Raw genomic sequence first — 144,179 nt, 5'->3', positions numbered from 1 at the left:
AGCGCCTTGGGACTCCGATTGGCCCGGGATAGCCGGCCCGCGAGGGCCCGGCGATGAGAGCCGTTCGAGACGGCTTAGGTCGCGGTCGAATGATTGCCGCCCCTCACCCATCACGCACTGAAAGTTTGTGGAGAACCTGGTGCTAAATGAATCCAGACATGACAGTCCATCTCCTGTCTATTTCAATGGAGGAACACCGAATCTCAAAAGCGGTTGGTCAAGATTATGATCAAAGGACATATTTCTAGTCAGCAGTCAAATGTGACAACACTTACTACTGGAATCATAAATTGTGCTTCTTTATTGTGCTGACCAACAATCATAATGGGGAAAAAAATTATCTTAGTGATTTCGACAGTGGCATGATTTTTGGTGCCAGACTGGCAGGTTTGAGTATTTCTGTAACTGCTGATCTTCTGGGATTTTCACACTCAACAGTCTCTAGAGTTTACTCAGAATGGTGCCCAAAACATCCAGTGAGTAGCAGTTCTGCATATAGGCTATATACTGTATATATATAAAGGTGTAAACAATTAGTTGTTATACTTAGCAAGAAAGACCTGCGTACATGCTGTGTAATTGTGAGCTACAGATGATTAATGAGCACTGAAATGCTGAGACATGCCTGAGATGTAGCGTGTCTTCTGACATAGACTGTGCATAAACACTAGATGTGTAAGACTGAAGGGATAAACATGAAAAAAATGACCCCATCTCGTTTACCTCACATTTTCATAACTGTCTGTGAACTTTTTATTCACAACTTTTTATTTCAATATTGAGATTTTGGGAATAATGTCTAAGGAAAAGTGAATATTGTAGATGCTGTGACTATTGAACATTCAACAAACTTTTGCCTTCACTATTTAATTTCAAATTATCCTTTATATGTATAAATGTTCAATTTAGTCTCTCAATAAATATAAGCGGATGAATGAATGCATAATTATTACAAAATAATTAGCAAAATATGGTTTAAAATAGTTTAAGATGGAAATTTCTTCCCAAAAGTATTTATATTTAACTACTAACTTGACTTTAAAATTAATGAAAAAAACCAAGATATTTATCATACAGGAACCAACAATATTAGTAGGCTAATACAACTATACCACACATTAAGTAAACCAGAGTAGTACAAATATTTTCAGCCTACTAGAGGCTGAAAACTGCAGAAGAAAAGTAAAGTTTTATTCTTTTCTTATTTTATTCTTATTTTTTAAACAATTTTTGGGCTGTACTATGCTGCCACACACATTGTACACCTACATGTTTAACTTAATGAGGTTTGGTAACCAATGGTAACAGTAAGACATGGGCATGTGTGGGTACTTGCCTCTTTAATGTTCTAAGTAACTCTTTAACCTCTACCGATACTTATTCCTTTTAGGAATTTTCACTTGAACTCTGAGTTTCTTGGTAGCATGAATTCGCTAATTTCAGTCTTTCACAGCACAGAGAAGTCACAGAAAGGAGGGTAAGAATAGCTAATAGTGATGTCATGTCCTATGGGAATCAGTGGCAAGGGATCTGTTACTGGGCTCATCTGCGTTCATTCTGGATGCTGGCTGACAATGAGCGAGCTCAAAGATGTGACTACTGACACTCTGACAGCATACTCTGAGATCAAGTTATGACTCCTTTCTGTTGTTAATGGTTTGATGTTCATTATACAAGTGTAGTGTACGGACCAAGGTAGGAAATTAGCTAATTTGTTTTGTGGATATACTGTATATTCATTGAAAACTAAATAAAAAAAAAAATATATTTATATATAAATAAAGTAAATACACAGTGTCTGACAGTACACCTGTTGCAGTCCCTTGGGAGCGATCTTTGTTTAAGTGCTTTACACAACTTTTACACAAACATTCTCACCTTTGTGTTGACAGCTACGATTCTTGTGCGCAAACAGCTGTATGTGGTGATCTTAGTCTTGGCCTCAGACAGCATAAACCATAAACCGTGTGAATACCCATTAGTAAATATTTAATGAACCCAGAGCAATTCATTTCAAAGGAATGAAGTAAGTGTTACTTTTAGATTAATGGAAATTCTGACCATGAATCTATACTATGCTGCTAATGGAAAAGCTGTAGTTGTTGCCTTATATCAGTCACCTCCTCAGACATCTTTTAAGCTTATTAATTAGCTTATAACCAACATGATGATCTCACAGGAAGTCAAAATGTTGCTACTAAATGTTCCAGTACCCTAAGTTACTGAGAAGTGCCATTACCCATCAGACATCTCTGCATTAATTTAAACGGGTGTACTTTTTCCTGTGGCATTACTGATAGTGTGTCATTTCAGCAGCCTTAAGACCAAAGTATACTTCATTTGTCCGTGTTGCTGGTCGCTTCACGCACAATATGTGTGATGAAAATTTCATCAGCAGCACAGTCTGTGCAGCCTGACCCCCATGGCCCAGGTTTTCTCTACATGCACACAGTCCTCGTCTACATTGTTGGTGCATGGGCCAGCTGTTGACCATAACTTTGACTGTACTAAAAGAGTATCACCTTGTAGTCGTAGCGCACATGTATCGAAAACGTTTGTATTCACTCGCAGTCAAAAGAGTATACTTTGAAAGGCAATGCGGTCAACCAGGTGCAATCCGATTCAGAATGCAGAAAAACAAATTATACCCTGGCCTCTAGTGTCTTGTACCACATTGAAACCAGGAAGCAATAAGTTTCACATAATCAATGAAGTGCATAATCCGGTGGTTGAATTTTCCCCGATTTTTACTCCACTGATGGTTCAGTTTAGGGTTGGGGTTTGGGTTAGAGGGTAGAATTAATAAACTATGCATTCCTCTTCACTGTATTACATAATTTACAAATAAAAACAACTCACCTTTGGCACCCCTATGTAGACATTTCACCTCACATGTGCCCATATGTTCAAAAACACTTTCAGCTTCAGCCACTGGGGGCAGTGGTGAGTTTATCCAAAGAATTTCTAGCAAGTCTGTCCAGCTCCTATCTATTTCAATGGAGGAACACCGAATCTCAAAAGTTTTTGGTCAAGATTATGATCAGAGAGGTGTTCGAGACGGGCTTAGGGCGCGGTCGAATGAGTGCCGCCCCTCACCCATCACGCACTGAAAGTTTTTGGAGAACCTGGTGCTAAATGAATCCAGACATGACAGTCCAGCTCCTATCTATTTCAATGGAGGAACACCAAATCTCAAAAGTTGTTGGTCAAGATTATGATCAAAGGACATATTTCTAGTCAGCAGTCAAATGTGACAACACTTACTACTGGAATCATAAATTGTGCTTCTTTAACTCAGATTATACTTAAAAAAAATTGATTGACAGGCAATGTCTTTATCTAAAATGTGACTGGCTCTTTTATCTGTAAGGTAGGACTTACTTTCTACATGCATTGACCATTAGGCATTCCAATTGCTCCCATTCATTTTAAAAGAAGTGGCCTGTCTCTTCTAAATAGTTTCTAGTTTAGCTCTAGAATTTTTGACCTAAAGCCACTGAATACACATTGAGATCATTCTATATCACCTCAGGTTCAGAATGAATTTGATCTGCCACAACTTTGTATGATACAGTATGCTACTGTAAAACTGTGAAGTGCTCAGAAATTCAGACTTCCTTGAACCTACTCTTGTTTTGTCCTGCAGGAATCTTCAGAGATGTGTCACAGTATTTGGTCAATATTTGTTTTAGACACCCACAAACTAACAGACTTTTTAATGACTTTTATCTGAGACAACAAACTATCATTGGCCCCCAAAATGACAGTATCAGTTCAGACACAATACCCTTATGAAATAATTTTCAATGTGTTGGTCAATGGATTTTCCACATTAATTTGGCCATTTACAGCAAATTCAGTGACATAAAATGTAAACAGAGATAAGGGAGACATGTGTGTAAGGATGTGTACCCAGAATGACTCAATATACTCTGTAAATATGAGACTGCATGCTTTTAGAGCTTGTTTGACTTTCATTCTGCAATGAAAAGCTCATATGGAGAGCTTCAGGCCCATGTCCTCTTTTCCCAGCACTGGGTTGGACCATATATGGTCCAGTAAATCAACACTATCCTGGGAGCACAATCTGGATCTCTTTTTCTAAATTTACAGAGTGAAGGTACATCCACATATCTGAGAGTTCAGGCAAGCATGGATAGCAAAAAGAGTTAATGAGTTCATTAGGGCATTTTTACATTTACATTAGAGCTTTTGGTGTGGACCAGAGTCCATTTGATGTTAGAGTACGGTTTGGGTGGGGGTGGAATTGTACTCTGGGTTGTACTAAAATAACTAAGCATGAAAATAGCCTGTATCGACAATATAGATGTTTGAATTCATCCACAATAACACCATCCAAAATGGTCAGAAACCTAGGGGTAACTGTCGACAACCAACTCCAACCACATCTTAAAAACATCCCAATCATGTAGATTTGCACTCTACACCATTAGGGAGGTAAGACCCTTCCTCTTTGAACATGCCACACTCCTTGTTCAGTCTCCTGTCATATCTACACTGGACTACTGAAATGCTCTTTTAGCCAGATTTCCTGCATGCGCAATTATGCCTCTGGAAATGAGCCAGCATGGCTGGCCTTCAACAAACTCAAGAGTTCGTATGTTACACTCCTTGTATCTCCACACTGGCTGCCAGTTGCTGCACATATCAAGGCTCTGATGCTGGCATACAGAACAGTCAATGGGTCTGCGCCAGCTTACCTTAAATCATTCCTGCAGAGCTATGTTTCCACCAGAAGGCTGTGGTCTGAAAATGAGCGGCACCTTGTGGTACCAACACACAGAAGCACCAAATCATTTTCACTGCCTTTCAGTTTCACTGTACCTCGACGGTGAAATGACCAACTCTGTTTTCAAAAGGTAAAGACAAACATTTTCATGAGCACTTGACCATATAATAGAAACAACAAAAAAATTGTTCTTGTTGCACTCTAATCTCTGTCTTGGCTTATACTACAGCTGGAACTTTGACATTTCTATTCGCAGAACTCTGACATTTCGAATTTTTCATATTACTGCTTTCTTAAGATGAATTGCTTATTTTGTATCATTCAAAATTTTTTAATGTTGCTTTGGATAAAAGCGTCTGCTAAATTATTAAATGTGAATATAATGTTTTGTGAGCCATCTCTGTATTTTATGTGAGAGAAAGCGAGATAGAGAGAGAGAAGTTGAGTCAAAAGACAGAAGAGTTGTGGGGGACTGGGTGGAGTTACTGTGAGTCATACTTAAATTCAGTCCCTCTCAACAGATTGAAATGTTTAAATGTTGCTATAGCAATTGTGGAGAAAACAGTCATTCTCTTGACTTCAGAGAAGCCTCAATGTTTTGTTGTGTAAGTATGGAACTAGAGTACCGCATATATTTCTAAAAGATTCCATATACAATCATTTACCACAAACAATCTGAACCCAACAGACAAGTTTTGATCATAGGGAAAATGCAGACTTTCCTCAGTCCTGCCCAGATAAAATAAGCTTGCCTCAAGGTTACCAACCATTTACAGTGTGAATACCCTAACAGGTATGGCATAGTTGCTCTAGGTACTGTCCTCCAACAAGCATGCATTCCTGGTAGTCATGGATTCTTGAACATCTTGATTTATTCTCTTCCTTCTGTGTCTCCCAAGGCTTTGGAGCTGCTTTACCTTTAAAAAGCTTTAAAAACTCTTTGAAATGTTAACTAGTGTTTGTTTAACATTACCTCTCTTGGATATTAGTGTAGGAGAGAGGGAAAGAAAAGTCAAATTTAATACAAACGTATGGACCATTAAATCCACTGGATTCATAGCTTTACATTAATATTCTGGGTAAAAATACTTTAAGTGATATTTTTGTAATACAAATGTCCCTACAACCTGACAGACTGAAACAAGCTTCGTTCCAGATAGCAAACGTACATATCCAAGATGACTGTTTAAAAGTGTTTAATCTGGAAAGACTTCATAGTATAGAGACTAGCAATATTCTGCGACAATTGTCACTGGCAGTGTGAATGAGGCTTTACTGTATAAGCTTTTATTTTACAGACTGAGAAATTATTCAAAATAATTTTCTTTTGTACATACAGCTTAAGTTGATTTTAACTCTAAATATGACTTAAAATGCTTCTCCTGAATGTTCCACATACAATGCCAAGAAAAGTATGTGAACCCTTTGCAATTACCTGAATTTATGTATAAATTTGACTTAAAAACAATAATGTACAAACACATTCTGTTTTAACTTATAACACACAAATTATTTAATTGTTCTTGTACATATTTAATAATAATTCAAACATTCACAGTGTAGGTTGGAAAAAGTATGTGAACTCCCAGGCTAATTATGTCAACAAAAGCTAATTAGAGTCCTGGCATTTAATGAAACAAGATTGCAGGTGTGGGTTAGGGCTACTTTGACTTATAAAAAGCTCTCAAACATTTTGATTTTGCTATTCACAAGAAGCATCTGCTGACATGGATCATGCCTTGCAAAAAGAAGATCTCATAAGACCTATTGATGCTTTACATAATCCTGGAAATGGTTAAAGTTATCTCAAAGAGACTAGATATTTATTTGCCCAATGTTAGACAAACTGTCTATAAATGGAGATGATTTAGTTCTGTGGCTACTCTCCCTAGAAGTGGCCGTCCAGAAAATATGACTCAAAGGGCACACCGCAGAATGCTCAGTGAGGTGAAAAAGAACCCTAGACTGATAGCTAAAGACTTGAAAGAATCATTGGAATATATTTGTTCATGAGTCTACTGTACAAAAAACATTAAACAAGCATGGTGTCCATGGCAGGACAATGACCCTAAACATAGAAGTAAATCCACTACAGAATGGCTTCAAAACAAGAAAATCCACCTTTTGGAGTGGCCATTGTTGCCAACTTAGCGACTTTGTCGCTATATTTAGCGACTTTTCAGACCCCTTTAGCGACATTTTTTCAAAAAAGCGACTAGCGACAAATCTAGCGACTTTTTGGACAAACCTTAGCAACTTTCCAAATTCCAAATATCGGCAGTACTGCAAGCGTGAGGTCTTACTTCCCCGCTGCGTCTGCTCTGTTCAGTGAGCGGCTGAGAGGAGCAGCACATTCCGTTGACTGCACGCCAGCGGACATAGACATGAATGAGCTGCGCATGTGCACGCTGTGTTAGCAGGAACCAATCAGTGATCACATAGCAGCTGCCTTCTCCTTTGTTTTAATTCAAAACATTTAATTTGACCGTTTTTTCTTGGCATGCGCTTATATTCACTACTAATCAGAGTTTTAGTTCATTCCGGTTCGGTTTCTGAACTCTCCGACTTCAGATCGTATATTTACAGACTCTATACATTTTACTTATCCAAACACAACAATAAACCTTCTTCAAACTCATAAACATGTAACGTTAGCTAAGTTACGTTCCGTTGTCTAACAGAAAATATGTAATTGAGAACCGTTTTACTGGACATTCGGCTATATACTTATATAAAAACAGTATGAGCACGGTTTAGGGGAGACAACCGTTATTATAAACTGAAGTAGGCTACAGTACCGACAAATTAGGCAGAATGCAAATATGACGCGATGACGTCATTAATATGCTAATGACGCATGACGTCATCTGGCGACATTTAGCTACTTTTCGAGCAGGCTTTAGCTACTTTCCATTGAAAATAGTTGGCAACACTGGGAGTGGCCCAGTCAGAGCCCAGACCTTAACCCAGTAGAGATGCTGTGGAATGACCATAAGTTAGCCATTCACACCAGACATCCTAAAGATATGGCTGAGCTGAAGTAGTTCTGTAAGGAAGAATGGTCCAAAATTCCTTCTGAACTATGTGCAGGTCTAATCCGCAGCTTCCGGAAACACTGGGTATGAGGGTATTGCTGCCAAAGGAGGATGGACATATTATTAAATCCAAGGGTTCACTAACTTTTTCCACAGCACTGTGAATGTTCAGTTGGATGAGTTTAGTAAAGACATGAAAGCTTATAATTGTTTGCATGCTGTTAACTTAAGCATATTGTGTTTGTCTGACCAGCTAATTCCAAAGGATTCACATACTTTTTCTTGCCAATGATAATTAATTTGATTGCTTTGTCAAAACACTGGACATTTATGATCCATACTGTAGGTTGGAATCAACCATCACACAAAACATAATTTTTTTAAACATTAAACAGCCAATAGTGAAAGCAAACATCTATTTGTTTGGTGCCTAGTTTCTGTTTTAATATTATCACTAAATGTCTGTAGCCCATGAGCAATTCAACACAACAACAAGCCCACTTTACACTGGTGCTTTCGTTGAATATTCAGCATTCTAAGTGATAAGAGCTGAGGCAAATGGCAGGAAATCCCACCTGCCAACTGAGCTAAGCCATCCTCAACCAATGCTGTATTATCCCTCTCTGCCTCTCTTTGTCTTCTGAAGACTGCCCTCTGTACAAATGAGCTGCACAGTCTATTACACAATTGCAAATACACACAAATGCACAAACCAGCCATATGTGAACATAAAAGGGTACAGCATATACACGTTTTAAGCTGTACAATATCAATATACATTCTTTTACTCACTGTTATGAAATTACAAAGCTGTATACTTCTTTCTTCTACGTTCATGCTATATTCAATAAAACCTTACAGTGATCTGGGCCTGTCATTTTCAAAGTTTTTGATGGCAGTGGTTCTTATGTCTCGTAAGGGGTGCAATTGAGATTTGAAAGCAGCAGTGGAGGGTAGCAGTTGACCGATATATCGATGACGATGATAAAACGGACGATATTGGGTATTTTTAAATTATCTACATAGGCCGATACATTAACCGTTTGGCAGATTAGTTTCATAATCCATGAAGGTGCAAATAAGCACCTGCTTGCACATGAAGGTGCTGTGTGAGACATGTAATGTCTCACATTATCAATTATCACATATTCACATTATCAAGAAATTGATCAATATCAATTTCTTTTGTTGTTACATGCCATCGTGTTACCACAATAATAGACTGCAACACAGTCTCCTTTAAATGGTCCAGCATATCAGAGCCACGAAATACGCATACAGCTCATGATGTTTAAAGTGTTTGAACATTTTTCATTCTTCAAGTTCCTATCTTTCTTCTTAACAGTTCCATGTAACTGCTAACTGTCTTGTCTAATGATAAAAAGGGAAATATCAATAAAACTGTTATCATATATCATCTGCAATTATGCAGATATCTCAATAAACAGATTAAATTCACAAACCTCACAAAACTTGCGCAAATCCAGCATTTTCACCCTGTGGAGAGCTTATATATATTCCTCTTAAACATGTTTTTAAAATGGCCTTGATCAAAACTGTGTCCCTCTGATTCACAAATTCACAGCAGGCGATCTGGGCTGTTTAAACCAAATACTGTCAAGAGATTGCTGCCAAACATGGTTGCTAGACTACACAGTGATCTTGTTTTTTTAAAGATAAAGGTGTACAAAAGCAATGCGTTACTTTATTTAAAACTCCTAACTAACTACGATATTAAGGTCTAAAATAAAAACAATATTGTGTTACTTTAATTATTACTCAGAAAAAGTAATCGGATTACGGAACACGCCTTACTTGTAATGCGTTACACCCAACACTGACCCTTAATATTTAAACTAGGGCTGTCAATCGATTACAATTTTTAATCTAATTAATTACATGGTGTCCCAATTAAATAATCGTGATTAATCGCATATACAAATATATGCTGAGAAAGCCCTCATATAACAATAATTAAATATATAATGAAATAATTATACATAGTTATCTTTAAATATTTAAAAATTATATATATATATATATATATATATATATATATATATATATATATATATATAAAATATTCAGATAATTAAAATGCATTACATTCTTGTGGCAGAAGAGTTAATCATTGATAACCTGTCAATGTACACTTGCATCAGACATCCTCGTGTAGCGTCTCGGGTGTGTTCCATCCTAAACATAAATGTTTTAGGTCACTGTCAAGTTAAATATAGTTTAATACTTAGAACACAGCTTGAAATCTCTGAGTTTGGATTTGCGCTCCATCAAGTGTTTTGAACGCAAGAACGTAACAAATGTTTGTGTTGTGTGTCTGCTGAAGGGTTGTTAATGTATTCTTCACTGTATAAACTGTGCATTACCACACAGTTACCTCACTTACTGCCCTCTGGAGTAAACAGGTGGTACTACAAGCTTGCATTTCTCACAAATCTTCCGTATTACGGTCCGGGGGCATAATTGCTATCATTTTTTTAACGCTTTATTTTTTATAAAATGAATCGCACTGAATTAACACGTTAAATCGACAGCCCTAATTTAAATATTAAGTTAAAGTTTTGTGTGAAATTTAGTATATATAGTGCTTGGAATAAAGCACACAAGTTTTATGAACTCATTTTATAGTACATTTCTGGAACTTTTTTGTCCTTTTTGGATCTTGGATGGAAAACAGCACTGTTAAAATCTTAAAAATGTGGTTTTGTGTTTCACGGAAGAAACAAATTCATACAGGTTTGGAACAACATGAGGGTGAGTAAATGGATAATTTTTTTGGGGTGAACTATTTCTTTAAGACATAGGCTACAGTAATGTTACAGACATTAACACACAAAAAGCCAATACATAACAGTCTGTTGTTACACTCCAGCCAAGCCCCAGCAGGCAGCAAATGGGTGCTCTAGTACCAAAGCTTTGGCCTAATGAGACTCACATAGTTTTGGTACAAACTCATTACTCTGTCACAAGAATCATGGAGAAAGTAAATCTTGGCAAGCATTCTCTATTTTTTTAATCTCCTTCATCAGGGCAGAACTCTAGAATGAAACGCATGGAGAGTTTCTGGCCTGTGATGAGACACTTTGATTCAGAGGCTTCCGTGCCTTCATGCCCCCATCTTTAATAAGACACTGATGTGCCAAGGTTCCAAAGCATCACAGATTTAACACTTTAATACTGTTAGTAAATGTATTCACTAAAGTCTACCAGCGAATGGTTACGTTAAGTTAACGGACCTCGAGTTTTAGCACTGAAGGAGCTCTAATGCTTACTAAACATTCCTACATGCATAATCCTCCTTTATTATTTAAACATGTGTCTTAAAACTGTAAATTGGGAATTTTACTTTGCTAGGGAGAAAAATTGGATATTACAGCTCTTAAACTTTTGTAATAATTAGAGAAAAAGGATTCCCTAATTATTATAATATTGTCACAATGGGTAATGTCTCAGCTTCAAAGGCCTCGCTCATTGACCACAATCTTATGCTTACTGCACAAAAGAACTTGCCAAAATCTGCATGGAAACAAAAGCATGTTTATCCATCCTTCGGATGAGCTGTTAAACCAAAGTCCTGATTCTCTGTGGTAAAGAGTATTCTCGTTAAGAGTAGGGCCAAATTCCCCCCATTGGCCTGTATCTATCATAGCCTCCTAATAATCCCCATCCCTGAATTGGCTACATCACTCTACTCTCCTCTCCATCAACAGCTGGTGTGTGGTCTGCCGTTGAATCATCCAGGTGGATGCTGAACACTGGTGGTGGTGGTTGAGGAGTTCCCCTTCTGTCACTCAATCGAAGTTGTGTCGATGTAGTGACACTAGGGGTCTCTCTTGAAAGCCTCGGTTACCTCTTATCTTTGAGAAAAGGTCAATGATAATTGCCAAACAGAATTTGAATACCCCTTCCCCGGACATACGGGTATAAAAGGAGGGAAGCTTACGCCTGTTCAGACAGATTTTTTCTTCTGAGCCGAGCGGTTGTGTTTCAGCGAGCTGAGTAAACCCACTGCTGTTCCACTCACCTCTATAAGTGCATACGCTGTTGGAGATACGCCACATTTTCAGAGGCTTTTCTCTTCTTCTGCATGCTAGTGCAGACTACACAGCCCTCTAAAAGAGTATATATTTCTCTAAAAGAGAACACATTGACATTGACCGTCTTTTTAAAGATACATCTTTCTCAAGATGCCCTTCCATCTTTGTGTCATTACTGGATGTGGTCATTACCTCTCTGCCTCTGACGGTCATGGGTGCTGCCTCAGGTGTCTGGGCAGTGATCACACCAAGGCAGCCTTTGTGGATGGTTCATGTTCTCACTCTGAGAACATGTCCATGGCAACGTTGCGGCCGTGGCTTTCCTTCTTCCGGGGGAAAGCCACTCTAGCCGCCCCTCACGTCACGCCTTCTACCCACGGATACATTTCAGGAGTTTACTGGCTCCACCTAGCTGGATCGACAAGCACTCCCCTCCAAGGCCTGTAGGTTGATGTCGTCTCTGGCGACCAAAGCCTACAGCGCCACTGGAAAGGCCGCCTCTGCCCTGTACGCCATGGCCCTCCTACAAGTCCACCAGGCCAAGGAATGAAAAGATCTGCAGCTGAGTAGTCCAGATCCCAATGTGCTGCAGCAACTGCGCTCAGTGACCGGCCTTGCCCTCCGGGCCATGAAGGTACGCGTACTCAGACAGGCGATGGAACCCTCGTGGTCCAGGAACGGCACCTGTGGCTGAACCTGGTCAAGATGCGGGACTTCAACAAGGCTCGCTTTCTCAATGCCCCCATCTCCCAGATCGACTTATTCGAAGACACCATTGAGGACTTCTCGGCGGTGAAGAAACAGACGGAGACCAACCAACACATCTTGCCCCGCCACAGCTCAGGATCCCGCACCCCATCTGCTCGCCAAGAGCATCCTCCTGCAGCGATGAAACCCCAGGCAGCTCCGCCCCAGCACAGGCCCAGCTGGGCCCGGCCCGGGTGGATGCCCCCGTCTCATGAACCACCTCCCGGACCCAGAAGGCTCACAAGCGCTCCTGAGATGGGCAACCTAGGGAGAGAGACGTCTGCCATGGAGTTGGTGTTCAGACCACTCCATCCCCCAGTGGAGGGCCGGGTGGAGAATCTTTTGTTTCCTTTTCTTTGTTTGCCGCACCCCCAACGGGCTGCGGTACCCACATTGCCAACTGCACCACACTCGCACCTGAGGCTGGTAGGTCATAACAAGTCTAAAGGTCGTCTCTACAGAACCTTCCTTCTCAGTCGCCTTCCAGCCACAGGCCGGGTATGCAGAGCAAGGTAAATGCTTCGAACTTCTCTTCAGCACAACCACCTCGGGATGAAGCAACGCTCCCCGACATGATGTCGCCTAGTCCCCTCCGCCGCGAGACCTCACCTCCAGGTACATCACATGTGATTGTCCCCTTAGTGCCCCTCGCTCGGAGCTTGGACACGTGACTTAAACTTTCCAACCCGTCGCCGTGGCTGGCCAGGACCATCCGACTCGGCTACACGATTCAGTTTGCCAGGCGAACCTGCATCAGCAGTCCACGTAATACGGTTCAGTGTTGTGCCGTTTTTAGATAGGGACCCCTAGTGTCGCTACATTGACACAACATTGAGTGGGTGACAGAAGGGGAACATCTTGGTTACTGTCGTAACCTCTGTTCCCTGATGGAGGGACATTGTGTCCCTCTTGCCACAACACTGTACTAGCCGCTGAATTGGCCGGGACCTTACTCTTGGCTTCTCAGCTCAAAACCTGTCTGAACAGACGCACGCTTCCCTCCTTTTATACCCGTATGTCTGGGGGAGGGGCATGCAAATTCTGTTTGACAATTCTCTTTGGCCTTAATAAGAGGTAACCGAGGCTCTCAATAGAGACCCCTAGTTTCACTACATTGACACAACGTCTCGTTCCCTCCATCAGGGAACAGAGGTTACGACAATAACAAGACGATTCCCTCTATACTATGTAAAGCACTATGAGTGCCTAGAAAATTGCTATATAAATGTAAGGAATTATTATTACTATTATTATGTTTATGTATTTAAGGTACTGGGCTGCTATGACGTCAACATATTTTCCTGTTCAACCATTTCCAGAAAATGCAGCACCATTATTTAAATATTTTCAATGCCAGTCTATTGTTGTGGTATCATTGATTTCAGATTTGCCATCCCTAGAATATAGAAACAAATTGAACTGTGGTTCACTGCCTTATATGTCGATCAGTTCCTGTTCCTGTCTAAGTGGGTGATGTCGAGAGTTAAAATTCTGGCTCTGAAGGACGACAAGAGGGAATTTTAAAAGCATGCCACGAAACATAAAATTATTCTAACCAAATCTGTAACAGGAGAAAGATCTGCAACCATAATGGAAACTAATTCCATGTTCACTAGGATGTTTTTGTGTGAGCAAGAACCCTAACCATCTGACTACTTCCAGGTTAGCAGAGCACATCTGGGTGGATGCTTTGCAGCAGTATGCCTGTAGCCAAACCAATGACTCAGAGAAATGTGGTTCTGACAAGAAACCAATGCTGGAAGGCAGGATACAAAAGAGCTCCATTACCCCTCCCTATTCATAACATCTGTTACAGACAGACAATCAGACAGAAGTAGCTGAAATCATTGTTTACCAAAGAGGAAAGAGTTAGCAAAGACTGCACAGTTGCATTCAGCTGTGAAAACTTTATCCATGCTGTCTGGATATCTGATATCCATGGGAATACTGATAGAGAGAGATCATAGTCAATAAATATTCTCTATTTGCCTGTCATTATTTTAGTTTAAAGTCTTTAAGAGAGGTCAGACAGATAGCAAGCTAGTTAGTGGTGTTTGTTAAGGCAAGCTTCGCTACACAGAAAAAATAATTTTGTCAGAAAAATGTGCTTCATGTGGTAACATGTAAATAAAATGGTTATCAATATAATGTTATCAAGTCAAAAATAATATTTAGCATCACATAATCAACCTGAATACAAAACCTTTTTTTTTTTTTTATCTCCTTTTCTCCCAATTTGGAATGCCCAATTCTCACAACTTTGTTGGTCCTCATGGTGGCATGGTTACTCACCTCAATCCGGGTGGCAGAGGACAAGTTTCAGTTGCCTATCCACACATCTTATCACGTGACTCATTGTGCATGACACCGCAAAGACTCACAGCATGAGGCTCATGCTACCCTCTGCGATCCATGCACAACTTTCCATGCACCCCATTGAGAGTGAGAGCCACTAATCATGACCATGAGGAGGTTACCCCAGGTTACTCTACCCTCCCTAGCAAACAGGCCAATTTGGTTGCTTAGGAGACCTGGCTGGAGTCACTCAGCGCGCCCTGGATTCGAACTTGTGACTCCAGGGGTGTAGTCAGCGTCAATACTTGCTGAGCTATCCAGGCCCCCCAACAAAACCCATTTTAACAATTAGGTCAGGTAGAAATAGCTCTTTAAGGCAACAACTACAGGTTATCACCTTTTACTGTGTATTGCTCATAATTAGGGCTAAGAATTTGAACAAACCTAACCCTAAGCATTAAGGGTTGTGTTGGGGGTTACAAGGCGTGTTCCGTAATCAGATTACTTTTTCTGAGTAATGAGTAAAGCAACATAATATTGTTTATATTTTAGACCTTAATATCTGAGTTACGTTTTAAATAAAGTAATACGTTGCTTTTGTACACCTCTACTTTCCTGTATTGCAAGAAATCATGAGTAAAATTGTGTAAACTTCGGGGAGGAGACTTAGTTCATGATGGGCATTGTTTTTCTGTAGAGTGTGAGTCCAGAGACAATTTAGCACAGACAAGTAATTTCTATTTAAATGAATGGGAGAAATTGGATCACCCAACCAAGAAGCTCTAGCACCCAACAGTCAATGGATGTAGAAAGGAAGTCACGCCTTGCAAGTAAAAGAGCGCATGCGCATTAGCTATACAAGTCAGGAAAATTGTGTGTTTTAGTGTAATATGAGGTCAACATTCGGCTGAGTGAAACACAATTGATTCATGTGCTAATACACACTGCATTAAAAAAAATCAGTAAACACATTTAGGCAGAGGGATTTTAAGACTAGTCTTCCACTGGCCATGACATGATACACAGGGTGAAATACTCACTCAATTCACTGACATATGCTGCCGAACTATTTCGTGTTACAGCTCCCCGTATCTGGGAGAATGGGATGAGAAAAGCTGAATCTGGAGCAACGTTCTACATTGATTGTGTATGCAGAGAAAATGTCTTTTTGTTTTATACACGTAGTTTGATTCATGAAACAAACCATTTTTATTACATTTTGGTAGCATTAAAAATTATTCCATTCAAGTTGTACCAACACGCTCCTTTGAAGTTGTATGCAGTCAACCAGTGGCATCTGTACGCACCGTAGATCAACTCAAAACAAGCGTCCACTGAGATGACTTCAGTGAAAATTCATATTTTATTATCAGACACATTCTTTGAACATGTTAGGCTGGCATTCCCCACTGAATTTTATCCTGACTTTTGACAAACATCTTCTGGCATTGTCGATGGGAACAGCACATGATGACGTATATGATGCCGGTTCACGTGTTGGACTTTGCTGCTTTAGGTAAGACAGTGGATATTATTCATTATTCATATTGGCTGCTATACTGATGGAAAAACAAATCATGTATATTCATGTTCTTGATTCTTTATTATAAATATGATGTGAAGACCTTCATTTTAAAAATCAGTTTGTATATTATGTTGTTTTGACATAAGTGTTGTACAGACGCTACTATGACCTGTAATGTCTCTTGTATGCAATGCATAGCAGAAGAGAAAGTGGCTGTGAGAAAAAAGTAATGCAAAAATAATGCAAAAGTAACATAATGCTTTACTTTCCATAAACATTTACTTCTTAATTAATTAAGTTAATTTTTAAGGAGTAACACAATATTATAACAAGTTACATTTAAAAGTATATACCCAACACAGTTAAGGACACCCTAGCAGTGCCCTAGCAACCAGCTAGAAAACCCTTGCAACCACATAGCAACACAGTAAAACCAATTAGAACACTTTAGCAACAAAATAGCAGCACCCTTGCAATCACCCACAACACCCTAGCATTTACAGTGGACTTTTGCATGGGCAAGCATTACTCACATTTACGTACGAAAATATAAATATCTAGTTCATTATGCCTTCTTCTTGTTTACTCCTTTCTGAGACACAGGTCCAGGCATGATGCTTAGTCTCTGTACCACTCTCACTCTTTTCCCGCTCAGTTTGAGGCCAAATGTTGTGAAATTCCTGGACTTCGCTCCATTTGCACCACACAAAAGCGCAGTAAAAAATAAAAATGGTTAATTGTATGTCCTTCACATACCTAAAAATAGGATACTGGAAAAGTGAACAGAAATGTAGAAAGTTTTAATGTCTGGAGTTCAGGATTTTGTTTATGGAGGGTTTAATTTCAGGCTACACAAAAGGAGTGGTTCTCAACTGGTGATCGCACCCTAAAAATGGGTCCCAGGTCTGTCCTGATGGGCTTGCAGTGTGCAGGGAATATATAATTTTGTGCATTGTAATAAAATTACATTTTTAATTGACATCAAAGGTCATTCGTCTAATAAAGCTGTTCTGTATTTTGCTGTAAATTCATCAATCACTTCAGTCACTTAGTAGAAGATAGCTAAATTAGGCAAATTTCAACATGGGTAAGTTCCATGACATGATCTCATCCTAATTAACCATGAACAAAACTATGCAAGGTGAAAGAAAATATGACCCAAACTTCAATAAATACAGGTTAACTTGCAATGACATGATATGTGCTGACCACAGTGTGTTTTGTGAGGTGAATTCAAAATGTGACATTTGCTAAACAATTTCGCTAAACAATTTCGGTACTGTGTTCACTGTGAAAAAAGTTACATTGGACATCTTGGGTCACCACTTGATGTCCAATGTAAAATCTGTGTCCTGAAGCAAAACCAGTTGAGAACCACTTCACTAAACAATCTTAGATTTGCATTATGTGGTTGTGCATGGCAATAAACTCATGAACACGGTTTTATTTTACTCCTATTCTGTTATTCATTTGTCCATTACAGGATCCATGTTTTGATGCTGGTTGCCTAAAAACTTCCATGATTTGTGCAAGGGACTGGGCATATGTGACGTTAATAGAACATAAAGTATATTTAGAACCATGATATGGAGACATATATAGAAGAGCATCAGATGTATGTTTATTTTTGTTATTCTCTGCAATCTGAATTTGATTTGTTGAACAGTTGCTCAATCTTTGAGTGTTACATATCACTGGTGGGAGTCTGGTGGGTGGCCTTTAAAACATGACTGTTTGTTTAAGTTCAGGATGGAGTAAATATGGTCTCTGGCTGTTTGAGTGCTTTGCAGAAGTTTGCGGTCTACTGCTGCATCTGGTACGGACCCATAATTATGCTATTACCTTAACAGTAGGTTACAGCACAAAAGGAAAGACAATTTTTGGTGTCTAAACACTTCACGTTAACTAGAGGACATGATCTTTAATGTACTTTTAATGTACTTTCTCTTCTATTTCCAGAAAACCACTGTTTATAATTGTAACTTACATTATTACTGTATATACATTATATATAATAACTTACATAATGGCTGTATGGTTTTTCAGGTTGTGTGATTTGGCTAAAGGTGAAGTGTGTAATTTAAAAAATATATACCTGTATATACTTTCCCCTAACCCAGTAACAGCCTGATATCATGAAAAATATGTGACTATGGTGACATTTTTTCACTGAGTAGCGCTAAAAGCGAGTAAAAAATGTTTCCAAGGCTTTTATGGTCAATGCTCTATCGAGTTTGAAACACTACCTGACCCTAAACCTTATGCCTAAACCTGATAGTGTCAATAAAAGCAAATGTGAGATGAAAAACAAAATTGCTGAAGCAGATAAAGCAGTAAATATCATAAGATAACGTTGTGTGAGGAATAGGGTGAAAAGTAAGTGTTTATTGATGATAATTTGTGATTTTACTCTTGATTTGAGTGAAAAGCAATAAAAGTCTCTGTTGTTGTAGCATCTCTTATGTTCATTTAACCAGGAAAGTGCCATGATACATAAAAAGTGCTACATAAAATTAATTTAGCAAAACCTTTGGTTGAGTAATGTGATTCTATCGGACCAGGTTTGTCGGTAACGTTCAGAGACAGCTATGAACAATTCATTCATAAGTTTCATGAGTGAAATACTGTGTGAAAATATTGTGGCTCTGTGATTCGTTCAAAACATTGTTTAAGTGACCCAACATATCAACTTTTGGCTCAACAAATGGTGTAAATTTGGGTTGGGATTGTTTGGATGAACAACAAACAACGACTATGTTTACAACGCCTGTATTGCGAAAAAGTAGCGTTCTTGTTTACATGCACTGTATAAGTCTCTACTACCGTATATATACGGCTCGGTCAATAAGTGGCTTTCTTCACAACAACATCATTTCCCCACAAAACTTATGTAAGTAACAAACATGGTATCCGATGAAGACTTCACTATTTATTACCCGTTGCTTTTCTTGATTTTAAGATATTCCAGAGTTGTTGCTGTGTTTGTATCCTTAACTTTCCATCATGATCTGCAGCAGAATTAAGCTGCAATAGTGAGGTTTCCATCTTATGTAATATTTAAGTCATTTTTACTATAATTTCTCCTCCTGCCCAGAAGGTGGAAATTTGCACGAAGAATGTAAATTGCCAAAAAATAAAGAAGAAGGAGAAAGTAAAGGTTTGTATTTATACTAAGGATTTAGTGCAAAAATGTAATGAACAATGTAATTCTATACATTTTGTCTGTCTATGATGACTAAAGGAGCAGATTTCTGAATGTCAATGTAATGAAGCAGAACCTGGCTCTGTTGTTTTGGAGAACAGATGACTCATTTTAGAAAACCAAACATGTTTTCCACATCCTCCATTCAGCAGCTATCACTAATGTAAAGCCATAAGCTTTCTTAGTTCAACAGGTTTGCCAGTCTAGTATCAGGGAAGCAACCAACTACTGGGCTTTTATTTGTTCAGTTCATTGTTTGACCAAGTTGCCATCACAGTCAGGGGTTGCCTACTGTTTGCTTGACCTTAGGTGCCGTTTGAGCCAGTGAAATGTGTGTACTCACTAATGGACTGCTGCTTGTGAAATATTGTCTTAAATTCTTTAAATTTATGGAGCTCACTTTCCGTAAGCACTGATTAAGGTTATAATTTACATTTGCACATGCTGTGATGTGGTAAACATGTTATATACACTCCACTTCAAGTACTTTTAAGTAAAAAACAAACTGTTATCAACATCTTTCAGAATATATGGAATGTTAAGTGTCTGCTGTTTAGAAGATTCCATCATATCTAATCTCTTTTTCTTGTTCGTTTAAATCTTTAAAATGATCTTCTACTATACTCTTTCTGATTCTGGTGCCAGGGGTAGGATCTGGTTTTGACCATTCCCCAGAATTCCCTATTACACAATCACCATCATGGCAGAGAAAACATTACTTGTCATGAGTAATTTTATTAAAGCAGTGAAAAAGGCTCTGATAAAATCTCAGCAGATATCTTTTGATCATGATAGACTGCTGTGAGGAGTGTGGACTCATGCATGTCCACTAAAATTATTAAAGGAGACCACATGAAAGGAGAGATGGAGGACATGATTAATTCCAGATCAGATTGATTTGCTCATCTTGATCTCCAACATTCTTTGACTTGCATAAACTCTAAATCCATATATGGATAATTACTCAGTTTAGCTTTTTAGCCCTAACCTGTAAGTCTATCAATGGAAACCCAAAAGTATTTCAAATAGTTTCCTATTCCCACTGAACAGCCCAGTGCTATTTCCTATGGTATTTACTCCCCTTACTGCAGTTTTTTCAGGCAGGTGTATGTAGTTATGTGAATATAAAATGTTTTTGTTTTTATTTTGTAGATAAAGAAAAATGTGTTAACAAAAGTCACAAGTGTGCAAACTGTCCTCTCATTGATCAGAATGTTTGTGCACTGTTCCGGAATTTAGCTCATACATCGACATACAAGAAAAAGAGATTAGATATGATGGAATATTCTAAACAGCAGACACTTATTCTGAAAGATGTTGATAACAGTTAGTTTTTTATTTAATAGTATTTGATGTAGACTGTATATAACATTTTTACCGCATCACAGCATGTGTAAATGTAAGTTATAACCTTTATCAGTCCTTAAGGAAAGTGAGCTCCATAAATTTAAAGAATTTGAGACAACATTTCACAAGCAGCAGTCCATTAGTGAGTACACACATTTCACTGGCTCAAACGGCACCTAAGGTCAAACAAAATTGGCAAAAAAGAAAGAGCTTTCTCTAGAAACTCATCAGTCAATCATTGTTTTGAGGAATGAAGGCTATACAGTACAATGTTTGAAATTGCCAAAAAACTGAAGATTTCAAACAAAGTTGTACACTACAGTCTTCCAAGACAAAGGTCAACCATCTCTAACAAGGACAGAAAGAGATGTGGAAGACCAGATGTACAACTAAACAAGAGGATAAGTACATCAGAGTCTCTAGTTTGAGAAATAGACGCCTCACATGTCCTCCGCTGACAGCTTCATTGAATTCTACCTGCACACTTGTTTCATGAAAGTAAAGTTCAACAGTAAAGAGAAGACTCATGGGTGCAGGCCTTATGGGAAGAATTGCTATCCTTATAAAAACCTTTATATCTGATGGATCTGTGGAGAAAAAATCTGTAGGTCAGCGCTTCACAGTAATTAATATTCAAAATGTGGATATGGCTTTTGCCGACTACATTAAATATAACTGCATTTAAAATTGGAGGTTTATAAGTCCTGATGTTATTTTAGTATGATCGCTTCTTTCTTTTGGATGAAGTTCAATTTCAAGACTCAGAAATATGCATTCTACGTCCTCCTGTCATTCCGAGTATGTTCTTCCAAGATAGCTAGGCAAGATTAGTCTTCATAAGAACACAAGCCTGTTCTCTGCGTTCTTAGCATTGAGAAAAACCCTACATTTCAATGTTTGTGTAATATCATGAGGGAGTTATCTGATGTTTTAAGAATGTCAAAATGGCAGTTCATATAGTTATTTTCAGACAGTGAAGGATTCTTATCACAACAATCATGCTTTTCAGGTGACATTCATGCCTCAACATTGTTTTGAAGAGCCACTGAACAATAGATCTGCTCGTGGTATGTTTTACAACACAATGGGGAAATATTTCTTAGAACTTAAAATGTTCTTTGAGATAAGCTTTTCTTATCTTTTTCTAGTCTTTCTCTTGGCATGTGTTGTTAATGGTAGCTTATATGTTATTAGAAGAAATTGACAGCCAGCAATAAATAAAAGATCAAAAAGCTAGACTTGCTCTAAAAGCAGAATGTCCAATCCTAGTCCTCTTCTCAATATGACCAAAAGCATGCATACACTGCAAAAAATATCCTAACATTTTTCAAGACAAGTATTTTTGTTTTCCTGTAAATGTATCTAAACATTCTTAAAACGTGATTTATTTACTTGTCAAGCAAAATGGGATAAGATGTTAAGTCTTGTTTTAAGATAAATCTGACAAAATTTGTGAACTTTTGACTTAAAACAACAAAAACAAATCTGCCAATGGGGTAAGCAAAATAAACATGTTTACCTTTGAATTAAGTTTATTTAGCTTACCTCATCTTTTTTAAGTTTAAAGTTCAAAAATTTTGTCAGAATAATCTATATTTATCTTTTATCTACTTCTTCTGTAGAACACAAACAAAAATATGTGTTAAAGAGTATTTCAACTCTGTTGGTCCATACAATGCAAGTAAATATTGACAAGACCTTTGAAGCTCCAAAAACGCAGCATAAGCAGGGATGTGCCGTCCATATAAGCAAAGTAAGCAGTGCATACCTAACAGAAGGGTGAAAAGAAAAATTACACTATGAAATAATTAAATATAATTGTTAATATAAACTACTCTTTTCATTCAAATTCGTCATTTTTCATCTCAGTTGAGCAGCACAGACATTTATTCATTTATTAGCTTTAGTGCCACCATCAGGAATAAACTCTTTATGTTATGCTTTCTCTGATTCCATTGTTTACCTGTACATTCATTCAAATTGAATCACGCCTGCTACTATATTTATATTTATGCATTTGGCAGATGCTTTCATCCAAAGCGACTTACAGTGCACTTATTACAGGGACAATCCCCCCGGAGCAACCTGGAGTTAAGTGCCTTGCTCAAGGACACAATACTTCTGATTGGGGATTGAACCAACAACCTTCTGCTTAACAGTTGCTTTAGCCCACCACGCCACCACCACTCCACTAGTTACTAGTTACTCTACTACAAATGGCCAAGGTAAACATGCTTACCAAACCGATTAAGCCAATCAGAAGCTACATCGTTCAGTCACACTATCTGAAAGGCTATTTTTATTTTGTTCAAGTACACATACCTAATGTGCTATTAAGTGCTAAAATGGATATCTGCAGTGTAAGCATCTGCGACCTACGGGGAGTTTGCAAACTTGATTTCAATGGAATCAAGAAAGAGAGGCTATTGCTTTAATTTGCTTGATTTTGTGTTTAAGAAAAGGTACGTTAATATATTTATTAAAAATCTGTGTTACTGCTTACTTTATGGCTTTATTGTAATGTTTGGATGAACAATGTTGAGGCATACTTTGTACTTTCTTTTTCTGAAATAAAGAAAAACAAGAGTATTTTTGGATTTGAACTCAATTCTTTATAGCATGTCACAAATGAGAAACTACCTGGCTTACCCTCTCAGTGGCTTTAGTCTGTCACTTAAGTAGCTGCTATAATGTCCTTCTTGTGTTATAATCTGTCTGTTTTATAGTTCTAATGTTAGGGCGCAGTGTCTGTCTAAAATAATATATTAAGGGATGTAGACTGCCATGTCTACATTACATTTAATTCAGGTTAAGATTGTTGCCTTTGGGGGTCAGATTAGTTAATTGATAAAACTGTTTCCATTGACTGGTGGGTTATAGGGCATTATAGTGGTTATATTTACATCAATAATATTTCCATGAATTTACACTCACCAGTATATTGTGTTTTAGGCATAGCATTTAGTATTAAAAATCTTTGATGCTTACCCAGTTTCAAAGCCCATGGCACCTGCCTGGAGTCCAGTAATTAAATCTATATCTTCAGAAGTTATATAAGTGTGGGTGAGAATAAGATCAATACTTAAGTGCTTTTTTACTAACAATCTCCACTTTCACTTACACATTTTGAAAGTGACATACAGTAACCCCAAAAAGTATTTGGACATTTCAGCCACATTTAAAAATGTATGAATGCCATTAGATTACAAATCACATTATTCACTTTGTGGCATTTATTTTAAAGAAAGTAATTTTACAAAAGTATATTTCAAAGGTCAGACAAAAGTGTTTAGACATCTTGTTGTGATACACTAGTGGAACACGTCCACAGTTAATATGATAAACTACACCTGTGGTTACACTGAGTCTGCAAGGTCACCTGTGTAAACCTGAAGGGAAACTAAACTTATCTTATCTAAAATTATCTTTGAACCAGGTTGTTAAACGTAATTTCAAAATGCCTCAGAAATGTGAACTTAGTTCTGAGACAAGAGCTGTGTCCCAAATGATGCACTATGCCATCTAGTGTGTGATATTTGAAAGTGTAGTAATGTCTCAAATGGAACACAGAGTTTTTCAGCTGATGGAAGTGATGTTTCAAGCGCACTTCACAAGTTGCTGCTAGCATTAGCTCATTAGCCAACTTCAGTCCAGCACTTACATCTCAAGTAATGTACATATTTACACAGCGTGTAGTGATGATAAAGCATTCAACTCACATTTCCAAGATGCTGTCTTCACAGACATTTCAGTGCATTCACCGTTAATTACAATGTTTTGTCAGGCCTGGATCACGGCCAAGTAATCCTGCTCCATCCGTTAAATAAGGAAAGTGCATGAAGTTTCCAACATTCCACACTCTGTTTTATCTGTTGAAGAAGTTAATTATCTGGGTACTCATTGTCATACTCAAAATCAGATTACAAAAATCAAGTGTTTGTAATTAGATAAAATATTTCTCATATTTTGATCCATAAATTAATTTTTGTACCTTTGTATTTTTTATTTTTTTATCTAAGCACCATTGTAAAAATGGTACAAGCTTATCCTACTCAAATGCAAGTGACATCAAGTAAACAAGAATTAGGCCAGAATTATTCCTAAAGTAATCTAAAAGTAGATCAGTTAAATATAATATAATAGATTACTTTACTGACTACAATTTTAGTCACGTAATTGTATTCAGTACCAGATTACAATTCATAAGTATTCTACTCAGCAATGCTCATAGTAAGCCTACACTTCTTTTCGAGGCATTTTTATGTGTGAACGCTCATACTACAAAATGGCTTAGAATAGTGCAAACAGTATACGATAGACCTTTTTCACAGACTGGGATGACGCATTTTCACCTTATTTAGCAGCGTAAATCTCGCAAAGTTTTTAAAATGATACATTTTTAAAATATAGACCTTTTTCACACTCTGGGTTTTGGAATGCAGAAGTAAATGTTTGCAGGGTAAACTTTGACAGTGGTGAATGATAGATCACAGCAAATATTATTTTCACTTACCCATGAATCTCTATTCTTTTGAGAAAAGGCAAATGAGAATTGGCGAGTGGAATTTGCATGCCACTCCTCCAGACATATGGGTATAAAAGGAGAAGGAATGCCTACTCTCATTCAGGTTTTGTGCTGAGGAGCTGAGACAAGGTCTGGCCATTTCAGCGGCTAGTGCAGCATTGTGGCAAGAGGGACACAACATCTCATTCCCTCCTTCATGTAACAGAGTTTACAACAGTAACCAAGACCTTCCCCTTCTGTCACTCACTCGAAATTGTGTCGATGTAGTGACACTAAGTGTCGCTATAAAAAATAAAATGCCACAACTGCTGAACCATGTTACGTGAACTGCTGATGCAGGTGAAAGCAAGCTGCTGCATGCATAATAGCAGGTGCTTCAGTCTGCACATCAGTCTGCAGCGCCAGGGCAAGATGTGCTGGATGGCCTCCGTCTGCTTCATCACTGCGAAGAACTAATGGGCGAAGTCCTCAACGGCATCGTCGAAAAGACTTTTTGCAGGCACAGGTGCATCGCAACCTTCTTATCCACCAGAGGGACCTCTATGTACCCGTGGACCAGCCCACCTTCAAGGGTAGTGAGAGCGTATGAACCCGGAAGCTTTTTCGGGCAGCGAAAGGTGCTCTCCATGACCTCATCAGTTTTTTGTGCACCCCCTGGGAAGAGAGGAGCCATCAAGTAGCAAGTACTCAGGGGAGGGTGGAAGGGTTCCAGTCCAACCCGATAATCACGGCGGCCCGGGCAAGCATGGCGGTAAGCTCTGCATCAGCCACAGACGGGTGGGCAGACACGAAGGTGGCAGCACAGTCGAGTCCTCAGCGTCCGATATCGCCCAAGCTGGCCATGAGGTGGGCTGGTCTCATTTTGGAACCGGACGGGAGCAAATGAGCATGCTGGGGAACGGGAGGTCCACAGGGAATTACCCAGCGAGACTGCACCCATTGCACTCCCCAAATCGCCTCCAGTGCCAGCCGGGCCGGCCTCATACCTGTGGGTAGAAGGCTCAGCGCGGGGGGTGGCTATAGTGGCTGTCCCGCTTGGGAAGAAGGAAAGCCCTTGACCGTAATGTTGCCATGGTCATATTCTAGCAATGAGAACATGAACCATCCACAAACGCTGCCTCAGTGTGAATGCTGCCCAGACACGTGAGGCAGCGCCCGTGGCTGTCGGAGGCGGAGAGATAATCATAAGAGATAATCCAGGAATCACACATAGAAAGACATCTTTATAAAGACACGTCTTTAAAAAGACATTCAACGCCAATGTGTGTGCTCTAATAGAGTAAATATACTCTTTAGCAGGAATATACACTCTTTTTGCGCTGTCGAAGCGACTAGAGGCGAAATCTGCACTCGTCGTGCAGAAGGAGAGAAAGCCGCTGGAAATGCGCCATATATCCAACAGCATACGCTTCTTAAGAGGTGAATGGAACAGCAGTAGTATTCAGCTCGCTGATTGTTCAACCACTCGGCTCCGTAGAAAAAATCAGAATGAGAGTGGGCATTAATTCTCCTTTTATACCCGTATGTCCGGGGTAGTGGCATGAAAATTCCACTTGACAATTCTCATTGGCCTTTTCTCATAAGAATAGAGGTGTTTGGGGCTCTCAAGAGCGACCCCTAGTGTCACTACATCGACGCAACTTTGAGTGTGTGACAGAAGGGGAACCACTCTTATGGTTAACATTGCTATGCTATGTATTACATACAAATAAGTCATACATTGCATACAAGAGGATTACAGGTCATGCTAGCTACTGTGCAACACTCATGTCAAAACAACATAGTAAACAAACAGATATTTAGAAAGTAGGTCTTCACATATTTTTTATATTTGTAAAGAATCAATAATGAATGAATGAAAATGCATGATTTGATTTCTATCATTCTATATTCCATCATGTTCTTTACTTTGCAAAGCTCTGGCCTGGTAAAAGTTCCAAGAATATCAAAATCCACAAAAGGAGGTAGATCCTTTTCATATTTGGCCCCTAAACTATGGAATAGTCTCCCTAACACTGTTCGAGACACATACACATTCACTCAGTTTAATTCTAGACCTAAAGACTCATCTATTTAGCCAGGCATACACCTAATTTATCCTCCAACTCACAATTAGGCTGCTTTAGTTAGGTCTGCCGGACCCAGAAATTGAATGCCACATATTCTAATATTATTCTATTTGTTTCCCTGTCTTACCAGAACCAGCTGGATCCAGCTCCATTCTGGTTGGACTCCACTGCTACGTGTCGCTGAATGATGATGACTAATAGCAACAGTGCCAGCCAAACATCACTTCAGTCTGTTACGATGGACTTCAGAGGATGAACTGATGCCAACTCCAACCATAAGACATGGGATACTTCATATGCCATTGTCTGAACCTTGGATTTAGGATAGAACTCACCGAAATTACCAGTCAGTTGAACTGTGATGCACCTCACTGATCTCTGCCTGCATCACTTTTGTCTAATGATAGACTACACTCTTATAATGGAATACATAGACTATCAATTAGGCCTAATTGCCAACAAAAGCCTTCATCAGCAACTAACAAAGGACAATTGCATCTATGTGAACTTCTGCAGTTAATCCAGGATGGACTTCAGAGACATTATTCATTAATCTTACAGTTCAAACAAAATCTTTGTTTAAACACTAACTCTTAACACTTACTTAGTTTAATCATTTTCTACCAGGACTTGCACTGTAGATAAGTAATATTGGCATTATATTCATGATGTTAGCCAGAGGGGAACTGGCCCCCAAAGTGAGTCTGGTTTCTCCCAAGGTTATTTTTCTCCTGTAAGGGGATTTCATATTGGCAAGGAGGCGAGAACCGGCTTGTCAATATAAATAATGTTTAATTAAACTCAAAAGAAAAAGCACAAACATATACACACATACCACACATGACGGACATGCCCATAATTCTCTCTCTCTCGAACCGTCATCACCGGCCGCCTTTATCCCTTGCGTGCACCATCAGGCCGATTGGGGGAACGGGCATGCAACATTCCATCCCGGCCCCACCCCCCTCCGCTCCACATCTCCATTAATCAACATCTTATGGAGTTTTGTGTTCCTTGCCACAGTCGGCTTCGGCTTGCTCACTGGAGTTATTAATACAATTATTATTTAATTACTTATTTTTAAACACAATTCACAATCGTAATTTATCAAACTACACAATGATAACTCTAAGACATTATAGATATTACAGTAACATTTTCTGTTAATACATGATTTTCTGTAAAGCTGCTTTGAAATGATGTGTGTTGTGAAAGGCGCTATACAAATAAAAATGACTTGATTTGAAATACATTTATCAAGCTGATCTAATCAGAGTAAATGAAGCTGACACATACTGTGCTATAGTGGTCATTAATAAATTCAGTCAGATCAGCCATCACTCTGGTTTATTACACTCAAGCTTAAGTTCCTCTGCATTTCACAGAAAAGGCATATTTTTATTATTTATCCTGCCTTCCTATAAGAGACAAAGACAGAGAGACTCTACTTGGGCTGTTCAAAACAGTAAGAAAAGGGAAAACAATATTCTTCATTATTCAATATGTTGAGTAGTCTAGTTGCAATCTTTGGAATAGTTTATTTCAGGTCCCCATTGCATGAGGTATACACAAGCCTAATTTAGACAAGACTAAATTCATAAGGGGAATGCAAATATGCCATGTATGCGGAACCATGGAGGTGCACAAAGAGAAGAGGTTTGAGAATTATTTGTAGATGACCGGCTAAGATACTGGACAAGTTTGCAGAATGTCAAGTTCATTCCAAGTTCACTGTCATGGGTTTTAACAACTTAACTGTCTTTCTTACAATAATTGTACTTCTTTTATCAATCACATAACTAAAAATATTATTGGAATAAATCAAATCACACAAACTTTTCCAGACGACTTGACCATAGCAAAAGCAGTTGTACAGCACCTCCGAGTGGATCTGAGTGGAACACATCTGAAGAAAACCAGGTGTTCAATTCCAGGAAAACCCCTACAAACCATTGAATCCCATTTTAATATGAAGTTGAATGTTCTCTCTGTAGTGGATCAATCCTTACAGAAATCATTTTCACCACTCCAAGATCTATCTTTTTCAGTCAATCTCTCAGGGGATTTTCACACAATGCTTATCCCTGTGTTAAAGGACTTTTTAGAATGGCACTTCAATTTAAAGTGTGAAAAACCCATCAGAAATAGTTGATTTCTCCAAACTACTTTAATGAGCAAACATTAAATGTCCTAACTTCCTCTGATTGTTGTTGTTTTATATAGACTGTTTGGACCAATTAACAGCATAATACTGTTTTAAGTAATCAGGCGCTCGGGTTTCAGATGTATATAGAAATACTTGCAAGATTTTATTATCATCCTATCAGCCACGTTTTCACATATAAATTATATATTTTGTGTTGAAACTGGCTGTCTGAAAATATCTGCCTGTTATCAAATAAGCATCTGTGAAACATCTATTTAGATCGGTTCCATCTATTTAAAGTGGATGGGATAATCAGCAGGCATGGAGGGAATTTGGCACCATTAGCCCTCGAAACAAACACTCACTCTTTGATTATGTTTATCTAAAATGACTCTCTCCGAGCTGTCTGTTCCCACTTGGTTTCAGGCCTTTCCATGCTTAATGATAGCCAGGCTTTCAGGTCATAAGTAAATGTAGGTCAGTTCTGATTTGGAAATCACAAAAGTGATGTCACTTTTCACAGACTGGACCTATTGGTGAATGCAGCATGTCTCACTTGTGTAGCCACCCTTCTTGAATTTTTTTCCCGTTCATTGGGTACTGATTTTTGTATTTGCATAACATTTTCCCATTGGTTTCTTATTGGTTCTTGAGAGCAGGTCACCTCCCAAAGGACCCCATGGTTACTGATTAGCTCGAGTTGGAGCCTGCGTTGTACAAGCTCATGTTTCTTTCTCCAAGTGTTTATTAATAAATGTAAACAGACTAAAAGTTGCCTTGGAGACCTGCAGCATATGTTTAAGCTCAGACAGAGAGAGGCCAGGCTGTCCTATTTTCTTGTTCAGTTGGCTACCAGCTCTCCACTTTGGGTCAGCTTCATGGTTATTGTCTTGGAATCTTTTTATTCAAAATAAGGTGAGTTTATACATTTATAACAGGTTTCTGCTCTTAGACATTGCATATTAGCCTATTTACATTGGCACATTATCCTACCTCTATCTCTTGAGCTATCCTAGATATCTGCCTATGCAATGCATATGAAAAGCTGGAGGCAGCTTATTCAAAGGCAAATGTACATCTACTTTGTGCCTTGCTTGACATTGTTTCTCATTGTCACCTCAAAACAACACACATTTAAGTAACTCAAAAGACAGTTGAACGGAAGAAAATGTTAATATGTTATGTACCATGCATGTGTAAACATGATGAGCAGTTGTTCGGGATGGAATTTTGAGGCACTGGTGGAATGTGCTCTGTCTGGTCATGCTGCCAGCAGCTGCTCTCTGTGCCCCACCAAGACTGGCATGAGAAATACCAGCCCTGTCTATCAAGATGCATGGATGTCTATCGAGATGGTGGATGAGAAAGTTAAAGGTTTTTTAGAGGTCCAATGCCAGTGATTGACTATATTTTAATGATGTTAAGTGTATGTTTACATTTTATTAACTTCCTGGTTATTCAAGATCATGCATGTACATTTTCTACATCACTGATCAGAGGTCCAATTGCACATGTCAATCTAAGCTCTTCATGTGGTCACTGAGTTTAAGTGTGTTTCATTATCAGTCAGCTGTTCATTAAGTTTACGCAGCTGTCCCTAAATGACGCATTAGCTTCAGATTTCCCCTGTGGCGGCAGGTGCTTTTCAAAAGTGGAAAAACACAAACTATTATTTTTGGCGTCTGCAATGTTGCTCCCAAAAGCTGCTCAAACTATTATTGAAATGGTGACATTGCTCATCAAAAAAAAAAAAAAAGTTTACAACTGCTTTTGCAACAAACTTTCCGATCATGAATGCTGAAATAAATGTGTTACATCAGATCGCAATTATCCGTGTGTGTATCTCCGAACACTGTGCTTGACTGCTTTTACACAGCATACAGGTGAAACTCGAAAAATTAGAATATCCTGCAAAAGTTCATTAATTTCAGTAAATCAACTTAAAAGGTGAAACTAATATATTATATAGACTCATTACAAGCAAAGTAAGATATTTCAAACCTTTATTTGATATAATTTTTATGATTATGGCTTACAGCTTATGAAAACCCCAAATTCAGAATCTCAGAAAATTAGAATATTACATGAAATCAATAAAAAAAAGGATTTTAAATACAGAAATGTCGGCCCTCTGAAAAGTATAATCATGCATATGTACTCAGTTCTTGGTTTGGGCCCCTTTTGCATTAATTACTGCCTCAATGCAGCATGGCATGGATGCTATCAGCCTGTGGCACTGCTGAGGTGTTATGGAAAACCAAGATGCTTCAATAGCGGCCTTCAGCTCTTCTGCATTGTTTGGTCTCATGTCTCTCATCTTTCTCTTGGCAATGCCCCATAGATTCTCTATGGGGTTCAGGTCAAGCGAGTTTGCTGGCCAATCAAGCACAGTAATACCATGGTCATTGAACCAGGTTTTGGTACTTTTGGCAGTGTGGGCAGGTGCCAAGTCCTGCTGGAAAATGAAGTCAGCATCTCCATAAAGCTTGTCTGCTGAAGGAAGCATGAAGTGCTCTAAAATGTCCCGGTAGACGGCTGCGTTGACTCTGGACTTAATTAAGCACAGTGGACCAACACCAGCCGATGATATGGCTCCTTAAACCAACACAGACTGTGGAAACTTCACACTGGACTTCAAGCATCTTGGATTGTGTGCCTCTCCATTCTTCCTCCAGACTCTGGGACCTTGGTTTCCAAATGAGATGCAAAATTTGCTCTCATCAGAAAAGAGGACTTTGGACCACTGAGCAACAGACCAGTTCTTTTTTTTCTTTAGCCCAGGTAAGACGTTTGACATTTGAAGCCCATGTCCAGGACCCGTCTGTGTGTGGTGGCTCTTGATGCAGTAACTCCAGCCTCAGTCCACTCCTTGTGAAGCTCCCCACACATTTGAATGGCCTTTTCCTGACAATCCTCTCCAGGCTACGGTCATCCCTGCTGATTGTGCACCTTTTTCTTCCACACTTTTCCCTTCCACTTAACTTTCTATTAATGTGCTTTGATACAGCACTTTGAGAACATCCAACTTCTTTTGCAATTACCTTTTGAGGCTTTCCCTCCTTGTGGAGGGTGTCAATGATGGTTTTCTGCACAACTGTCAGGTCAGCAGTCTTCCCCATGATTGTGAATTCAACTGAACCAGACTGAGAGACCATTTAAAGGCTCAGGAACCCTTTGCAGGTGTTTAGCTGATTAGAGTGTGACACTTTGAGCCTACAATACTGAACCTTTTCACAATATTCTAATTTTCTGAGAGTCTGAATTTGGGGTTTTCATAAGCTGTAAGCCATAATCATCAAAATTATATCAAATAAAGGCCTGAAATATCTTACTTTGCTTGTAATGAGTCTATATAATATATTAGTTTCACCTTTTAAGTTGAATTACTGAAATTAATGAACTTTTGCACGATATTCTAATTTTTCGGGTTTCACCTGTACGCTGTCAATCGTTTCAATTATTGGTCAACCAATAAACCAACCAACCATATAGAGCAGCCAGGCTTCCAGGCAGGACAAAAATATATCAAAGGAATATTCCGGGTTCAATACAAGTTTAAGCTCAATCGACAACATTTGTGGCATAATTAAATTAGATTTGTGTTGATTACCACAAATAATTATTTCGACACGTCCCTCCTTTTCTTGAAATAAAAGAGGTTACAGTCAGGCACTTTAATTTAAATCCCTATGTCTAATAGGCATGTAAATATTGAGCATGAAGCTCCCATAGACTCGAAGAGAAGCATGGCATCTCGTCTTTACTCCAATGAAATCTAATGGTATAGGTATCTTCCATAGACTCCCACTGAAGCACAGCTTAAATAACTTTTATTGACTAAAATACTGAAATGCACAAAGAGCAAAATGTAATATACTGTATATAGTTTATTAGTACACATATTAAATTCATTATTGCCACATTTCTTATGAAATGTTAGAAGTCGTGCCTTTCGTGTAGTCTAAAAACATCGCCACTGCTTCATTGGTCTCTCTTTTGCATCTCACAATCAGTAAATACAAGTCCATTGCACACAGTACATTTGTTTACAGATGTCTAAATTTTACTTACTGGATGGGTTCTCGCTAAACCACAAGGATGATAATATTTTGACCAATGTATCAAGTCTTTCAAGCAATTTAGAACTCTCCAAGTCTTTGTCTGATCTAGATTTAACTGGTATTCAAATAACATTCACCCAATTTCACCTCTGGTCCTGGTAGGGCAATATATACAATGGAGGATCAGGAGGTTGAATTTGAGCAAGCTTATGGGTCTGTATCAGAGACAGAGGGAAAATATGAACCCTTATTTATTGATGACGAAGAAGAAGACTACTTTGAAGATTGTTTGGAAGAGATCGAGGCTGCCCTAACACTGCCTGGAGAGTCCTTGCCTTACAGAGAAGCTTTACAAGCTGAGTTTAATGGACTTCTGCACCAGATGGTGGCACAGTTCGATATTTTTGAGGCAACACATCCAAACACATCTACACCGCTGCCTTTATTTTCAGAAACAGAGAAAAAGAACACAGATGGACTCACAAAAACAATCACATTTGGAGAAACATGCATCCCAGAGAAAGAGAAAACTGTGTTGTTGGCTAAAGACGAAGCTCTTCCACTTGAGGCATGGCCTGAGTTGTGTACTACCATGGAAATAAAAAAGCTGAGAACAGCATTTGAGAGCTGTATTGGGGAGGTGGGCAAGTTGGAGCGAAGAAGGGATGAGTTGGTTCGGGAGCTTTTAAAGCTTGAGGAGCCCATGGCCCAGGAGCTGCAGACTGTGAGGGAAGCTTTGGGAAAGGAACAAGGCCTCCTGTCCAAAGTGAGACTACAGAAACAGAGCCTGCAAGAGGAGACTCAAAGGACAAAGCGGCGCCTTTTCATAGTGGCACGAGACTGTACACAAAAACAAGTAGAGCTTGAATTGCAACAGAAAGAGGTGGAGCAGCTTAACCAAGCTCAGGTAGTGTTGAATAAACTAATGGGGTGTACTTTGATACTTTGTATCCATAGGACAAGTGACAGTATTTTTATAATTGATTTAATATCATTTAAAGCCCTCCTTTTATGGTTGATAGGTGTAACTCAATTCCTGTCACTCATCATGTCACATCAATAGGCACTCTAATGATGGTTTCCAGAAGTAAAATTCCCAACAATTTTTCCATAGGGGAACTGATTATTAAAAACAACTAATAAACTTTCAAAAACAGACCTACCCTGAGTTCAGAGGTTGTTAATCGATGCTTCTTGAAGCCATTAGTTTGCATTATTTCAAAGTTTTTTTTAAATCATGTTTAATAGCAGAATTCCTGTTGAGGAACTACACTTCCCATGAATACTGAAAAGAAAGATGCACCAATCAGAGAATTGTAGTAAACAAAGAGCTGCAAAAGAGCTCTGCAACGACCGCCCACTCCCAAAATAAAGGCCCTAAATGTAATAACATTATATTTTATTCTTTTATCTTATATCTAATAAAGACCTTAAATGCAAACATTTTGGTCCTAAACATAATTAAGGAGTCTACATGTAATGTAATGGTTGTAAATGTAATAAACACCCTTTATGAAATAACAGAAATGAACCAAAACATTTGGTCATAAATGTAATAAAAGGGGTACTTTTGGTTTTAAATGTAAAAGAAATTGGTCCTAAATGCTTTAAAGGGTCTATATCTATGTTATATTATAAATAAAACTGTTGGGCATTAAAAGGTATCATTTTCATAACTTTAAGGTTCTCTTTGTTAAAGGGTTATAAAGGGTTATGGGGCCAGTGGTGGCTCAGCGGTTAAGGCTCTGGGTTACTGACCGAAAGGTCGGGGGTTCAAGCACCAGCACTGCCAAGATACCACTGTTGGGCCCTTGACCCTGGCCCTTGACCCTATCTGCTCCAAGAGCGCTGTTTCATGGCTGACCCTGCGCTCTGACCCCAGCTTAGTTGGGATATGTGAAAACAACTGCATTGGCTCTGCACAATGACAATAAAGTTGAATCTTAATCTCTAAATATGTAGGTTTATTGATGACTAATAATTCTGTCAGTGTTGGGGAAGTTACTATAAAAACTTATCCACTACAAATTACTAACTACTTCTCTAAAATTATAATCAGATTACTTTACTGATCACTTAATAAATCAAATTACTAATAACTTTACTTTTAAGTTACATTCTATAATGCTTGTCACAATTTTTTTGTCCACTCAACTAACTCAAAATAATGTCTATTTTCTCCTTGTTCATTATCACACACTCTTCAGCTGTCACAGAAATGCAAACAGACATACATTTGAGCATATGAATTCACATTTTACCTGAACTACACAAAAAAAAATACTAATCTGATTACACATTACTTTTTGCCCCTAAAAGTAATTAGATTACAGTAACATTTTGCAACAGGTGTCAAAAAACAGGGCTTCTCCACATGTGATCTCAGTGCTTGTAAACATTTTATAACTCTAACTGTTATTGTCGGAAAGTGTAAGAATTGTTACAGTTAGGGCCTTTATTACAATCTCCCATGTAACAAAATGTAAAATTACATATTTGTATTACATTTAGCACAAAATGTTATTAAATGTTATTAGGGCTGTTATTATACTTAGGACTAAAAGTGATTGCATTTGAATGAAAGTTGTTTCATTTAGGGCCTTCAGTATGTCTAAATTATTATTACATTTAGAGATTTTATTAGATTTAGGACCAAATTGTATTACATTTAGGGTCTTTATTACATTTTATACCAGGTATAACATTTGTGCCCTCTACAATGTTTTATGGGATTTTAGTTCATTCCTTCATTAAACACGTTAAGTACACAGTCTTGTACCTTCTTCATTTGTCTGATTTTCAAAACGTTTTATTTTTTATTTTTGTATTATTCAAATCAAAGCTTATAATCTTATGATTCACCTTGGATCTGGTTAATTTGGTTCATGGCTTGTAACTCTTTTACTAAGTACTTCCGTATGTGTATGTTTTGTTCTATTATAATAAATGAGTGTCCAATCACCTTCTTAAAAATAAATTATATTCAAAACATCTCTGACTCAGGAAGAGCTGAACGCTTTTGCTGTTAAGCTGACCGAGGAGCTCACCAAGCTTCATGCAGATCACAAAAGTGACTTGCAGGCCCTGCAAAAGCAGCAGAACAACATCACTCAAGAGTCAAGCAAGGAGAAGACCCGCTCTTATGTGACACAAGGACGAAGGGCCTCTTGTGACCTACAGCAATACCTGCAAGGAGGCATAAAAGCTCTGGAGGAGTTTTATGAGCCCCGTTTAGTGTCCCTGCTGAAGAGACGGGAGGCCACCGTGAATGCCCTCAGTAAAGCCAAAGAGCAGTGCCAGGAACTGAAGGCCCAACTTGTTCCACTGAGAGAAGAAGAACAGCTGCTGAGACTTCACAGGACTCGTCTAGAGGAGAGGATCCGACTAATGGAGGAGCAGAGGATGGAAAATGTGGAACAATATCGGGTAATGGAGTTAAAGGATTGTTGCTGAGCTTTTTGATTTTGATTGAATCACAGATGTGTGTAATGTTAGATTGCATAGTATTAAACGTTTCAGGTTTTTTTATTCAGAAGACAGCTGACCTCCTTGAGGAGAACAGCCGAAAACTGAAAACTGAGCTTCAGATCCAGATGAAGAAGACAGGTGAATTGGAAGTGCTGAGAAATAGCATGGCCAAAGAGCTGCTTCTCTACAGGCAAGTGCTGGCACTTTTGCAAATCATTTTTACTCATTGTATTCTTCAAAGTAATATAAGAGAAGAATAAACAGCGCGTGGTTGGGACATGGTGTTAAATGGCATATCTATAGTTTACACCCTTGTTGTTTTACAGAGAGAGCGTAAAGGGCCTCTGCAAGCAAGAGAACACTCTGGTAGAAAAAACCTAACTATCAAATATTTTCTTTTGATCAATTGTTTTCATAGATAAATTCAAGCTGCCTCTCTTTCATATCATTTATAATCATTAATCACAATGTATCAGACTATAGACACGCATGTTGATATATTCCACAAACCTCCAGGCAGATTATTAGAAATGAGAACAGACTGCACTACAGCACTCGGACCAAACATGCCAGTAACTGAGGGCTGTTTGTGTCCTGATCTTTATCTGACAAGTCACACAGCGCTGAATGTTCTTTATTGTTGTAAGAGTTGTCCATCAGCCAATGGAAAAGAAATAAAGCTTTTATATCCAGTGATGCTTGAGAACTGAGTGTTTTCTCTTATGCGTAATTGAGGTGGGCATTAACAAGGACATATTTGGGCACTGTAAGAGACCTCTCTAAACATACTGACAGGATAATGGCAGAAGGTTTATAGATGATGAGAAGACTGATTAAGCAATTTGTTGGATTTAACATGTTAATAAGGTCAACATGTAGCATTTAAACATTTTGTTTAATGTATGATTCGTACCTGACTGCAGAGATACAAACTCAGTCAGAGTGACAGGTGGTCCCGGGGCTTTTTTTTTTTTGCTGTTCTTTTTGGATTTCATGTGTGAAACAGAACCAACAAATCATTTGATCAAAGCTAAATGTAATTTTTTTGGAGTGTTTTCACTTCAAAGTAAACATGACAGACAACAGACTTAAAAGGTCTGAACTCTTTAAAGATAATTTAATCACATTGTAAAAGTGCTGCAAGCTATGCTAGTAATTATTCTTCATTACTATACACAAAGATTATTTTGGTGAATTTGTGCTTTACTCAATTACTACTGAAAGAGAACATTTGTTACCATTCTTAATTTCATTTTAGACCTTCAAATTCAACTTACATTTTATGTATTTTACACCTCCGTATGAGCCAAATAATACCTGTAAAGACTATCAACTTTCAAATTATTTTTTAATTCCTTCTTTAAAGGTGCTCACAGTAACATGGGGACTGCCAGTTTAGAATCACATGACCAGATGAATACCACTCGCTTAATAACCCTTTCAGGACACTTTCACTAAGGAATTAAATGAATCCTGGCTGACTATGAATAATGAATTTCTATGCCGCATCCACGCCACTAGGTGTGTGTAAATCCAAAGCAGTATTTTAAAAAAAAATTAATGAGCGCACCTTTTAGTAACTATCAGATTAATTATATCACGTGCCATTAGCAAACCCAGCAGCTGCATAAGTTATTGAGGTTTCTCAAACACTCCCCACCCCTACAGGTAGAAGCGCCCAAAGTCACATTATTATAAGAAACCAGCCTCAAAGTTTGGGACACATGTGGGCCATGGCCAATATATAAAAACATATTTTTTGAATATTATGACACATAATTAAATAATAGCCATCTGGTAGTAGGAATATTTTGAAGCATTTTCAAAAACAAAAGCCTTTAGGTCATATGCGAATGGCTGGCATACTAGTCCCTACTGGATCCTATTGCCCACCCTAAAGAACTAAATGCCCTTCTGAAGATCACATCCTAGTACCGGCCCTGCATATGAGTGGCATATTTTGGATTCAAAACAGCACATTTCACCAAAGCTCTAGTCAGCATGAATCCAACTAAACAGTATCAACAAAAACTGTTTATTCTTAATGTTCTGTACAACAGAATGGACAAAGGAGAAAGACACTGAAAAGTCACAATATTAAAAAGACATTGAACAACATACCACTTCATCATTACGTGAAGCTCAAGACTACACAAGATCTTAAGTTATCAATACATCTAGTCATGTATTTAAATGGATGCTTGGAATTTTTCTTTTTTTTGCTTTTGTGGGGGACAAGTTAAAATCTACTGAATATCACCAATGTACCACTGCACTCATGTTACAACAATATACTACAAATCAGTATACATTTTAAATATTTTAAGTAATACTTTTAAAGTATTTGTAAACGGCAATGAAATCCCAAAGAGAAAGTGGTCGGATGGGAAAAGGGTTATTTCTCTCACATTCTGGTCAATGCCGATGATCAATTAACGGATATTGCTTAGAAAAATACTCTATTAACATAGTAGAAAAGTGTTTGATGAAGATATAGTCAATTGTTCCCATTTCATTATGTAGGATCGAGCACTTAAGATCTTCACAACATTGTAGATGTGACAGTTTTGAAAAGGGCCATCTTATGCTGTGACTGGGGTTCTGTGAAGATTGAGAGCTGTCCTGTTTTTTTTTTTTTTTTATCCCTGGACCTCAGTATCTGCTGCCCCCTCTGGGTCCTCATCATTGTAGATGTTCTCCGCCTGAATAAATAAAATACATATAACATAACTTTGAATTACAAATTTGAAGCATTTTTTTTTGTTAGGCTTAAATTAAATTTTCTAACATCCAAACACAAACATATTAGCAGGTGGCATATATAATTAGAGGGAATAAAAGAGGTTATATTATGAAGGAGCAGATGTTGACTAGTAACTGATGCAATCATGGGTGTATAAAATAATAAATAAAATGTGCCTTAACAAGCGCATAATGTTCTCACCATCTGCCAGACTTGCATGATGTTGTCTTCAGACACTGAACAAATCACCCAGGGTTCATTTGGATTCCAGGAGAAGTCTGAAATCTTTGCTGTATGGCCTCCGTGGATAAACTGAATAAAAATAAGAATAAATAATAACAATATATACAGCAATGTACAAAAATTTTAGGCACTTGTGAAAAATGTTGCATAGTGAGGATGTCTTCAAAAATTATGGTATAAAAAGTTTTCATTTATCACTTAATGTCATACAAAGTCCAGTGAACAAAAAAAAGCTAAAAATCAATATTTGGTGTGGCTACCTTTGCCTTTAAAACAACACCAGTTCTCCTAGGTACACCTGGACACAGTTTTTCTTGGTTGTTGGCAGATAGGATGTTCCAAGCTTCTTGGAGAAATCACCACGTTCTTCAATCTATATAGGCTGTCTCAATTGCTTCTGTCTCTTCATGTAATCCCAGACTGACTCGATGTTCTGTGGGGGTCTCTCTGGGGACAATACCATCTGTTGCTGGGCTCCCTGTTCTTCTATTCTAATCATTTCTATTTGCAAAACTAATGTTTGGGAGTCTAAAATGTATATTTCCTATTGACACAGTAAAGCTGAAGATATATTTACAATCTTAAGACAAATGCTTTTGTGAAACATCTTAAGTGCCTAAAACTTTTGCCCAGTACTGTATTTGCAATAACTGGATACTGATTTTCTGCTTGTGTTTGCTTTTCTTGAGACCAAGAGTAAATTTGAGCACAACTCATACAGAGCACAACTGTTTAATAGCTCAAATAGAAAGTCATGCAACCAGAACTTATATATAACAACTAGGGCTGCCAATTTAACACAAACTAAGAGATCTCAAGATGTGTTCCAAGCATTAAACTATATTTAACTTGACACAGTGACCTAAAATTGTATGTGTATGACGCAACACACCCAAGAAGCTACACAAGGATGTCTGACGGGTCCTTAATCAAGCCCTCATAATAAATCTGGAACTGATTGACAAATTCACTTGTGAAATGGATTGCTGTGAACTGCATGCCAATGATTGACTTATGATCAATAATATGGTAGTAAACAATACATTGTATTCTAAAGCCGCTTTTTGTATTGTCTTATCAATAATTAACTCTTCTGCTACAGGATTGTAATGCATTTTATTATATATATATATATATATATATATATATATATATATATATTTATAGATAACTATGTATAATTATTTCATCATTATATATTGAATTATTGTTATATGAGGGGCTTTCTCAGCAAATATTTGTATATGCAATTAATCACGATTAATTAATCGGGACACCATGTCATTAATTCGATACAAAATTTGAATCGATTGACAGCCCTAATAACAACTTAAACAATAAAAAAAATATTATAACATAGGGTATCAGTACTCACCAGTAGCTCTGGAGGTCCGTCCTCTGCATCTTCTGGTGACTGTTCCTCACCAATTTTACTGCAGAAGAAGAAAAAAACATGTCAAAATTATTCACACTGAGAAAAGAAATAAACTAACAAAGTAAGTTTTTAGGAACATTTTTAGAGCATAGAGAAGTTTAGAGTTTAGAGAGGTGGTGAGTAAAATAACAATGAGACAACCCACCTGAGGTCCCACACATTGAGTCTCCTGTCTGTTCCACTGGAGGCCAGGATGGTCTCATTATGGGGTGACCACTGAACCTATGGACACATTCAGAGTCATGTAATCTCATTGCACAGGTTGAAACATACCATTTACACTAATGTTAAGAGATGTGTCAGTACCTGGAAGATTTCATCTTTGTGTGACTCAAAAGAGTGAAGTTTTAGCTTGAGGTTTCGCAGATCCCACAATGCAACAGTCTGTGACGGATGAAAAAAATAAATAAATCACTTTCAGTCAGAGTCCCACATTTAATGAGTTAATAGGTGCACCAGAACTTAAAGGCCTTTTTATAGTTCTTACTTTGTCAGCAGAACCAGTTGCCAGAATGAACTCGCTGTAAGGGTTGAAGGACAAGCAGTTGACCTCTGCAGTGTGTGCATCCACTGCATGACTGGGTTTGGATGTGTTATTGGAGCGTGTGTCCCAGCTGAAGAAAAAAAAAGACAGAGATTAAAATATAGCTAATTTTACAGCTACAGGTTGAACAGATGATGGCACACTACTGTGACAGCTTTGACACTATTACACTGTTATACACTGAAGGCAAAGAGATTTGTTAGAAGAAACATCCAGAGGAAGAATTACTTACATCATAAGCTTCTGGTCATCAGCCACAGACCCAAAGAGTGACTCGTGTAGCAGGTGCCAGGACACATCCTCCACTACAGCAGTGTGACCAGTGAAAATGGTCTTGGCATCCACTATCTTTCCTTCTTTAGGCACTGTGCTGATGTCCCAGAGACAGATAGTCTGCAGAGAAAGAGAACACGTGGAAACATTAACACAAGGCATGCTATCTACAATTAATGTAGAAACCATAACTGCAGAATAACACATGGAAGATCAGGTATTCCTGCTGAAAAACAAGAGTCGACAACATATAAATAAGTAAAGCTCTTCAACTATGGGACATTTTTGGGCTGCCATCTGCAATTTTTCAAACCCAAATTTAAAAACTCACCATTTACTAAGGGGTGTAAAATCAAGTTTCATCATAATACGATCTTACTTTGATTCTTTTAGACAGCAATCCGATATTTTCCGATACCGCCATCTGTACGTTAGTACGTTTATTATCTCAAAAGTGCAACTAAATTATAATTTGAATATTTTGAGCTCTCTGAAAAGTGCAAATCCAGTATCCAGATTGGAACATCCACAACAAAATAAGGTACTTCAGTTGTTGAAAAAATAAAACAAAAATATATACAAAAAAATAAAGTCACATACATGTGATCACAAGTCATTTGATGACAGCTCATTGCCTTGTGGAATGAGGTAATGCTACGGTTACAATTTGTTATCTCTACAACAATTAAGCAAATTTTTCAATCCAAAATACTTACATACCCACAACAGGAGTGTAAGTGTTATCTATTGTATTGAAAGATTCAGAGTTCACTGTGATAGTGTTAGTAAGTGTGCTTGTGTGTAGATGTGAAATGTCTTGTAATTGATGCCAGTGCAGGGCAGGTGCATTCTCTTTCCCTCATCAGCCCAGCTCAGAATATTGCAGCTGTTTATCCTTTTAGTTGAATTGCTCTATTATGCTTTAAAATAGAAAATTCTCATGTAGAATAATATCGAGGGAAGCCCAATAGCTGCTTGCTATCCTGTCACCGGATCTCGCATCCCTGTTGACACACGTGCACAGATAGAGCACAGTGCAACTTCAGGCTTCAGTCACTCTGTACACATCCATGTCCCAAATGAGAACCATATTTAGCGCTTATAGAGCAAGATTAATATCATACTGTTGCTGCATCACCTGACGGAAATGTGTACGGTCGTGGCTGGCAAGAATTTCAAAATAAAGGTGCATCTTAAAAAAAAAACTAATGTTTACAAATTGAATCGATGCATCGTATCTTTAGTGATTTGATCGATGCATTGATCCAGATCGATGGATCGTTACACCCCTACCATTTACACATACTGTGGACTAATTGCCAAAAAAATTGGGTCCTTTTTTTTTAATCATTAGTCGATAACATTTCAAATAATTTGTTAAGCATGCTATTTGGGGCTTACAGCAGCAATGATTGGCGAATAAAAAATTTGCATTTGATGTCTTACAGAAATCACTTTGTTATTTATTTATTTTTTATCGTTCAAACTGTGGTATTAGGAAAATATAATAAACTGTACAGTTGCATTCCTGAGAATGCGAGCTTTCATTTGATATATTTTTTATATCATAGACTTGTCTATTTACATGGTATTTGAAATAATTTTATATTCATATTAACCTTTTCATGTGTAGGGTCTAAATTCCCCTGCATTGCCCCCTAGAGGGAGTTGTTTTTTCATGTGCTGCTCAGCCGGTAGAGGGGGGTATTTTCTTATTTTTATTAAAATGTTTGATTTCTTGTCATAAAAAAATTAAATACTGTTTATAATATAGTAAACATTTGAACATATGGGTTATGTTTGCTGTACTGTGTTTTATTTCATTTTTATAGCTGCAAAAAAACTAAAAATATAAGTCCGGTTTGCCTATACTCGGAGTGAAAACACGCTGATCGAGCGTGATTATCTGATGCACGCAGCCAAGTCTGTTTACATAAGTGCTTGTCACACATACACACTTCTGAGAAGTCAAACAGTGCCACTGCGAGTATACAAGTTTTAAATGGTTATTGTGGTGCTTTTGTGATAGTTTGGCTGTCTGTTTTAGAAAACAAATGTATTATATGCCTAAAAAGATTGTTTGAGTTGCTTTTTGTGTGAATGAAAACTGCATCTGCAACTAATAAGTAGACATAGCGGTGTTCATGGCAAGATTGCATGATGATGGCTATGCATATATAAGCTGTGAACTGTTTAGTTGTACTTTTGTGACATTTAGGCTGTTTTTAATATAAAATAAACATATGTGCTTGAAAAGATAATGACAGGTCTGATGAATGACAACCGCTACTAATGTAAACAAAAGGCAGAATCATTGGAGGAAGACCGTATTTGATGTATTGACTGTGTTTATAAGAGCTGTAAACTTTTTATTGTGGTACTTTGGTGATGAGTTTGATGTATGTTTTAAAAATAAACGTATTCTGTGGCAACTGCTGCATTGTTGAAAGACAAATGTGTGATGCTACTCTGGGGCCCAGTAATTAGAAATAACACATATGTGTGACGGTACGTATGAAAGAGTTTATATTTCTACCACATGACCTCTTAAGTGGCGCTGAATAGTGACGCAAATGTTTTCAGGCATAACAAATGCAGAAGTGATGGATATCTATAGAAAGTTCAGATTCAAAGCATTCAACAATACCACATATGCATGACTTAAACATTCAGAGACATTAGCATTTTAAGCGTAAACAAAAGAGTTTGTAGGGATTGTGCAAATTTGTCTTACATGATCATCAGATGCACTCAGCAGACAGCCGCTGAGGTTGGGGTTCCAGGACAGACCATAACCCTCTTTCTGATGCCCCCTCAGACGCAGGTCAGGAGTGCACTCTCCAGAGGGGTCTCCAATGGAACAGAATTATTAAAGAAGTATTAAAATTCAAGTACCTGATATTTATAATATACCTCAAGTCTCCCATAATGATATTTTCATATTGTGAAAGGACAAAATGAGAACATGGTTATCAAATAACCTCAGAACAGAACAATGTTTCCAGAAGTGCCCCTACCAGGTTTTGAGGGGTGCTTGGTGTAGTCAAAGACCAACACATCACTTGTGGGGGTCTTGGTGGCAATGATGCAGGGGTTCTGTGGCATGTAGCGAGCCCTGTTTACCTCTCCCTCGTGATTAATCTTAATCTCAATCTCTATCTTGCCACTCACTGAGCCAAAACCACCAAATTCTGTAAACAGAGAGAGAAATGGATGTGATAACATGACATTGATTAGTGGAGAGATGATTTGTAATTTACAGTTTTTGATCCATATACACGAATAAAGACCCCCGCACCTCCTTTTTCACTGTCATAATGTGAGGCATCAAACTGGGCATCATCATTGGGCAGCTGGACGCTGGCAATTACCAAGTGGTTCTGCTCGTCAGAGGTATGTGTGCCAAGAACCAGACGGTGCACACTAAAATCCTTCCCTTCAGGTCTGCGAAATACATGACAAGGGTGCATGTTATTTACCCTGATCATCTGAACATGTAAGGGGATCAAACCTTTTATAGTGTAATAAACAGTAATAAAACAGGAATACCATGGTATTAATATTGACTAGTGGCTACCATTAAGTGCTATACTTGACAATGACACACACAGTAAATAAAAAATAATAAAAAGAAATCATTGAAAAGAGGGAAAAGGTCCATCAGAAAGGTTAAAAAAAATGGATTTAGTAATCGTCTATATTGTTAAAATTAGGGGTGTAAAAATGCATCTATCAATCAATGAAATTCTGATGCATCAATTACAAATAAATAAATAAATAAAATCACAAATGACCAAAGTACGTCGTTGTTGCCTTCTTCCCAGATTACAATCTATTACAGTGAGGAAAACAAGTATTTGAACACCCTGCTATTTTGCAAGTTCTCCCACTTGGAAATCATGGAGGGGTCTGAAATTGTCATCGTAGGTGCATGTCCACTGTGAGAGACATAATCTAAAAAAAAAAAATCCAGAAATCACAATATATGATTTTTTAACTATTTATTTGTATGATACAGCTGCAAATAAGTATTTGAACACCTGTCTATTAGCTAGAATTCTGACCCTCAAAGACCTGTTAGTCTGCCTTTAAAATGTCCACCTCCACTCCATTTATTATCCTAAATTAGATGCACCTGTTTGAGGTCGATTAGCTGCATAAAGACACCTGTCCACCCCATACAATCAGTAAGAATCCAACTACTAACATGGCCAAGACCAAAGAGCTGTCCATAGACACTAGAGACAAAATTGTACACCTCCACAAGGCTGGAAAGGGCTACGGGAAATTGCCAAGCAGCTTGGTGAAAAAAGGTCCACTGTTGGAGCAATCATTAGAAAATGGAAGAAGCTAAACATGACTGTCAATCTCCCTCGGACTGGGGCTCCATGCAAGATCTCACCTCGTGGGGTCTCAATGATCCTAAGAAAGGTGAGAAATCAGCCCAGAACTACACGGGAGGAGCTGGTCAATGACCTGAAAAGAGCTGGGACCACCGTTTCCAAGGTTACTGTTGGTAATACACTAAGACGTCATGGTTTGAAATCATGCATGGCACGGAAGGTTCCCCTGCTTAAACCAGCACATGTCAAGGCCCGTCTTAAGTTTGCCAATGACCATTTGGATGATCCAGAGGAGTCATGGGAGAAAGTCATGTGGTCAGATGAGACCAAAATAGAACTTTTTGGTCATAATTCCACTAACCGTGTTTGGAGGAAGAAGAATGATGAGTACATCCCAAGAACACCATCCCTACTGTGAAGCATGGGGGTGGTAGCGTCATGCTTTGGGGGTGTTTTTCTGCACATGGGACAGGGCTGACTGCACTGTATTAAGGAGAGGATGACCGGGGCCATGTATTGCGAGATTTTGGGGAACAACCTCCTTCCCTCAGTTAGAGCATTGAAGATGGGTCGAGGCTTGGTCTTCCAACATGACAATGACCCGAAGCACACAGCCAGGATAACCAAGGAGTGGCTCTGTAAGAAGCATATCAAGGTTCTGGCGTGGCCTAGCCAGTCTCCAGACCTAAACCCAATAGAGAATATTTGGAGGGAGCTCAAACTCCGTGTTTCTCAGCGACAGCCCAGAAACCTGACTGATCTAGAGAAGATCTGTGTGGAGGAGTGGGCCAAAATCCCTCCTGCAGTGTGTGCAAACCTGGTGAAAAACTACAGGAAACGTTTGACCTCTGTAATTGCAAACAAAGGCTACTGTACCAAATATTAACACTGATCTTCTCAGGTGTTCAAATACTTATTTGCAGCTGTATCATACAAATAAATAGTTAAAAAATCATACATTGTGATTTCTGGATTTTTTTTTTAGATTATGTCTCTCACAGTGGACATGCACCTACGATGACAATTTCAGACCCCTCCATGATTTCTAAGTGGGAGAACTTGCAAAATAGCAGGGTGTTCAAATACTTATTTTCCTCACTGTATGTTAATATTGCTTTTGTATCCCCATAAAATGTGTTATTTCTCCATAAAACAGAATTTAACCATGAATAGAACTTGGCTTACATAAATGTAATTGGTGGGCAGACATATGGCTGTGAATAAAACCTGCACTGTTCATCTTTAATTAATGGTGCAATAAATAGTTACATAATATGCAAATCTATTACACTTATTTCACGGTTTACCATCTGTTTGAGTGTGTTTGCATTATGTCATTATCTGACATTGTTATCCTTTATTCATGTCGGATATGTATTACGCATGTATCATAAGTAAATGTTCAACACTGTGTCTACATGTAACATATTCATGTCTATAATGCATATCATGTAAACCATTGTTTGTTAATATATGCACCCACACATATAAGCCAAATCTCCTCTGTCCTAAATGCATCAATGACTTTAGTGTTCAAGTCTGGTGCATGACTGTGCTGTCTAAATTACGAATGTTCAGTAAAAACTTTAAAACTTTTTTCGCCATAGTTTTGAAAATAATTATGTTTTACTCCAAAATAATCGACTCATAACCAAATTTCATATTTCGTAATCGTTAGGTCAAGAATGGTAATCGAAATGAAGTCAGAGCGAAACGTCACACCCCTAATTACAATGTATTCAATGAAGTCTAATGTTAGTAGGTGTGAATGGGGTACCTGGTGACATCTGGCAACCACTGAGCAGTAAGACTTGGCCACTCCAGTGCATGGGTCATCACCAGATCATAGAGAAATGGGGTGTTTTTCTTCCATATTTTGTATTCTTCATTTATCACCCTCTCCTCCACCGCGTCATCGAATGCAGCTGTAACACAAGGGGGCGGGAGAACGACATGAGATCTGTCAAAACGGCTTTAACAGAGGAACTTCAATGTAGCTCAAGTGAAATATACAAAATCTTTTGGTCTCATTTTTTACAACAGCTGTTTGACAAAAAAAAAAAAAAATCCATATAACCATCATGCAGCTTAAGTAGAGATTGTCCTATCTTGATTTAAATCACATAGCATAATAATATACACTTATTAACTAGATACACAAATTCAAAACAACAATTAATTCTTCCAGGAACATAGTAATAAATCTACTCAATGCATACACACTTCCACTTCTACAACAATCTAGCCGCAGCTAATTCTGTCACACAGTTTTAAAGTCTGATTACTATCTATAATATTCCAATAATAAACTGAATGAGCACAAGGGACTTGTGCTGAATAACCAATTGTTTTGCGAGTTAATACAGTCTGCAGTGTAAAACTGTAATGATGTAGCGATGTAGTGCAGTTATGGCGGGATTCGGCCTGCACTGAATGTACACACAGTGAAATCAGCTCACCTCAGTAGCGCTACCGACATCATTTTACCCGCCACCACTAAAAGGAAGTAATTAATGGCAAGGAAACATACTAACCTTCTTTATCAGCCATAACGCCTCAACGAACAGCTCTCACACGTAGACTGAACCGATAGCAGGATACCGGTGAAGTTTCACGGGAGTGCAGCAGGATGCTCTTTGTCTCGCGCCGGCGTGCACGTTCGCGCCAACTCCGACAGACACAGCAGAGCACGCGCCACCAATGAACGGCGAGGAGAAGAAGAGAGGATGATGTTTCCACACTAAAACCAGCATACTGCCCTCTATTGACACAACACGTCTATAGTGCCCATTTGGACCAAGTCGGTTTTATTCAGAAACATACTAAAACATTTTAGGGGTATTTTCCCCGTTAATGTTAATCAAATTCAAGTAATCTTTTGTAAGTTATGAAATATGATTTCAGCTTGTAATGAAGAGTTCTAAATGAATTAACTTTAAATCAAATTCAAAATTCGTGTCTTTCCATTTCAAATATTTAAAAACAGCAATGTCAGTGTGTATATGACGCAGACAATGGGAAAGACGTCTATACATTTTCAACATTTTAGTACACTGTTACCAGGTTACTACATATTAGATTTGGGGTACTTGAGTTTGGACTCTGAGTTGAGTCAGAGTCACTAGTCCAATTTTAATAGTCTTGTCACGATCTCTGATGCATTTTTACTCTGACTTGACTCGGACTCGACCCTTTGGGACTCAGGATTATTTTCAGAGTCCAGCCAAGTCCATGGCATTTGATTTGTGATGCAATGAACAAAATAAATAAAATAATGAAACAGAAATCAATGGACACTGTCTGCAAGCAGTTGTAGCACCCCCTGATATCGTAGATGTAGCCAGAGTTTGTTTCACTGTGTTGAGCAAACACACCTTCAGAGCGGCACACTCAGTCAACCAACACGCTTGAATGTCACTACGGAGACTGCTGTATAACCTCAAGTACAGAGATGGCTGGCACGACGAACACATAAAGCCAGTGTAGCCTACTACAAGGCTGTTTCGCACGGCACGGGACCTGACAACTGGTAAAATTGCACGCTGCATTTGTGCAGCCAAGATTGCTTTCATCTCTGTTTCATTGTGGTTAAAAACTTAATTAAGTTTACTAAACAACATATAAATATTAAGAAAAATATTATTAATATTCGGCAATTACGGTTTTTTAGGTATAATGCCTAAATTTTAGGATACACACATGTAGGCATGTGGTCCGCGCAGTGCTGTCAACATAAACTTGTCCTTGATGAATTAACTGTAACAGTTGGGGGGAAAGTGTATATCGCTTAAGCAGACTGCAACTCTAAAAAATGCGTGATATGAGCGCAAATCGATTATCTGTGTTCCGCAACTGCTTTCAGGTCCTTGAATTACCTATAACGTGCGAGTAAGGGCAGCCGTTGGACTTTCTGGTGCCCCCCTAGGGAGTTGGTGCCCTTCGCAGACTGCTAGCACCTTTATTAACAACTGACACATAAGTGCCATGCAGCTTTACATATCATACATTCTGCTTCCCACGGATCTCGACCTGGACGAAAGCATGGGAATTTTTTGTGAAAATCTTCTGTAAATTTGCACTTTCTTTTGGGCATTGTTTCCAATCAGCTGTCATTTGCTGCTGCTGTCAAGCATCTGTTTGATGCCGAACACATTCGCGGAGAGATTGACAGGCAGTTTGCCAATTTGGCCAATAGTTTAATTTAATAACTGTTTAATTTGGCCAATAGTTTATCTGCAAGCCTCTTATAATTGACCAATTGGTGTGCAAGAAGGTGGGACTTACAAAGAGTGGTTAAAGCAATGCAAATATGTGTGCACACACAATCAAGTATTAGACCAGATGCACAGCGACAGATTACCGACCAGGCCAATGGGGCCAGTGCCCATATCATTAAATGCTAGTTTGGTGATCCCCCCCACGCTTGAAAACCCTTTTGGGCATGGACAATTAACTTAATTCAAATAATTTCAACAATTATTTATGACAATTTCAACATTATGCCACAAATGCTGTCGATTGAGCTCAACTTGTATTGAACCCGAATATTCCTTTATAATATGTTGAGATTTGGGGATTTTATTTTGAATTTTATGTTCCAGTGTTGTGAATTTTGTGTTAAAATGTGTACCTGACATGACAAGTCTGCTCATAATAACACATGCAATAAAAAAACAGAACCACATTTTAGCGACCATGAGGAGGTTACCCCATGTGACTCTACCCTCCCTGACAACCGGGCCAATTTGGTTGCTTAGAAGACCTGACTGGAGTTACTGGAGTTACTCATCAAGCCCTGAATTTGAACTGTGGTTGTCAGCGTCTTTATTCGCTGAGCTACCCAGGCCCCCAACATGTGCATTCTTGATAGTAAACAAGCAACTGGACAACATAGAAACACATTTGACATCTCTAAAAAAAATTATGTACACACTGCACTAGATGAATTGGCTCTCCTTTGATAATAGTAACACACGATGATGGCTCTTTCCTGAAATCTATACACATCTCCTTAGTTTTTGAAGTATTGAGAAGGAGATTAGAATCATCACACCAAGAGATAAACTCATCCAAAATAGGTCCATGACTGTCCTCATCCCCCAGGAGGAGACTAACTAATGCAGTATCATCTGTGAATTTAACTAAATATCTTCCTGGAAATAAACTAGTACAACTATTTGAAAACAAAATAAACAACAAGGGTGAGAGGACACATCCTTGGGGAGAACCTACTTTGGTAATCACTTTGTGAACAACCAACACGCACCTGCTGAACTCTGCAACTTAAAAAGTCCAACAACCACAATACCATTCCTCCATCTAAGGAGAACTCTGTTGCCAATCTTTGGGCCAAAATATGTGGTTGAATGTTATTAAAAGCTAAGGAATGACATGAATCACATGAATAAGCAGGTGTACAGATTGTTCTTAATAAAGTGCTCTATGGGTATATTGCATTTTTCTCTTTAACTGCTATTAGCTTAATTTACATTTAACCCTTAGCTTAACTGTGCGATTCTATACATTTTCTTCTCTGGAGCCAACAGAAACTACATTTCATTGCCATGGTGTATCATTGTGAATTTGATAAATAAACTTTGACTTGACATTCAATATAAAATATCTTAATATAATCTTAATCAACATAACAAATGGCAGAGGCTGTATCCAAATATGCAAACTTCCCTACTATAGTATGCAAAAAATAGTAAGCCAATGGAGTGGGGTGTCCGATTCCTCAGTATTCATACAACAGTACATGAGAAATACCCAGATGACCTACTATGTGCAGCAAGATTCTGAAGTGTGCATCCACTGGACATTTTACTATCACATTATGTCACGCAAGCTTCAGAGACATCACATTCAACACACTGAATAATAATAAAAAAAACAAAGCTAAGAAACTCGTGTCAGGGCGACTCTTCAGCTGTAAGTGCAATACAGTATATAAACCAAAAAGTAGTTCTTTGTGCTTAAATTGTACTTGATTGTACCAGAGTACATTACTTTCATGGTTCTTATTACGTCATATATTCGGGTCACAAGATAATGCCCACATTCCAGGATGTCCAGATATATATTTAAACTACTCACTTGCATACCTTAAAAACATACTTTTTATCAGCCTTCATCAAATACAGTACATACTGTGACCGATCAGGATTTTGGACGCAGCCAAAGGCACCTCAGATACCAGTGTTTCCAGGGTGTAAAGAAGAGTTGTCCGACAGATTAAAGAGGCACATTCTTGTAACACATAAAACATATTTTATTCATAAAAAGATTAAAAGCAGTCATATGACACGTATACACGTTTGTCAAATGAAAATCGGCTGCAGGAAACTGATGTCTTTCAGTACAGTGTCTGAATAGTGTTTGTATGAAATCCATGTTACAGTGATTGTTATTAAAGGCTGTATATATGTAGTACCCTGAACTCTTTTCATAGTGCTCAGAAGCTTTTCCCTGTATTTTTCTTCAGTGTCTAGAAGTTGACAGTGTAAATCCTTACAATCATCAGGATCCACATGATTTTTAGTCTACTTCTCCCTCTGACTCAGACTCTGTAGGATATAATTAAAAATAAGGCGGTTGAGATTCACAGCTTGTATGGTAGAGGCTGTTATTTATATGCATATACAATTTCCTTACCTTCCTCTGCATTCTGAAGCCACTCCACAAATTGCTTCATTTGCTCCAGAAAAACACTTTTCCCTTTGGCAGCATGGGCATCTTTGTACCATTTTAAAATAGCTTCCTCACTAAGGACATCAGCTGTGCAACGAGAGACAAACTCAATATCTTCATGTCTCCATTATATTAGTAAAATACTCTGTTAGTGTTGAATGCTGTCAATATGTACCTTTGTAGAAGAGCACCACTATTTTGGAGAAGGATTTCATGAAGTGGATGTTGTCGTAGCAGTACTCCTGAATCTTCAGCAGCAAGACCAGCTCTGATTGGCCCTGAGTACTGAACACAGCCAATAGAGGTGCATAGTGCTATGGGATATGCACAGGGAAATATTTAATCACTAAGAAGATAGAGCAAACCATAAATACAACTGACTTATTATTATTAATAGAGTTAGTTGATCAGCGATTCTATTGTAACTACTGTAGGATTGTCAAAACAATCAATAATGTATATTTAATTGATCTCAATTTATTTTGAATTTAACATGCTGCATTCAGTTCTCTTTTAAGGAAACAAAAAATATTTCTGTATTTATTGGTTATATATCATTTATATAAACAGATACTGCATTAAAATACACTGAAAACAATGCAAATCTGCAATAATTAAATATAGCAATTTCCCACACCTTATGGACACAATCGTATATATGTAACAATGCATGTTTGTACAAATTATGGTATGTTAATGTTAGGTGATTTTTCACACTTGTTGAGGGTATATGGAAATTCTCTATTTTTTTTTAACCTTACACAGAACAGAATGAAACCGTTATAATGTCAAAATACATAAACAGAATTAAACATCCCCAGTTATAACTGTTGACAGTTATTGTTATTAAGTTAGTATTCTAAATTATAATTAGACAATAAAGTTCACGGAGACAAAATTTGATGTTGGCTGGACAAAGATTTGTCTGAAAGTTTAAACCACAGACATTACAGTAAGACAAACGATAGATAGACAGACAGATAGACAGAATGATGCTGCAGGATATTGCTAGCATGTTGCTAGTATGGCCCTGTCCCAATCCCCTGCTTGTGGTTTTGGATTTGCCTACTTACCCACTTGTCTTACCAGGGTTCGTACAGATGCTTCATTGTTAAATTCAAGGATTTCATGCACATTTTTATTTGTTTTCAAGGTCTATGCACAAGATGCCATTAAAAATAATTATTTGTTACTTTTAAATAAAACTATTTTATTCATTCAGTTAATTTATTTTTATAAAACACCACTTATTACAAGTACAACATATCTCAATGAGCATCTTTAACTACATATTCTCAGTAACAATTCTTGGTTCTTTCATGACGAAATGTATGTGCAATTGTCGTGTGCTCCCTTAAAACACACTTCATTTTTCAACAAAAGTGAATAACTGGGTCTGTAAACAGATGGCCATATGACTCGTGTGCTGTGTTCCATGTTTTCTAAAGTCACACAACAGATTTATGTGAGGAACTGACCCAAATTGCAAAGGGGTCATTCTCAAATTTTGACTTTCCAACTTGACTTCAGTTGTTGCCCATAAACGCTGAGGGTAACATTTTGTAACATGATGACATTCTTTTTTTCATAAAGGACAACTCTGTTGTTCTTTCTTTTATTATTTAATTTTGTTTCAAGAATGAAGAAAGTTAACACCAAGTTAAAACTATTGAGGGTTAAATGGGTTACACCACCACATTTTGAGGGTTCAATGGGGTAAAACACCAAATATGTTTGTGTGAAAATATTTGTTTAAATGTGCATTATTAACTTTTTAACATGCTGGAGAAAAACAAACAAAAAATTCACTATATGCATATTTAAGCAGCCTCTGAACTTTGACCTTAATTATTTTCCACAAATATTTGTATTTAAAAAAATATATAGTAAAACATAAAAAAGGATATCACCAATGCCATGAATTCAAGGGAAAAAAAAATCTTTTAATTATTTATAATTATTTTAATAATTAATAATAATTGTGCACACTTGCAACATGTCATAGAACTGGTGTGTTACCAGTGGTTATTTTCAGGCAATTGACAATTTCAAATGTATTTTCTAAAAAATTGTCAAAACAGAGTCAAGTCCTTTCATATCATTAAATGCTAGGTTATTGAATGACACCTTTTACTAAGCTTTTTATAAAAAAAAAAATATATATATATATATATATGTTTGTCAACATTTTTATATTGACCCAAATGTTGTCAGAAATATCCTATTTTGTGAGATACAAAGCTTTCTTTACACAAGAGGGCGCCAGGCGGCTTACAAAACGGAATCCTCCATTGATCTGCATTCAAATCATTCAAAACGTTTTACATCTCATATACATTTATTCACTATGAAGAGTAATTTTTTATTAAATCTGATAGTTTCAAGTATTCGTACTTGTTAAATCCACCAAATCCACCAGTATCTATAATATATATATTTTTAAATACTCCAGTAACAATTGGTTGTGATTGGCTCATCAGAACAGCGCAGTAACAGGTGACACGTGGCCTGCTACAGCAGCGGTCTGTCGTCGTTTTTTCCCAAAAATAAATACATTCTTTTGATTTATTAAATGAAGCAACTATTTTACTATTTTCTCAAATTAAATAACTTAAAAAAAAATAAAATAAAAAAAAAGTTTTCCAGGACTGAAATGTGAGAAAAAAAAACAAAAAACAAAAACAAATTAAAAGTACTTTAAGCACTTCAAGCACCTTATTCGAGCATTTATATTTAAAGGCGCTAGCCCGCCATTGGGAGCAACTTTTTTTACTCGTTTTGATTTTCAATAATTTGCACATTAAAATATGTTTAGCTGTAAAATTGTCATCCATAATCGCTGTCAATATAATGTATATATATTAGGGCTGTCGATTTAACATGTTAATTCAGTGCAATTAATTTAACAAAAAATAACGGGTTAAAATTAATGCAATTAATCGCATGCCCACGATTGTCTTATGATCAGTACTATGGTAGTAAACAATACATTGTATTCTAAATCCTTTTTGTATTGTCTTATCAATGATTAACTCTTCTGCTACAGGAATGAAAAGCATTTGAATATATTTTATATATATATAAGTTTTTAATATTTAAAGATAACTATGTATAATTATATATTGATATAAATATGTATAATAATTATATATTCAGTTATTGTTATATGAGGGGCTTTCTCAGCAAATATTTGTACATGCGATTAATCGCGATTAATTAATCGGGACACCATGTAATTAATTAGATTAAACGTTTTAATCGATTGACAGCCCTAATATATATATATATATATATATATATATATATATATATATATATATATATATATATATATATATATATATAAAAAACTATTTTTTTATATTGTGTGATCTATTTATTGCTACTACTACAAACCATTAAAATTATATAAGATGGCTTGTCATGTATTTAAGACAAAGACTACTTTACACAACTTATCAGTATGTGACATAACATAAAAAGCATTTAAGCGTATACTTTCAATACATAAATGCATATACAGATGAGACAGAAACAGTGGTAGTAGTTAATAAAATGTATTACTGTAAATAGTATGCTGTATGCCACGCTGGCTGATAAATGACCAAAATGTCTAACAGTATTAGGTGAGAACAAACAAAATCAGGTGATTATTAGGCAAAATTAGAACAAAGAGGCATTTAAATATACACATAAATATTTAGTAATAATGATGATGCTGTTGATTAATCTCAACCAATTGTGAACATTATATTTAACTTTATGTTGAATATATTCATACATACAACAATAACATATGCTTTACCATCTGAGTATAATAAATAACTTGAACTAAAAAGCTTTCCTTGACGTCATCATGGCGAAGAGGTAGGCGGGTTGTCGGCTCCTGAACACGATGAACTCTGAGATATGTCTGAAAGACCGCTACTGAGCAGTATTCGGGCCAGTGCGGATTTAGTGTGGTTTACGTGCACTGAGCTTTGGCATGTTTCAGACATGGGACAGTCTTGAACACTTACTCGGTGCCGCGTGCATACGCACTTAAGTATCTAGACCGCAAGTGTGGGTATTGGGACAGTTGACGTTGCTAGCATGTTTGGATGGTTACTAGGCATTGCAAACATGTATTACCACAAAGTTAGGTGTTACTAGCATGTTCAAGTATGATGGCATTGCTATTATGTTGCTTGGTGTTGCTAGCATGTTTTAGCATGTATATGGTTTTGCTAGCAGGTTGCTAGACGTTACTGGCATGTTGCTTGAAGCTGCAGACCTTTGCATGGCTGCGGAGTGATACAGTACCTTCAGATGTTTGAGGGCCTGCTCGGTAACCAGCTCTTCCTTCTTATTCCACTCAACCGCATTCATGAGGCAGGGCCACAATAAACCAATCACAGCCTGCTCCTGCAGATCATTCTTCTTCATCTCCTCTTTCACATACACCACGATCTGAACACAATTCACAAGCCTGTTCAAATTGCAGTATAAGGCTTAGTGGTACTGCCAAGGTTACAGAGAATCTGATTTTTTTATACATGGTGATTAGATATTTGTAGGTCCAAAAATCACAGATAGTTGGCATAAAAGTAATCCATCCTGTCTCCAGCGGTGACATTAATGTCTTCTAAAGTGAACCGATCACACTGTTTGCAAAAAAGAATGATATTTAGGCACTTTTTAACTATAAAAGTTTGCTTCCAGTCAGGCATTGACGAATGGCTGAATTTACTCGAGTGCTCCTGTGACGCAAGTGCATTGGCACGTTCCTTAGACTCATTGGTTATGTGTCTGTTATGCGTCAGTTCATGTGCCATCATGGTTAAGTCATGGGAGCACTGAGGTAAATTCACTCATTCATCAACGCCTGACCGGAATCGATCATTTATAATTAAGAAGTGCTTAAATGTTCTTTTTCGCACACAAAGTGATTGATTCACTTTAGAACACAATGTCAACACTGGAGACAGGATGGATTACTTTTATGGTGACTATCAGTGCTTTTTGGACCTACAAATACCTAAATCAACATCCTCTCCCATTCTAAGTAACTGCTGAGTCTGGATCTTTTTCTACAAATCTTGTTTTGCCATTTTGCCAGATATGAAAGTCATTCACATCTCAGATGGCATGAGGGTGAGTAAATAATCAGAGCATTTTCCTTTTTGAGTGAATTATCACTTTAAATATGCAGTACAAGCACTACAAGGAATGATATGCAAATATGTTTACAGTGTGTGTGTGAACAGTAGGATTCACCTCTCTAATGGGACATTGCTGGAACAGGCGCTCCTGTAGGTCTTTCTGAAGTTCCTTGTGTGTGCCCAGAGACTGTTGTGAACGCAGAAAGTCTGACAGCTCTTTCAGGCCTGCCTCAGTGAAGTACTTTGAAAAGTGCTCCACATTCTGCTTGTTGACAGGGAAGAGTTCCTGAAATTAAAGCAGAAATAAAATAAAATTTTGAACATAAATAAAGTCAAATTATGACTTCTAAAAGGTAAGGTTTGCAATTTCTTTGCTACTAGTGACCACAAACACAATTGCAAAAATAAACGGGTCTCCTAAAAACACTCCTGATAGCATATTTGCATCCTTCAGACGTCTATTTGATGTGTGTTTACAACTGGAAGATGTGTTATATTGTTTGCTCATCTGCAATAGGTCTATAAGACATATGTCAATAAGTATGTCTTGAATGTTATTCAACAGATGTCTTTGAGATGTTTATCATTTAGAATGTTTGTTAATCAGATTTTAAAAGATGTTTAGCAGAGGTTAATTAGAATGTGATGATTTACAGATGAAAAGTTCTAAAACAGACATCTGAGATATACATGTGGTATCTGGGCCCCCTCACCCTCTTCCATTGGTTGGATAAACAGATAGCCCCGCCAAAATTGATGCTATTGGTTAAACCAATAGTCAGACAGGTCTGGCTCCTCAAGAAACAGAGCAATGTATTGATAGCGCCACAGAGCCACAATGTTTACACTTTTCAACAGACATAATCCTTTAAATATTTGATCTACTGTTGTCAATGCACATTAAGTCAATGGAAAGGAATTTGCACGTCATGCTCATTCAATGGGATTGAATACCAAAACCATATTTTTAAAGAAGTCAGCATAAATTCTGTGGCGCACTCTACTTCAAGGTCCATGGAATCATAACTTATCAACATGACAGCTTATTATTTCCTCAACATTTTCAGAGGTTAATAAATTAAGTATCAAAATGGATATGCACTACAAGCCATCACACACACACACCACATGATCGTTCTCCATACCAGCAATTTCTTATCCAGGTTGGCTTTCCTAAGAGCAGATGTGACTGCATTGGCATCCTTCTCTGCTATCCATGCTTTAAACATCTTCACAGCAAAGGAGGCAGATATTCCTACAAAAAAGACCACTGACTGATTAACAACGTTTTGCTTGAACAGTGTGTGCCTGTGATGGCTTTCTGTAAAAATATAAAATAAATATTGTTCTATTTTCAAATCTTAAATTTTTTCCTACTTTTATTTCAGAAGCAGATATGATCGCTAATAAACACCAACCTTCTTTGACAGTGTTATTGCTCAAGAGGCTGGTGAGGATAGGTGTCAGCAGTGTGCCATTGGCCAGCAGGATTCCTGTTAGCATGGCCAGTTTAGTCTGTTCGGATTCAGTGAAGGCTTTCAAGAAGAGAAGCAGCTATGCAGGGATATGAAATATGGATCAGAAAATATATGAGTCTTTTTGGCTTACAGTGAAACTGATTAGCATTTAATGAATATTAATGGAAACACCACGGTAGCATCGAGTTCGTTTGTCCTGCAGTGGTACATTTTGCACATGTGGGTGAGAGAACATACCATCCAGTAATGCACATCTCTTATTGATGCGACTGCATTAATAGCAGGAACATGATATGCACATTAGTTACCTTTTTGATTTCCTCTTCAAATGCCTTCTCCAGATATTTGTACCTTCTGATAAGTTTATTGAACACCTGTGTATAGACACAAATGTATCCATCAGTCTCTGCATCAACATGTCTAGAGTGGTCATCATATCATATTATACATTTGCGTAGGTGCATCAGTTCTATTGTTTTGTTAGCAAAATTTTACTCTGCTATGGGAGTCTATGGCAGCCCAAAGAACCATTTGGAGGAAAGTTGCACATTGATTAGGACAGGTCTAAATAGTTCCCTGACCCATTGGGAGGTCTCCAAGTCAAACCCTCCAGGGCCAGCATCAGCTCAAATTTGGCTCAAAGTTTCTGAACACCCAGTTGGTGTTGTTGAAATGTGCATGTTAGCCATATGTCAATATGATCAATTAACTCTTTAGAGATGTCATTAAATATTGATATACATAGATTATTATCGGCACGTTATTTTATTGTTATATTTTTTATATTAATGATAGCTGACATTTAAATTAGAAAACTAATTTGCATGATTTACAACTCACTCAGTTGGCCTTCAGTTTAACAGTCTAGCATAATAGCGTTGGGAGACCACAAGAGGATGATACAACATTTACTGAAGCCGGTCGTGGGTAAGAAAGGCACAGGTATTGCAAACACAGGACAAGCTGATGTGGCGCAGCAGATGGCAGTCCAAAGTTACGAAGGTGTTTCTACTTCTTCAAGAATGAATAAAATTACATTGATGAGTTTGCAGGTTAGTGCATGAAACTGGTGCACCACGCAAACTGAATGATTAGAAATGGCGACGTTTATTATGTACTTTCTCTGTATGTAGCCTTAAATTGGTCTTCAAGCTGTTAAACCACAAAATGACATAATTGTACTGAAACTATAAAAACATTATGTAGTCTATATGAAAGATACATGTTCACAACAGATCATCTAATGTTGTCCTTTGATAATGATTTGGGTCGAGTTTAATGGAAAACTATGCCTGTGGCACTGCAGAATTTTGACATCGGTGTGCATACCTTTGTAGAAAATAATTGTTTCAAATTTTAGAATGTACCATGTCGTCCACCAGATGAGTCCGGTTTGTGACCTCCTTTATTTTTTACCTTGCCACTCACACTTTAGCAAAGTGTGTTGGGAAATATCTGAAAAAAAATCCTGAAATAGATTATTAATCATCTGTACAATCTTCCAACTATCAATGCGTGATAAAGGCATTAATCCTGTGCCTAGATCTCTTTCATCTCAAAAGAACAAGGGACATTGGATGTTACGATCCCTGTAAAACATCTAGACAAACACAAAATGTTGGAGATAAGATACCAGTCAGAGCTCAACATTAACGTCTGGGACAAATTGATTTTTAAAAGGGCAAATGAAATAGAATTTTACTTGTCCAAACAGACAAGCAGCCTGATTAAAACGTCAATAACGAAAAAAAATTCTGGTTATATTTGTGATATAGCCAAGGCCTGTTTCACTTATTACAAGCTGGGCATGAAATTTAGAAGTGGATTGTGCAATTTTTCCCCCTGCTTTCTATCGTCATATTAGAATCAGCGTGACTGATCAGTGCTACTGCTTCAATCGCAACAGCTCATTGAACAAGTGTCAAGTTTAGACTAGAGTGAGCGTGCAGAGAGCAGTGCACTGTCACATTTTTGCTGGACTTCAACCTGTTAATTTGACATGCAAATGTCATTACACCTATATAAAAAGAGCAATCTCTGCAAACAAGCGATGCAATTAAACTTTCACTCCTGTTTATGAACAACGAAGCAGACTATAGTGCTACGCATGACACTGGAGTGGTCTTATTTGTCTCATCACATCGTGTGGCTCATATTAAAGCACCTTTCACAAGAAAGGCATATATAAACTGCGTGTTGCTCATTGTAACCCGGATACACACACACACAAGATGAGACAGTCACAATGTAAGTCAAAAAAACTGCTTTTATTGAAACAATAAAAGCAGGCAACAGTACAAACGGGCAAATCCAGTGAAGAGTTGTCGAGGGAAGCGTAGGGTCAAAAGCCGGGGAATCAAAGAGAGTAAAGTGGGCAAATCCGGGAGAGTAGTCGAGGGGAGCGAGGGTGAAAGCTGGGGTAAACAGGGGGCGGAGCAGAGAGGCGGGTAACTAACAAAGGGAGTAGACAGGGGTACTATGGGAACGAGGAGCTGGCAAGCTAAGGGGGTAATCAAGAGGAGTTCAAGAGGAGGGCAAAACTAGACGAGACTAGTGGGGGGCAAAGATGCGGGAAACTAAACACAATAACCAACACCCGTGCAGCGAAAGGGTGGTGATATATATAGGGGCGAGTGCAGGTGTAAACCATGACAGGTGATGAGACGAGTGCAGGTGAAACTAATGTGCAGGAGTGCAGATGACGCTGAGTGCAGGTGGTCATAATGTTCTGGGGATTGGAAGCGCGTGAGAAACTCGAGGAAGGGAGATTGCCTCACGAGCATGTGAGCCAGTAGGAGCAAAGTGGGCGTGAGGGCTCGAGCGAGCAAAAAGAGCGTGAAAAGCTTGAGGGGGCGGAGTGAGGGAGTGTGCGTGTGTGTGCTAGACGATGCGGGGAGAAGCAGAGGAGCGGGGTTCGTGACAGTACTCCCCCCTCTGAATAGGACGGCTCCTGACGGCCGCGGGAGGCCGCGGGAGGTGGTGCCGCAGGAAGCTCTAGAGGCAGAGGCCTGGAAGGCTCCGGAGGTGGAGCCGAAGGAGGATTTAGGGGCGAAGGCCTGGAAGGCTCAGGAGGCGGAGCCAATGACGGTGGCGCCGTGGGCGGCTCCAGCGAGGTAGGCCTGGAAGGCTCTGGAGGTGGAGCCAAGGGAGGTGGCGCCGTGGGAGGTCCCCGAGGTGACGACCTGGCAGGCTCTGTAGTCTCGGGGGGTTGAGCCGTAGCAGGCTCGAGGGGCGGAGCTCTAGAAAGCTCTGGAGTCTTTGGGATCAGAGCCGTGAGAGGCTCGGGAGGTGGAGCCGTGGGAGGCTCGGGAGGTGGAGCCGTGGGAGGCTCGTGAGGGGGGGCCGTAGGAGGCCCGAGAGGCGGAGCCGTAGAAAGCTCTGGAGTCTTTGGGAGCAGAGCCGTGAGAGGCTCGGGAGGTGGAGCCGTAGGAGGCTCGGGAGGCGGAGCCATAGGAGGCTCGGGAGGCGGAGCCGTAGAAAGCTCTGGAGTCTTTGGGAGCAGAGCCGTGAGAGGCTCGGGAGGTGGAGCCGTGGGAGGCTCTGGAGGGGCAGCCGTAGGAGGCCCGGGAGGCGGAGCCGTAGGAGGCTCGGGAGGCGGAGCCATAGGAGGCTCGGGAGGCGGAGCCGTAGAAAGCTCTGGAGTCTTTGGGAGCAGAGCCGTGGGAGGCTCTGGAGGGGGAGCCGTAGGAGGCCCGGGAGGCGGAGCCGTAGGAGGCTCGGGAGGCGGAGCCGTAGGAGGCTCGAGAGGCGGAGCCGTAGGAGGCTCGGGAGGCGGAGCCGTAGGAAGCTCTGGAGTCTCTGGGAGTAGAGCCGTGAGAAGCTCGGGGAAAAAGGTCGTGGAAGACTCGAGAGGCTCTAGAGGTGGGGCCCTGGAAGGCTCGAGAGGCTCTAGAGGTGGGGCCCTGGAAGGCTCGAGAGGCTCGAGGGGGGGAGCCATGAAAGACTCGAGAGACGAAGCCCTGAGAGGCTTGGAAGGGGGTGGAGCCCTGAAAGACTCGATAGGAGAAGCCCTGAGAGACTCGAGAGGGGAAGCCCTGAGAGGCTTGAGAGGGGGAGGAGCCCTAAGAGACTCGAGAGGCGAAGCCGTGAGAGGCTTGAGGGGTGGAGCCATGAAAGACTCGAGGGATGGAGCCCTGAGAGGCTCGAGGGGAGGAGGAGCCCTGAAAGACTCGAGAGGGGAAGCCCTGAGAGGCTTGAGAGGGGGAGGAGCCCTGAGAGACTCGAGAGGCAAAGCTGTGAGAGGCTTGAGGGGTGGAGCCATGAAAGACTCGTGAGGAGAAGTGTGCAGAGAAGCCCTGGGAGGCTGGAGGGGTGGAGCCATGAAAGACTCGAGGGACAGAGCCCTGAGAGGCTCGAGGGGAGGAGGAGCCCTGAAAGACTCGAGAAGGGAAGCCCTGAGAGACTCGAGAGGGGAAGCCCTGAGAGGCTTGAGAGGCAGAGCCCGGGGGGGCTCGAGGGGTAGAGCTCTGGGAGGCTTGAGAGGAGCCCGCGAGGGCTCTGAGGGGCGAGCAGAGGCTGGCAGGTCCGTGGAAGACTCTGGGGGCGGAGCAGAACCCGGCAGAGCCGTGGAAGACTCTGGGGCGGAGCAGAACCCGCAGAGCCGTGGAAGACTCTGGGGGCGGAGCAGAACCCGGCAGAGCCGTGGAAGACTCTGGGGGCGGAGCAGAACCCGCAGAGCCGTGGAAGACTCTGGGGGAACCTCTGCGGTCTTGAGCACAAGACGAGACTGGGGAGAAGGGGCCCTCTTCCTTCTCTGACGCCTTCGGCCAACAGGGATGTGGCCATGGGGGCGGTCGAGGCTACAGGCGCTGGCTGGCTGACCGTGGCCGACATGGGCGCTGGCTCGTTGGCCGTGGCGGGCATGGGCGCTGGCTTGTTGGCCGTTGTGGGCATGGGCGCTGGCTCGTTGGCCGTGGGGGGCATGGGCGCTGGCTCGTTGACCGTGGCGGGCATGGGCGCTTGCTCGTGGGCCATGGGCGCTGGCTCGTTGGCCGTGGCAGGCATGGGCGTTGACTGGCTGGCCGTGCCAGGCTTCGAGGCTGGGACCGTGACAGGCTTCGGAACTAGGGCCGTGTCAGGCTTCGGGACTAGGGCCGTGTAACGCTTCGGGACTAGGGCCGTGGTAGGCCTCGAGACGGGGGCCATGGTGTGGAGCGCTGGTTCAGTATCTGCCTCCCCCACAGTAAACGAGGAACCAACGCACAGCAGGGCGAGGTCAATAAACTGAGCCAGGTTGAGAGAGCAGCGACCACCAGGCATGTATGATGAGGCTGGCTCATTCAGTCCATATTGAAAAATGTCTTTCAGAACCACCTCATCAAAATTCACCTGGTTGGCCAGGGCACAAAAATCAATAACATAAACCTCCAAGGGCTGACTCCCCTGACGCAACCCCAAGAGTCGGGCCGCTGGCTCCTTAATGTCGAGGGCGGGGTTATGAGTTACACAACCGCTGCCTCGCATAAAAACCCCTTGGTCAGCGTCCGAAGAGCCAAAAAACCTCTCCGGGGGTGGAGAGTTCACGGCGCTCAAATATGCATGGGAAGCATAAACGGGCTCAGGGGCAGACACAGGTGACGCAGGGTGACAAAAATCAAAAATCGCACGTACCTGCTGGCCCTGGGCTGTGAGCGCGCGATCATGCTTCCACACAGTAGCTCCTCGCGCTGAATGTGACGTGTTCCTCCGCTCTAGTGAGCCGCGCGAATCCTCAGCGCGACGCATTGTGACTGTCTTCGGTGAGGTTGGTTATTCTGTAACCCGGACACACACACACAAGATGAGACAGTCACAATGTAAGTCAAAAAACTGCTTTTATTGAAACAATAAAAGCAGGCAACAGTACAAACGGGCAAATCCAGTGAAGAGTTGTCGAGGGAAGCGTAGGGTCAAAAGCCGGGGAATCAAAGAGAGTAAAGGGGGCAAATCCGGGAGAGTAGTCGAGGGGAGCGAGGGTGAAAGCCGGGGTAAACAGGGGGCGGAGCAGAGAGGCGGGTAACTAACAAAGGGAGTAGACAGGGGTACTAGGGGAACGAGGAGCTGGCAAGCTAAGGGGTAATCAAGAGGAGTTCAAGAGGAGGGCAAAACTAGACGAGACTAGCGGGGGGCAAAGATGCGGGAAACTAAACACAATAACCAACACCCGTGCAGCGAAAGGGTGGTGATATATATAGGGGCGAGTGCAGGTGTAAACCATGACAGGTGATGAGACGAGTGCAGGTGAAACTAATGTGCAGGAGTGCAGATGACGCGAGTGCAGGTGGTCATAATGTTCTGGGGATTGGAAGCGCGTGAGAAACTCGAGGAAGGGAGATTGCCTACGAGCATGTGAGCGAGTAGGAGCAAAGTGGGCGTGAGGGCTCGAGCGAGCAAAAAGAGCGTGAAAAGCTCGAGGGGGCGGAGTGAGGGAGTGTGCGTGTGTGTGCTAGACGATGCGGGGAGAAGCAGAGGAGCGGGGTTCGTGACACTCATACAGCTGAAATTTCACTTACTGCCCTCTGGAGTAAACAGGTGGTACTAAAAGCTTGCATTTCTCAGGAATCTTCCTTATTACAGTCCGGGGGCATTGAGATTAATTGATTAATATATATATATATATATATATATATATATATATATATATATATATATATATATATATATATATATATATATATATACATACACACACACACACACACACACACACACACACACTGGCACCCAAAAGTTTGGAATAATGTACAGATTTTGCTGTTTTGGCAGGAAATTGGAACTTTAATTCACCAAGGTGGCATTCAACTGATCACAATGTATAGTCAGGACATTAATAACATAAAAAATTACTATTACAATTGTATTTTTTTTTTTCAGAACTTCTTAAACTACTTCAGAGTTCTCATCAAAAAATCCTCCATGTGCAGATCTGTGCTTTGCAGATCCTTGACATTGCAGCTTCCATGGAGACGTTCATCACCTGGCAGACATGTCCTATAATACCTCCAGCACTTCTTACGCACCTTACAGTCTAGCTGATCCCATAAAAGCTCAATGGGGTTAAGATCCATAACACTCTTTTCCAACAATCTATTGTCTAATGTCTGTATTTCTTTGCCCACTCTAACCTTTTCTTTTTGTTTTCTGTTTCAAAAGTAGCTTTTTCTTTACTGTTGTACATGAAACTGGTGTTGAGTGGGTAGAATTAAATGAAGCTGTCAGCTGGGACATGTGAGTCATCTATTTCTGAACCAAATATTGAACCTAATGAACCAAATAGCTTTCAACTGTGTTTGATATAATGGCAAGTGATTTTCTAGTACCAAATTAGCAATTTAGCATGATTACTCAAGGATAAGCTATTGGAGTGATGGCTGCTGGAAATGGGGCCTGTCTAGATATGATATACATGGACATATCAGGGATTTAGGTACACGAGCAGCATGCAGAACTGTCCTACATTGTGAGGTTAGTGATTGTTTTTGATGAAGCATTAGCAGTTGACTCATTTGTATGTACTGTATTTTCCCAAATCAGTCGGCAGATAGAGAAAAATTATTATAAAATAAATTTCAATATAGACTATTATTTCTTTAGATAGGGAAAATTTAAAATAAAACTAAATTAAACTGAATTGACAAATTGAAAATGAAGTAGAAATAAAAACTAAATAAAAATTCATAATAATATAATAGAAACATAATAATAATCTTGGTTGTAATTACTAACGTATCTTTCACTTTCTTTAGTCTATGTTTGAGGGGAGTGAAAAAACAACAAATAATTGAAATGTCAACAGAACACAATAAGAGGTGTGTTGAAGGACAGTTTTGTCTTCATACACCTAAAGCATATGCTTTCATTCTGAAACCACTTTGAAGTTTGTTCAGAAGGATACTAATCCTTATATGAAATGCAACAGAGTTTTTGATACATTTATATTGACAAACTTTTTTCTTAGTTGTGAAGTTTAAAATAAACTTAAAATATTGATGATGAGTTTACGTTACAATTATAATTCAGATTCATGAACAGATTAATTCGGACTCGGACTCGAGTCTGACTCTGCCCCTTTTGGACTCGGACTCAATTGTTTAAAGACTCTGACTTGACTCGACTAAGGTGGACTCCAACCCAACACTACTATATATATATATATATATATATATATATATATATATATATATATATATATATATATATATATATACATAGCATCACACACAGCTAGCTGCGGCCCGTGCATTTTAAGTCTAGTACTTTAATGCGATTCATGCCATGAAGAAAACACAGTTTCACGATGAATAAGATGCCGTATGCCTATTATACATTACGTGGCAGTCAACTAATAATACCATTTGACATTTTAAAAACCAAGGAGGTCTAATACAAGAAAAACTATCTAATAATATTTGTGATTTAAATTTTGCTTGCAATAAACTTTGTTTCGTCAGGGTACATGTTTACTTTTCAAAATAACAGCAGTAATGACAGCCGACTCGTCAGCAAGATCTCGCGCTCTTCGCCTTCAAATTCCTTACATCACTTAAAGCATGATTGCAGTGCCAGCTAGAAGATGACTGAGACATATCCTAAAGACCACACCCACAAGAACAAATAAATTAATCTGGTTGGCTGATGAATCTGACAATCTGACTTTAGTTGCCCATTCATTTGCACTGTTGAGGGATTCTGTGGAAATTCTGAAGGCCTGAGGGGTGGAGATCAAACTCACACGCTGCTTCGGACATGCGATTTGTGAAACAGTTGTCAAACTTTGCTTGTAAGCATCAAGGAATAAATTCTGATTGGATAAAGTTCTGTAGATGAATTGGGAATGTGAAGAGATTGAAAATACATAGGAAAAAAGGTACATTTTTGTCAATATTTATTTATTTAGTTATTATTTGGTCAACTATCCCTTTAATAGTTCAAATCAGTACTCACCAGATAAAATGTATTGTTGACAAGTTGACAAAATGCACAGGAAAGGCAGATATGTATATATATATATATATATATATATATATATATATATATATATATATATACATACAGTATCTCACAAAAGTAAGAAAGGAGGGAAAATTGCTAACTGGGCCCAATTTGGACATTTTCACTTAGGGGTGTACTCACTTTTGTTGCCAGCAGTTTAGACATTAATGGCTGTGTGTTAAGTTATTTTGAGGGGACAGCAAATTTACACTGTTATACAAGCTGCACACTCACTACTTTACATTGTAGCAAAGTGTCATTTCTTCAGTGTTGTCACATGAAAAGATATAATCAAATATTTACAAAAATGTGAGGGGTGTACTCACTTTTGTGAGATACTGTGTATATATATATATATATATATATATATATATATATATATATATATATATATATATATCTGCCTTTCCTGTGCATTTTGTCAACTTGTCAACAATACATTTTGTCTGGTGAGTACTGACTTGAACTATTAAAGGGATAGTTGACCAAATAATGTAAACACTGTCATAACTTACTCACTTAATGTATTGCAAACACATATGACATTTATTCTTTCATCCTTGGACCACAAAAGAAAATGTTAGACAGAATGTTAGTCTCAGTCACCATTCACTTTAATTGTATGGAAAAAGATGAATGAAAGTGAATGGGGCAAACATTCTGCTTTTGTGTTTCTTTTAAATTTCTCTCTTCTGTGGGCTTGGAACAACATGTGGTTGAGTAATCATGACAGAATTGTAATTTCTGGGTGAACTATCCTTTTAATGACCTGTTCAAGTATTTGATTTGCCAAGAAATACAATGTTAATGTAAGTTGGTACATGATTGTATCACGTCTTGCTGGAAAACCAGTGACTGAATAAGAATATTGATGAGAATATTGCTTCTGAAAAAATTATATTTACACCACAGTTGAAAACAATTTCCCAGACAAGTGAATGACCAATTTACTTGCCAACAGTAAGTACATCTAATGCAATTTCTAAAAAGGATTCCTCCATCGTCCTGCCACATTGGTATCAGCTGCTTATTTTTCATATAACAATTGGATAAACCAGCTCATTGGACACGGTAATGTGGGGTATTCACCTGAGCATAGCTGCGAACAGCAGTGTGGTTTTCCTCTGTCTTGAACACACAGTGCTTCGTCACCTTGGTCGTGTCCCCGTCATCAATGCGTGTTCCCCCAGGAGCTGAAAGAGGGAAAGTGAGGTCACAGGTTAATGTGATAAATCCTTGAAGAGCACAGTGCTGTCATTGCTAAACCCTGCTGAGAAAATGTCACTGCCTACTACACACTTATAACTGAGATGGACAGATGCTAATGCAACCATGGACAAAAAGGCTTCCCATAGAAAGGATTATAATTTTTAATTCTGTAACACTCTTTTCAGATATGCATCAACATAAAAAGTTGGCCAGAATGTACTGTTCCATAAATAAATATCTAACTTGCACTATAGACAGTATTGTTGATTATAATGATAGCGATTCAGTTAAGATATGGATAAGAGTTCAAAGGACATTTATATCAAATGACAGAATGGAATATTTCACAATCACAATCAAACTGGGACAGTACACTGCAAAAAAAAAAAATTTAAAAAAATAATTCATAATCAGTATTTATGTCTAATTCTAAACATCATTAAAATAAGTTCATTTTACTTGAAACTGCATTCGCAATTTTCTTTTCAGCATTTGATTAAACTTAATTTAAGATATATTTCTTGAAAGTATTATTATCTTATACAATTGTTTTATCTCAAATACATTTTGATATTTGTACTGGAAATAAATACAAATATACATAAGACTGTAATATCACTGTATTATTTACAGTGTAATAAATACACATATTTATATACAGTATGGGGAATGGTTTTTTAATCTGCTCTGTAAAAATAATATTGTAATGCCTTGTGGTCAAATCCACAGGTGTCTATGTTAATACAGTAAACAAAGCTAACTTCAGATCCTCTTTGGAGATCACAGGCTTAAGCCAGTGATGCATTGATTGGCCAATGCAATACCTCTTATTTAACCATATTATAAATTCAGAAACAGTAACTGGCTTTGAATGCAAAAAGGAGAAACAAAATATTCAAATGAGATGAAAATGGAACATTGCTTTTCTCTTTTTCAGTTTAGCAGAAGTTTATCCTGTTATTGTTTTATATGATGGAATGATGGAACACTTTCACCAAATGTAAGTGGGATTACCTAAATAGTAACTAATTACATGTAATCCAGATTACAAAAATTGTTATTAAATATTTTTAATGGGATGAAATTACTTTTTATAAAGTGCATAATCAAATTGCAGTTACATTGTATGGATTACCTGATTACAATCTTGATGCACCAATCAGCCAAAGGAAATAACTAGTGAGTAATTTACTAATTATGCTCTCAAATTGTAAAAGAGCGGTCTGAGACAGAGCCTGAAATCATAGGCATTATTTATGGGTGGGACAGGATAAGTGTCCAATGCAGAAGAAACATGGCCAATGCTCGAGCAGGAGTGTGGCAGGGCGGAGGGCGGTGCCGGGTCGTGATCCTACGCACCCGGTCCCGTATTAGGCAAATTATGCCTCTGTGAGGTTTAAAGGCTGACTGCCCAGCCCCGCCCTCCGACCTGCCACAAGGAGGTTATGGAGGTACATTTTGTTCATTAAAAGATTATTTGATACTATCTGTGCATAACCTAATTAATATTCATGAGTATTGTGATGTCACAATTAGACCCCCCAAAAAAAAAAAAAAAAAAAAAACAACAACAACAAAAACACAAAAACACTTTTTAAAACAAATTGACGCCCGTGCCTGAAATATGTGCCACCTAACCAGGGAGAACTACATACATTTAAGACAATGCAGTCCCATTCCTCATTTTACAACATACAGAAATAACTTGACTTTCAAAGAGACATGGGGGGAAATAACTGAACAATGCAATCTATGCCTTACAAGAGGTTTTGTATGTTCTCTAAATTTAAAGTATTTTAATAATTATTCTACGTATCATGATTGATGTGTGCATGCTACCCAAATCCGCAAATGCACATTGGTTTCTGTTTTAAATTTAGTTTCTAAATTATTGCACACATTAATGCCAAATTAGTTATATTTGCACATTGCATTGACAAATTATGCATTTCAAAAAGGCCTTGTCCACCTGTCCATATTTTTAGACACTCTTTTTTAAAAAAAACAAGTTGCAAACAAACATTTAAGAGGTGTCGATCACATGCAACTTTGTTCTTTTGTACCATGCAAATGCACTTTGGGTCTTCAGCTCATGGTTCAGAATGGCAGAAAACTGTACATCTTATGTTACAGCCACACCTTCTCATGAACAATTATGAGGTACAAATCGTACATCTCTACATCACTTGCTTTCAAATCTGGATAATAAAAGGTCCAATCACCATTCCTAATTTTCTAAACGACAGAATATTTTTACAAATATAAAAACAAGCATGTTCTCATTGTCTTCTATCTTGAGTAACACATATCCTTGACCCTTTAGGCAACTTTTTTACTCAGCAAGCAACTGACAAACTGCATTGATTTTATGTTTACTAATGTTTAATGAAAGGAGTGTAGTATTGATACATTTAAAATTAATGTTTAATTTTTTATCAAATCAAAGTAATCCAACAGCAATCAGATTAGATTACAGAAAAAGTGTGAGATTACATTTCAGAAGTAGTCTACCCAGCACTGGGAGTACTGTACAACATTTTGAAATGGCATTTGTAACCCATTTTACTTCTGTAATGTATACTTTCTGATATTTAATAATAAAAAATAAAAAAATGCATCTGGGATATCCACTTCTCTCTCTGTCCCGGTTAGATCAAGTTTGTTTTATTCTCTCAAAACAGAAGAGCATGGAATAGCCATTTTTCAAAAGAACAATATATTTGGTTTCTGTTTTAAATTTAGTTTCTAAATGATTGCACACATAAATGCCAAATTAGTTATATTTGCACACTGCATTGACAAATTATGCATTTCAAAAAGGCCTTGTCCACCTGTCCATATTTTTAGACACTCTTCTTTAAAAAAACAAGTTGCAAACAAACATTTAAGAGGTGTCGATCACATGCAACTTTGTTCTTTTGTACCATGCAAATGCACTTTGGGTCTTCAGCTCATGGTTCAGAATGGCAGAAAACGTCTCGGTTACCTACGTAACCTCGGTTCTCTCTAGATGAGGGAACGAGTATTGCGTAAGCTAGCTTACGCTACGGGAAAGATTAATCTCTTCTGAGATATTGAAGCCAAAAAATTATCCTTAATTTTGTATCATTTGTCAACGCAGTGCAGCAACTGCAGACCTTGAGTGGGCTAGCCAGCGAGCTCACTGGTTGCTCTGCGGCAACTGCTGCAGCCTATAGACGAACTTGCGTGAACTCGCGCCCAATGAGAGGCGCCCGCGCGCTCACTGTCCCAAAGCCCGCCAGAATGGGCGTGGCTAGGGTGCATATAAACGCAGTTCGTAGGCTGGAACCCTGGTTTTCATTGAATGAAGCGAAAATCGCTCGTGGCGCGAAGCACGGCCAGCTACGCAATACTCGTTCCCTCATCTAGAGAGAACCGAGGTTATGTAGGTAACCGAGACGTTCTCTTACGAGAGGTTCTCTCGTATTGCGTAAGCTAGCTTACGCTACAGGAACCCATTGTCAACGCCGTGCGCGCCAAGCATCCACTGCATGAGCCCCAGGGGGGTGGGGGGACCCGGGGGAGCCCTTGTGAGTGGGGAAATAATATTTGGTAGTAGTTTTGCCTGCAGAACGGGCACTTCCAGATTGTAAAATCTGACAAAGATAGAGGGGGAAGCCCAGCCCGCTGCCACACATATGTCCTGAATGGAAATCCCGCTGGACCATGCCCACGAGGAGGCCATGCCTCTGGTGGAGTGAGCCCTAATGCCTAACGGGCATGGCAGGTCTTTCAACGCGTACGCGGCAGCAATAGCGTCCACTATCCATCTAGACAGTGTCTGTTTCGAGGTGGCGAGACCCTTGGTGCGCCCTCTGAACGAAACGAAAAGCTGCTCAGCGCGTCTGAAAGAGACGGAGCGCGCAGTATACAATCTCAGTGCTCTGACTGGGCAAAGGAGATTTGTGTCGCGTTTGCTATCAGATGCTGGCAGAGCCGATAGGGAAATAATCTGTGCTCTGAAAGGAGTACCGATCACCTTGGGGACATAGCCGTGTCTAAGCTTTAAAATGACCTTGGAGTCACTTGGTCCAAACTCCATACACGCAGCGCTGACAGACAGCGCGTGAAGGTCTCCCACACGTTTAACTGATGACAGGGCAGTCAGAAAAACGGTTTTGAGTGAAAGGTATTTCAAATCCACGGATTCAAGCGGTTCGAAAGGGGGCTTTCATAGCTTCGAGAACTACAGAAAGATCCCAGATAGGAACTGATGGGGGCGCAGGGGTTCATCCTTCTAGCTCCCCTGAGGAAGCGGATGACCAGCTCGCTTTTTCCCGTGACTGGCCGTGCAGGGTTCGGGCGAACGCCGCGACGGCCGCCACGCATACACTTTGAGCATGGATGGGGATCTGCCCTTATCCAACAGCTCTTGTAAAAACACGAGCAGTGACGACACCCCACATGTCCATGGGTCCAGGTCTCTGTCGGTGCACCATTTTGAAAACACCGACCAGGAGAACTGTCCTGTGAGACAGAAGCTCCGTATGTGACTGTGCCAAAATCAGCCAATCATCCAAATAGTTCAGAATTCGCAAGCCCTGACTCCGCAGGGGTGCGAGCGCCACATCCATGCACTTCGTGAAAGTACGGGGTGCTAAGGACAGGCCGAACGGAAGGACGGTGTATTGATAAACCTGACCCTCAGGCTGAATCTCAAGAATGGCCTGTGACGGGATTTATCTGAATCTGAAAATAGGCATCTTTCAGATCGAGAGAAATAAACCAGTCCCCTGGCGCACATGCGCGAGGAGTTTCCTGATTGTAAGCATTTTGAACGGTCTTTTGCAAGCACCTTGTTCAAAACCCTGAGATCTAATATTGGTCTGAGGCCGCCGTCTTTCTTGGGGACAAGAAAATAACGGCTGTAAAACCCCGACTCGCTCAGTGAAGGCGGCAACTCTCTATGGCCCTTTTGCACAGAAGGTTTGTTATTTCTGAACGAAGCATGCAGGCTGCTTCTGTGTTCACAGTAGTTTCGAGCCGCCCTGAAGCGGGAGGGCGGCGATCGAACTGTAGCAAATAGCCCTGTTTTATTGTGCTTAACACCCATTTGCATATCCCTGGGATAGCTTCCCACGCCTTGAAGCGTAACGCTAGAGGGTGAATGGCCGAGTCGCCCTGATTGCCGTACACAGCGGGCTAAACAGAATGTGTGAGCGCGCTTATTGTACTTATAAATGACTGCTCGCAGACAGCAGGGACATGCTGTTCTGTGAGTGACTTCCCGATTCAGATGAATGGGGAAAGAGTCACATCTGTTAAGTGATGCGCAAGCATAGTCACGGGCACGGGACTTACACATAGAGAGGTGTTTGCTGGCCGTGTGACAGAGCGGGCAGAGAGGGGACGCGCACGACGGGCTCGTGGGCTGCTTATTGACTCTAACACTCGAGCGGGCTGTGCCCGCTTTATGTGAGTGTGCTCTGATAGGAACACGGAAGTGTAATGCTTGTGTGTAGGGGTGAACACTGGATTGTGGGCACTTTTTCTACACATAAGACATGTTTGCTCTCTGATAGGGACACGGAAGTGTAATGCTTGTGTGTAGGGGTGAACACTGGATTGTGGGCACATTTTCTACACATAAGACATGTTTGCTCTTTACAAGATCTTTTTGTGTCGCCGTGAAAACGGCGCTTGAGTGCAGGCAAGCCGGTAGTAACACCGCTTGTTGGCTGCTGAATTCACCACTGTAGTAGCCTGAGAGAAGGGGACTGACAGGGGTGAAGCTTTGACGGTGGTCCGCCGCGGCGGACTGAGCCGTCGTTTTTTCAACAAAGCTAGGAGGACTTCGGTTGTTCAGGTTTCAGCGCAATCTTAGGCCGAGGCCCGCGGGGGGGCGGCGGTCTGCGGCGGCTGTCTGAGCGCGATCTGGGGCGGCTGCCCTGTCGACGCTGGGAGCTAGCGTGGCGAGGCAGGAAGAGATTCATGGCTTGGGTGGCTTTCTGGACTTCCAAAAAATGGTCAACAATGCCACTTACCGCGGAACCGAAGAGACCGGACGGAGAGAGCGGCGCGTTGAGGAACGTGGAGCGCCAGCTTCTCCCATGTCGGCTAGCGCTAGCCACAGGTGTCTCTCGGTTACAGTCAGCGAGGCCATGCACTTCCCTAGGGCTTGAGCTGCAGATTTGGTGGCGCTGAAGGGCGAGGTCCGTCAGCTCCTTAGATCTGTAACAGCCTCTGGGTGCCTGCCTTTCTCATCCCATTCCCGAAGAAGGTCCGCTTGGAGGATCTGCAAGACGGCCATGGAATGCAGAGCAGATGCGGCTTGGCCGGCGGCGGAATAGGTGCGGCCAACACAGGCGGAAGTAGTTCTGCAGGCCTTAGACGGGAGCACTGGCTTAGAAAGCCATCTCACGCAGGGCGGGCAAAGGTGTGCTGCTACCGAATCCTCGACCGGGGGGATGGAAGAGTAGCCCTTCTCAGCGGCGCCGTCCACTGAAGCGAAAGAGGTGGAGACGTGGGATCGAATCCTGGCCGAGAGAGGCGCGTTCCACGATTTAGAGAGCTCGGCGTGGAGTTCCGCAGGAAGGAGCGGCCGGACGCTGGCGCCGCGGTGACGGCTTTGAAGAAAGCAGCCGTTGAGTCTGTTGGGAGCCTGCTCAGGGGGCGGTGACCACTCGAGCCCGAGGCGGTCGACGGCCTGTGTGAGGAGGCGTATCAGTTCCCCTTCGACTCCGGCGTGGGTCCTGCTGGATTCCTGGGCCGATGAGGAGGCTTGTGACCACTCCTGCTGTCCGAAGCCATGATGGAACAGCAGCCCTTGTCCTCCGCCTCGCTCTCGAGGTGGCAGCAGTGCGGCCGCCGGCGGCAACTGCGCGGCCCGGGGCGGGAGGGTGAACGCGATGCTCGAGGGAGAGGCTCCGGCGAGACAGTCGCTTCTAAACCCGGTTCACGCAGCCTTTGGGAGCGGCGCTTCCGGCGCGGCGAAACAGAAGGCGGCGCGGCGGCTTCGGTCCTGAGCGCTGAAGTCGAGCCCGCAGGGTCGACATCGAAGCTCCTCGCAGAGGTCGCATCCGCCGTCAGCGGCGAGCTCTGCATGCCCCAGTCCCAGGCAGAGAGCGCAGATGATGTGGTGGTCTCCGGCGCTGAGAGGGGTGCGGCATGAACCGCAGGTGCGAGGCATCTTTAAAAAGACGCTCGTGCTTTTTGTGAAGTTCACTGAGGAACTAGTTTGCTTTAAAAGGATACGTCGCCGGATGGCGTAGCTCGCAGGATGGCTGAAGGTGGCGGCGTCGGCTTCTTCGAGCGCTGTCAAAGCTTGCTTGATGCCCCTCGAACGGCGACACGGCTTCTTGCAGTTTCAGAGATGCGAAGAGCTTCGCTGAAGAGATGAAAATCAGGGTTCCAGCCTCACGAACTGCGCTTATATGCACCCTAGCCACGCCCATTCTGGCGGGCTTTGGGACAGTGAGCGCGTGGCCCTCTCATTGGGCGCGAGTTCACGCAAGTTCGTCTATAGGCTGCAGCAGTTGCCGCAGAGCAACCAATGAGCTCGCTAGCTAGCCCGCTCAAGGTCTGCAGTTGCTGCACTGCGTTGACAAATGATACAAAATTAAGGATAATTTTTTGGCTTCAATATCTCAGAAAAGATGAATCTTTCCCGTAGCGTAAGCTAGCTTACGCAATACGAGAGAATCTCTCGTAAGAGAACTGTACATCTTATGTTACGTCCACACCTTCTCATGAACAATTATGAGGTACAAATCGTACATCTCTACATCATTTGCTTTCAAATCTGGATAATAAAAAAATGCATCTGGGATATCCACTTCTCTCTCTGTCCCGGTTAGATCAAGTTTGTTTTATTCTCTCAAAACAGAAGAGCATGGAATAGCCATTTTTCAAAAGAACAATATATTGATGAATTTGAGGAGAAATATGTTTATTTTTGGTTACTTTTAAAACTGAAATATGACTTGCAAGTCTAAAGTAACTTTAGTGTAAAGTAACTAAAAAAATACAATACCTCAGCTGGAAAAAGACACTATATTGCGCTACATATTTTTCTGGTGTGTGGATTTGTGAATTGAGCATGTGTGGATCTTTTGCGTTCATGCGAAGATCGGTTGCCCATGGATTCCCATGTGCATCTGTCGATCTGTTGCATGAATGTGTTGTGGCCACTCACGATGGTCAACACTGCGCAACCACAGATGCAAAAGATCTCAGGCATTTATGTGCGGAACCCGCAAAGCTTTCTTTCATAGGATATTTAGTGGAGAAAATATAGAAATACCCTTTATTCCCCTGACAAATGTAGCTAGTTTCAGCGGGAACACTGTTCCCCCATGAAATTCACTCTGGGAAATCTGTTCCCCTGCCCCCCCTTTCATTTCCAGCCCTAGTTATAACCAAATTCAACACTTTGCTTCTGTTGCACAGCGAAGCCACCCACTCAAACTTTCATGTGAAAAAGATCTGAAGATTTCCAACTGTATGTGAAAGCCCCCCGGAGACCGCTAAGAAAGGATAAAATAGTGTAGTGCATTTCCTGCTGTTTTCATCTTTAATGATCAACAGGAATTTATGATGATGGCCTGGAGGTACTGCATTCAACACTTCCAGAGAAGTGTGGTGAGTGTTGGAGAAACTGTTGGCAGGGAGGCATGAGTTAATGACCTCTTAGTTTGTTAATCCACTAAAGACAGCAGTGCAGTGCTCACTTTGTCCTTGCATAAGCTGGTAGCAAGACAGGTTCAGATGGTTCTTGGCTAACAGGGCCAAATAACACAGGGCCAAAATGTGCACAGGTTATTCAAGTCCTCTAATAACATTGGATAAACATTGTTCCAAGATATCCTACCGAGCATGCTCCCAGCGATGAGGATGTCAAACAGGGTGTCGGCATAACGGCGGTAGTCTAGTCTTGACCCAGTGACATCCAGAAACTTGGCTACAGCATCAAGATCACCACCTGCTTCATTGAGCCCTTGAACAATTGTGTCTCTGAAAACCGTAGGCTCGAACTTCTCCTTTTCATCTGCAGCAGATAACACAAAAACTCACATCACAGTAAGGGTCACCGTTACCTTTCTTTCAATGCGTCCCAATAAATCTCCACAGGACTAATGCTTCTAAAAGTACAGTACTTTCACAATATAATTCTCAAAAAAGATTTTGATTAGTCTGTGTAGAGTACTTGATAGCGGAGCAGATGGTCACACAATAGCAGAGCAGACAGTCACACACAGAACTATACAATGGTATACAGTTGTCCTCGTACTTAATATTATGTAAATGAGTTCTCACACCTAGCTACTCGCTAGGGATTCTGATTATAGAACACACTCAAGAGTATGTTGAGTGACTTCCTATGATATCTCACATTTGAAGAGTCAGTAGCACCTACCATGCAAGCCAGCGAAGCTGAAAGCTAATGCACAGATGAAAACGCCCTCGTATTTATTATTATAGCTATTAAGTAGCTAACACTAAGTTGTAAGTCTAAAACAGTACTCAACTTTAGCCCATATCAATTAATATTAACATACAGAAATATTTTTGTATTGTATAGTATTGTATGCTTGTTAATAATATAAAGTATATTCCATATCCATTCCCATACATAAATATGATATGGCCATAAATATATAAAACTATAGAACATATTGTGGAATGATCTTGGTTCGTGGGCAATGGAGGAGTCAGGAGACAACGAAGCAGGTTCAAGGTCAGTACTTTTATTTTGGCCTTTTTTCTATAAAGGTAACTCAAAACTTTGATAACTCAAAAATAACTAAAGACAAAGACAATGGTCTTTTGTTGTCCGCACAACACTCTCTCTCTCTCTGGCTTGGGGGGTGTCATGCTTTCTAGCCATTCTCTCCTCTCTCTCTGGCGTGCTCTTTAGGTCTCCCTCCACCATCACTATAATGAGAGACAGGCGTAATTACTAATTAATAGTTTGCGACTAATAAATAGTATCTGCCAGATGTGGAGTGGTGGTGGCGTAGTGGACTAAAGCACATAACTGGTAATCAGAAGGTCGCTGGTTTGATCCCCACAGCCACCACAATTGTGTCCTTGAGCAAGACACTTAATCCAGGTTGCTCTGGGCGGATTGTTCTTGTAATAAGTGCACTGTAAGTAGATTTGTATAAACGCCTCTGCCAAATGCATAAATGTAAATATAAATGCGGCCCCCCAAACTGGGGGGACTTGACCTAAAGGAAGGCCTGTTGGCACAACTCTGTCCACTAGACCAAATCAGGAGCCCCCTTTTTTGTAAGGTCAGACAGTGGGCTGGTGACATCAGAATAACTAAGCACAAACCTTCGGTTTCAGCCAGCCCCAAAAACTGCCTTGGGTGCTGGGCAGGCTGCGATTGCTGCAGTTTTGTCAACCTGTGGACACACCTACCCGTGATCCAAATGGAACCCCAGATACCCAACTTCCATCCACCCAATCGCACACTTCTTCGGGTTGGCCGTGAGTCCCACCTGTCTCAGCACTCTCAGGAAAGCCCTCAGATGTTGCATATGCCACTGCCAATCATGACTATAAATGATGATGTCGTCTAGATATGTGGTGGCATGTGCCGTGTGCGGTCTGTGGACCTTATCCATAAGGCGCTGAAACATTGCCGGGGCTCCGAACAAACCGAATGGAAGCGCCACGAATTGGTGTAATCCGAATGGTGTGGAAAAATGTGTCTTTTCTTGGGACATTGGAGTTAAATGATCTGCCAATAACCCTTTGTTAATCCAACGTAGAGTAAAATCGAGCCGCGCCCAACCGATCAAGTAACTCGTCAATTCACTGCATTGGATAAGTGTCAAATTTTGACACCACATTCCCTTTTCGGTAGACAACACAGAACCGGACCGAGCTGTCACTCTTCGGTACCAGAACTACCGCTGGCACAATCGCTGTGCGACTCTTGTATTACGCCCATTTCAAGCATTGCCTCTAATTCTTCCAGAACAATCTTTTTCATGAGTTCAGAAAGATGATAGGGGCCGCTACGAACCACCACCCATGGCTTCAGGTACCATGGTTTGAGGAGGTTGAGGTGGTAGGTTTGATGTGCCCCTCCCCTATCTGTTCACCTTCACTCATAATTGAGATCTCAGACTCATCGTGTGACATTGAAGTGTCCTTGCCACTTGGCGAGTAATTTGGAGCTTGAGGAGGGCAGCATTACAAGCACTTTATCTCCCTGTGCGAATTCCCATATCGAGTGCCCGTCATACATTCAGCATTGGCATTCTTGCACTTGAAGCAAATTTTCCTGTGGTACCTGCCCGAAAGTATGGAGTTTTGATATAAGGTCAGGAATTTAAGGCACTTTTCCACTGCACGTTACGGTTCGACTCACCTCAACTCTACTCGCTTTACGTTTTTGATCTTGTATTTCCACTTCAGTTTAGTGCCCCTCAACATGGGTGTGATTAAGTCAAGTCAATTTTATTTGTATAGCGCCTTTCACAACAAACATCGTTTCAAAGCAGCTTTACAGAAGATAAGGCATTAACAGACAATAAAACTGTAATGTCTATAATGTCGATGAATCATCATTGTGTAATTAGATAAAATACGATTGTTTATCATGTTTAAAAATAAGTAATTAAATAATAATAATTGTATTAATAACCCTAGTTAGCAAGCTGAAAGCGACTGTGACAAGGAACACAAAACTCCATAAGATGTTGATTAATGGTGAAAAATAACCTTGGGAGAAACCAGACTCACTGTGGGGGCCAGTTCCCCTCTGGCTAAGATGAATATAATGTAAATATTACTTATGTATAGTTAAAGTCTATGCATTCTATTTCAAGATCGTAGTCCATCAATAGACCGAGGTGATGCAGGCAGAGATCAGGATGTGAAATGCAGTTCAACCTGGCCGGTAATTTCGGTGAGGTTCGGTGTGGTCCATGCTAAATCCAAGGTTCAGACAATGGCATATGAAGTATCCCATGTCTTATGGTTGGAGTTGGCATCAGTTCATCCTCCGAAGTCCATCATAAAAGACTGAAGAGATGTTTGGCTGGCACCAGCTGCATTTAGTCATCATCATTCAGCGACACGTAGCAGTGGAGTCCAACACGAAGCAGGAATGTTGCTGGATCCAGCCGGTTCTGGTGACCTCAGAATAGGAGTCCCGAGGTTGAGACAGGGAAACAAATAATATTAGCATAGATGCCATTCAATTTATTTCAGTTATAAATCATGATCAATGTTTCTGGTTCCGGCAGACCCAACTAAAACAGCCTAATTGTGGGTTGGAGGATAAATTAGGTGTATGCCTGGCTAAATAGATGAGTCTTTAGTCTAGACTTAAACTGAGGAAATGTGTCTGCATCTCGAACAGTGTTCCTAAACTATAGAACAGGCTATTCCATAGTTTAGGAGCCAAATATGAAAAGGATCTTCCTCCTTTTGTGGATTTTGATATTCTAGGAACTATTAACAGGACAGAATTTTGCGATCATAATGAACGTGATGGAATATAGCGTGGTAGATCAGTTAAGTACTGCAGAGCTAGACCATTCAAAGCTAGGTACTTTACACAGTGGAAAACCCCCAAAAAGCGAGTCAAGTTGAGTTGTACCGTGCAGTGGAATAGTCACATTATTTAATTAGATTTTTAATATTCTAAGGTCCTTCCTCCCAAGCTTCCAGTATGAAGTCAAGCACGTCGTACGGCCAGTGCCCATACAGTAGCTCAAACAGGGAAGACCCGGTGGAGGCTTGCTGGACCTCTCGTACTACAAACAGCAGGTGTTGTGAGCCACTTATCCCAATTCACGTTTTTTAAGGTTTTATTAAATCGTTCGACCAACCCGTCAGTTTGCAGGTGATAAACTCTGGTGCGAATCGACTTAATGCCTAATAATTCATACAGTTTGTGAAGTGTACGTGACATGAATGTTGTGCCTTGATCAGTGATGATGTCCTTTGGAATCCCCACTCGGGAGATATTTTGAAGAGTGCCTCCACAACACTACATGCTGAGATGTTGCGTAGAGGCACTGCAGTCCACTCTAATGGCCCAACGAGGCCCATGCCAATTCTCTCGAAGGGGATCTCTATCAACGGCAGAGGTCGCATTGGCACTTTTGGGGTGGCCGGTGGATTCGCCAACTGACATTCACGGCACGCCGCACACCACATGCGAACGGTCCAGTGAATGCCCGGCCAATTGAAATGGGCCATTATATGGTTCATAGTCTATTTGTGAACTAAGTGGCCAACCATTGGATTATAGTGAGCTGAGTGTTTCCCGATGGCTCTTTGGTACTAACAGCTGAGTTGTATTCTCTTTGGTTTGAGTGTCCTGTGTGCGCAGGGGGTAGAGAGAGAAAAAGAGACTGATTCACCACATCCTGGGAACGCTGCCATGTAGTCCTCTGCCAACTGGACGAGTGATGGCACTGGACCCACTTGAACATGCCTCGGGGGAGTTGGGAGACAAACTGTTCCAGCACCACCAGATCGACGACTTCCGGCAGGCGTCACGGAGCTGCTGCGCAAAAGCGAACGGGCGGCCATCCTTTCCGAAGCTCAAGGAGTGGAAAAGTTGTCAACTTTGCTCTGGGGTCCGACCAACCCATTGCTGGATGCCCTTTCTCAGGTGGCTGTAATTCAGGAGGCTGGCGGCGGGAAGTTGTTGTGCCGACAGCTGGGGCAACAGGCGGGCCGCCCTCTGATCGGGAGGCCACCTCCAAACCTCTACATTCTTTTCAAAGAGGTCGAGGAGGGCCTCCGGATCGTTGTTTGGCCCCATCTTCGTCAGGGCCACCGGTAGACCAGGCTCTGAGGAGGTTGCCGATTAAGCTCCGGAGTACCTGCCAGTCCTCCGCTTCTGCATGGAGCAGGACTTGAAAGCGTTGCTCCTGCTCCCAGCGTACCTCCATGAGGGCTTGATGTTGTGACTGCTGGCTACTGGTGAGGGTCTTGAAGACTTCGCCCAGTGGTACAGACTCCAAAGCTGGGTTCTCGGCACCACTGTGGAATGATCTTGGTTCGTGGGCAATGGAGGAGTCAGGAGACAATGAAGCAAGTTCAAGGTCAGTCCTTTTATTTTGGCCTTTATTCTACACAATCGACGGTAACCATAGATAACACAAAAACAAAAGAAAATGGACTTTTGTTGTGTGCACACTCTCTCTCTCTCTCTAGTTTGAGGATGTCATGCTTAGAGATTAGAGATAAGTACAGGCCAGGTGACGAGCCTTACCGTTCTCCCTCTCCCACAGACCGACACATGACCACATCCCCCCATGCCACACATATATTTGGGCATTTATGTAGACTGAAATTCAATGACATGCATTTGAATAAGGTATAGAATTGTCCGTTGCAAAACTCTTATGTCTTGGTGATGAATCTAGTTTAAAACAAACAGCCCCCACATTCTAAACAGCACTGATTGAGAAAACATAAATTAGAAGGCTTTTTAATTCTCAAATCACAACACTTACAAAACTTGACCATGGATTTACTGCAGTAAAATTATTACCTATGGTAGTTGTGGCAGAAAAAAACTTTCTAATGTATTTAGACTGCTGTTTTTTCATTACAAAATTCCATAGTTCTTGATATAGATATCAAATGGTGGATTTGTATACAATATTCTTCGCGTTTTGTTACTTTGGGCTGATTGAGCGACCATCCAGTCTCATGACCAAGGTTATTTTTCTCCATTAATCTACATCTTATGGAGTTTTGTGTTCCTTGCCACAGTCGCCTACGGCTTGCTCACTGGGGTTATTAACTCTTTCCCGCCAGCGTTTTAAAAAAAAAAGTTGCCAGCCACCGCCAGGGTTTTTGACGATTTTCAGCAAAAATTAATGGCCCATAGAATATTTAATTCCATGAATATATGAAGATGCTATATATCAAAATAAAGATCTGAGCCTCTGCTTTTAGGCAAATAAAAAACGAATTTATTTTATCTTCATTTGTTATTTTTAATGCCATTAAGGCATTAAAGGTAGGCTTTGTCAAAAACAACATTTCGGACAAAAAGCTGAGAAAAAGGCATTTCTATCTACATTTTGAGCTACATTCTCAAAACTCCACTTACGTTTAAGACGATCGCAGTCTGTTTCTTTGATCAAAGAGTTGCGTACTCTTTCAAAACATGCGTGCGGGTCTTTCTTACCAGTATTCCACCTAAAACACGGATACCAGGAAAATTCCGTGTTTGGCGGAAGCTTTTTCATAAAACCCGGAAAATTCCGTGTTTGGAAGGGAAAGAGTTAATATAATTATCATTTAATTATTTTTAAACCATTAAAATCAAATTTTGTCTAAATTACACAATGATGATTAATCGACTTTATGGACGTTGCAGTTTTTAGCTATACAAATAAAATTGAATTGAATTGAATTGAATGAGCCGAAACAACCCTTACTTAATAGGCCGTCAGTCAGACAGTCTAATCAACGTGGTTCCATTCATTTCTACAAAGTTGCTTTCAACAATGCTTATTTATCCATGATTTTATCAGCATTGATGTTGATCTAAATTAATAATCTAGAGATAAGGAACACGCAAACGAGAGTTATTTATCGGCATATCGTTCTTGATTGGCAGCATTACGTAAAATGCACTGCTGAAATAAACACAAAGGACAATCCTTCTTTTAAAAGATTACAATTTTCTTTCGACTGCTGATTCAGTGACTAACTAATTTCACATAAGACACTCATTTGTCACCACCTTCTGGCACCACCAGAAATGGTCACTGAATCATTAAAAGGACCTGAACTAATTTTGGTGAACATAGTCACTGGAGCCACTTGAATACAGGTCAAAAACAGGTTTGATGTCACATGTTTTGATAAGACACCTACTGTTATGTATTTTATGTAATAGGAACATTTCACGTGCAGTGAAAATAAAAAGTAGAGAGTAAAATATTTAATTGTGCACATGCAAAATTATCATTATTCTAATTGATTAAATCATTTATTCAGGAACAGCTTGTGCTCAGTCTTTTATTGTCATGTGTGAAACTGAAGCAAGTGCTCCACAAGATGCCCTTTATTTTTGCAAGTATTTTGCAATACTTGAATCTTTAAAATACTAAAAATATTAAATGTAAATAATGCGTATATATTAATATAATACTTGTATATTACTGACAGGCAGAGCACATTTCTGATAAGTTTGGATAATTTTACTGATTGGTTAAAATAGGGTAGCTACTCCCCCTCTTTTTTGCTGTTATAGCCTAAGACTATCACAGGCACAGGTTTGATGTCACATGTTTTGATAAGACACCTATTGTTATGTATTTTATGTAATAGGAACATTTACAGCATATTTAACTCTAAATATTCCTAAGTATATATAAATATATTTACGTCTGTTTTCAAACTTAATACATTTTAAACCACTCAAAGGGCACATTTTTATAATGTTTGGTAACACTTTACAATAAGTTTGTATTTGTTAATATTTGTTAATGCATTAGGTATCATGAACTAACAATTAACAATATTAATCAATATTAGTTAATATTGTTAACAAAATTAACAATATTAGTCTTGGTTAAATTAAAGTTACTTTATAAAAATACAATTGTTATTTCATTGTTAGTTCATAATGCATTCACTTATGTTAAGGTATTCACATTTTATACAAATATGTATAACTATATGCTGAAGTTAACATTAATAAAGATTAATAAATGTTGTAAAAGTATTGTTCTTTGTAAATGAAGGTTGTACAAATACAAACTTATTGTATTGTGTTACCGATTAGTTTTTGGTTTCAAGATAATGTTTGTAAATGAATCCATTCTTTGTGATGTTGACAATGTGTTTAAATGGATAAATATTTTTTTTCATTTAGGGATAAAAAGTGCATGTGACAGAGAGGACAGAGACTTACCCCTTTTCCTGGTCTTAAACCGCTGGCCTGTAAGCACTGGCTTCTGTTGCTTACCGGTATTCATAAAAGACCTTCATATGCAAAGAAACAAGAAACAGAGAATCTTAAATGAACATTCAAACACACATACACAAACATACAATACATAAAAAAATAAAAAAACATTTTGTGTGCCACGAATACAGATGCAACATTAAAAGATACACGTTCTGAGCCAAAACAACTCCTGGTCCAGTAATCTGTGCTTTATCCAACACATCTCCCAGCACGACACCCTCTCCAATCACACACACCTTGTTGATAATAGTGCACCGTACTAAGAGTGAAAAAAGCTTGCAATCGAAATGCTCATCAGCTGAGAGGTCCTCTCCAGCGCGGAGTGAGTGCTCCAGCAGAAAGCGAGTGCTCTGGCGAGCCATTTGCTGGCCTGTGCTAAATATAGAGGGGCTCATCCCTGACTATGTAAACTTCAGTCACTCAAGCCCAGGACACATATTGTATTACAGTAAGGGCATGTCTGACCACAGCTTACATCCCTCTGAGTGTGTGAATGTATACAAGCAAAATACTTACAAAGCAAGTATGCAAGTGCAAAGTACACATACACAAACAAAACACTATATTCCAACAGCTGGTTCTGATGTAACTTGTTGATGCTAAGAATTTTGTTGTGCAGGTCAAGATTTTGTAACCTTATGAAAATAATCTACAGTATGAGGTAAACAAAGGCAGTTGTTATGAGCCCAGCATAAATGGCAAACCAAAAGATGTCACTTGATGTCCATTACTGACATACCTGGGTAGTTGGTATTAGTCACAAAAATTAACTGAAACTCCGCAAATACTTATCACACAAACATGAAGCATATGTCTAAAGAAAGCTTAAGATTTCTACTTTTAAATAAAACAATTCAACTTTAAAACAAATATTCTTCTACAATGTAATCTGTATGAAACAAAGCGATGTTCCTTTTTTTACAGGCTTAGCTCATTATGGGTAATGTGATCACAACCATCAGCAGATTGCGCCATTCATACGCTTATGTTCTGAGGCGATCAAGGCAAATGGTAAATGCCCCCGACAGTGAGGTTTGATGTAAACACAATTCATTCACTTTACTGCACATTTGTAACGATACACAGGCGAGGAAACTTATGGATAGTAAGGAAGAGTTAACATTTTCCTCAGAAGAAGAGCGGGACTCTGATGTACATTTGTATTTTGAAGAGAGACTTGATCCAGCCGATGATACAATTTCAGACAAGTAAGTCATTTAGTTTTCATTAGTTGACATGCTATTTTATATATACATGTACATATTTTACTAGTGGGACTGTTTCCAGATTGCCAGCCAGGATTAAGAGTAATTAAAATTTGAAATATGTCCTAATAAGCATGTTTTAGTTACATGTAAATGTTATTTCGGCTAAAGCAGGTATTTAAATTGTATGCTGTATGATATAAATATGATATATAATATGATATAAAAATAATATGAATGTTTAGATTATATTTTAATTAGTGTTTATGCTGCCTCATTATCATCAACAAAGCTTGTGCTTGCAAATATGTGTTCAGGTTAAAGAGTAACTAAACCCTAAACCAACTTTTTTTAGTTAATGATCTGTAAGCATGGGGCTTTATTAGTACTGGTCATTGATTCAAGTAATTTTTTTGACATTTGTGTATAAAGTGTTTTAATTGTACAATATATGGTGTAAAAACGTCTGAGTGCTGCCCTCTTCAGGTTGAACGGTGGCTACTGCAGTTGAATTTTCCTATTGGCTGTTGCGGTACTTCGTGACGTAAGCGGTGACAGCTGACGTAAGCAGGTTCCAGCTCACCACGCCAGATTCATGTACATGTCGTCTTGCGACCGTGTGAGGAATAATAATAACATAGAGTCTGACAGCAGCTGTCAATTAATCCGTCACTACGAGTCTCAGGTGCCCCCCCGCTCAGCCCCGCACTCGGTTCGTTCCCTCTATCCCCGCCGGGGTCTGCCCACTGTTCCTGCATTTTCAAATATTTCTAGTGGGTGGAGTCAGACTCTGAGCAGGTGTTTAGTTACCCTTTAAAGTTTAATGCACTTTAAATATGTCCATATTAGAAAATCAGCATCTTATAATGATTTCTGAAGGATCATGTGACACTGAAGACTGCAGTAATGATGCTGAAAATTCAGCTTTGATCACAAATTGCATTTTACAATATATTCAAATAGAAAACTGTTCTTTTAAATTGTAAAAAGAGTTCACATAATGTTTTTACTGTATTTTGGATCAAATAAATGTATTCTTGGTGAGCAGAATAGACTTCTTTTAACGGTTGTGTAGGTCTAAAATTAAGTAAAGTCTTTGTGTAAAGAAAATGTACTGTCAGATTACGTATTTTAACTTAAAACTTGATTTTGATCATTAAGTCTCCTCACATTCATTCTCTTTCTGTCACATTCCTCATTAATAGGCCCGGGGGGTGGGGGAGTATTTGGCTTTTGTCTCCTCAGGTTTGAATTACAATCCATAATCATGATAGTTCACGCCTCCTCGCATATGACCTTTCTAACACTAAAAGTGTCTTACAAAAGTTAAATTACTATATTGTTTTGTATGAATGAGTGATCAGGATGGTTCTCACATCATTTTGTAGCAAGAACTCTAGGCTACAAGATCCAGTTCTCAAAAGTCTTGTGGACAAATGTTTAGTATGTGTTATCTGGCCTTATTTCAATGACTTAAAAATGTAGTTTTTTCAAAAACCATGCATAAACGTTATTTTCTCAAAAGTACAAACCTGTACATACATGTTGCTCACATATTATTGCATCCCAGTTTGTGCTGAATACAGTGTAATCAGACTTTAGCCATTAACATGTTTTTAAGCAACTGAAAAAAGCACAAATGTCAAGGCAAGTCAAAACGTATGGCTGCAACTAACGATTATTTTGATAACCGACCAATCTAACGATTATTAAAACTATTATTTGACTATTCTGAGATTATTGCAACGAATAATCATTAGCTTTTAATCAATTATTCAGCTTGTGCCCCAACTTAAAAAGTTGTATTAAATGTGCTTGCTAACAATAACAAAATCATCTTTTAAAAATACCTCTAAATGACATTCACTGTCACGTTTAATTCAGTAAAAATAATTCCCTGCAAAAAATACTATGGTTATCAAGTGTTTTTGTCTTGTTTTCCATTTAAAATAGTCTAAAAGTACATTTACTTAAGAAGCAACATATAAGATCTATAAACATGCTTCAAGAGACAAATTAGTGTATTTTGAATACAAGTGTATTTTTTTCACTTCCTGTGAGTGCAGTAAAACAAAATATACTTATATTCAATATCTATTCTCTAAACGCAAGTCTAAATATCTACCCTGCTTCTCAGTTCAATGCATCTTTTTTTAAAGGATTTTTAAATATTTTAAAATGTTGTATTTTTAATATTATATTCAAAATTCTCAGATAACAATTTTTTCTTCTGCAGTATATCTGCAAAAATAAATGTATGGTGTTTTAAAAGAGTTTTAGATAGTTATACTGGAAAACAAGCCAAAACAAAAACAAATTTTGTTTCCGTGTATAATGGGGCGAAGACTGCCCTCTCTCACCTTCAATCCATCTTTAACTCACAAAAATCCAAACTCTCTCTTATTAATAAAGCTGCATATTGCCAATTTTCTTCACTATAAGTAATGCACAGTGACACATATATTATGATACAATAAGTCGTGAGCCATCACGTTATAATCGTGCGTCCTCGCGAGTGTGCAACAGCCGGGTGCTGTTTCAGTCTTTGCGCCTTAGATCGGGACACTTCTATGGAAGTAAATTCATGTCTAAAGTCTTTGACGCATAAAAGCATGTTGAATTGCTCTAATAATAAAAAAAAAATCCATTGTATTATCAGTACTTTTTCGTATTTATCGGATGATAAATTAAACATTGCAAATGCACATTTGATGAACAAATCAGTGACTGTGTAAAAACAGAAGATCTTAGCCTCAGCACAAAAATAATTTCAAAACTAAGTATATTATTATGTAGTTAATAAGTTTATTTAAAAAGATTATTTAACTTTGAACATTTCTCAGTGAGGTAAATTACAAGTATTTATTAAGTTAAGTCTATGAATGAGAGACACTAGCACTTCATAACGGACAGTAAAGAAGCACTTAAAAGTGCGGTGTGCATAGGGCTGGGTATCGAGTTTGATACATTTTAGACAATCGAGTATCAAAAAATGTCTTGTTGTTCGGTACCAAATTTCGATAAATAAGGGGTTAATCTCATCAACGTCAGTGATAAGCATGTAGCATGCTAGATGTGCCCAAATCTAAAAGTGCTGGTGATTGGCTGTGTTTAGGCATCGAAGAAAGACACTAGTATCAGAAAATGGTTTGAGTTCCAGGGCTGAGAAAGAATGTTATCAGTAATATTGCTAACACTGTTCTACATTACAGAGAAATACTAAACCGTAATAATGAGCCTTTAAAATATAATTTTAACGCACAAAGCCTCAGACAAGCACACCAAGACAAGCCTCAGGCCACAGAAGTAAATACTCTTCAGGCCTCATTTGACTTGGAAAGACTACACACTGTAGCAACTCACAGATCAGGCAACCAGCTGAACCACATTTTTACACGTAACTGTATAAACCTAAATATTCTTGTTACTCTGTTACATGTCTCTGATCACTGCATTGTTCAATTCAACATGACTCTCCCATCTACATTCAAACAGACACCACCTTGGCTTTCCTTTCGTCGTAACCTCCGTTCTCTTTCACCCTCTCATCTTTCCGCTGCCTCGGTCGCTGTGCTTGTAGAGTCCCCCCTCATTAGGCTGGAACTACCACCGCACCATTTCCCACGTACAGCTTCACAACCCTCGTGGTGTATTTGCCACATGTTACCTCCCCCTAGACTGGGCAGGATGTGGCCTCCGCAGGGTCTTTTCCCCCTGAAAGAATAGGACCGGGAAAGACCGCCTTCCATGAAGCATTCCATAGCATTAAGATGCTACGTCCTATGTGAGAGACATAGTGAGAGAAAAGGCGTGGCTGCCAGGCTTGACCCCGTGCTAGTCATGTAGCACCTGTTCCCCCCTCAGGGTCTGTATGTGACACCTCTTTGGGTGCGTTGGGGAGGGCTACGTGCAACCGACACAGTTGCCTCTAGCACACAGTAGCCTGCTTGCACCTGTCTCGGCAGTTCACGTAACACGGTCAGTGCGTGGCGTTTTTATATGGGACCCTGTAACGTAGTTCAATGGAAAGGAGGAGGCGAGAACCGGCTTGATGATATAAATAATATTTTAATAATAAACTTAAACAAAGTTTAACCTTATTTTTGGCTCCTCAGTGCAAAATCCTGACTGGCACTGCCCGCTTCCCTTTATACCCGTATGTCCGGGGCGGGGCATGCAAATTCTGTCAACTTGACATTGGCCTTTTCTCAGGTTCAGAGGTACGTTTGGCGTCCCAGGAAGACCCCTTGTGTCACTTCATTCGACACAATGTCTTGTTCATTCCCTCAGGGAATGGAGGTTACAACAGTAACCATGATGCTTTCTGGCATCTTTCACAGTTTATCAAAGAAAATAGGACATATAATAAATAGTTTTAATATATTTTGATCATTGGAAAATAGGGCTGGGCGATAAAACGATATCGATATATATCACGATAAAGAAAACGATAAGCTTTTAAGGAATTTTCTATATTTACTGCATGTTGCTAAAACACAAGCAGTTCGGCTTTCTCAGGCTGTGTTTCCACTGGGGCGGACACAGCGCTAGGAGAGAGCTTGCGCCGCCCCGCTGCCAATCCTACAATCCACCTTGTGAGCATGACGCTCGGCTTTCATAGGAATGAATTGAAAACGCTCTCAGCTTCGCTCAAAACGCACCAGTGGTAACGTAGGGTCAGACTGGATGAACTTGCTAATGCTAGCTGCCTTGCTAACAATTAGGTTACGTCGGACACCAGATTGATTCCATCCGCACCACAAGACTTCATGACAACTGTTGCGCCCTCTCATCGTCTCTAGTGAAGAGCGTGACAGAACAACAGTGATGTGGACAACAGGTCTGATCTGTGCTGTAATGTTAAATATTGTTCTCTGGCACCAAACATGCATCATTCCTGCCCTGTCCAGCTCCGCACGCATTGCCTCTTTTCCCTTCATGTGTGTACACTAGTGCTGCACGATTAATCATATAGCAATCGCAATAGCGATGTCAGCCTGTGCGATTATATTGTGGACGTGACAGCCCATTCTCTCTGAGAGCAGTTTGCCCATTTTCTACACCGCTAATAAAAAGCTGACCAGTCAGTCTCAGTTTAGGGAGTGGCACATGTGGTCATGTCATGTGAGTTTCTGAAGTGTGCAGCGTGGAAATCAGGTGAAGATGGATGCCGAGCAGACCGACACTGAACTGGTGGCCAGAAAAAAATAACACAGATCATAGCTTGGCGATATATCTTTAATTCATCCTTAATTAAAGTTTATATAATACGGGAGCGTGCCATGTAAATAACCAGTCACGGAATTCAACCAGTCGCAGAAGAGACACAATCTGAACAACGTTGTCTGCAACTCGAATGTCTGATAGAAACACAGCGTGGCGATATATCTTTATTTCATCCTTAATTCAAGTTCATATTATACGGGAGCGTGCCATGTAAATAAATACCAGTCGAGGAAGAGACACAATGTGAACGGGAGTCGAGACCGGGAGAGATTTAATGTTCTGCCGGGTGATGCACACTCTAACACGGAGATGCTCGTCTCTCATCCCCGCTGTCTGCAGCTTGCAACTTGTAGCATCATTGAAGAGATAATCATGATAAGATCAATCTTATGTGAAAAATAACAGTAAAATGACATCAACAATAAAATGTGTGTGTATGTATATATATATATATAGACAAGATTGACAAATGCTTATCAATAATACTCTTATGGCTAAAATGTTTACAGTGCTCAGTGGCTAAAATATCAATATGACTAAATGTTACTAAAATGTCAACAGTTTTCATTGACTAAAACTACATCAAAAAGCCCAGCAAGCCAAACAAAACAAAGCTCAATTACAGATGTGTTTGCGAGTGTCACACCATATGACAACTCTTCACAGAGATATAAAGAGACATTAGCAAAGTGGGATTTCAGAAAATGATCCACACACTGGACAAGTGGTACCAGCGATAAGTAGAACATTTTAGAAAGAGGATTTGGAAATACCAGTTGGTCATTTAAACAAAAAAAAAAACACAACAGCAACAAAAACAACATTTTTTCCCCCTGAAATAATAGGAAACTGGGTAAGATGACTTGTGTAAGCATCCTATGTTGTGATCCCTGTGCCTTGCGTCCTGCTTCAATAAATGTTATATCACCCTCTTGAGGTCTCCCAACACTATTTCGCCAGACATGCAACAGAAGGCCAACTGACTGTAGGAGAATGGAAAGCATGCAAATTAGGCTTTTAATTGAAATGTCATCTAATGTAAATATATTTTGATGCCTCAAAAATATATCAATAAGATAATTGACATCCATATTTTATGAGATGCCTATTTTTATGCCACCTATTTTAAAGGTGCAAATGTGCTAACGGTGATTGTTCGCATCGCATTTGGTGGGAATTCGTCTTTCTTTTTCATGTTGCATTCAGTGTGAAAGGGCATTTACAAAGTGATATTAATTAGCATAGTAGAGCACAGCTTATTATATTTCTATCACTGCATCCTTTCACACAGATTTGAACAATATGTACTCATGTGCGAGTCCCAGGTGAATAATAAGCGTTATCAACAACCATGCTCACCACGGAATAGCCACAATGAAATAGCCCACAAAGGGGATGATTAAGCAGATTGTCATCCAACCTTAATCCATTACAATAGACAATGCATTAAACTGCCCTTAGATAGGCTCAGAAGGATGATGTCTGGACCACAAGTCTTGACAGGACCGGTTAGTACAAGTGTCACTGGAAACACAGAGCGAAGCTATGTAGAGAGTGTTGCTGATGCAAGTCAGAATCAGGTCTTAATTAGATTACAAGAGGCAGGGTTCCCTATGGAGTAAGTGGGGCTTACACACTATCAGACTCACTCCGTCCTTTGGCACTCGAAATCGTTCTCCAATAAACTAATGCAATGCAGTTCTTTGCTCACAATTTGCAAGTTATTTTTAACCTGACCATTCTCGCATTTGCTGCCAATGTTTAGGTAGCATTCCCAGTTATGAAATACATTCTAATAAAAACTATGGACCAATATCACCTTAAATCTCTATCTAGGCTACCAGAGACTTGAGTGTGCTGTCACATAGATGAATGTTTATGTCCATAACACCCACTTTCATCTAGTGTTGCAGGTCCCAATTTGTAAGTGATTCAGTGCCAAACACATCAGCTATGCTATTCCAGGAAGAGAATGCAACCTGGAATCAAAGCCGGAATGAAGTGTTGGGACACTGCCCAGGACGAAAAGCTTTGATGGGATACAAATGTTTCTAGAAATATTACAGTAAATCAATCAGTACTCATAAATACATCTGCTACAATAAATGGCAACACTTTAAAGTAACTTTCCTTATAAGATTATTACATTATAAATCCCAACAGCGAAATATCAAACCAAGTAGCATTCATTTTAAGGAAGATTTTTAAGCAAAAGCACACATTGTCAAAGCAAAAAATTTAAATGAAAAAAATAAATAAAAAAAATAGATATAGGCCTACTGTTCAAAGTAAAAATTAAATATCTATGAAATGCAGTTTACACTTTCAGTATACACTATTATTAATATGGAGACGTAATGCGAGTCTGATTTTAGCAAGCACAGAATGAGATCGCATATATGCTTAAAATCAGAAGGATCTAGACTAATTTAGTAGAAAACTCGGCAACCGTTTCTCTGCTCCACCAATTAAAAGCTTCCGTATCCTTTCTTTTTGTATGAACTTAATTAAAATACAGAGGTTCTCTAAACCAGTTTATGCTTTAAAACCTGCAATAGCACAAATGTAAGCGCCATCCAGAACGCTTACATTTGTAAGCACACACAAACAAAAGCAGGGTGAGACATGACCCAAAACTTATAGTTATTATAATTTGATAATCTTTGCATCCCGACATTCCGACATGAGATTGTATTTACCTGTCTGGGATCCACACCGTCATGGTCTCGAGCACCGGTGCGCGCAGTCTCTCTCGCACTATTTGAGCAGGCTAGTTAAGTACGACTGGACTGATATATCTTCAAGAGGGGTATTTCTCGCGACATAAATTATTGATGGGCCTTGTTGTTGACTTTGTTGTAATTAAAACGTTAACAGTTTTATTTAAAAAATATTCGAAATAAAAGGGAAGATTGGAGTCGTAAAATATTAATGACGACTTTTTTACATCGTCTCACTCTGATATCCGTCCCCCCATTTTTAATTTTCAAATGTGGTATCAACCAATAATATTTTCTCTTTTTTTAAATATTTTTTATCTTGAGTACTGTAGTGTTATTTGGTCAGATTCTCCTGCAATTACATGTAACGCTTAACCCTCATATTGTGTTCTGGTCATTTTGACACAAAGAGGATTTTCTTTTGCCTGAAAATGCTAGTTACTGTTATACTAGTGAGACTAAGGGATGCATTCTCCCTGTACAGGAATGACTGCACTGCAAAGGGCCCCACTGTCAAGCTCCTGAAGTTTGCAGACAACACAGCAAGTCTGCATACAAACAGGAGGTTGATCAGCTGGTTGTCTGGTGCGGTCACAACAACCTTGAGCTGAACACGCTCAAAACCGTGAAGATGTTGTTCTTCCTTCGCCAGCTAAGGAAGTTCAACCTGGCACGGGAGCTGCTGACACAGTTCTACTCTGCCGTCATTGACTCTGTCATGTGTACATCTATAACTGTCTGGTTTGGATCAGCCACCAAATCAGACAGAAGGAAACTACAATGGACAGTCAGGACTGCTGAGAGGATTGTTGGTGCTCCCCTGCCCACCATCCAATACCTGTACATCTCCAGAGAGAGGAAATGTGCAGATAGAATCTCTCTTGACCAGAGCGTGTGAACGGAGCTTTGAGCGGAGTGATGATAATTACACCAGAGCGGAGATCACTTTTTTTAATATTCTGCTCAGGCAGCTCAACCCAGAAGGCACCTCGTGATATGCTGGTATGGGAATCTGCGAAAGGAAGCAGTAGGCCTGTGGTTATGGAGCTCTAACATTGTTTTAGTGAAGTTGCAAACCTTATAGCTTAAAAACATGCAAAGTATAAATCAAAGTTTAGAACGATGAAATCAAAAGGGAGTATGAAGAGACCATGAGAATTAGCAAATATTTGTTTTGAAATCGTATGTGTTACATTGACAGAGAGCACAAGGATGTATATGATTAATATAACATGTACAAAAATAACATGTTTAATATAAGTGAGTTGTTTTACATAGATAATTGTATTAAATATATATATTTTCAAAATACATTGTGTGAATGTTATTGTGGCAGGGCGGAGGGCGGGGCCGGGTCGTGATCCCACACACCCGGTCCCGTATTAGGCTAATCAAGCCTCCGAGAGGGATAAAGGTTGACTGCCACAGTTATCTATGCGTTAGAGGGGCGTGTGAAAGGATGTTGAATGTTTGGAGGGGTACGCCAGTGTAAAAAGTTTGCGAACCACTGGTCTATAGGTAATCCAGCTCCGAACAGGGAGGCACCGTGATCGGACTCAAGTACGCCTCTGGAGTTAATGCTCTGAATTTCTGATGACATTTGAGTCCAGAGATTATTGGACACTTGCAGAGGCTCTGGGTTGTGGTATTTGGGGGAATGTCTAGGGGCGTAGCTGTATGGAGGGTGAAAGTAGGAGGGTGGGCTGGTTGAGGCCAGTCGGAAGGAGTGGTGGTGGATACAGTGCTGAAGGCAGAGGCTTACTCATGCTTGGGGTGGCTTTCCGCCTGTGTTTAATTCCTGGTTGCGGTCATTATCTCTCCGCTTATCTGTCTTGGACACTGCCCACACTGAGACTGTGTTCATGGATGGGTCATGTCCTCACTGTGAGAGCATGACCATGGCAACGTTGCGTGGTCATCACGCCGATCTGCCGTCGCTTGTTCAGCTCTTGGACATAACTTGCATTTCTGCGGGCAGGGGTCCCCTTAGTGCAGGTGTCCAGGCATGTTGTGGTCATGACAGACACCTCAGCGTGTGGCTGGGGTGCCATGTGCAACGGGATTGCAGTCGCCGGCTCCTGGACAGGGCCATGACTGCATTGGCATATCAACTGCCTCGAGTTGCTGGCAGTGTCGCTCGCCCTGTGGAGGCTTCGGCTATTGATCCAAGGCAAGCGCGTGTTGTTCCGGATGGTCACTACATCGACACAATGTCTTGTTCCCTCCATCAGGTAATGGAGGTTACGAAAGTAACCAGGACATTTTTGGTTTTAAAATCTAGATTGTGTTGTGTCAACAGGGAATGTGCACGAGGCATCTCAGCTGCTCAGCAATTCAAATATGCAAGTTAACTGTTTGGATGTTCTAAGAACATGAAGATGACAAATTTATTGCTGTAATTTACAGGCCATTTAAGCACCAGTTATGGCTCACTGGGATTCACCAAGCTGGAACAAAACAAAAACAGACAATGTTTTCCTCCCTTATGGCTGGCTGGCCAAACATTACCCCTATTACGTAACATATAATAATGCTTCTAATTAACCCTAATTTAGTAAACATACTGTATGTTGCCATTCATTTTTAGGAAAACTATTTTCTCTAGAATATTTTTTTTGCATGTTTATTAGGTTCTTCTAGTTACAAATCAAAAAAGGATATGGAAAATGCACACAGCAGTCACACTTGGGTTTCAGGATGTTAAATAACAAAAGATGGAGATTAAGAATCTTGAAACGGCACTAAAGATCGACGCGGAACAAGCTGCAGTTTGATGGCAACATCACTCTATTGAACCTTAGATGCGTATCCGTAGTGTACAATTCAACAACAACAACAACGACAAAAAAAACTTTACATTTGTTAATTAAAGTGTTTGCGGTATAGTTCACCCATAAATTAAACAAAAGGAACACAAAAGGAGATATTTAGAAGAATGGGAACACTCGTGGTAACCATTCATTTTATGAAAAAGTGCATTTTGGAAATTCACCTTTATAACTCCTTTTGTGTTGCACACAAGAAAGATAGACATTCAGTTTTTGAACATCATACATTCACAACATTTTCCAGCTCATTTGAAATATTATCCACAAATATTCTCCGGAAATTATGAAGATGATAGAGACAGACCTTGTCAACTCTGTAGGACGGATGGGCCTTTGTGGGTGAGAGATCTATACACACACTCACATTTCCTTTTCTAATAAATAAATGAATACTTAAACTCTCATTTTCTCCTTCTCTTTGCAGGTCAGCATGACTGTGTGACAGTGATTAACAATTTCTTCTCTTGTGCGAGGATGGAAAACTACACCAGACCCCTGGTATCAGAAAGAGAGCCCAATTACCCCCTAAACTAGCAGCACCTTTACATAAAATGTACATAAATCATGACTACTAACCTTAACCCTGTCAAGGTAGGATGTTCCGAAGTGAACAGACAAGTGTGTTATAACTCTGATTACAGTGGAACAACTCAGCCTAACCCTAACAATGTTACTGGAATACAGTGGTCTATGGTTTTATAACTGACCTATAAGAATACCAAACCAGGTAACATGACTGGGGTAAGCATTGGTTTGCACTAACCAACACTCCTCCTGCTTTTATTCCATCTAAATATATCCTTGTTATACTGTATGTCAGAACAGAGCAGTATGTATTCCCTTTGAATACAGCCCTGGAACTCAAAGTGTTCTACAAATCTCTTAAACCAAAAGTGCAATCCAAAATCTTATACCACATTGAAAATCTGGGTTTATGCGTATAGTATCATTTAGAATTAAAAATTAGGTATTAAATGAGGAAAAAGTGTAAAATAGAAGCATTTTCATTAGAGGTCTTAGACTTTTTTACCCTACTGTTTATTCCTGATGAGCAATCTTTGTTCCATAATTTAGTCCATAGAAAGCTGATTAATTTACAAATTGTCTAATTTACACATAATTCTGATGAGTTAGGTGTCTGACTCCACACACAGCAGGGTTAAGTTAACAGAATCGTGCTACATGAGAACTTGTTTCCTCCATAAAACTAGCATTGTGAGTAAAGCTAGTATCTCTCTGCTGTTTTCACTTCCCATTTTGGGAGACCTTTTTCTGTCTTTTAGATGTAATGCTGGTGAAGGAGAACCCTTTACTCATGGATCTGTGTGTGAAACAACAGGACAAGAATGAAGTTCTGGCCATGATGCAAAAGTGTCTGGCATTCTTGCATAAACGTGATGACAAATTAGATGCCCTCTTGAAGAGTTGACATCATCATTAGGCTTTTTATGTGGTCCTGCAAATGCAGTCACAACAATATATATATATACATATATATACAGTATACTTTAAGGAACAGATGGTAATGGCTTCCCTCAGCAGAAGTTCATCTGAGATTGTATCTGTAAATTTCCTAATTGTGAGGCAACCCTGCGATTGCGAAACCTGAGATTGTTAGTATTCCTTTATAAGATACAAAACATGCGTTACTTTTTGAAAACCCCATTTCACTTGATGAGCACAGTTTGGAAACACAGTCAACAAAATATATTCATAAATATTAAATAAACATAGCAATCATACATCATTGAAAAAAAAATATTTGAAAAAAATACATGTATTTCAAATTAAGCACAACTTACAGAGGAAATGTGAAAAATTATGTAGAAAAATATTTTATGCTGTTTTGTAAAATAAAAACAAAGACAAAATAAAAACAATGGGAAGATGACTGGAAAGCCCCCTGTCATTGTAACGATCCCCGTGTTCTCTGTTTTCCGCTTCTGTCACTTTCTGCACTCCATAGGTTCACTTCTGTCACTTGTTTAGCTCCACTGTCTCTCTGTCGGCTTTCCCGCTCACTGTTCATTATTATCACCTGTCTTCGTTAATCTGTCATTGGTTTTGTTTGCTCATTGGTTCCTTTGCTCTCTGTCTGTGTATTTAAGCCCTGTCTGTTGGTTCTGTGGTTGTCGTTCGTTAATGTTAGTATAATGTTTCCGTGTATCAGTTCCGATGTCTGCTTAAACGCCCTCTGTCCGTGTTCCCTGTCAGTCTGTCTATTCGTTCATGGTTCCCCTGTTGTTCTCGCGCTCCTGCCTGTTTTTCCATCGTGGACTTTACTTGTTCTAGTGTTTGTTTATTTTGTCCTTTATCCCAATAAAGCCCGCGTTTGGATCCGCACTCTTGTCTGTCTTCCCTCATCATTACAGTCATCTTGTTCTCTCAATTTATGATTGCACTTTAATAATAAAAATGAATTAAAACCAGTATTTTTTCTGTGTTGTTCTTATAACTATTACTCTGCAAATTTTCACACAATATACACATTTACATTTACATACATTACATTTTGATTAAAAACTTAATTTTTATCATTTTGGGGACACATTGTTTGTCTTGTGCATCCACATCTGACTGACTTGTGTCTGATTGGAAAGGTTCTAAAAACTTTAAACGGTTGAAAAGCTGTTGACTGCAGTAGGTCTACCACACTGATGATAATCGATGATTATTTAATCATACATATAGTGCAAATGACATGTTAAACGTCCCACCCCGTCCCATGCACATGCACACGTGTGAGAGAGAGACTAAGAGAGAGGGAGGATCAGCTATGATTCCGATAAAAAATCACAATTAACAGAAAAGAATATTTAGAGGTAACATTTTATATATGCATTAATACAGCGTTAAAAATAACTGCATTACAGTATTTAATTAATTATATGATTTGGGGGCCTGGTTAGCTCAGCAAGTAAAGACGATGACTTCCACACCTGGAGTCATAATTTCGAACCCAGGGCGTGCTGAGTGACTCCAGTCAGGCTTCCTAAACAATCAATTGGCCTTGTTGTAGAGTCACATGGGGTAACCTCCTCATGGTCGTTATATTGTGGTTCTCGCTCTCGGTGGGGCACATGGTTAGTTGTGTGCGGATGCCACGGAGAATAGAGCGAGCCTCCACACACACACACACACATATATATATATATATATATATATATATATATATATATATATATAGAGCAACGTATATATTTACGTTGTAGGAGATCTCTCAATGAACTTGAGAGCGAGCCTCCACACACACACACACACACACATATATATATATATATATATATATATATATATATATATATATATATATACAATTATTTGTTTATAATATTGTTTTCTTTTTATAATTGATATGATATTATTTGACATACTGATTTTTGAAAAGGTTTCACATATGAGTTACTCTTGGCAAAATTAAAAGTAAATGTTGTTTCCAATTTCAGACCCTACAAATCATAAAAACATCAAATAAATATACTGATAATTACCCAACAAAGATATGAATGTTTCTTTTTGTTTATGAATGTTTTTGTTTATTACATGCACATTACATGATGATGCCAACCAGGGAAAATCCAAATGGTTCAGTGCAACATACTGTATGTTTCACACTCATTCTCATGTTTCTAGGAAAATGACCCAACTGCCTTCTGACCCAGGCATTGACGGGCCAGATGGTGCTTATGGACACAGAGGACTGTGCTACACATGGGGAGAGGGGTTCCGACAAGAAGTGCTCCTTCTGCAAAATAGCACCATGTGTTTCCTCTTTCATGGAGTTATCATGAGATATCATGAAGATTTATTTTATTTAAAAACAAGTTACAGATCATGTTCTAGCCAAATGTTTGCTATGAATTCTAAACATGTATTGAGTTGGTTTGAAGCAGATTCAGTGCTTTAACTGATTTCAAATATTGCTTTGTTTGTTTGAGCATCCCAGATTGCAACAGGGGCTCAACCAATGACATGAGTTTGGGGGCTGGACAGATGGGGGGAGTTTTCAGGAACACTGTTTAAAACAGAGGCTCCACTGGTTCACCCATAAGAGGCAGTACAGAGCCCTTGTGCAGCAGAAAGTTGCTCGACACAACAGCCCTCCCAAACTGAGTGAAATGCACCAATGTTAAATTTCAAGACATCAGTGGTTAGCAGATTCCCTAAGGAGTGATATTTTTATAATGGTGCTTTTGGTCCTGGCCAGTATTAGGTCTAATCTAATTACAAAGTAATTAATTTGGTTTTCGAATGACTTTTTAGTACAAAAAGTACTGTAGCGCATTACTGTACATTTCATAATCTTGCAATTAGATTGCAGTTACTGATATTCAAATAAGGTAATTACTTTTAATTACTTGGGTTACATATATACATATTTCTAAAATAGTATTATACTGTATATGTAGAATACATTTAAATCAGGAATTACATTAACATGTACAAGTCTTTGTATGACTGCTGAAGGGTGTGCACCAGTCAAACATATTGAGGGAAATATACATTATTTTGAATTAGTTTAATGGAAAAACAAGTTTTTCTATGAAAAGTGTTTTAGAAGGTAACGTAAAAGTAATTAGTAAAGTGATTATTTTTTGATGAAGTAATCAGTAATCTGATCACACTTTTAGTGTAGTTCACACCAAGAACTATAACTATAATGATAACTGTAACCATAAAGTTTGATAAAGACACAGAGGAATAATATAATTGGGATCACTTTCAGAATGATTCTTATTCCAGCTAATGAACTATAAAAACATTGACAGGCAATCAAAATCCATCCAACTTGAAAGAACTTGAGAGACAACGTGCACTCATCTTCAAATTAACACATTCCAGCACCGGATTGGCACTTAATACACACAAACTAAATGGAAACTCCTGCCCAAGAACCGGCAATATTTCCTCTGCATTCTTCTTTAGTATTAACAAAGGTGAGATAATGAAACGCTAATGCAAACTGGTAGCATAAAATTACCTTGTGTATGGAAATAGATTGTTTACAGTTTTACTATAATCTCCAATGTGATTCTTGTTATATAAAATATTCCTGCTCCGTTTCAACTATTTGTGCTTTTGTGTTTCCTCCCAACTGATGACAGTGATGCAGACGAGACCGCAAACTCAATGCTGGCTCTTTGTCTGGGCTTTTCAGAGTGTTCACCTCCATGCTATTCTTCTGATGATCACTATGATACGTCTCAAATCAAAATCAAATCAAATCACTTTATTGTCACACTACCATGTACACAAGTGCAACAGTAGGTGAAATTCTTGTGTGCAGGTCCGAGCAACATAGCAGTCATGACAGTGACGAGACATATACCAATTACAGTAAACAACATACTTACACAACACAATTTACGTATCAGATGTACACATACTTACACAACTCAATAATTATATACAATGTACAGTAAACAATACACACAATATAGAATACACAATATACAATACAATAAGTAAACATCTGAAGAGGTTCTGTGTGCTGGACAGGACTGAAGCATATAAAGATCTATTGATAGGTCAATGTCTATGAGCATCCTGTTCAGGCTCAGCATATGATTGGCACTCTGTGTTTTGTATGACACTATCAGCCATTGTTAAGGGTATAACAGTGTCAGACCTTAAGCTCATTCTCAGTGCCACACAGACGACAGGATACGCACTGTAGTGTGCAAGTAAGCACCTCATGATTGAAGGATATCCTTCCTGGATATTGCTCAGAGAGAAGGGCATTGAGAATATTTTCTATTATAGTGTAAAGTTACTTTTTTGTATTGAATAATACTTATGGCATAATTTATGATTTTTTATTTAAAAAATAGACTCTTGATTAGTCCATAATCTTTTGAAAGCTTAAGTCTTTGTAAACATCGAACATTTAAAGCAAGGGTCTTCAACTTTTTTTCAGGCCAAGGATGCGTTTGGTGGATTGGGAGACAGAGAAGGTACCCTCTGTTAGATAGTGTAGACAATTGAGTGTTGAATTTTAAGCCTGGCCTATAATAACAAGTATATAATATTATATTAATGTATTAATTTACTTTGTAATCATGCTTACATTCAAATAATCATTAATGTCTTATACACTCATTGAGCACTTTATTAGGAACACCTGTTAGGTTAATCACTGCTGCTAATCGTGTGGTGTGATTTAGTGCGTGGCATGATTGCTGGTGCCAGATGAGCTGGTTTGAGTATTTCTGTATTTCTCCTGGGATTTTCACACACAACAGTCTTTAGAGTTTACTAAGAATGGTGCCAAAAATAAAACAAAAAACATTCAGTGAGCAGCAGTTTTGCGGACAGAAACACCTTGTTGATGAGAGAGGTCAACGGAGAAATGCCAGACTGATTCGAGCTGACAGAAAGGCTACAGTAACTCGGATAAACGCTCTGTACAATTGCAGTGAGCAGAATAGCATCTCAGAATGTACAACACGTCAAACCTTGAGGTGGATGGGTTACAACAGCAGAAGGCCATGTCGTGCACTTTGGTTAGAGCTTTTGTACTGTAGAACTTGCTCGCAAGTCATAGGTGATGTCTGATTTGTGAGTGAATCCTTATTTAGAGTAGGATCTTTTCAGGTAATTGATCTGAATGATTCATTAGCGAATCAATCAAATAAAAATAAAATAAATAAATAAAAAAGATTTCCAGAAATCACAAACAACTGGAAAAATCATGGAAAAGTCTTTGAACATCAGTCAAAAAAGGCTGGGAACCCTGAATAAAGAGATTAAGTATTGCCACTAGAGGGCAACATCCCTCTTTTGAAGGTCATGTGTGAACTCAGATACATAGTCAGTAGACTGTGTAGTGTTTACTTCTTTGAATGTGTCAAATCATGCAAGGATTTTAACAGAATTTCAGTGTTCAGCATAACAGACAGTTCACGCCTCTTTCAGGTAAAACTTTTGATGGCACTATTAAGGTCAAATGTTCAAACAGGTGACAGATATTGTATGAAGGGAAAAGTTTAAACATGTTAAATGAATATGCATCATCATCATCATCATCATCATCATCACAATCATCATTAACATGATCACTAGATTTGTATATAAACATTTGCTCTGAAATATTTGTAGAATCTCCAATTTAAAATCATGCAGTGTGGTAACTGTACTGTGAGTTTTGTGAGAGCAGGGATCTCCTCTGTGGACTTTCCCACACTTGGTCCTGTTGCACACATCCTAAGGCACTCGCTCAGGATTCTATAGAGGCTTCTGTCTGTTCCTGAGTGCTTTGTTCCCTGTCTCCACATCCCCTCATCCCAGGGGACCATCAAACCCTGTAGGCCAAACTAGGATCTATTTAGCACACACTTGTCACATTGCATGTCAATATACCCATAACTCAGTGCTGTAACCTCTCTGTATCCCCCGAGATTCATTCCTCTCCTATCTCCATCTATGACCATGTCACAGTCATTACAGTTGCATAAAAGGACTATCTCAAATATCCGATATTCAGATGCAGAAATTAGCGAATTACTTTGATATTCCTCTTTCAAGCCCCGAGGTTGCATATTCAGTGATCCCCAATAAACCCCTCACCAACCCCCCTTCCTAATATGACTAACAGTGCTTTTTAGGTAACAAGAGATTTTTTTAACAGCTTTTAGAAACACTTTTTTTTTTAAAGCCTTTCACAGTAAGGCAAGTCCTGCACAATATTAAGGTGTTTTTTTTCCCCAAATCAAAGGAAAATGTACCTGTGGACAAGTGAAATGAATTAATCGTAAATGCCCGAGGAGAGAGTGAAACTGAACACTTTTTGGGGGAGCAACACATTTTCGGAGGAAGAAAGTGAGCATTGGGCTTTTGTGTTTCCTCCATGTCATTTGTGTTATGCACATTCATTTGGTGAGCTCATCGGAGGCACCTGTTTGGATAATTTTGGGGTAAAATAATCCAGGGCTATCCCGTTTCATGGGTTTTGTCATGCATGGCCGTACTTTACAGCACAGACTGAATGCATGAAGCTTAATGCATCAGGCTCACGTGTACATGAAATCTCATAATACAGCATTGAAAGTCGTTTACACCTATCTTTTGAAGAGTGTAACATCCTTATTGCAATGTCTATTTATTAAGTATTGCAGTATAGTGTTTGCTATGTTAAGCTTAAACTTATTCCATAAACAGAAACATGTTATCTTATTGAGTACACAAAAGGGGATGGCTCTAAGACCAAAATTATAATACTATGATTATATGTTAAAATATCCTTTGCATTTGTAAAAATTTCTTTTTACTATATAAAATGCTGATAAATTACTCTTTGGCCAAGTACTTGGGAAACCATCAGAGAAGTGTAATAAGTATACTGAGCTGTAATATATATATATATATATATATATATATATATATATATATATATATATATATATATATATATATATATATTCAATAACTAAATTCAAGATTAAAATAAACACACCAGCTAAATATGTTAATTCAACATAATTTGATTAAAAAATATATCCAGAATTTTTGCAGTAATAATAAAAAGGCAGTTTGAAGTGAATTGCTTCAAATAGGATTCATTCAAGTTTTGATTATTTTACATCTCAGTATACTAAAATATTTTTGTTAGATAACCAAAAATGATAAATTGGTATTTAAGTCTTTTTTTCTACGAGGATGATGGTGTGTAGTGTTTCTTCCATTTTGTGTGGTGGTAGCAGTACTAACCCAAATGTAATTAATAGATACCCTTATAATATATTCTTCAAAATGAATACAAATGATATAAAATGTTATATAAAAACAATAATTTTCATCATTGTCTATAAATTGAATTTTTTTCAGATGTACCTGCAGAAATTACATTATTTAATCGTGTCATATTTCATAAACGATTACCTCATATTAAGATTATTATTATAATTATTATTTTTTTTTTAATGCACATATATTGCAGAATAACGTGTGGGTGTGCCGAATCGCGAGGAGGACACACCCATATCCAACACGCTCATCATTCCACGCGCTGCTGCTCTTGAAGGTGTGGGAGGCTATATAATAATAGATGAGTAACAGGTAATATTTCAAATTATTTCCAAAGAGACGCCAAACCCAACTCTCCTGCAATGCCCCTGAACACATGCGAATACCAGCTGCTCTTTCTGCTCTGTTTTCTGCTGAAAAGCTGTCACGCTTTAAAAAACGATGGCACTGAAGTGGCTCGTGGGCATATGGTGTCATCAGCATCCCACGAGACTCCGAATAATGCCTCTTTAAATCGAGCGCGCAACGGGGGAAGACGCGCGGACACCCGAGACCCAAACGGTGCGTATTTAACTGACATGTTTACTGTTATGTTTATGAAAGAGCTTTTGTACTGTCCAATTACTAATAATCAAAATCAATGATAGCGTAGATGTTTTAAAAACACACGCAGTTGAATATTTTTGTGACTCCAGCCACATTATAAGACATGTTCATGTGTTATTCATGTGTTATTACATGTGTAAGTACTGAGTAATAGACTACTGAGAAATTACATCAAATATAATAAATACACTAAATTAATATAAAAGCTTACCAATAAACTAACAAATGTCCTTAATTGTGTAATTATTTTGTGAATTGCTCATCATCACTATAGAGCTGTTCAGCTTGTAGTACAAAAACCCAGATAAGAATTCACCATGGGTTTCCTCTAAATGCCAGAGGAGAGAGTCAGTTTTCCTCTGGGTTTTTATAAGGGGGGGGTTGAACATAGGTGTAAAATAAGTTCTGTGGTAAACATTACTTGACTATATGTGGACGTTTTGTTCTACAACAAAAATTACACACAGTCATACTGCAAACGCGAAGCCCCCGTACGTTTATAAAAAAAGTATATAATTCAATACGACTTAGAAATTATTGTAATGAAATTATTGAAATTAAAGTAATGTTTACCACGGTCCTTATTTTACTCTTAAGTTCAAAAACCCCATTATAAAAACCCCATTGGAAAATTACTTCTGGGTTCGCTCTATTGTCATTTTTTATAGTGATATGTAATAAATGCAATGTGAACTTGTTGTGTAAAGTGCTAACATAACTCCTTATCCATCTACAGTTTTTCTAAAGCATGACATTTCTTTTGCAGAACAGCACCAGGTTGGTTGCAGGGAACTGAGATCCACTAAATACATATCAGATGGCCAGTGCACCAGCCTGAATCCCGTGAAGGAGCTAGTGTGTGCTGGGGAATGTCTCCCCACCCACCTGCTGCCCAACTGGATCGGAGGAGATAATTACTGGAGCAGACGGAATGTGCAGGAGTGGCGCTGCATCACAGATCGCACACGCACCCAGCGCATTAAACTCCAGTGCCAGGACGGCAGCACGCGTACCTACAAGATCACTGCTGTCACATCCTGCAAATGTAAGAGATACACGCGCCAACATAACGACTCCTCTCATGCATCCGATAGTCCTTCGAAAGAGATTTCTCTCCAGGACCCCAAGAAGAAAAAGAGCAAAAATCAAAACGCAAAGCTTAATCCAAAAAATTAACAAATATGAGCTATACTGATTCAGACTTGACCAAAACAACCCAGCTCCTGGAAGGAAAGAGACTTTGAACCACAATGACACTGACTTGGATTGGGAAAAGATGTACAGCTGTTTTTTTCTGCATTTCAGATGTGGACTTTTGTGTGACTGTGCATGAATGTATGCAAATGTATGTGTGTTTGTGTATTTCTGAGTGTAAAATGGGTTGTGCTGTGCACTTTGTGAATCTAAAATGGTTTATGAATCATGACAAATAACCAAATTATAAAAAGCAATAATTATATGTGACAGAACAAAGTAACATTTCCATCTTATTAGCAATATTAGAGTTGAACCGATATAACGAAACTACAGCTACTGCAGCCCTAAAAGTATTTGGACATTTAAGGCAAACTTAAAAATATATTAGTGTGTTTGCATTAGATAGCAAAATATTAAACCAAGTGAAATGTATTGAAAAGAAAGATAGCACAAGCACAAGCAACAAGGTTTGTTGGGTTATAAATCATTTATTTTATGCCCAATGTTAATGTGATTAACTACACATGTTCAGTAGTTTCTCTGCTAGAGCACCTGTGAGAAGGGGAAATGACTGAAAACATCCACTCAAAATGACTTGGGGATCAGTTGGCTTAAAGTAATTGCAAAAATGGCTAAAATTATTTTAGTTCTGAGAAAATGTCTAGCATCGTACATCATAGTTAAGTGTCCAGATTCTTTTTTGGATCCACTGTTTGTGAATATTTGCATTTCATATTCACTAGTTTTCTTTTAAAGAATTACATCTATATATTTTTATATAATAGTTAGTTTATGAACATTTTAAGTTCATATGTATACAGTTGCAACTTTCATGTACAGAGTACAATAAATCAAGTTGTTTACATAAAAGTTGTTTACATAATGTATCATCATTTTGACACTGTTTATAAAGTGGAGACCACCAACAGTAACTGAAGGCAAGGTTGTAGATATACATGGACAGACTGTAACTGTATCAAATGAGGAATTAGTCCAAGAAGTGAATGTGTTCGTAACTCTACACGGTATTGTTGTGAAGGGCTGCCCTTACATGCAGGCACATCAGTGAATTTTTGGCTGCAACATGTTAAAGCAATGTTATTGTATCCCGTATCCTTCCATTATACCATTCTGAATGTCATGTTGTTTGCCTCAGGTTCCAAGTTATGAAACAGATTCCTCATGTTATGAATCCAGAGGAAAGTGACACTGAATAGGTTGCACTGCTAAATATTGGAGGATATTAAATATACAAAAAAGTAACAACTGCAACTTTCACTTGTTCTGTTGTAATGATTTGAGTCAATGTGCCAGGGTTGAGGGTGGGGCCGGGTCATGATTTCGCACAGCCGGCCCTTAATTAGGCTGATGAAGCCTGAGAAGGATAAAGGCGACCGAAGACGGCAGTGTGACAGAGAGGAGGTACGGGGGAAAAGCGAGATGGAGTTGAGAACTGGCTTTACAATATAAAGAATATTTGATAACCAAAAAGACAAATACACACACACACTGGTGTCGGACAGCTGCCCGTAACTGTCTCTCGCACTGCTGACACTGCTCGCACTGCCAACTTCGGTCATATTTATCCCTTTCAAGCTTCATCAGCCTAAGTAGGGGACGGGTGTATAGAATCACAACCCGGCCCCGCCCTCTGCCCTGCCAGAGTCAAGTCTGTCCAAGGTAAATTGTTTACAAGTCTTCAGTTGACTCTCAATGTCCATCTCTGTAATAATGTTTTGAGTTCAGTCTGATGAAAAGGGTGTAAACAATGCTGAGAAACTGATGTAGGTAAGATCATGAGTCAAAGGGAGGAAGCATTTAAAAGATGTCTTCTAGTGTCTGTGGTGTGTTGACAGATACTTTCAGAACTAGGAGCTTTAGTCACAGCAAGCTCAGTCTCTATAATTATCCCTGACAACAGATTCGCCTCCAGAGAGCTTGAGATACAGGACCACCTGCTGCTATTTATAAGCTCAATTACCAAATACACTCCCTAAAGAGAGGGTTGCTCTGTTCCACTAAAACTCTGCCTACTCCCACATACTATGGCATTTCAAACACAGGTTCCTGCTTGGAAATGTTTTATGTGTTTACTCAAGATTCCGAACTGGATGCATCATCAGCATAACCCAAACACTTTAAATGTGTGTAAGTGTGTATTTTTTTTAATGTTAAAATACCCTCTGAGACAACTACTGTATTTAACAACTGTTGCCATGTAGTTTGACTGTAAACACTGTTTCAACAACATAATCACATAGGAAATCGACATGTTGCCTCCAAATGTTCATGTACCCTGAAATACCCCCATGGACCTTATTCACAGTAGTGCCATCCAAAATGTTTGACGGGAATGACAATGGACTGTGAGGGATAGACTTTGCCCGTTCAATGGGTTGTATAGTTGTTTAAAGAGTTTTGGATTATTCCTCAAATAAAACATTGAAGAAAACATTTAACAAAAACTAAAGAAACATGTGTTCAATCGTGACAAGTCTCTGAAAGGTTTAGCATATGAATGTTGGTTTGACATATTGATAGGATTTTGGTCTTGGCAGACTAGATTTGCTAATACTGCTGCTGTGCAGAGGCTTACTACTGCTAGAAAATACACATGCATACTGAGTTAAGCATGTGTTACATGCTGCTGCACAATAAGACAAAACACAAGACATGTTCAATAATTACATTTTTAAAGTAAAACCAATAAAACAAAAATATACCCTCAGCAGGGGTTTGATGATATAATCGGATATCGTGATATTTTTTAAGGCGATTAGCGACTAAATCTTTTTTACATATCACCCAGCCCTAGTGGTTATGGGATATAGATTACTATATGCTAACAACTACTAAATATTAACAACTCCCCAACCAAGCTGATCAATCGCCAAGCCATATGTACTGCTGCTTCTCCAAAGAGAGCAATGTGCACCAAGTGTATGTTAGTTAGGTGTGCCTTGGCCATAGGCCAAATGTCATATGTTAATTAACTACATTTCTATCTGTGGCCCTAAATGGCCAATGACCTGACTCATAATGTGTACCTGAGCCAGGAAATACTGAAAAATTATTTAACTAGTGACTTAGACTTGCTATGTGTGGATTTATTTAATCTAATGACCAAAAATAGTGATGTGTGCCAGCCAGATTTGGCTAAGGCTTACCTTATTAAGACATGCCAAAAGCAGACTGTAAAGGGATCAATGGAAAGGAGGAGGCGAGAACCGGCATGATAATATAAATAATGGTTTAATAATAAACTAAAACAAAATACAAACACACACATGACGGACATGTTCGTAAACTATCTCTCTCTCAGCATGATCCTCTGCAGTCGACCTTTATCCCTCTCGGAGGCTTGATAAGCCTAATACGGGACCGGGTGTGTAGGATCACGACCCGGCCTGCCCTCCGCCCGGCCACACAGACCTTACCATTCAAGTTGATAGAGGAAAGCAATAGATAGTATTTTCAGAGAAAAAATCTCTCACAGCACGTTGCAGAGAAACCTGCTTATCTGCGAAACAAAGCAATTTAAATGTTAGACAAATAGAGAGACACAAGTTGATTGGCTACCCAATAACAAGTCAGAGGACCAATCAGCTTAAACCATGCAAGCCTATTGGCTTAACATGTCACAGGTGAGCTAGCCATTTGGCTAACAGATAGCAAGTCAATGAACCTATTAGCTTGCACCACATAGAGCTACATAAAGCCACATTTTGTATGTTTTAATCATGCTTTACTTGTCTGCCACAATAATGCAATATATTTTAATCTGAACATATTTATTATAAATATATATATATATAGTACATTTATAATTATTTGAATTATTATGTGTTATTTATATTAAATTATCTTAATTTGTGGGCCTTACTCAGCAGATACTGATATTTGCCCTTAATTATTTAAATACATTATATTAGTTAATCAGCATGCTATGTAATTAATTAAATTAAATGTTTAATCTTTGGTAAAAAAAGCTATTTATTATTGCAATTACATTGAGTGCCACTAGTGGTACAAAAATCACATACACAAAGCAATTTGTTTTTGTCAAGTAAAAAAATCCATTACAGACTCTTTGGAACTTTGAAAAACTGTTTATTTGTTTTTCCTCACAGGGTTTCAACACCCCCAATAGTTTATGTTGTTGTGCATCATTTCACAGCAATTGGAAGTTCTCCACAAACTCCCATAGTTTAAACCATACATTTAAACCATACAAGCCATACACTATAGAGTCAAGCTTAGGCCCAGCTAATTCCTGGAGCAAGCAATTTGTTACTCACTCTGTCAGCGAGGTACAATGTGCCAAAAATGCCTGCTGCTTTGTAATTCTGATGCCCCTATTGGTTGGACCATTACCATAAACATCTCAACATCTTCACAGTCACATGACGACTTCTAGAAGACACTGAACTTCTTTATGTCACATTCCACCACCTGCCTTATTCTAGATTTAAAAGTAATAAAATTTTGTTAGAACAAAACCTAAAAAATTTATATTTTCATGTTTTGAATCAGTTTAACACCTGTGAAATGTGCTTACGAGGGTATATTTGAATTATTCTTCTCAGATCTGCAAATGTGTGTTAGACGGGTGCATGTGGTAACAATTCTCACAGTAATGGTCCACAAATAATCATGATGCATTCTCTAGTTGGAACCTGGCAGAGGGCCAGACTAGGATCTCAGTGAGTACAATACTAATCTTTCTTTTAACAAGGCCAGTAAGCCCTAAACAAGAAATAAAAATTCAGTTCATCCTCTGAAGTCCATCATAATAGACTGAAGTGATGTTTGGCTAGCACCGGCTGCATTTAGTCATCATCATTCAGCGACACCTAGCAGTGGAGTCCAACACGAAGCAGGAATGGTGCTGGATCCAGCCGGTTCTGGTGACCTCAGGATAGGAGTCCCGAGGTTGAGACAGGGAAACAAATAAAATAATATAAGCATAGATGCCATTCAATTTATTGCAGAGTTATAAATCATGATCAACGTTTCTGTATTCTGGTTCTGGCAGACTAAACTAAAGCAGCCTAAATGTGGGTTGGAGGATAAATTAGGTGTATGCCTGGCTAAATAGATGAGTCTTTAGTCTAGACTTAAACTGAGGGAGTGTGTCTGCATCTCAAACAGTGTTAGGGAGTCTATTCCATAGTTTAGGAGCCAAATATGAAAAGGATCCTTTTGTGGATTTTTATATTCTAGGAACTATTAACAGGCCAGAATTTTGCAATAGTAATGAACATTATGGAATACAGCGTGGTAGAAGGTCACTTAAGTACTGTGAAGCTAGACCTTTCAAAGCTTTGTACATAGTTAACAGAATTTTAAAATGAATATGGAATTTAACAGGTAGCCAATGTAACGACGATAAAATGGGGCTAATATGGTCATATTCCTTGGTTCTCGTTAGCACTCTGGATGCTGCATTTTGAACCAATTGAAGTTTATTCATTGATCTTGCTGGACATCCTCCCAGTAATGCATTACAATAATCTAGTCTTGAGGTCATGAACGCATGAATTAGTTTTTCGGCATCAGCAACAAAGCATGTGCCTTAATTTAGCAATATTTCTTAGGTGGAAGAATGCTGTTCTTCAAACATTGGTAATTTGATTTTCAGAGGACAGATTGGTATCAAATATAACAATAATTAGTACCTCTGTTTTGTCAGAATTGAGTAAAAGGACATTTCTGGCCATCCAATATTTTATTTCATTGATACACTCTGCTAATTTCGAGAATTGTGAAAATATATTTTTGAAGAAATATAAAGTTGTGTATCGTCGGCATAGTAGTGGAAACTTATTCCACGATTCCTGATAATATCTCTCAGGGGAAGCATATACAAGGAGAAAAGCAGAGGCCCTAAAACTGATCCCTGTGGCACTCCATAGTTTACTTTTGTTTGGTTTGACAATTCCTCTATTACATAGACAAAGTGGTAGCGGTCTGTTAAATATGACCTAGACCATGCTAATGCAACTCCACAAATGCCAACATAATTCTCTAGCCTATTCAAGAGAATGTTGTGATCTATCGTGTCGAATGCAGCACTAAGATCTAAAAGCACTAGAAGAGAAATGCAGCCGCTATCAGATGATAAGAGCAAGCCATTTGTAACTCTGATAAGTGCAGTCTCTGTACTGTGATGAGGCCTAAATCCTGACTGAAATTCTTCATATATACTATTTCTCTGTAGAAATGAACATATTTGGGAGGATACTACCTTTTCTAGTATTTTTGACATAAACGGGAGATTTGAAATCGGTCTATAATTAGCCAGTTCTCCAGGATCAAGTTGTGGCTTCTTAATAAGCGGTTTGATAACTGCCATTTTTTAGCTTCTTGGGACATGTCCTAAGCATAGTGAGGAGTTAATAATATTAAGAAGAGGTTCTGAAATTACAGGAGATACCTCTTTTAAGAGCTTAGGATCTAACAAACATGTTGTGGCTTTTGATGTTTCGATAAGTTTTGTTAGCTCTTCATGACCTATTACAGTGAAGGATTGAAGTTGCACGTGAGGAAAATTATTAGACATTGTTTTCTGAGGTGCTATGACAGATGATTTCATAATTCCAATTTTATTTCTGATTATTTCAATTTTATCTGTAAAGAAATTCATGAAGTCATTACTCTTGTGCTATAACGTAATATCTGGTTCTGTTGAGTGTCACGAACCCCGCTCCTCTGCCCCATCCCCGCTTCGTCGCACACACACTCACTCCTCAAGCTCGCACGCTCGTTCCGCCCCCTCGAGCTCGCACGCTCGTTCCCAGGGGCGTAGCACCAAATTTTGGGCCCTGGGTACAAACCATCTTGCTGGGCCCCCGTACCAAATATGTATGTATAGAAAACTGACTTCTAAGGGGCCCCCCCTGCCTCGGGCCCTGGGTACTCGGTACCCTTTACCCCCCAGTCCGACGCCCCTGCTCGTTCCGCCCCTCTCGAGCTCACGCTCGTTTTGCTCCCTCGAGCTCTCACGCTCGTTTTGCTCCTACGAGCTCTCATGCTCGTAGCAGGTCTCCCTCCTCGGGCTCACATGCCCGCTCCCTATGGCCAGAACATTATGACCACCTGCACTCATCTCTATCACCCCTTTATTCGTTTCACCTGCACTCGTCTCATCACCTTTCATTGTTTACACCTGCACCTTCCCCTATAAATACCACAGCACATCCGTTTCACGGGGGTTGGTTATTGTATTTAGTTTCCCGTGTCTTTGCCCCCGCTAGTCTTGTCTAGTTTTGATCTCCTCTTGAACTCCTCTTGATTACCCCCTTAGCTTGCCAGCTCCTCGTTTCCCTAGTACCCCTGTCTACTCCCTTTGTTAGTATACACGCCTCTCTCTTTGATTCCCCGGCTTTTGACCCTACGCTTCCCTCGACAACTCTTCACTGGATTTGCCCGTTTGTACTTTTGCCTGCTTTTATTGTTGTAAATAAAAGCAGTTTTTGACTTACATTGTGACTGTCTCATCTTGTGTGTGTGTGTCCGGGTTACAGAATGCATCACGCGGAGAATTCGCGCAGCTCACTAGAGCGGATGTTTTCAGCGCACTCTGCCCCAGGATCTACCGGTGGGAGTCATGATCGCGCGCTCACAGCCCAGGGCCAGCAGGTATGTGCGATTTTTGATTTTTGTCACCCTGCTTCACCTGTGTCTGCCCCTGAGCCCGTTTATGCTTCCCATGCATATTTGAGCGCTGTGAACTCTCCACCCCCGGAGAGGTTTTTTGGCTCTTCGGACGCTGACCAAGGGGTTTTTATGTGAGGCAGCGGTTGTGTAACTCATAACCCTGCCCTCGACATTAAGGAGCCAGCGGCCCGACTCTTGGGGTTGCGTCAGGGGAGTCAACCCTTGGAGGTTTTTGTTATGGATTTTTGTGCCCTGGCGTACCAGGTGAATTTTGATGAGGTGGCTCTGAAAGACATTTTTCAATGTGGACTGCATGAGCCAACCTCATCATTCATGCCAGGTGGTCGCTGCTCTCTCAACCTGGCTCAGTTTATTGACCTCGCCCTACTGTACGCTGGTTCCTCGTTTACTGTGGGGGAGGCAGAAACTGAACCAGCGTTCCATACCACGGCCCCCGTCTTGAAGCCTACCACGGCCCCCGTCTTGAAGCCTACCACGGCCCCCGTCTTGAAGTCTTGAAGCCTACCACGGCCCCCGTCTTGAAGCCTACCATGGCCCCCGTCTTGAAGCCTACCACGGCCCCCGTCTTGAAGCCTACCACGGCCCCCGTCTTGAAGCCTACCACGGCCTCCATCTTGAAGCCTTACACGGCCCTAGTCCCGAAGCCTGACACGGCCCTAGCCCCGACGCCTTACACGGCCCTAGCCCCGAAGCCTGACACGGCCCCAGTCCCGAGGCCTGTCACGGCCCCAGTCCCGAAGCCTGTCTCGGCCCCAGTCCCGAAGCCTGACATGGCCCTAGCCCCGAAGACTGACACGGCCCCAGTCCCGAGGCCTGTCACGGCCCCAGTCCCGAAGCCTGGCACGGCCAGCGAGTCAACGCCCATGCCTGCCATGGCCAGAGAGTCAGCGCCCATGCCCGCCACGGCCAACGAGCCAGCGCCCATGCCCGCTACGGCCAGAGAGACAGCGCCCATGCCCGCCACGGCCAACGAGTCAGCGCCCATGCCCACCACGGCCAACGAGCCAGCGCCCATGCAGCCACGGCCAGAGAGCCAGCGCCCATGCCCGCCACGGCCAACGAGCCAGCGCCCATGCCCGCCATGGCCAACGAGCCAGCGCCCATGCCCCCCACGGCCAATGAGCCAGCGCCCGTGCCCGCCACGGCCAACGAGCCAGCGCCCATGCCCGCCCACGACCAGCGAGCCAGCGCCCATGCCCGCCACGGCCAACGAGCCAGCGCCCATGCCCGCCACGGTCGGCGAGCCAGCGCCTGTAGCCTCGACCGTCCCCATGTCCACGTCCCCTGTTGGCCGAGGACGCAAGAGAAGGAAGAGGGCCCCTTCTCCCCAGTCTCGTCTTGTGCTCAAGACCGCAGAGGTTCCCTCAGAGTCTTCCACAGCTCTACCGGATTCTGCTCCGCCCCCAGAGTCTTCCACGGCTCTGCCGGGTTCTGCTCCGCCCCCAGAGTCTTTCAAGGCTCTGCCGGGATCTGCTCCGCCCCCAGAGTCTTCCACGGCTCTGCCGGGTTCTGCTCCGCCCCCAGAGTCTTCCACGGCTCTGCCGGGTTCTGCTCCGCCCCAGAGTCTTCCACGGCTCTGCCGGGTTCTGCTCCGCCCTCAGAGTCTTCCACGGCTCTGCCAGCCTCTGCCCCGCTCTCAGAGTCTTCCACGGCTCTGCCAGCCTCTGCTCGCCCCTCAGAGCCCTCGCAGCCTCCGCCTCTCGAGTCTCCCAAGGCCCCTCCTCCCAAGCCTCCCAGGGCTCTTCCTTTCAAGCCTCCCAGGGCTCTTCCTCTCGAGCCTCCTAAGGCTCCTCCTCTCGAGCCTCCCAGAGCTCTACCTCCCAAGCCCCCCAGTGTTCTGCCTTTCAAGTCTCTCGAGCCTCCCAGAGCTCTACCCCTCGAGCCTCCCAAGGCTCCTCCTCCCAAGCCTCCCAGGGCTCCTCCTCTCGAGCCTCTCAGGGCTTCTCCTCTCGAGTCTTTCAGGGCTCCCCCTCCCAAGCCTCTCAGGGCTTCTCCTCTCGAGTCTTTCAGGGCTCCTCCTCCCCTCCCGAGCCTCTCAGGGCTCCAGTCCCTCCCGAGTCTTTCATGGCTCCACCCCTCAAGCCTCTCACGGCTTCACCTCTCTCGAGTCTCTCAGGGCTCCTCCCCCTCTCAAGCCTCTCAGGGCTTCCCCTCTCGAGTCTCTCAGGGCTCCTCCTCCCCTCAAGCCTCTCAGGGTTTCTCCTCTCGAGTCTTTCAGGGCTCCACCCCCTTCCAAGCCTCTCAGGGCTTCGTCTCTCGAGTCTTTCATGGCTCCCCCCCTCGAGCCTCTCGAGCCCTCCAGGGCCCCACCTCTAGAGCCTCTCGAGTCTTCCACGACCTTTTTCCCTGAGCCTCTCACGGCTCTACTCCCAGAGACTCCAGAGCTTCCTAGGGCTCCGCCTCCCGAGCCTCCTACGGCTCTGCCTCCCGAGCCTCCTACGGCTCCCCCTCCAGAGCCTCCCACGGCTCCACCTCCCGAGCCCCTCACGGCTCTGCTCCCAAAGACTCCAGAGCTTTCTATGGCTCTGCCTCTCGGGCCTCCTACGGCTCTATCCCCCGAGACTACAGAGCCTGCCAGGTCGTCGCCTCTGGGACCTCCCACGGCGCCACCTCCATTGGCTCCACCTCCTGAGCCTTCCAGGCCTTCCCCCCTAAAGCCTCCTTCGGCTCCACCTCCAGAGCCTTCCAGGCCTCCACCTCTAGAGCCTCCCACGGCGCCACCATCATTGGCTCCACCTCCAGAGCCTTTCAGGCCTTCGCCCCTAAAGTCTCCTTCGGCTCCACCTCCAGAGCCTTCCAGAACCCCACCTCCAGAGCCGCCTACAGTGCCGCCTCTGACGGCACCACCTTTCACGGCTCTTCCCTGGCCCCCTGACCCTGTCCGGTGGCCCCCTGACACTCTCCCTGTCCTGTGGCCTCTTCCCTGGCCTCCTGACCCTGTTCCTGTCCGGTGGTCACCTTCCAGACCCCCGGACCAGTCCCTGTCCTCCAGTCGCCTTCCAGACCCCCTGACCCAGCCTCTGCCCTATGGCTGCCCCCTAGATCTCCTGACCACCCGCCTGTCCGCTATGTTCCCCCTGACCTTGCCTTGAAACTGCCCATTGACCCCATGGACTGTCTCATTTCCCTCTGTGCCCCTTGGACTGCCCTCAATTTTGTTTGTGTGTTTTGTGGGTTGTCTGTTCAGGGTTTTTTTGTTTATTGGGATCGTCCAGCACCACTTCCTCGCAACCGAGCGCAGCCATCAGGAGCCGTCCGTTTTAGAGAGGGGAGTACTGTCACGAACCCCGCTCCTCTGCCCCATCCCCGCTTCGTCACACACACACTCACTCCTCAAGCTCGCACGCTCGTTCCGCCCCCTCGAGCTTGCACGCTCGTTCCGCCCCCCTCGAGCTCACGCTCGTTTTGCTCCCTCGAGCTGTCACACTCGTTTTGCTCCTACGAGCTCTCATGCTCGTAGCAGGTCTCCCTCCTCAGGCTCACATGCCCGCTCCCTATGGCCAGAACATTATGACCACCTGCACTCGCCTCTGTCACCCCTTTATTCGTTTCACCTGCACTCGTCTCATCACCTTTCATTGTTTACACCTGCACCTTCCCCTATAAATACCACAGCACATCCGTTTCACGGGGGTTGGTTATTGTATTTAGTTTCCCATGTCTTTGCCCCCGCTAGTCTCGTCTAGTTTTGATCTCCTCTTGAACTCCTCTTGATTACCCCCTTAGCTTGCCAGCTCCTCGTTTCCCTAGTACCCCTGTCTACTCCCTTTGTTAGTATACCCGCCTCTCTCTTTGATTCTCCGGCTTTTGACCCTACGCTTCCCTCGACAACTCTTCACTGGATTTGCCCGTTTGTGCTTTTGCCTGCTTTTATTGTTGTCAATAAAAGCAGTTTTTGACTTACATTGTGACTGTCTCATCTTGTGTGTGTGTGTCCGGGTTACATTGAGGCTTTATTCCTAACCAATCTAGTCACAGTACTGAATAAACATCTAGGATTGTTGTGGTTATTTCCTATGAGTTTACTAAAATATGCTGACCTGTAGCTACAGACACTATCCTTCCATGCACCACAAAATACTTCAATTTTTGTATTTTTCCACATGCGCTCCATTTTCCGAGCTGCTCTCTTGAGAGCATGAGTGTGATCATTGTACCATGGTGCAGGGCTTATATCTTTAATTTTCTTTAATCGAAGTGGGGCGACAATATCAAGAGTGCTAGAGAAGACTGAATTTATATTTTTTGTTATTTCATCAAGTTCTTCTGGGCTTTGGGGTTTATTGAGTGTATGAGATAGATCTGGAAGATTATTAGTGAAGCTATCTTTAGTGGTAGAAAGAATAGTTCTACCTGAATGATAGTGTGGTGTAGATTGAGTAACATTAGCTGATTGCAGCATACAAGAGACGAGGTAATGATCCGAGATGTCATCTCTCTGCTACAGAATTTCTATATTATCAACATCAACTCCATATGACAGAATTAAATCTACCGTATGATTATGGTGATGAGTTTGTCCTGTTACATTTTGTCTGACTCCAAGAGAGTTGAGAATCTCGATGAATGCTAATCCCAATGTATCATTTTCATTATCTATGTGAATGTTGAAGTCACCAACAATTAAAGCTCTATCTACAGTGACTACAAGATCTGAAAAAAAATTGCAAATTCACCAAGGAAATCAGAATAAGGCCCGGGTGATCTATACATTGTAGTGAGGACAAAAGAAAACAGAGATTTTTTATTTATATCTGACGGTGTCACATTAAGCATTATTAGTTCAAAAGACTTACATTTATATCCTGTACTCTGAGTAACACCAAAAAACGTCACTTTAAATTGTAGCAACACCTCCTCCTCGACCATTCAGATGAGGCTCATGTTTATAACAATAACCTGGGGGAGTAGAATTAGAATTAGAATTAGTTCATTTAAACTAATATATTCTTCTGGTTTTAGCCAAGTTTCAGTCAAACAGAGTGCATACGATCTATGATCTGTAATCATTTCATTAACAATTAGTGCTTTAGTAGAAAGAGATCTAATGTTTAGTAGCCCTATTTTTATATGATGTGTATTTTTAATTTGTTTGTTTTGTTCAAGTTTGACCTTAATACAATTTTTTCTAAATGATTTAGTGAGGGTATTGTGTTTGGTAGTTCGGGGAACAGACACAGTCTCTATGAGATATCTAGGAGATACAGTCTCTATGTGTTGTAGTTTATGTGACCTGTGTGACGTCTCAAGGCAGCTAGCAGACGTTCGGATTAACCAGTTTGTCTGCTTCCTGACCTGGGCCCCAGTTAGTCAGATACTATAATTATTAAGACTGTGAGCCAAATTACTGGAGAGGAGAGTGGCACCTTCCCTGGAAGGATGGAGTCCGTCTCTATTTAGCAGGTCAGGTCTACCCCAAAAAATCTTCCAAATGTCTATAAATCCTATTTTATTCTTCAAACACCACTCAGACGTCCAGCCATTCAGTGACACTAATATACTATTAACCTCGTCACCACGACGAGCAGGGAGGGGACCAGAGCATATTATAGTGCCTGACATCAATTTTGCAAATTCGCACACCTCTTTAACATTATCTTTAGTGATGCCGACTGGCGAAGCCAGAAATCGTTAGTGCCGACATACATTTTATTTGATGTCAGACGCTCTGGCCCCAAAAATGTCCTGAAATGCCCACGAAACGTCACCCAAATGCCCTGCTTCAGGGGCTCTACAGCCGGAACCAAAGTGTGTATGTTGCTCTCTGTACTACTCACATCCAAAAAACTATCTACCGTCTTCTCTTTCTCATTGACCTCCACTAGCGTTCGGAACAATGAACGTTTGAGAATAAGAATAAGCAATGCTAAGCAACCTAAGCAGGCTACAAACAAACACTCATGCAGCGTGCCATCAGCAACAGGATGTCCAGTGACGTCAATCATAATATATTATAAACTTCACATAGTTATGAACCGCAAATAATGTGTCTTCTAAAGGTCCTTAAACATGACTTATCAGTGCTGCCCAAAGTATGTACATCAATGGTGTCAGGTATAGCATTTCTACAGTACTGTGTTGCAATGACAAGTCCAACTTTGCACCTATGTTTGTGATTTTCACATGAGCTCATGTCTTTTGGGCTGTTTTCAAACTTGGTTTGATTTCTTCGTCCGAAAATGAATTCAAATCCATCCCCCTTCCCTCTGCCCCGCTGGTCTCTTTTCACATTGTACTTTTGGGTCTGAACTGCAAAAAATGGCACGAGTATGACTATGAGTACTAGCAGCAGCTATTTAATATTGCAGCTGGTTAACAACTGAGGATGAGAAGATGCCAGCTTCACCATTTTAATCATGTTTTTGTCCCTTTGTATTTACCACTAAAACTTTACACATTTGCCTTTGTCTGCTGGGGATGTACTGCAAGAGATGTGAAGAATGTAAGTTGCTCTCTGAAGGCAATTTATTCAAAGAAGTGTGACCAAGAGTATGCAAAGATGCAAAATATACAGTATATGTCGTCAATAGCAGTTGACTTTCTTATTTGAGATGGATTGCTTCCAAATATTTAAAAATGTTTAAAATCAAATGCCCCATAATTTCCTTTTGTTTCTTTTTAGTAATGGTGTCTCAGTTCTTGAGCTAATTTAAATTCACCATGAGCATCTCAAGACAGCAAAGCTTCATGAATCCATGTTCCACAAGTGCTTTTATTCTTTCTTTGATTTACCATAGTCATTGAAGGGACTTTCTTCCTTTCTTACTGTAGGTTCATCCCAAACTGCAAACTTCTGCACTATTATACTGTTTTGAAGTATAAGTAGTGTGAGTAGTATGTTAACTCTTAAATGCATTCCTCATGTCTTTAGAATACATCATTCCACCCCTGTACCTGATAAATGTTTTGGAGTTGTGCCCACACCTGTTTATGTTCTCTATAAAACTATATTTTTATGATTATTTTGTATCTATATAGTAGTTTACTATCACAGGATATCTATTTATTTTTTATCATAACAAAATGTTGTTCTATATTCATACAAATATATATACTATATCACATTGATTTTCTATGCAACGATTTTGAATTATTAACAAACTCGGACACAGCTTGTTTGTTGTGTACACTTCCTGCTTTCTGCTGCCATTGCAACCTAATTAAATGCCTTCTGTGAGGCTATCTGCAACAGTTTTCATGTGGAGGTCAAAATAGCACATGACACGTGTTGAGTGGTGCGCTGAAGCCCTGACACGAAAAAGGCATTAAGATGGGTGTTGAAGGCATTTGGCTGATTAATCTTAAACTGTCCACTCAAAGACATGGAAGAAATGTGTCTGAATGTAGCCACACCTGTTTCTCATTCAATCAAGATGTTCTTGAGAGATGGCTTCATCCTCCAGCTTAGCCTCATCTTGTGTAAAACAAAGACCCTCAGTGTTTCAGGGGCCCTTGGTTCCTATTTTATTACATCCAATTATAAACTGTTACTGTTATTTGAGTTTGGACCTTAAAGGAGCAGGAGCAGAATAAAATAAAAATGACAGTTGGAATGTTAATTGAGATTCAGAATCTGAGTAAACAATGAACTGGAAGCTGGACTGGTCTAAGAAACAGTATATGTTGTATTGGGAAGGAGACTTGTAATGAATGAATTGAAATAAACTTTATTTTCCCCTGAAGTAAAATGTTTTTCAGTGCAAAAACAAACATCTTATTCATTATCCACCCGCAATCTGTTTAAGTGAGCGCATTCAGCACTGAAATGGCACTGCATCTTAAGTATTTAAATGAAGCCGTTGTCAATTATTTTGGTGCAAACACACTCCTTTCTGTGTAAATTAGGCTCATTGTATATTGCACCTCATTAAAAAAACAAATGCCTGGTGGTAAATTAATTTGATTTAAAAGAGGTGTTTTTGAAGATTTTCAACTCATCACATCAGCAGTAATTCATCAAATACTGATCAAATGATGGAGAAGAGCGTTATAGCCATAGCCTATACAGATTTGCTGTGTTGTCATGCTAATAAATAATTTGAGAGCAAAAACCAACAAAAAAGCAGACCATGTTTGGCTTTCCCAATAATGTTGCAACTTAAGCATTTATGATCATCTTAACTAACGTCGCTGGTTATTTTAAGATGGAATTTCTCAAACCAGCACACAGATTGCTTGTTAAAGTAGGCTAGAACATAAGTGTTATGGGAGCTTCCGGTCCAAAGGTGCTGAAACTTTGGCAAATATGTCCAGGAGTATGTCTTCTCAAAATAAAAATTATGTGGAAATACTGACAAATATGGTTGTTTGAAACCTTGCCAAAGCGCTTAAATGTATGAACTATTACAGACTTGAATTACAGAAATAATGATGGCTTTAGTAAGATGTAGTTTCAAATGTAATAGTTTTCAACTTCATAGAGATTAATGAAAGTGACGTAAGTAATGCATGTAACATGAATGCACGCTATGTGCACAGCTGATATTATGGGTTGAAAATGTTCACAAACATCTCTTTTAAATAAAATTCACTTTTACTACTTTTAATACTTTTATTTGCCCTAATAGCAAGATCTAAATTGTGGCAGAATATTTTTGTGAATGAAGTACAATCTACAATGAACCTGATTAAGAAAGGAGGCGTGTTTGCACCTTGTTTGATGTTACTTTCCTCACAATTTATTCTCATATATTTTTTATTCTTGGAAATTTGACTTTATTCTCAAAAGATTATGACTTTAATCCCATAATGCTATGACTTTATTCATGACATTTTTACTTTATTCTAAAAATGTCATGACTTTACTCTCAAAATGTTAGATTAATCAAAATCTCTAAAAACGGTTAAACTTTTCAATATACTTTCCATTTTTCTGACTGTCACCCCCCGTCATGAGTTTTTTATGCACTTGAAATTAAATGTAACAACATGTAACTGTCTAAATTCAATCTTTATGCAACAAGCCAATAACAAGGCATTTTGTAGACACATGACACTTCGCAGCTGGCGCGCCAGGAGCAGATATAGGTGAGTGTAACAAACTTCAGGACAGGAGGGGAAGGAGGACACAGCGAACTGATTTCTTCCACTCACAGGTAAGGGTTTTTAATTAATAAACTACAGCGCGTAGAGATTCACAATAACACATAAGCTTTACAACTTCACAATAGGTCTCTTGTCCCAGACTCTCTCTGTCCTCTTGGCGCTGATGTGGTCCCTTTTATGCCGCTCTCCCCAAGCACACTACAACTGGAAATAGGTGTTAATCATTATCTGGCTCAAGTGTATGCACCCTTACCGCTTTCTCTCTCCCCAGATGAACGCTTGACCACGCCCCCGCTGCCACATATCCCTACCGCCCGACTCAGGCCGGGGTGACTGTCTGTGGACCACCTTGAACTTGAATGGCTGAGGAGCCAGATACCAATGGGTGAACCACGTACTGGAATGTTCCATGCTCTGGAGCCAATGGAGTGGGGTGTGATCTGAGCACAGAATGAAGGCCCATCCCAACAGGTAGAACAGGAGAGTGAGACTGTCCACTTGATGGTGAGACACTCCTTTTCAGCGGTGCTGTAATAAGTTTCTGTGGCTAATGTACATCACAGGACACTCCTCCCCCTTCACCACATGTGAGAGCACAGCCCCAGCCCTCTGTCTGAACCATCCATCTGTAACATGTGTTTGTGTGTAGAAACGGTGAGTGTAAAAGCGCCCCCCCACAAAGTGTGGCTTTAACCTTTGTAAACACCTGTTGACACTGCTCTGTCCACTGGACAGGGTCCGGAGCTCCCTTTTTAGAGAGATCAGTCAGTGGGCTGGTGGCATCAGAATAATTAGGCACAAATTTCCAGTCTCGGGCAGGTTGCAATTGGCACAGTTTTTTCAATTTGAGGATGAACCTGCCTGTGGCCCAAGTGGAACCCTAGATACCATACCTTCACCCATCCAATCGCGCACTTCTTGGGGATTGCCCGTCGCAGTGCCCTCAGAACTTCCCTCAGATGTGTCGCTGCCAATCATTACTGTAAAATTCCAATTCTTTCGAAGGGGACCTCGGTTACCAGATGATGCTCTTGGGGTGGCTGGTGGATTCACCAGCTGACATTCTCGGCATGCCGCACACCATCTGCGAACATCAGCGTGAATTCCCGGCCACTAAAAACGGGCCATTAATCGGCTCAGTGTTTTCTTCTCTCCCAAGTGACCTGCCATCGGATTATATTGAGCCACCTGGAACAACATTTCCCGGCGTCTCTGCGATATTAAGAGCTGGGTTGGATCCTCATTTGTTTGAGCCTCCTGCATCACTTGATACAACTACTCTCTTATTATCACAAAATACGGATATGAAAGTGCGATGTTCAGCTGGAGTTGTTGACCATCAAGAAATTTCACTTGGTCGAGGGCATGCCTGAGGGTTTCGTCCCTTGACAGCTCCAGAGGGAAATCCCTTTTGGGAAATCCCCTGAGGATGGGAGGGGCCACAGCCTTCCCCTCCCTCATGTCACCCTGATGTGGTGCTGATGAAGACCCTACCAAAGCATCGCACATTTCACATCTAACAGCATTCATGCAGGACCCATCTACATATATTCACTTAAACACATTTTTGAATCCAGGCCAATTAGTTCCCAGGATTAGTGGATGGGTGAGGCGGGGACTAACCACCACCTCCACTCTATGCTTTGTTTGCCAAAATTAATAACAATGGTCACTACAGGGTAGTTCTCCAAGGCTTGGTGAGTACTCCCCTTGACACTTACCAGTATCCTTCATGCTCCGGCCCAATCGGGGGCAACCTGTGTAGTGTCAGGGATCCGGAACACAGTTCCCAGCTCCATCACAGGGCATTGATCCCAGAAGTGCCCCGTAACTCCAGCAGGCTGGCCCAGGTGCTATACCCGCACATGTGTCAGTGGGCACATCCACCTGAGGGGAAGAGCGGTGAGGCACTGAAGTTGCCGGGGAAGAGACAAACCCCCTTGAATTGGAATTACCATGCCTCCGTGGTACTGGACTGGGCTGTGGAGAGAGCAGAGTAAGAGAGGTGGGGGGGATAGGGGAAAATACAGGGGGAGGGGAGAGAGAGTGGGGGGGCGCCCTTGGTTACACCATCATATGCCAGTTGGACCGCTTCCTCCAGCAACACCAGGCGATGGCACTGGACCCATTCCGCCGTTCCTTTCGGTAGCTGATGGATCAGCTGCTCCAGCTTCACCTGGTCAACAACTCCCTCGAAGACGCGGTCCCCGCCAGTAGCTATTTCTGGCAGGGGTAGCGGAGACATTGAGAGAAGGCAAACGGGAGGCTGTTCCTTTCCAACTTCATTGACTGGAAGAGCTGACTTTGCAGTTCTGGGCTTCAGCCAACCCGCTGCATTATGGTCTTCTTCAAGTCGCTGTAAACCAGGAGACTAGCCGCCAGTTGATGAGCTGCGAGTTGGGCTTCCCAACAAGGGATGAGCTGAGCCGCCCACTGAGCATGCGGCCAACCCCAGATCTCGGTGGTTTGCTTGAATAGGTCGAGGAAAGCTTCTGGGTCATTTTCCACACCGTTCTTCATGAGTGAGGGCAGGGGCATGGGGCTTCTATTGTCCAGGGTCACAGCCGGGGATTTCTCCATGCTGAGGATTCCTCCAGCCTGACGGTCCTCTGCTTGAGCTCTGAGGATCTTGTGGATGCACCGATCTTGGTCCTGACGAAGCTCAAGCAGTGCCTGTTGGTGGGAGTAGTGCAGGCCGGCGAGGGGTTGAGGACATCAGAAAATGGTGAAAACTCCATGAGGTGTAGTTTCTTCAATGCAATCCCGGGTTTCAGCACCAGTGTAACAAACTTCAGGTCAGGAGGGGAAGGAGGGCACATTGAACTGGTTTCTTCCACTCACAGCTCTAACTGCTTCAGAATAACACATCAGCTTCACAATAATTCTTCAGCTTCACAATAGGTCTCTGGACCCAGACTCTCTCAGTCCTCTTAGTGCAGGACGTTTGTGCTCTCCCAATCTCACTACAACTGGAAACAGGTGTTAATCATTATCTGGCTCAGGTGTATGCACCCTTACTGCTTTCTCTCTGGACAAACTCTCGACCATGCCCCCTCTGCCACAGTGAGTAAACTAAGACACATTTAGCTTTGTTTTAATTGAAAACGTCTAAAAATATAAAATATCTATAAGGTATAATAAACATATTAACCAACAGGTTATATTGCCATTATTTTCACTTTACTTGAGCCTTGCATTTACCTGGTTTGTGGGGTTTTACAGCTGATGCAAATGGGAGGATTAAACATTGGCGAGTAAATGTTAATTAATAACCAAATTAGAATGCATTTGGTGCGATGTACGAAATAAGGTACAAGATTCCATATAACAACACTTAGGGTGTGTTCACACTTGTTGTTCAGTTCTCTTGGTTCTCTTGGTCTGGACCAAAAAATTAAATTATACATTTAGTCCTGGTTTGCTTAGCATTCACACTGGCATTTTTCACAGCGAACCTAAAGCTACCAAACAAAAGGCATAAGGATAAGGTCACAACCTGATTGGATTGCTTTTTTGACGTATATTTTGCAACGGAACTTGACGAACATCTAAAACAATAATGGCTGCTGGGCTAAATGCACTCGTTGGATTTATTTGTTATGTATTATGTGTTATATGGTTAGAATTGTACCAGCTGAGAATAACGAAGAGCTAATAAAATGTGTAAAGGTGTCAAAACAGTGCCAGAAATTCCTCCGTTGCACACACAAATGAAGATATGCTGCAAGGACGGCTGACGGCGGTTCCGACACCTGTACCAAACTGTAATGGGCAACATAGCTCCTACGATGAGAAGAACTAGGTATGCTTGAGGTCAGTATTAAATGCAAATGACTTCCTGTTATTGGTCCGTTTAGACATCTTTGGTCCATGCTGCGTTCATATATCATACAAAGTCAAGTCTAGGCCCGCTTGTTTTTTGTGTAGCAAGGTTTGGATGGCAGCATTCACACTTATTCAAATGAACCACACTGACAATCGGACCAGGGTTTGTTTTAATCTCACCAATTGTGAACACACCCTTAAATGACAAAGTATGACATCATTTTGTTTCTCAAAAAAATGTTTGAGCAACACGCACATTATAATTTCTCAACTTAAAGTTTAAATAATTTGAGTTTCTCATATACTGTATCAAGCAACATGTTCCCACAGGAATTCGACATGTTACTTCCAAATGTTCATGTGCCCTGTAATCATCCCATCTCCCGAATGACCTACAAGTGTCAACCCCCATCAGCTATTTTTGCATCAATTAAAATATGTTCACCAGTAACTTTGGCACTACTGATTTCAAAGGCACAGGTTCTGGTCCCGTGGAAACAAGGAAGTAATTGTGTTAACACAATCATTGATGAGCGCATATTGGATGTTGCATTTTCCTTCTAGATTACGTTTTTACTCCACTGATGTTTAGGTGTATGGTTTGGGTTAGGGTGTAGAGTTAATAAAACATGCATTGCTTTTGACTTAATCAAATAATTTACAATAGAACATGCTTTTGGCACCACCCTGTGGAAATTGTAACTGGAAACTGGTGCCCATATGTTAAATGATACTTCCAGCTTTGGCCACTGAGGGGACAGTGTTTTGAATTTCATTAAACACAGACCAATTTCAGTTCTTTCAAAACTTTCAAAATCTGTCTCCAAAATACCAGTGCGATCAGTCTGCAGCAAGAGAAATATGTCTATACTTGACAAATAAAGTTCCGTAAGTCTTTTATGTCATATAATGTATTAGTACTGCTGGGCACTATAATCAGTGTCCTGTTTCCCAAGCCCAATAACTATTTCTAACCACAAACATTTTTCATTCATCATCTTTGTGACAGCAGTGACTGCGCGCGCACTTAATCCTTGTTATTTATGCAGAGTTGATGATCAGTCCCTTCGAAGCCTAGATTTAGTGTCTTCTAGCACTGTGATGTATTTTTCCATCATTATAAGACGTGTTGGTTCTGTCACATCATTTGAAAAATATGACTTGGAGTTTGGTACGACAGCTGGCAGTAGCATTAAGGGAAATATAGCATGCAGTGCTGTATGGCATTTGGCAGTAGTTTTGAGGGAAAAGAAAATGTCACATTAATATACTGGTTTCCTTTGAGAGTATTTTGAGGTGTTGCATGTATTTCTTTCAACTGGCAGTGAAAATGCTGTCCTTGGATCCTTTGCGTGATCCAAGCTAGGCACAACAGCAGAATTTATAAGCCACGCATAGCTGTTAACAAATGAATATCAGACTCTGCTGTGGTCACAGGATTTATAACGATGCATCGCACTAATGCATTCAACCAGTAAACCTTGGTAGTGCAAAATATTTGTTTTTTCCCAAAAAATATCCAAGTGCTGCAGATATAAACAAGGTGAACTCTCCCAGTGAAGAAAACTCTTCCACTAGTGGTGCTATGATTGTTTGCACAGCTATAATGATGCCATAATAATTCCACTATAGTAGTAATCAGAGTGTGGGGATAAAACGTTTTCTATCTTTTGTTACCAGAGCATTGGGATATAAAAACTATGGAGCATATCTTCTTGGACCTATTTTTGCCCTCCAAGTCACTGCAAACATCCAGATGTTGTTTTTAAATGACAACAACATGAAGCAAATATTTTTATTGAAAAAATGGGTAAATAAACTGGTCTGAATTTGACCACCCAAGTAAATATTGAAAACAGCTAGAAGAACATATGAAATTGAGCAAGTGACAACAAGTCTCCTCATTCCCCTTGAGCCGTCTCCTCATATTAGAGTATTTTCCAATCACCGCCATATATTTAGTAAGTGTCAAAAGAGCTTAATTTGTGTATACCACACTTTTCAGTTTAAATGCCACGTAGAAGACCCCATGAAATAGCTTGATAAGCGCAGGTTTCTGTCCTGTGTTAACCTATTACCTACTGAAACAGGAAGTTAGGGTGATACATTTCAATGAGTTCATTTATTATATGAGTCTGTGTCTACACTGTATGTGTCGAATTGTATAATACACTAGTATATTAGAAGATAACTTCAAAGATTAAATACATGGAAAAAAATCTAATTATGTACCTTTTTTGCATAGTAATTATGCAGAATAAAAATGTTCTTTATGTAAGTAAAGTTTCTGTGCTTTGAATATTAAAGATCTAGTTCTTAAATGTGATGCTCACTTGATTTAAAATTCATGTTTTTCCCCATTTGCTCATGCAGTAAGTTTAACTTGGTGTTGTGTGGAGTGTGTGTGAGTAGGTGCATATGAGTTTGTGTTTATATACGTATACAGTATGTGTGTTTATGCTTTAGTTTCATCACTGATGATAAGCTTTTTCCTCTTTTCTTCTGGCCTGCATGAGCTCTTGTGACATCATCACTCATCGCCATCAGAGATCACTGAGGCCAACGTGGGTGGGCCAGACTAGGTCAACATCTGCAGGCAGAGAGCTTCCAGGATTCTTCTCCTTTTTATTCTTTCTGGCTTGTTCTCATACATCTTTCTTTTTTTTGCCATCATTTGTGTTTCATTGTCAAATTTTTTTAAGTGTCTGTTCATATTAGTTGATGCATATGTGGCACGATAAATCTCTCCCTTAAATTCACATTTTGAGATCACCCCCATTCATCTGAGTGTGGCACTTTTTACAGGGTAAATTTTAGTCTAAAACAAACAGCTTCCTTCAAGCTGGTTAACCTCATTGCCATAACCTTAATGAACCGATATTCTGGTTCCTAGAAATCCCTGTTAAAGAGCTGGCAAGGATGTTTCCCACAGGTATTTCAGATAATATAGAAACTGTTGTACTGATCAAGTGAATCTTGCTCTGATACAGCTCAAACCTTCATTGCTAGTTTGAAAACGTCACCTTAGAACTAGCAACGGAGGATGCTTTTCGGCATTGGAGTAACAATGTGTGTGTCTCAGAGAGAAACTGAGAGCTTGTGAGTTGAATTGCCTGTGTTTAAAGTGGCTCTCTTCAGGAATAACATTGCGTAAAATTGCCAAAGTGTAAGTTTAAGTCTCAGCATCAATGAGTGTTACCATTATTGTACAGATTTTCTATTGCTAAACAACTGTTTATAATCCCAGTGAGTCTTGGGGGTGCACTGAGTTTGTGTGAGAGCGAAAGAGATGGGTAGCCGACAGTGCTTTCCACTATTGCTATGTGAAGCTGATTAGGGCAAAATACATTGAAAAGTTAAAAGTTGCACACATTAAATGTTATTTTGGATAATAGAAACTTGTATTGATCAAGTTGTGGGGGTTTGTTGGTCATAACTGAAGTCTCTCTCTCTCTCTGTGTGTGTGTGTGTGTGTGTGTGTGTGTGTGTGTGCATGCGTGTGAGCGTGTATTTATCACTTTGTGGGGACCAAATGTCCCCATAAGGATAGTAAAACCTGAAATGTTTGACCTTGTGGGGACATTTTGTCGGTCCCCATGAGGAAAACAGCTTATAAATCATACTAAATTATGTTTTTTGAAAATGTAAAAATGCAGAATGTTTTCTGTGAGGGTTAGGTTTAGGGGTAGGGTTAGGTTTAGGGGATAGAATATAAAGTTTGTACAGTATAAAAACCATTATGTCTATGGAAAGTCCCCATAAAACATGGAAACACAACATGTGTGTGTGCGTGTGTGTGTGTCTGTGAGGGTGTGAGGATGTGAGTGTGACCTGGGAGCATGAGGGCTCTTTTTAACCGAAATTGAAATAAATGTAGGATATTTTAGAGATAGTTTGATGTTCTTAACTGTACAACTTTCACCAATGTCTTTGTTTTAAAATAACTGATATAATTTGGCAAAGTGATATGGAACCGTTATGTGGTCAAGACCTGGAACTCCTTTATAGACGTGTTTTCACTCAATTTCACACCTTAGAACATCCGTGAACCAATCAGAATCAAGCATTTAACAGAGCCGTGTTATAAGGGAAAATAACAGATTAGTTTTGAAATTACTATTATTATTTTTACATGTGCAACATTGGGGCCACTGGGACCACAAACATTAAAACGATTAAGTAAATCCCAAAGGTAAAATTTTTTACATAAAATCATAATTGTGAGAGTGGAAGGGAGGAAAAGTTCAGAGGGAAAAGGTAAAAAACTGGCATTATGTACCGCATCTGTCTGAAAAATACACTCTTCCCAAATAGTCACTGTGCCCCACGGTCATTGCTGAAGTCTATTGACTGCTTTTAAGTGCAGTAAACCTACTGATCCTCTGTATCTCTGGTAATGATGACACCACTTATTATGGTAAATGCATATCCCATACACGAGACTGTTTTTGTTGGTGGAGACACTTGATCTAGGAAAAGAGGAAATGCAGTTAAAAAAACAGCACTATTTGTTCCTCATTAAGTATTATGTGTCAGTGCTGTGTGTATGGAACCACATGATACCACTGTTCCTGTGCCTGTGACCTCATGTTTGGAGCAATGCCTTTCTTCAGTTATCTGTATTGCATCACACTCTGAAACCTGCCTGAATAGGATCAGGCCACAATGAGACTGTGGCTCTTTTCTCTCTTTTTTTTGTGGAAAATTCAGGTAAAATATTTTTGTCACTCATCCTCTCTTTTGTACAATGTCTCTTACCTGTATTTGCTAACAAAACTACAATGAGAACTAAAGGGGGAAAAAAATAGTTCTCTTACGAGAGGTTCTCTCGTATTGCGTAAGCTAGCTTACGCTACGGGAAAGATTATCCTTAATTTTGTATCCATTGTCAACGCAGTGCGGCAGCTGCAGACCTTGAGCGGGCTAGCTAGCGAGCTCATTGGTTGCTCTGCGGCAACTGCTGCAGCCTATAGACGAGCTTGGGCGAACTCGCATCCAATGAGAGGCGTCCGCGCTCACTGCATCAAAGCCCGCCAAAAGGGCGTGACTAGAGTGCATATAAGCGTAGATCGTAGGCTGGAACCCTGATTTTCATCTCTTCAGCGAAGCTCTTCGCATCACTGAACCGAAAGCCGCGTCGCCGTTCGAGGGGCTTCAAGCAAGCGTGGACAGCGTCGAAGAAGCCGGCCGTCTTCGCCACCTTCAGCCGTCCTGCGAGCTACGCCATCTGGCGGCGTATCCTTTTAAAAGCAAGCTAGTTCTTAAAGAACTTCACAAAAAGTCTGGCGTCTTTTTAAGATGCCTCGCTCCACTTGCGCCTCATGCGCGCTCCTCTCAGCACCGGAGACCGCCACATCATCTGCGCTCTCTGCCTGGGACTGGGGCATGCAGAGCTCGCCCTCGCCCGGCGGATGCGATCTCTGCGAGGAGCTGCCGATGTCGACCCTCGCGGGCTCGACTTGAAGCGCTCAGGACCGAAGCCGCCGCGCGCCTTCCGTTCAGCCGCGCAGAAAAAGCGCCGCTCTCAAAGGCTGCGGAAACAGTGGTAGAAGCGATTGCCTCGAGCATCGCCTTCACCCTCCCGCCCACCGGGACGCGCAGTTGCCGCCCGGCGGCTGCTCTGCTGCCATCTCCGGACGAAGAAGCGGAGGATAAGGGCTGTTCCATCATGGCTTTGGACAGCGAGGTGGTCAGGCTCACACGCCTCCTCCTCGGCCCAGGAATCCAGCAGGACCCGCGCCGGTCGAAGGGAAATAACACGCCTCCTCACACAGGCCGTTGACCGCCTCGGGCTCGAGTGGTCACCGCCCCTTGAGCAGGCACCCAACAGACTTGACGGCTGCTTTCTACAGAGCCGCCGCGCAGCTCCCTTCCTGCCGGAACTCCACGCCGAGCTTTCCAAATCATGGAACGCGCCTTTCTCGGCCAGGGTCCGATCCCACGTCTCCACCTCTCTTGCTTCGGTGGACGGCGCCACTGAGAAGGGCTACGCTTCTTTCCCTCTGGTCGAGAATGCGGTAGCAGCACACCTTTGCCCGCACTCCGCGAGATGGCGGTCTAAACCAGTTCTCCCGTCTAAGGCCTGCAGAACAACTTCCGCCTGTGTTGCCTAGTGTCCGCCAAGCGGACCTTCTGCGGGAGTGGGATGAGGAAAGCAGGCATCCAGAGGCGGTTGCAGACATACGGAGTGCTACGGACCTCGCCCTCCGCGCTACCAAAGCTGCAGCCCAAGCTATAGGGAAGTGCATGGCCGCTGACTGTGACCGAGAGACATCTGTGGCTAGCGCTTGCCGACATGGGAGAAGCAGAGCTCTCGTTCCTCAGCGCACCGCTCTCTCCATCCGGTCTCTTCGGCTCAGCGGTGAGAGGTATCATTGACCGGTTTTCAGAGGTCAAAAAGCCACACAAGCCATGAATCTCTTTCTGCCTCGTCGCGCTAGCTCCTCTGCAGGCCGCCCGCGTGAGCCTCCTGCACGAGCCTCTTCACAGCGCCCAGCTCAACAAAGCCAGACTTCTCAGCGTCGACAGGGCGGCCGCCCTCGATCAGCGCTCAGACAGCCGCGCAGACTGCCGCCGCAGACCGCCGCCCCAGCGGGCCTCGGACTAGAATTGCGCTGAAACCTGAACAACCGAAGTCCTCCTAGCTTTGTTGACAAAGCGACGGATTAGTCTCGCTGCGGCGGACCACCGTCAAAGCTTAGCCCCTGTCAGTCCCCTTCCTTCAGGCTACTACAGTGGTAGATTCAGCAGCCAACAAGCGGTGTTAGCGCCCGCTTGCCTGCGGCTCAAGCGCCCGTTTTCACGGCGACCCAAATAAATCTGGTAAAGAGCAAGCATGCCATATGTGTAGAAAATGTGCCCACAACCCAGTGTTCACCTCTACACACAAGCATTACACATCCGTGTCCATACCAGAGAGCAAACATGTCTTATGTGTAGAAAATGTGCCCACAATCCAGTGTTCACCCCTACACACAAGCATTACACATCCGTGGCCCTATCACGGCACACTCACATAAAGCGGTTACTGAACCGCTCGAGTGTTAGGGTTAATAAGCGCACCCACGAATCCGTCTGGCGCCCATTCTCTGGCAGCTCTGTCACCACGACCAGCCTTATGTGTAGAAAATGTGCCCACAATCCAGTGTTCACCTCTACACACAAGCATTACACGTTCTGTGTCCCCATCAGAGCACACTCAAAAGCGGTTCACGAACCACTCGAGTGTTAAGAGTCAATAAATGCGCTCACGAATACGTCGTGCGCCCATTCTCTGCCCGCTCTGTCACACGGCCAGCAAACACTTCTCTGTATGTAAGTCCCGTGCCCGTGACTATGCTTGCGTATCACTTAACAGACGTGACTCTTTCCCCATTCACCTCAATCGGGAAGTCACTCACAGAACAGCCTGTCCATGCTGTCTGAGAGCAGTCCAGCATAAGCATAGTAAGCGCGCTCACACATTCTGTTCAGTGCGCTGTGTGCGGCAATCAGAGCGATTTGGCCACTCACCCTCTAACATTACGCTTCAAAGCGTGGGAAGATATTCCAGGGATATCCGAATGGGTGTTAAGCACAATAAAACAGGGCTATTTGCTACAGTTCGATCGCCGTCCTCCTCGCTTCAGAGCTGGCTCGAAACTACTGTGAACACGGAAGCAGCGTGCATGCTTCGTTCAGAAATAACAAACCTTCTGTGCAAAAGGGCCATAGAGAGTGCCGCCTCCCTGAGCGAGTCGGGGTTTTACAGCCGTTATTTTCTTGTCCCCAAGAAAGACGGCGGCCTCAGACCAATATTAGATCTCAGGGTTTTTGAACAAAGCGCTTGCAAAAGACCGTTCAAAATGCTTACAACCAGCAAACTCCTCGCGCGTAATGCGCCAGGGGACTGGTTTATTTCTCTCGACCTGAAAGATGCATACTTTCAGATTCAGATAAATCCCGTCACAGGCCATTCTTGAGATTACGCCGACGGCCAGGTTTATCAATACACCGTCCTTCCGTTCGGCCTGTCCTTAGCACCCGTACTTTCACGAAGTGCATGGGCCTGGCGCTCGCACCCTCTGCGAGTCAGGGTTTGCGAATTCTGAACTATTTTGACGATTGGCTGATTTTGGCACAATCACATACGGAGCTTCTGTCTCACAGGACAGTTCTCCTCAGTCATCTGAACAGTTTGGGCCTTGCAGTCAATTGGACCAAGAGCTCACTACAGCCCAGTCAGACAATTTCCTTCCTTGGAATAGAACTAGACTCAGTGGCAATGGCGGCTCAGCTTATCTACACAGCGCGCGCGCCGTGTGCAGCGACTAGCCGCATCATTTCAGATGAACAGCCTCACACCTCTGAAGAAGTTTCAGAGAGTGCTAGGCTACATGGCCTCAGCCGCAGTAGTACTTCAACTGGGTTTACTGCGCATCGCCCGCTTCAGCATTGGCTAAACACCAGCGTCTCGCCGGGCTTGGGCCACAGGCCACCAGCCAATCAGAGTGACTCAGACCTGTATTTCAGCTCTGCAGCCCTGGACAGTGGCTGAGTGGTATCAGCGGGGAGTGATGATGGGAGCTGTATCTCGCCGAAAAGTCATCTCGACAGGCAGCGTCCAACACGGGTTGGGGTGCGGTCTGCGAGGGCTCTCCGGTTTTTGGCCTATGGTCAGTTCAGGAAAAGCTCCTTCACATAAATTGTCTGGAAATGATAGCGGTCGAGTGCGCGCTCGTGCGCTTCCTCCCGATCATTCAGGGTCACCGCGTCCTGGTCCTCTCGGACAACAGGTCTGTGGTATCCTATCTAAACCGTCAGGGCGGTGTCAGATCCAGGAACCTCTTCCATCTGGCGAACGCATACTGAGTTGGTCCCAGCGCCACCTGCGCTCGCTGAGAGCGACGCGCGTGCCAGGCCACCTGAGCGGCGGCCCAGACAGACTGTCCAGAGACAATATTCCCCCAGGGGAATGGTCCCTGCAGCTCAAACAGTCCAGATGTTATCGCGCATATTCGGCAGAGCAGAGATAGACCTCTTTGCCTCAGAAGAGAACTCTCACTGCCCAATATTTTTCTCAGCGAGGGCGCACTGGCCCAGGACTGGCCCAACCGCCCGCTTTATGCCTTCCCTCCGTCTCGCTATTGCCACAGGTAATGCAGAGGATCAGGAAGCAGCGCCACTCGGTGCTCCTCATAGCCCGTGCTGGGAGAATCAAACATGGTTCCCGGAGCTTACGCAGCTGTCACCCATCCCAGTGAGAGCAGATCTCCTCTGCCAGCTCGTGGAGCGATCTGGCATCCCCACCCAGAGCTCTGGAGCTACAGCGTGGGTGATCAACAACTACCCGTCGCTTTGCCAGAAGGAGTAATAAACACCATCATACACGCTAGAGCCCCCTCCACGAGAAGACTCTATGCGTCAAAATGGTCTGTGTTTTCAAAATGGTGCACCGACAGAGACCTGGACCCACGGACATGTGGGGTGTTGCCGCTGCTCGTGTTTTTACAAGAGCTGCTGGATAAGGGCAGATCCCCATCCACGCTCAAAGTGTACGTGGCGGCCGTCGCGGCGTTCGCTGAACCCCTGCACGGCCAGTCACAGGGTAAAAATGAGCTGGTCATCCGCTTCCTCAGGGGAGCTAGAAGGATGAACCCTCCGCGCCCCCCATCGGTTCCTATCTGGGACCTTTCTATAGTTCTCGAAGCTATGAAAGCCCCCCCTTTCGAACCGCTTCAATCCGTGGATGTGAAACACCTGTCACTTAAAACCGTTTTTCTAACTGGCCTATCATCAGTTAAACGGGTGGGAGACCTTCACGCGCTATCTGTCAGCGCTGCGTGTCTTGAGTTTGGACCAAGTGACTCCAAGGTCATTTTAAAGCCTAGACACGGCTACGTCCCCAAGGGGTTGGTACTCCTTTCAGAGCACAGATAATTTCCTTGTCGGCGCTACCAGCATCTGATAGCGAACGCGACGCCAATCTCCTTTGCCCAGTCAGAGCACTGAGATTGTATACTGCGCGCTCGCATCTTTCAGAAGCTCCGAGCAGCTTTTCGTTTTATTCGGGGCGCACCAAAGGTCTCTCGCCTCGAAACAGACACTGTCCAGATGGATAGTGGGCGCTATTGCTGCAGCGTGCGGCGTCAAAGACCTACCATGCCTGCTAGGCATTAAGGCTCACTCCACTAGAGGCATGGCCTCCTCGTGGGCATGGTCCAGCGGGATTTCCATTCACGACATATGTGTGGCAGCGGGCTGGGCTTCCCCTCCACCTTTGTCAGATTTTACAATCTGGAAGTACCCGCTCTGCAGGCTAAACTGCAAGCGGTTTAATACGCTACAGCTCCCCTGGTGAGCTGCATTAATGGGACACAGTCCACACAGACCGGCACCGCCGCTCTGTCTATGTGCTTATGTACTACACACACACTGGCCCGCACTCTTGCCAACCAAATATTAATTCCCCACTCACAAGGGCTCCCCCGGGTCCCCCTTAATTCCCTGGGGCTCATGCAGTGGATGCTTGGCGCGCACGGCGTTGACAAAGGGTTCCCGTAGCGTAAGCTAGCAATACTCGTTCCCTCATCTAGAGTGAACCGAGGTTACGTTAGTAACCGATTCGTTCTCTTACGAGAGGTTCTCTCGTATTGCGTAACCGGCCGTGCTCGTGCCACGAGCGATTTTCCGCTTCATTCAATGAAAACCAGGGTTCCAGCCTACGAACTACGCTTATATGCACTCTAGTCACGCCCTTTTTGGCGGGCTTTGATGCAGTGAGCGTGCGGACACCTCTCATTGGATGCGAGTTCGCCCAAGCTCGTCTATAGGCTGCAGCAGTTGCCGCAGAGCAACCAATGAGCTCGCTAGCTAGCCCGCTCAAGGTCTTCAGCTGCCGCACTGCGTTGACAATGGATACAAAATTAAGGATAATTTTTTGACTTCAATATCTCAGAAAAGATGAATCTTTCCCGTAGCGTAAGCTAGCTTATGCAATACTCGTTCCCTCATCTAGAGAGAACCGAGGTTACGTTAGTAACCGATTCGTTTTCTGAAATAAAACTAAAAACATGTTTGGAAATGTTTTTAATTAAAATACATATGAATTTCTTCAAAACTAACTAAAATAAAATTACCATAATTTAATTTTAGTTTTTGATCAAAAGTATATTATAAAATGTTATATTTATAACTGCCCTCAAATACCACTAGATAGCGATAACCTGTGCTACCCCATTTGGCACCCTAAGCGAGATGCTCCAGTCAACACCCCACTCCTTGCTTGATAAAAATTATAGAGAATTATGTATTCATTCTTACACAAAAAAAAGAGTACAAATTAACACATAATTAAATACGTCACCAATGGGTATAAACACAAACTAGCCAAACATTAATAATAACAATGTTGGGAAGAAATATGCATGTATATTGCATCATATGTATAACGGGTATCACCATATATAGAAATAAACTTAATGTAAAGTGTAAGTAAACCAAACCAAGTGGTCTAAGATATAAAAAAATAAAAAAAAAGCAAAAAAAAATAAAAATACAAAGGCACACCACCCTAAAGATCTATGCACTTTGTACAGTATGCTTCACAGCAGGGGCATTTGTAGGCTTTTGTCATTACTGGGGAGTCTGGGGCCAATCAAGTACACAATCCATGTACCATGTACCAGGTACCATGATGTTGTAGGGGGTCTGGGGGCATGGGGAATTATTTATTTAGTTATTTATTTGCTATTTATTTAAGACAAAAACAGCACACAATCTAAAATTTTTGGTGGTTTCAGGAGCATCATTTGAACATTTTCTTTAGTAGTCAACATATTTTGTGTATCCTTCAGAACATCTTTTCTCGGCATGGAGTTAAGACCCTGTCTCAATGACAGCGCCTCACAAGCGAGCACGTGCAGTCGGTGCTGAACTGCCTGAGTACATTCAGACCGGGCACAGCGGTTCCACTGAAACAATTTCAGAGGCTCTTGGGGCAAATGGCATCCTCAGCGGCCGTTGCGCTGCTCGGGTTGATGCATATGAGACCTCTTCAGCACTGGCTTCAGACTCGAGTCCCTGGATGGGCATGGCACCGAAGCACATACCATGTGACCCTCACCTCTTCCTGCCATCACTTATTCAGCCATTGGACAGACCTCTGTTTTCTACGGGCAGGAGTCCCCCTACAGCAGGTGTTCAGACACATCGTAGTTACTAAAGATACCGTGTGCAATGGGCACACAGCCGCTGGCTCCTGGATAGGGCCGCGGCTGGGTTGGCACATCAACTGCCTAGAGTTGCTGGCTGTATTACTTGCCCTGCGCAGATTCCTGCCACTGATCCGTGGCAAGCACGTGGATCTGCTCAGACAGTAGCATATATAAATCGCCAAGGCGCCGTTCGCTCTATTCGCATGTCGCAAATCTCCACTTTTGGAGTCAGCATTGGCTGAGGTTGCTGTGCACCACTCATGTCCCAGGCAACCTCAGCGCCACAGCAGACATGCTATCACGGCAGGTAACGCACAGCAGAGAGTGGAGACTCCACCCTCAGGTGGTCTAGCTGATTTGGGGTCGATTCGGCAGAGCACAGGTAGTTTGCCTCCCAAGAATCCACCCACTGCCCGGTCTGGTAAACTCTAAAGGAAGCCCCCCTCAGCACAGATGCATTGGCACACAGCTGCGCAAGAACGCATTTCCCCCAGTGAGCCTACTTGCACAAGTCTTGTGCAAGGTCAGGGAGGACAAGGAACAATTCACTCTCGTGGCCCCTTACTGGCCTACTTGGACTTGGTACAGCATCTCTCTGGCTGATTCCCCTGAGGAAGGACCTTCTTTCTCATGGACGGGCACCCTCTATCATCCACACCCAGACCTCTGGGATCTCCATGTCTGGCCCTTGGACAGGATGCGATCTAAGATCTAAGAGGTCCTCCTCCAGCCGTCGTACTCAAGCCAGAACTCCCTCTACCAGGCAGCTTTATGCCCTAAAGTGTCGCTTATTTGCAAATTGGTGTTCTTCCTGATCTGAAGACCCACAGAGGTGTGCGGTCAGGTCAGTGCTCTCATTCCTGCAGGAGGTTTTTAGGTTGGGACCATTAGTGTCACTACATCGACACAATGTTGAGTGAGTGACAGAAGGGGAACGTATTGGTTACTGTCATAACCTCCATTTCCTGATGGAGGGAACAAAACTTTGTGTCCCTCTTGCCACAATGCTGTAGTAGATGCTGAAATGGCTGGAACCTTACCAGAACAGACGCATGCTTCCCTCCTTTTATACCTGTATGTCCGGGGTAGGGGCATGCAAATTCTGTTCGCCAAATCTCATTGGCCTTTCTCAAAGATAAGAGGTAACTGAGGCTCTCAAGAGAGACCCCTACTGTCACTACATCGACACAACTTCTCGTACAACATCTCAGGGAACAGAGGTTACGACAGTAACCAACACGTTTTGTTTCAATGAATTGTAAGTAAATATCCACTTAATTTAGCATCGCTCAGATTTGTGAGTCTATGGCATGCTATCCATTCTACTCACACTTGTATATTCTCAAACACAGATATAACAGAAACATTAAGAGTAGTATGGTAGTAAGGCATTCAGTACATGGTCTATATATTCCGCAGAGGTTGCCCCGACATGTAATCGGAATGCACAGGACGAATTTTGTTTGACACAGATTGGATACATGCTGAAATTGGCTCGGTAGATCGATGCCCCCGAAGCTGTGGTGCCATAGGTGGTCTCCTATGTCACCTTATGGGTTGACCGACCCTGCCGATAACACTATATCCATAATAAATGTAATTGTCATATTTAAACTTTATCACTTATATAACTGATATAATTTAAATATTTAAACATATATAAATTATATCAGTAAACCAATTAACT

The 144,179-nt window shown here is 40.8% G+C and overlaps 4 protein-coding genes across 7 annotated transcripts; 2 read left to right on the top strand and 2 right to left on the bottom strand.

Moving 5' to 3' along the window:
* The first annotated feature begins 30,452 nt into the window (after positions 1 to 30,452).
* sync (syncoilin, intermediate filament protein) lies at positions 30,453 to 37,915 on the top strand. The gene is made up of 5 exons (XM_052093221.1): positions 30,453 to 30,611; positions 33,920 to 34,664; positions 36,761 to 37,183; positions 37,291 to 37,415; positions 37,552 to 37,915. Exons 2-5 carry the CDS (start codon positions 33,933 to 33,935, stop codon positions 37,604 to 37,606), a joined length of 1,335 nt encoding a protein of 444 aa, XP_051949181.1. The 5' UTR covers positions 30,453 to 30,611; positions 33,920 to 33,932; the 3' UTR covers positions 37,607 to 37,915.
* Positions 37,916 to 39,239: 1,324 nt separating this feature from the next.
* Positions 39,240 to 49,501, bottom strand: rbbp4 (retinoblastoma binding protein 4). The gene is made up of 12 exons (XM_052093023.1): positions 49,341 to 49,501; positions 48,584 to 48,731; positions 45,762 to 45,907; positions 45,481 to 45,654; positions 45,198 to 45,313; positions 42,423 to 42,583; positions 42,134 to 42,260; positions 41,953 to 42,030; positions 41,792 to 41,868; positions 41,587 to 41,644; positions 40,170 to 40,280; positions 39,240 to 39,927 (listed from the first exon to the last, which is right to left on the bottom strand). The coding sequence occupies exons 1-12, from the start codon at positions 49,354 to 49,356 to the stop codon at positions 39,865 to 39,867; spliced, it is 1,275 nt and encodes a 424-aa protein (XP_051948983.1). The 5' UTR covers positions 49,357 to 49,501; the 3' UTR covers positions 39,240 to 39,864.
* Positions 49,502 to 53,061: 3,560 nt separating this feature from the next.
* Positions 53,062 to 96,419, bottom strand: bzw2 (basic leucine zipper and W2 domains 2). Of its 4 annotated transcripts, none has more exons than XM_052092431.1 (12): positions 96,355 to 96,419; positions 87,168 to 87,238; positions 79,125 to 79,301; positions 70,175 to 70,278; positions 60,424 to 60,489; positions 60,056 to 60,191; positions 59,783 to 59,892; positions 58,753 to 58,923; positions 57,799 to 57,945; positions 53,672 to 53,810; positions 53,461 to 53,583; positions 53,062 to 53,372 (listed from the first exon to the last, which is right to left on the bottom strand). In XM_052092431.1, exons 1-12 carry the CDS (start codon positions 96,375 to 96,377, stop codon positions 53,344 to 53,346), a joined length of 1,296 nt encoding a protein of 431 aa, XP_051948391.1. In that variant the 5' UTR covers positions 96,378 to 96,419; the 3' UTR covers positions 53,062 to 53,343. The 4 variants fall into 4 exon arrangements, with proteins under 4 accessions (XP_051948391.1, XP_051948392.1, XP_051948393.1 ...); XM_052092432.1 differs by lacking the exon at positions 96,355 to 96,419 and adding an exon at positions 87,461 to 87,561; XM_052092433.1 differs by lacking the exon at positions 79,125 to 79,301 and having other exon boundaries at positions 96,355 to 96,415.
* Positions 96,420 to 108,236: 11,817 nt separating this feature from the next.
* On the top strand, positions 108,237 to 110,428 carry LOC127620271 (sclerostin domain-containing protein 1-like). Its single transcript, XM_052093448.1, has 2 exons — positions 108,237 to 108,506; positions 109,318 to 110,428. Exons 1-2 carry the CDS (start codon positions 108,308 to 108,310, stop codon positions 109,725 to 109,727), a joined length of 609 nt encoding a protein of 202 aa, XP_051949408.1. The 5' UTR covers positions 108,237 to 108,307; the 3' UTR covers positions 109,728 to 110,428.
* Positions 110,429 to 144,179: the final 33,751 nt, after the last annotated feature.

Source organism: Xyrauchen texanus, chromosome 26 (genome assembly GCF_025860055.1).
Source record: "Xyrauchen texanus isolate HMW12.3.18 chromosome 26, RBS_HiC_50CHRs, whole genome shotgun sequence".
NCBI lineage: Eukaryota > Metazoa > Chordata > Actinopteri > Cypriniformes > Catostomidae > Xyrauchen > Xyrauchen texanus.
The sequence above is the reverse complement of the archived record's forward strand: the minus strand, read 5'-3'. Positions and strand labels throughout refer to the sequence as shown.

Bases quoted from the DNA above. Each gene is read 5' to 3' on its own strand.
- sync (XM_052093221.1), top strand. From the start codon at position 33,933: ATGGAGGATCAGGAGGTTGAATTTGAGCAAGCTTATGGGTCTGTATCA. The intron at 37,184-37,290 runs GTAATGGAGTTA...TTTTTTATTCAG, and splicing joins AAAATGTGGAACAATATCGG to AAGACAGCTGACCTCCTTGA. The intron at 37,416-37,551 runs GCAAGTGCTGGC...GTTGTTTTACAG, and splicing joins AAAGAGCTGCTTCTCTACAG to AGAGAGCGTAAAGGGCCTCT.
- rbbp4 (XM_052093023.1), bottom strand. The intron at 42,584-45,197 runs GTAAGACAAATT...CTTTCTCTGCAG, and splicing joins TGAGTGCATCTGATGATCAT to ACTATCTGTCTCTGGGACAT. The intron at 42,261-42,422 runs GTAAGTAATTCT...TTTTTTCTTCAG, and splicing joins GATGACCAGAAGCTTATGAT to CTGGGACACACGCTCCAATA.
- bzw2 (XM_052092431.1), bottom strand. From the start codon at position 96,377: ATGACGGTGTGGATCCCAGACAG. The intron at 79,302-87,167 runs GTAAGTCTCTGT...TATCTGCTGCAG, and splicing joins GTTTAAGACCAGGAAAAGGG to ATGAAAAGGAGAAGTTCGAG. The intron at 60,192-60,423 runs GTAACTAATGTG...ATCCCTGCATAG, and splicing joins TTGAAGAGGAAATCAAAAAG to CTGCTTCTCTTCTTGAAAGC.
- LOC127620271 (XM_052093448.1), top strand. From the start codon at position 108,308: ATGCCCCTGAACACATGCGAATACCAGCTGCTCTTTCTGCTCTGTTTT. The intron at 108,507-109,317 runs GTGCGTATTTAA...TTTCTTTTGCAG, and splicing joins GGACACCCGAGACCCAAACG to AACAGCACCAGGTTGGTTGC.